General features: G+C 35.6%; 1 protein-coding gene across 1 annotated transcript; it reads right to left on the reverse strand.

Annotated features, from left to right (window-relative positions):
• Positions 1 to 2,412: 2,412 nt before the first annotated feature.
• Positions 2,413 to 104,106, reverse strand: DIAPH3 (diaphanous related formin 3; the record flags this gene model as incomplete). The annotated part of the gene is made up of 17 exons (XM_010166671.2): positions 104,095 to 104,106; positions 103,696 to 103,806; positions 103,155 to 103,273; positions 102,889 to 103,005; positions 101,936 to 102,054; positions 101,736 to 101,800; positions 101,049 to 101,153; positions 98,445 to 98,780; positions 97,370 to 97,484; positions 58,046 to 58,141; positions 56,993 to 57,087; positions 54,694 to 54,795; positions 36,330 to 36,569; positions 30,248 to 30,377; positions 18,351 to 18,475; positions 9,387 to 9,551; positions 2,413 to 2,548 (listed from the first exon to the last, which is right to left on the reverse strand). Coding segments are annotated over exons 1-17 (2,188 nt in total), but the record flags the coding sequence as incomplete, so codon positions are not given.
• Positions 104,107 to 107,218: the final 3,112 nt, after the last annotated feature.

Here is a 107,218-nt window from a genome sequence, read left to right on the forward strand (position 1 = left end):
GGTGGGGGTGGTTCAAGTATAAGAGAAACAGTTAAGAAACTCTAAAGCAGTATATAGCACAGTGTCCTGGTTTTGCTTCACACACAGTGATACACAGGCCCCCTAATGCTCTGGTAATTTTCAGTTAAAGAGCAAAGTTACTGAAAAATGTAGAGTGGACATGCAGAGTACTTTATGATCACTTCACTAAGAAGAAAAAATCTTGAAGAACTAGTTAGTACATATACTTTATACTTTTCTCTTCTTTAAGTATGCACCTGATTGAATCCCAGAAAATATTTTCTAGGATGGTGACATCACTGAGTTTTCAGCTACTTCATTTAAGCAATAATTGAAATAATGTTCCTACAAATGCAACATTTTATCTAGTCACCATATAAATAAATGATATGCAGTAAAAATCAGTTACTCCACAGTCACACTCCAGGTAAGAGTGTTTTGGTACTTTGGCAGAGGGATGACCTGCTTAGAAATTTAAGTCAGATGTAAACATTTTTGCGACTAATTTACAGATTCTTAATGAGAAGATAGCCTTTAAATTAACTAGTTATAGCTAGGAGAAAAAAAAATAGAGAGAAAAAAAGGAAAAAAAAAACATTTTTTAATATCTATGTTACTCTTCCATCAGAATCAGAACAACATTATGCCTCTTCAATTAGTAAACACAGTTTTGATAAGACCATCAAAATAAAATTAAAAACCCAACAACCCCCACTTTTCATACTGTTGTTGCTAACCTTTCTGACAAACAAGTCTACCACAAGTGCTTTCCACTGCTAGAATTTGGGTTTTCTAATCGACTTTTAAAATGATGTTGCAAAAAAGCACAAGAAACTTCACTAAAAGCTCTGTAGAATACGAAACAACTAATCAGAGGCCAACTTAGTGAGTATCTGACTAAAGACCTTTATAGTTTCAGGTGATCTTAACATCATCTTTTCCCAACTGCTGTTTAAATCAGACATTCCACACTGAACCTTAAGAGGCTGCTAACAACATCAAGAAACCCCTTTCTACATATTTATATGATTTAAAAAAAAAAAAAAGCTACTAAGAGACAAAGTAGCTATTTACTCAATGACCTAGCTGATCTGTAGATGACAAGTACGCAGTTTCCAGCTACATTAGCTGAAGAAGTAGGTTTAACTACCAGAGGCCTACATACATACATGGGTATATGACTCAGAAGTCCGTAACATTGTCATCTGTATTCTGCAAAGTCTTAACATGACATTATGAAGAACAGGACTTGAGAGGAGCTTTCATTTTCCCTGAAAGACTATAAATTGTCAATCTGAAGCGCTATCAGTCATACATACAACATGTCTGAGAAAAGAGTATCTAACCTCTTTCGAAACCCTTCCAACTATGCATGAATACAGACACCAGTTTTACCCTTTCCCAGTGTTCTGCAGCCTTCCCTATCTTCTGTGAGCCTTAAAAAGATTGTCACTGGTAGTTTTCTGATTGGGTCTTGGATCTACTTCTAAAGAATTAGAAATTCTGTGTTCAGAGGGCAGCCACCTGCTTTCCCCATCCTAAGAGAAAGCTTTAGTCTTGCACCTCAAGACATAGATGTTCTTATGAAAATAAATCAAAGACTTTTAGTTTGAAGAATCTCTGAAACTAAACACACCTACTCTGGCTATTAGTGAAACGTGGAAGAGACAGATAATCATTTATGCCAAAGGTGCTGAACAGGGTTTGAGGGGGGAACTGTTTAACAAGATCTGCTCAGAAAAAAAATGGAAGTAGCTCACGATAATTTACACAGTAAGTCATGTATCATTCTGAAAGATTCCAGAAGCTCAGTCTGGGATAAAATATAGCAGTATAGAGGATCATCAGACATCTTTTTTAGTAACAGAGAACTCAGTGTCTGCTGTCTCTTTTGGTACAAAAGACAACACAGCATAAATGAGTAACTTTAAAAATGCATGTCTGAGGTTTCTTTTAAGGTGTTTCAATAAGGACCTATTGAAATAACAATTGACATACTCAAAGAAGAATCCAGAGTACTTCAGGAAGGGCTTATTCACATAAAAGAATAAAAATGAATATGTAACTTCAGTTAAAAGAAAGAAAATGGCTTTCTGATTTGGAAAATGTCTGTTCTCAGGTAATGTAAGGGATTCTGAACATAACTGAACTTATACTTGGTCACACAGTGTTCAATATACTCTAATGGAAAAATACAAAGCAGCATTATGAGTTCTAAAATAGCCTGAGGAAAACAGGTAATTAGGGAAGATCATTAACAAAACAAAATTTAAGAACCTCTCTGCTGTAAACTTTAATCGGTGAAAATCATCCATTTATTCTGTTTTTTCTTATAGCACATTCAGATAATGAAAACCAGCAGCTTTATTTCCAGTAAAATGCTACGTAAAATGCATTTTCTACATTACTTACCTGTTTTCATCTCTAACAAGCGCTTTTTCTTTTGTTGCCTCTCTTGTTTTTCTTTTTCTGCCTTCTCCTTAGCTATTTTAGCACGTCTCTGTTTTTCTTCTGCTTCCCTTCTTCTCATGTTCTCCTTTACTGCTTGCTACAAAAAAAGGAGTGCCATTAAAACTGAAGTCAGCAAAAAAAAAGATTAACCTTAAAAACAAAGAAAAAAGCTTTAAAATAACACCTCCTAACTAACCTTAATTTATCAAGCCAAACAAATATTTTACATTTCATTTTTAGTACGTTTTATTCAGAAGAGTAAGCAAATTCAGAATAAATACATTAAAAGCTTACTAAATGCCCCCAAATGGGGATTACAAATTTAGCAAGAAATACATCCTAATACACACATTAATGTAGGAAGAACTCAAAATATCTAAACCACTTGTTTTTACAAAACTCTAAGTATGTTACTATTTGTATTTCTAAAATAGTTTCAACATCTATTCTTTCTCATGCTGCCACTATACCAAGAAAAACAAGGCTGTTTGGGTGACTTAGCTGTGCATTTTTCTTATTCTTATCCACATATGAATTAATTCACTGGGTTTATAAATTCTTGTCTTCTGGTTAATAGCCGTACAACACTGTTTATTTTGAATTATAAATAAGCACTCCAAAGCTTCCAGTGAAGCCAAAGCGGAACTGAGTTTCAGTGTTTTTAAGTCATTATTTTGCATATTCAGACATTAAGCAAAAAAAACATGTCATGTTCAATATTTTTTTTAACAAAGCTATTTTAAGATTACTTTTTAATCATTTTAATGTTAGCTATGTACACTGGTAAATTCTCAGTGCTCTACTGTGGCTTGCTTTAAATGTAAGGTGCCAAGAAGTTATTCTTCATTGCAGAAAGTTTCTCTTCAGAATGCAGTTACACAAAATCTAATCTTTCACAATAGATCAAAGTATCCCCTCCTACAAAATGGCTAACACCTTTACATGGTCTGAGGCAGAGGCTGCACATTTGCAGGGATAATTAATGTCTCATGTTGTTTTAAGTGGGAAGATGTCCAGCTTGCACTCAGAAAAAAAAAGTAAGAATAGACTGAAGAGGACTATAAAGCACAAATGAATGTGGATTACAGCAATATTTGCACAGGTACTATTTGTAGCATCACTACAATAGATAGTGACCAAAGGAAGGAAAAAAAAAAAACCAAGTATAAATCTTCTGAAGAAATACCTGGTTTTGATAACTGAAAAAGAATAAGTTTTCAATCATGAAAAATTACAATGAAGTGGACTTTTTAGACAAAGCAGAACTGTACTTCCACAGTGTCTTCTTCAGAGTCACTTCTGCCAAGTTTCTTGATACTGAAGGGGGAGGGTAGAAGCCTACTACAAAATACTAAAATTCTGGTTTGAATTAATTTTAACAGATTATTTGCTGATTTCCAGACTGGACTTTCTGTAGATAAACTGTTGGGCAAAACTCAAATGGGACACGAGCCCAAATACAATTTTGGCAAAAATTACACACTTTCGTAACAGATGGACCAAGGAAATTTGTACTTTGCATCTAGTTTTTCCCCCAGAATAATACCAGTAGGACTCACCCTCAGACTGCAGTCATCCAAATGCAGGTGTCTATTCCTTTCTAATCACACTGATCAACTGGGCTTGTTTTAGCAGCTCACACCTTCATATTCAGTGCAAATTGGATGCTTTGGAATATCACACCTTGCCTCCAGCCTTTCTCTAGCAGGACACTGGTCTTCCATAAGTTCTGTGGCATAACTTAAAATTTCAGGCTGATGATGTTTTGGATACCATTTGAGACACCTCTCCATGATACTAGGCACTTCTATTGTTAGGTCTCCTTTAAGACATTAGGCAGACAACTCTCCAAACTCCAGTAACTGTATTGAGTATGCATCTCCCTTAACTAGAACAGGAGATTAGACACTCAAGCTCACATACAGATGCCAAAGTTTAGATGTTTATGCCATAGAGTCAAATCCTATCCTACGTGTTCTGTGCATTTTCAACACAAAACACAGGTGTCTAAAGTTCTGTAAAATGTTTATATCAAGACTTGCCACAAACTTGATGGAGACTAACACATACTTGTCTCTCACACTGTTTGCATTTCAAAGATCAAATGTCTTAACACTTCCAAAAGGTCTAAAAAGTTAGACATGCTCTGATCACATCTGCTATGTACAAGCAGCATTGCATTCATCTTAGGGCACAGTATGAAGTTAATAAGAATCTTTCATAAGAATTAACAAAGAATATGCCTTTTGCATACCGTGCCAAGGCCTACAGTTTCTGAGATGGAGGCATTCTTGGGTTCTCTTTTGTGCTTTCCAGGATCACTTCTGATTTCTATTCAACTATTTGCATTATATATAAAAGAAAAATACTCCAGAGCCTAGGGAACAAACTCTTACTTGGTTCTACTTCTGCTTATTTAAGTCACATTTCTGCTGCAGAGCAATGTAGTGTTGATAGGAGCAAGGGGTTTCTACAGTCCCATGATTAGTGTACTGTCTTGGACATAACAATTGTTGACTCAAGGCCTCTTCCCTCCCTCTCCTACAACTGTAGGAAAATTCTAACCATTAGACAAACACAAGAAGAAGAAATACTATAATTGCTTCATGTTATTTCAGAAAGCTATCCTTCCAAGGAAGGGAATGAGCTTGTGAGCAGTACCTCTGATAGTATGAAAACACAGAAAGAGTTCATTATACTCAGACCATTGTTGTTCAACCTATTCATCAATGACTTAGGTGAAGGAACAGAGTGCCTCCTCAGCAGATTTGCTGATGATCCTAAACTGGGAGGAGCATCAGATACGCCAGACGGCTGCGCTGCCATTCAGAGGGACCCCGACAGGCTGGAGAGATGGGCAGAGCGGAACCTCATGAGGTTCAACAAGGGAAAGTGCAGGGTCTTGCATATGGGAAGGAATAAACCCCTGCACCAGTACAGGTTGGGGGCTGACCTCCTGGAAAACAGCCCTTCGGAGAAGGACCTGGAAGTCCTAGTGGACAATAAGTTAAATACGAGCCAGCAGTGTGCTCTGTGGCCAGGAAGGCCAACAGTGTCCCGGGTTGTACTAGGCAGAGTGTTGCCAGCAGGCCAAGGGAGGTGATCCTGCCCCTCTACTCAGCCCTGGTGAGGCCCTATCTGGAGTACTATGTCCAGTTCTGGGCTCCCCAGTACAGGAAGGACATGGAACTCCTGGAGTGTGTCCAGCGAAGGGCGACTATGATGATTAAAGGACTGGAGCATCTTTCATGAGGAAAGGCTGAGGGAGCTGGGCTTGTTAAGCCTGGAGAAAAGACGACTCAGAGGGGATCTGATCAGTGTTTTTAAGTATCCAAAGGGAGAGTGTCTAGAGGACGGGGCCAGACTCTTCTCATTGGCACCCAACAACAGAATGAGAGACAATGGGCATAAACTGCAGCATAGGAAGTTCCTGAACTTCCTGAAGTTTCCTGAACATAAGGAAAAACTTTACTGTGAGGGTGACTGAACACTGGAACAGGCTGCCCAGAGAGGTTGTGGAATCTCCTGGAGATATTGAAAAACCATCTGGACCAAATCCTGGTTCATGTGCTCTAGGTGTCCCTGCTTGAACAGGGTGGTTGGACTAGATGTCCCTTCCAACCTCAACCATTCTGTGAGTCTGAGGTTAATGGAGATTTCTGATACCTAAGATGTTCCCCTGACTGTACCAGGAATTTAGCTTTGGGAGTTAAAGCATTGAAGATAAGGTGCTTCACCCATTTTTTAGATCTGGCCAACTAACTGCTCTAAATTTTGTGATCACAGAGTGTGAAAAACAGCTGTCATAGCTGCCTAACGACACTGAAGTACAAAGTGCAGTCCAAAGTTCGTTATGAATCTATCTCTATGACTCTAGATTTAAAGATTTTTTTTTTACAGTTTTAAAGATTTTTTTTATTAATTAAGAACACAAAGCATTTTAAGTAGGTAAGTACTGTATGAAAATTATCAACTTTGCTTGACAACAAGGATGGCTGAACTTTACTTTCCCACATTACTGGTGACAAGTAGTCTTTCAGTTTTGGACTTTTTAAGAATCCAATGATTTTTCATCACGAAATTTAAAAGTCTTGAGATAAGTTTTCTATGATGCCAACCACCTTCAGTTTCTGTCAGTAATCAAGACCAATGGTAAACAGTTCTGAAAATCAGACCTCAGATGTCTCATGCTAGGCATTTCAAAAATCTTTTCAAAAAAGTCTCAAAACTGAGCAGCTACTCAATATTTTGTTCAGTGTCATTGAATGATAAAGGATTTCATGCCTTATCTACATACCTTTTTCATATAGCCTTCAAACTGTGCTCTGCAAGACAGAATTATTAATTTTCCTCAAGGTTTCTTCTATCATGCTCATCAATAATATCTAACTGTTTTGAAGCATTAATTAATCTATCTTTATAACAGTGCTGTGAAACAGTGGTTAGTATCAGTGCTAACTTTAAAGACACAAAAAGAAATATGGGGAAATTAAGGTAAAGCATAATTACTTCTTTGAGTCTCCAATTCAAGATGAACCTAAGCATTTAGAATTCTTGTTCTATAGCATTTAAATGGGAACTGTGGTTTAAAAATCAGAAATTAAAGCCATACAACTATTTCATAATATTTAGCAATTTTTAAACCAGACTCGAGTTTCAAATTAGGCACCAATCAAGTTAGGAAAACTTAATCAATGCCCATGTTGAAAAATCTGGCATATGTAACTTGCTAAGCAAAATTATCCTGATTGAAGACTCTGCCTTCTAGGGATTTAGCTGTTAAACTCTGAAGTAGCAGAGGCTTGGTAATCTTTGCATGTTCCAATATGTTTGCTAAATATGGGTTCCATTTTAAGTCATTTCCTCAAAATAGATGGACACAGGAATTTCAAACCCTTTCCCAATATCTACGACAGCACTGTTTTTCCCTATCTACACCCTCGGACATGTCTGAAATAATTTAAACAAACAAAAACAAAAAACCCACAACCGAAGAAAACTAAACAAGATTGGGAAACATGCAAGCAACTTGAATAAGTGTGTTGTAATGATAAGTGTTAGGCTGCAATGAGGAGTAGATGGTAAAATGACTAACTGAATCTTTCTACAGATCTATAGGCATGAGTTGGATAACTGCTCCAGATTTTGTCACAAAGCTCATGCTCAGATAACATTCCAGCAGGTGTATAGCCAGGAAGTTAAGCTATGCAATCATGGGTAGCCAGATGTGACACAAGTCAACTTTTCCAAGTTATCCAAATTAATAAATTCATACAAAATTGGGGACCTGAATTTTCTTCTTCCATTTCTTCATTGAGAAAGAGTTGCTTACCAGTCAAGTGTTCAGAGTCCAAGAGAAAAAAATATTTTTTGCAAAGAAAGCTTAAAAAAACAACTGAAAACCACAACCTCCACACAAAATTAACAACCTCTCCCTGCTCCCCTAACTTTTCCAGTCTGAATGTAGTTATAAATCATTAAGATAACAATCCTGACTAATCCTAAATAAGAGTCCTATAAAAGTAATTTGAACTTATACTGCCATTAACTTTACTGAAATTGTTTGGTTATTTTAAATTGAGGGGTGTCTTGAGTATATGATGATATATTCTGAAGTATATCAAGTTTATCATCCTTCTCCCAGAAGAACTACATTGACAATGGTAAAAGAACCTGCAACATTTTGGAGAATATCTGATTATCCTAAAATTTGCAAGAAGACTGTTTATGGTAATATATAATAAGCTCCAAACATATAAAGAAATACTCTGTTGAGAAATTTCTACTTCACTTTTCAGAAAGGTCTTTTGTTAAAACTCTTAAATCCCATTTCAGCAGAATCTAAAAATAAAAAATCCATTACCCCCCCCGCCCCCCTCACACCCCATTATAAAATTTGTAAGCATAATGAAAATGCATTGGGACTCAAAAAATACCTAAAGAAAAATAAAACTAGATTTCCAAAATAGCTCAAGCTTTTATGATGAGCTAGTATGTGTAGCATGTGCAAACGTTTGTATACATAATAGAGATGCTGCCCTGTGATATAAAGACAGAGCTAACTTCCCCATCTATGACTATTTTAGATGACTCTAAGGCTAACTCACAATGAGTCTGAATTATGGTCATAACTATGTTCTGAGCTCGGTACAACAGGAGCTACTCAACAATAACCTGGATCAGCCCAATGTCCGTTTCTAAAATATAATTTAAATATTTTAAATAATAATAAAATAATAATTCTTAGCCCGCCCCCCCCTCGATCATAATTTTCCCTTTTTAAAGGGAAAAGAAAAAAGTAAGCATTTAAAATGCATAAAACCTAAAATCCTAGACAATCTATTATCATAAAAATTAAAGGTCCTTAGAAACAGACCAAGTTTGAGGAAAATATGCTACTTTTTTAAGCCAGGATAAAGAGCTCTGAATTTCCACAGCAGGGATTCTGCTTACAGATGCAAACCTTGACACTGATCAAGTGCTGCAGGCAAATGAAAAATTAAACAAAATAAAATCTTGGGTCTGGATTTTGCATGGGAAGAGTGTGCATTATAAATACAGAATAATTGTTAGAATATTTATTTTAAGTAAATAACAAGCACCCTTTAAAAACAAATAATGTAGTTGTATTTAAAAAAGGTAGAGTTTCAAGTTTTTCACCTTCAGGCTATACATGCATATAAGAGGCTTAGTTTTAAATTACATTCATTGTTATTAGAAATCTCTAATTCTTCCAGAAAGAAATAATCCACAAATAATAATTAAAATCGTCATTACCCTTAGGAAATCCTAAGAATTTAGGATGTGCAAAGTAAAATTTCTGATATAAGTATACCATTTGAGAAGGAGAAAAGTTATTGTTAATTTGTTCAGTAACTGAAAAATTACAAATATAATTTCTAAGAAACATCAGACATAAAATAAACAGACTGTACCATGAACATTGTCCTGAAGTTGTTTAAGTCCATTAAAAACTCCTCCACCGAAACTTTCTTCAGATCAATGGCATAATATTTCATCACATTCTGATAGAGTTTTTCCATGTTCTCATGCATTCGTGAAAGTTTCTGAAAATCTTCTTTGGCATGAACTAGAAAGCTGTACACTGCCGTTAAGGCTGCAAGAATGATCAGCGAACCCAGTCAAACCCACAGTTTTTACTTAACACTGATCTGTATTTTGTACACATTTTTCATTTGCATCAAATGAAGTATCAAAAGGATTCCTTCCATGCCATATATGCTTCCTTCTATTTATTATGTACATTAGGCCTGTTAATAAATCAGAGTGCTTTAATAAAATTTTCTCAGCCACTTTAAATTTAAAGATTATCCATTAACATATAATTTTGTATGAAATGAAATGTATGGGACTAATCTAACTTCAAACACCTATGTAGTTCATTTAGCATTGTCATCCCCTTATTGAAAATAAAGGTATAGGTACATAAATTACAATTTAAATTGAATTTAGGTACAGTTACCAATAGCTGAACACTTTAATATGTCAAGAAATAGTATAGTTCCTGCTAAAATTAGAGTAAAAATAAAAATAATAATAAATAGCATTAAAAGTAAAAATCATGAAAGGTCAAAACTTCATCTTGGCAGCATTTTGGTTTTTTTTAATGCTGTCGTAGCAACAGCAATGCATTCATTTCTGTTCCTAATGGCTGCATCAGGTATTTATGCTTTTTCCAAGGCTATTTGCAATGTTGATAAAACTTAATTAAATTAGAGGTGAAAACAATAGAACTACTTCTACAAGAGACAGACAATTTATAAACAGCACCAAAATACTGCATAACATAAATGAAATAAAACTCCTATATTCATTCAAGGCTTTTGATAATATAGTTTGTCAAATAGGCTCAAAGAAGAAATATTCTGTGTAGTCATTTCCTTATGAAGGACAACTTCATAAAGTGTTTACTTTAATGAAATGGCAGGTAAACAAATATTTATGTTTATTTTGCTGCTGCAGAAAAAACAACAAAAACCAAGAAATGGCAATTTTACATTTACTTTAAATTGCCCACCCCAACTATCGCAAAAGAGAATTTACTGTACTTGTATACTTTATATTACACTATGGTCACTTTATTTTATGAAGCACAGGATTTTTAATCAAGTGTATTAAAATCTAGACAAATAGAATTTTTGTCCACCATGCTGTTTTAAATATACAGTAACAATTTAGTGCTGGGTGACTGGTTTCACTCTTCAGGTTTTTTACAATGCACTATTCTTTTAGTTTTGTTTAGAGCCTGAATCCCATTTGAACTTCACTATTAAATATCCTTCTGGTTTGTTAACGTTGCTTTTAAAATATGAAGGAAGCAGTTAATGGTATTCTTTTTGTGACTTAGAATCCATACCAGAAAGTCATACAATAACGTTCTCAGAGACATGCAGAAAAGGAGAGATGATGTGCTTTTACAAAATTCAAATTAGTCGCTATGATGGCTATTAGAAGGGTCTGTAAGGGCAGAACAGTGTCCACTATGACAGTCTTGTAGAAAAGGACTGACTAAAGCCTAGATTTCAATGATTTTTAATGATAATTCTTCCGTCATCCCCCCCCAACCCCTTGATTTCAGACTTTTTCTTCCTCTGACAAGGCTCCTTAGCCAGTATAAGCTTCTTTCCATGTTTCTGTTCACTTCATAACATTCAGCTTGTGAGTGGCTTCAGACTGCCTGTGCTGACTGGCTAGCAACAGCTCACAGAGAATTGATGTTGCTGGCCCACTTTTTCTTCCATATCAATTTGAATCTCTCTCCTTTACTTAGTTCCCAAGGTGCGCAAAGCTTACAGGAATCTACCCTTTAGAGTTAAGTTACTTTTAAATTATTAAGGTTGTTAAAAAGCTATTGGTGGGACAGCAAGAGAAGTCAATGAGAGGTTAGTATGTAACAGCTGCCCAAATATTAAATAAAAAAAAAGGATTACTAGAAACAAGACATGTCAAAACACAAGTTCGGACCATCAAAAGAAATGTACGTCAGCAGTTCAAAAAAACCTAAACAAACCAAAACAACAAGCAACTGTAAAAAAAAAACAAAACCAGAAAATTTAATGCTGAATTAAACTAGAAACAAGCATTTCTATATCCTGTTTATTTCTGATGCTACAATTTAGGATACTTGTTATGCATGATTCTGAGATTATTAACAGAACTTAGGGAAAACTACCTTATTTTTTGCAATTATGAGGCTGCTTATTTCCACAGAGTGGAAGCGTAAAGGAAAATTAGATAAATTTGTTTTGTTGTCACTATGTATTTTTGTTGTCACCATGTATAAATGCCATACATCAAACATTCCAGTAATTTCCTTCAGTTTTCTAGGAAGGAAAAAAACTGAGGAAAAAAAGTTAAAATTATCAATAAAATGTATGCTTCATCTTGTAAATGAAAGATATGCCAGAGTGTATTCTGAAAAGGAAATTTGGGAGGGGTGGGGAGGCGAGAGAGCCAAAATTTCTGTGATATTCTGCAAGACACAGCTAAAGTTACAGCTATGTTAACAGAGTCCCTTTAGGCTGCTTAGTTTATACCGTTAAATCTGACTCCCCCTGAATATGTGATACACAATTTTAAACTCAAAATACAGCACTCTGGAAAGATGTTTTACTATCAAGTATTTCAATGCCAGACGCAATGAATCCTTAGACTATTATTTTCCATCTGGTGCATTATGGGATATCCTAAGCTCTTGGCATTCTACTGAGACTGTGCTTCAATTTAGGTATTTTTAATAAATCCTCTTCCTTTTTTCCTTAAATATGGCTTTTGTTAGCCAGCACTAGTTAAACTGGAGACAACAGGGAATACTACTGAGTAAAGCAATCCCAACTGTAATTATTATGAACAGGTTGATATATATGCATTATCAGCTACACAATTCACTGGCTTTGGATGAATGAAGACAGAAGCACAGCAGAGCTGAACACAGGTGGGAGGAAAAGGAAATCAAGAAGTTAGGCATTTGTTAACTTTTACTGAAGTGGCTTCACTTCACGGACTGCCTTTTTGGACTCATGGGACTACAGATCATCATTCTGCTCATTAATGGAACAAGAAAGCAATGCAGGGCTGAGACAAGTAATATCTGTGGCAAAAAGTTTCTAACTGCTATATGTTTGGTCTTTCATATTCATCACAGCTCTTATCATAGTGAATTACTTGTCTGAAGTTTATACTGATTTTAATATATTGTGGTATATAAAACGCTAATATAGAACAGAGTATAAAGCCAAATAAAAGCAGACGTTACCCTAGAACAGATAATGAATTATTTTAATCTGTACCAAACATTTCCTTAAAAGACTCCACATTCACCACTTGTGATTTTTTTCACAAACTAACCTATGTATTAAATGCAGAAAGCTGAAAAAAGGAATATTATTCTGCTTAAGAATAAAAGATTAACAGGTGCATAGATGCTACATATCTTCAAAATGGAACTGCGACTGCCACTACACTAGCCAGCAACAGTCTCCATAAAAACATGGCAAACTTTGAAGACTGATGCAAAAAGACTTTGAGGTCACTTCAAACCAGCATTTCAGCAAATTATTTTCTAATAAGGAAAAAAGGTGTGAATGTTGCAGGGCTCTGTTGCAGATTTCTTACATCAAGTTCTTGGTAAAATAGTTGCAATTGTCTGAAAAATACATGTCATAGAGACCTCCTTTTATATACACATAGCAAGGTTCAACAGTAAAATTCCATATCTGAATATAACAGTTCAAGAAACACATAAAAAAGTTTAGATTTTTCAATTAGTACCTTCTGAAGAGTATTTTTCAAATCATACTTTTTCTTTGACTCACTCACTCCTACTTATCTCTGTTACAATACTAAAACAAATTGACAAGCATTTGTCAACACACAGAGCTGCTGCGCACAGTTTGTGTACCCCAGATATTACAAGCAAAACCAGTGTTAGCTGTTACACATGCCTGAAGTCCAGACAAGATATTAAAGACCTATATAAATTTATATTGTTTGTCAAAGGCCTATTTTATATACCTGTCCACACAGTGAACATCTTGACCCTTTCCCAAAAAGCAACATATATTCTTTTTCCACCTAACCAGCTCAAGTCCTGTAATCTTCCAAAGTCCTTAGGATGCAAGGACATCTTTCAGACCTCAGTTTGTTGGTGTTGCACAGAGGGAAGTTCAAACTATGAGGCTGATAAAGTAAGAGGCAGCATGTAGTCTCTTCCTTGCAGCTGAAATGGGTTTCTTTTACCTCACTTGAATCAGGCTCTGACTTGGTAAGTGCTGTTCCTTCCTTCTCTTTTCACAAGGTCAACAAATCAATTTAAATGACAAGGAAAAAGGAACAGAGAACTGATAAAAAAGAAAAAACTCTGTTCCTAGCTGAAAGGCAGCAACCAGCTCATTGTCTCTCAAGTATTAGTTCCATGAGCTTCTGTAAAAATAGCCATCAACACTACCTTTCAGTGGTAGGCTGAAACTTCTTCAAGAGTTTCTCAGCTGCTACTTAGAAAATCATGAGATGTGAGCTTGATTGATAAAGAGCACATGGACTAAATTACTTAATTAAGCTTTTAATATGCAATTTAAATACTCTCCATAAACCCACCTAATTTTTAATTTTTAACATACAAGTGTATTTTGTTCATTGTGCTTTTTATTGAACATTTCACTCGATTTAATACTCTAGATCAATATAAATTCAATATTTTTTTACTTTCCTAATTAAAGCAAACAGATCTGCAATAATAACTATAATTTCTTTGCAGATAGAATACATAAGATGACTGACAAACTAGCACAATCTAATATATAGGAGAAATATTCATAATTATAGATTTTGTCAATGAAAGAGTGCACCAACTGTGCATATATCCGACTTCCTAAAGAAACAAGAATGCTAATCAGTTCATTAGGGGCCTTTGGGTTGTGATATTTAGCGACAGACTGTAAAAGCCTGCTTGTCCATGGAGCCTAATTGTATTCAGGATGAAAAATTATTTCCAACAAAGCATCATCCTTCCTTTTTCAGATTTCCTGCTGGTTTCTTTTTATGAGCTGAATGCTTTTCAAGACATCAGCATCATTCAGCTTTCCTTGTCATATGAATAAAAGTAAAGACAGGTCCAGGCTCCATCACGCTGTGCAGGATTATCTAACCTTTACATCAAACCTTTTTTGCTTCGTAATTTATTGAGGTTCCTGTTTTTCAAAAAGTGAGCTTCTTTAATTAGTGTGTTCATAGACTTTACTAGAAACCATATGCAACTTTACTGTTTTGAAATTACTGCCTGTCTGCTGGGAGAGATAGTAGGTGAACAGTTTACTGTTCAAAATATTGTATTTGGATAGTCTAATACAATATAATATGTAGTATGGCTGGTATTAGCTGCACTGATAGATTATTGTGAGTAAGACCAAATATTCATCCCACCTGTTTTTGACAGCAGTCAATACCCAATGAGTAGGGAAAACAAGAAGGAAACCTGGCAAGTACAGCATGATAATTCAACTGATGTAGTATTTTGTTTCTAACAGTCTGAGTTAACGATTTTTCTGAGCTAAAGCTAACTCTGGACTACTGTGTTTAACAGCTCCAGACTTACTATCTTTAGGTCACTAACGATTCACTCTTTATATGAAATTCATTTACATTTTCAGCCTCTATAACATCCTAAAAGTGAATGCTACAGTTTAATTGTCTGTTGTGTAAGAAAACATTTCCATTAGTATGTTTTAACCCGCTAGAGAATATTTCACATGGGATGAATCCTGATTATTTGTAAGATACAATTAATATGTTCCTAACTTTCCTACTGCATGGCATACAAAATTGCAAGCATTTTTATTATATTTTCCTAACTTTTTTGATTTTCCACCTTGAGAGTTCTAATCTATTAAAATATCCCTTATGCAGAAACTATTGCCTACTGCTGATCATTGTCAACATTCTCTGCCATATCAGTAGATATACAGTATACTTTTTGAGATGGGGCGACGGAAGCACTCAAGACATAATAGCATGCTTATTTTTAAGGCAACTTATGTTTTGTGTTTGCTCTTAACAACAACTGTTCTAATAGAACATTTTTCTTCCAGATCTGTTACTCTATAATCACTGAAGTTCACTTGCTCTTTTGTCAGCATCTGCCAGTATCTCCATGTTGACATGGTAGTTGGTTGTTTTTAGGTGGGTTTTTTTTAGATATTATCCAGAAAAAATAATCATTCCATTTTTGACCTAAGAAATTTATTTCCCTGGAAGTCTTTGTTAATATAGCTTGTTGAAAGGTGCATGGAAATTCAGTTATGCTCTACCAACTGTCCTACCTTTCTCTGCATGCTGTAATAGATCTGCAAGGGATGGTGTGTCTTCACAAAACTCATGCTGACTCCCATATATACATGCTGGTTCTGTTTTTATTTACTCTTCATCAGTTTTCTTGGTAGAGAAGCCAGACTTGCAGATCCTCCTTGCAAACTCACTTAAAAAAAACTCAGGTGCTTCTTTTCTGCTTTGATACCCCTGATGTCTTGAGCTAACTTAGTTCATGTAAGGATCTGCAGTCCAATAGGTTTATATTTGGGTTAACTTTAAAATCTTTTCAAGTCTTTTGTGACCACTGGTTACTCCTGGGGATTTATTTATTTATAAATTAAATATAATTTATTTTATATTTTCCTTTAAAAAAATTTCTACTGACTCCTTCATTTGAGATCATCCTTCCATTCAAAATATTGCACAGTGGGATCAACTGAAGTTCTCCCTAGAGAAAACTGATGCAAAGTGTATGGTTATAGCTTATCTTCTTGGCACACATTGACAATCTGTATCTTCTCTGGCACGATTACAGCTTTTGAGATGCTTGAAAAAGACAACGTGTAGATTCTCCTTTGCATTTCCTAAGATCATCACTATCCTTTTTATGTGATCATTAAACTGTTCTAATGCTCTTCATACATGAGGATAGAATTTCAATTCCTATAAAAGTTATGTATTTATTGACAAGGTCTGCCTATTTACCCTATCTGTCTTTTATTTTAACTTTTCATACTGTTTCTTTAAAATAGTGACTTATTTTGCCTTAAATACAATTTATAACCTTATTAACACAACACTCCACTCACTTCCTGACGTCAAGTTTCAGAAACACCCAACATATCAGTAACACAAAGGGAAATGAGGCATTCTACATAATCATCTTTTTATTTTAGATGTTTAATATGAGCATAGAAGTACGTATTTATTCCTCAACTTCACCCGTGCTCTCCTTCTTAAGGGAATTAAAAAAAAAAAAAATCACTTAAGTGATTCTTTCACAGTATTCTTCATTCATTCTCAACTGAATTTTGCTAATTTATTTCATATCTGGTTTATAGGTATGGAATTTTTATAACCACACCTCCAAAGAAAGCTGTATACTAAATTATCTGTTACTTCAAACCTTAGTCCTCAGCTTAAAAATGCAAAAGGTTATAGGGTATTTTAAGTGCCAGCATGACTGTTTTAGACTAAAAGACCATTGTAGGTCCTTTCCAACTGAAATAGTCTATTCTATTCTGTTCTAATCTGTCCTTTTTCATAGGTTATATTTCTTAATATGTTCTTCCCATTCCTAACTTCCTAGAGTACAGATCATTTTCTTTACCAAGCACAGATCTGCATAGTCCTAGCAACATTTCTGAGAAAGCTATCATGGATATATTCTCCTCTAACTCCCTAGCAATAGTTTATCTCTTGTCTTCAGGACCCTTCTCCTAGTTCTCCTATTATACTCTTGGCTTCTTCAGGGACAAAACTTATGTTTCATACTATAGAGAAACCATGCTGGTGGGCTGCAACATATCTCTCAAAAACACACTGAGCTGGAAAAAAAAGCCAGTAACAACAACAACCAGAACAACCTCATCAAGAAAATACCTGACCTTACAAAATATTAGTGGCAACATTGAAAAGATACAGATAACCCACTTTGTCCAGAGAAGGCCTAAAGCTAAGTTGTAAGCACTACAGCTAGCCTACTGAAGAGCAAATTGGCCCTAACGCAGCAAGAACCAGTATATCCACTTGGCCTCAGGGTCACTTGCCATTTTTTATTTAGCAGTATGAAATTAATCAAGAGGACTGTCTCCTGAGACCTCTGCCTTTGTACATAGCAAAGCAGTCTTCCAGCTAGGCAATAACCTAACCATGCCTGCTGAGGAAATTTCAACTTGTCTGTCTTATCTGCTGATATTTCTGCTTCGAGATTAGTCTCAGTGCCAAGCGTGTATGACCATCATCTATCTGGCAGGGAGGTTTAAGTGAAAGAATGTTTTTTTCTGCTTTAATTAAGTATCTTTATGTCACAAGGCTTTCTTATGAGAAAGGCAGTGAAGTTGGCTGAAGGGTTTGGAACAAACACTGAGAAAATGAATTTTGGCAAAAATAAGATCAGAAACCAGTTTTCACTTGCTATGAATCTCATTTTTGAAATGAGAGAAATTTTTCAGTTCCGTGGTTGCATGTACCAAAACATTCACCGTGGTAATGCATAAACTGCAAAACAAATAAACACAGGGTCACAGACATCTTTTTCTAACACATCCTCAGACTAAAAATAAAGCGAAGTGCTTAACATTCCCATTATAACTACTTTTCACTAAATTAAGAAACTTCTACACAGTGTAAAATCTGACAATAAGCATTTTTCTCCTAGAAAATTCTATCCACTAGAGATGAATCATTTAATTGGACTGTTCATCTATTTAGTTTTTGAGGGGAAAAAAGATTTCTATTTTTCAAAAATAAACGCTATAGACTAGACAGAAGTCACGCAAAGAAATTTAAAGTTTAAGGTAATGCAGTCAAATTACTTCTGTTTTTTTTTAAAAGAATACTCCAAAGGATATTGACATTTTTGCTACAAACTTATCATGCTTATCTTCCGGAATTGGAAATGTCTGCAAATCCTTCTCAAGCTGTTGGAGTTGCTTCTCCATATGCTTCAGGCTCTTCTCCAGGTTTTCTGCTGAGACTAAAACACAGAGCATTCATTCTGTTAACACCTTAAACAAGAAACACTGTAAAATATATGAGTTAAAACCTTACAAATTCAGCATACTATGTTTTTAATTCTAAAATGAAAGCACGCTGAACAAATTACAAGATGAGGGGTTCAGTCTACAATGTTCAGTCTACAATGTTCAGTTCCCCTCACTTACACAGTTGCCTTATTCTGATTAGATGTATGCTGTTTGAACACTGCATTTTGTTTTATCTTTATGCCTAAGGTTTTGCACTGCAATTAGCAGTCTGTTTTAAATAACCTGAGATATACATATGCCAGTCTGTCTCTTCTGATTAACCAAAGGACAAGTTTTGAAGCTACTCCAAGAACAACAAAGCTTTCTTCAATCTCATTCTGTTGAAATAGAAAATACGAACATTTGTATGTAATATCATGAGGAAAATAAGACTCTCAAAACAGAGAAAATGAGGCTATTAAACATCTATGCATGAAACTAAGACTCAACTCCCTAGTTCGAAAGCATGATCCCTGGTAAAAAACACAACAGAATTTGTCAGAGCAAAATCTTTCTTCTTGCTTGCCAAGCTAGAGGAAAACGCAAGCACTTAAGAGGGTGCAGCAGAGCATAACAGGGACTTACGAAAGAGAAAAGAGTAGACAGGAAGCATCAGAGATTTATAGAAGGATGTGGAAGAATCACAAATTTCCTTTATCAGAAAAAGAGAAACACAACTTTCAACCATCTGAAGCATGCACGGAAGTTGAACACTTGATCCGTAAATAGTTGATTAAAATATCAAGACCACATGAATAACCTGAGGATAACTCCTGTTACCATATATTCTATCTGGTATTTATATTATTGAAATCAGTTAAACTTTATTTCCTGACTGTTTATGAAGTAAACTTAACATTTAAATATGTTCTGTAGGAACAATATATATAGATAAGGACATATTCTGAATTTTAATCTAATGACTTGACTTCTTCTCTTCTCTTCTCTTTTAAATTATTTATTTCATTAATAATATTGTACCTATAAAGGTAAAGCTACCTTAAACTTCACCTAAAAAAATCCCTGGAGAAAATCTGTGGCCCTATGATGCTACTAAGATCCGTAGTGGATCCATTATTTCATCCTCTGAGTAGAGTTATGTGATAGAGAATATAAGACACACATACAGAACACATCTTTCTCTCATAAAAGCCTGATGGAGTCCCTAAACAACTAGAGTAAAATGTTGCATAGCAACTACAATACCATTCATAGCAGAAAGGTTAACACAACTATAAAATGATCAATGGCAACCCGTTAAAATGCTAATGTAACCTAAAAAAAAACAAAACCCAAACAATTCAACTTTCCAAAAAAGAATAAGGGAATATATATTATAATTTATAACTCATAATTTGATTTCTAATCACAATTTTTAAAACTCTCTGTTTACTCAAAAACACTGTTTTCCAATCAAATGTCAGACTTGGCAGATTTTCACTCAGTAATTGGTAAACCCAAATTCATCGCCAGGTGGGTCAGTTGGCTACAGTAGTTAAGAAACTGCCTTGTTTGGGAAGCAGAGCTAAAATTAGAAGCTGACTATGTTGACTACATGTGTTTCAGTCTTAGCAGTTTCCAGAAACAGCCCCCAACATAAGAAAGACATGGACCAGTTGGAACAAGTCCAGAGAAGGGCCACCAGGATGATCCGAGGGCTGGAGCACCTCTCCTATGAGGACAGGCTGAAAGAGTTGGGGCTGTTCAGCCTGAAAAAGAGAAGGCTTCGGGGAGATCTTATAGCGGCCTTCCAATACCTGAAGGGGGCCTACAAGAAAGCTGGGGAAGGACTTTTCATAAGGACAACTAATGACAAAACAAGGGGAAATGGGTTTAAGTTGAAAGAGGGCAGGTTTAGATTAGATATAAGGAAGAAGTTCTTCACTGTGAGAGTGGTCAGACACTGGAACAGGTTGCCCAGAGAAGCTGTGGCTGCCCCCTCCCTGGAAGTGTTCAAGGCCAGGCTGGATGAGGCTTTGAGCAACCTGGTCTAGTGGAAGGTGTCCCTGCTGATAGCAGGGGGGTTGGAACTAGATGATCTTTAAGGTCCCTTCTAATCCTAACCATTCTATGATTCTATGATAGTCATACTTCTGCTCTCATAAGAAGCCTGTGAGGGTAAGCACACACAGTTTTAAGACACTGATGTACTTAGAAAGCTGCTAAGAAACACAGAATATAATACCTTGTGTTTAATCTATCAATAGGACTCTTCACAATATAGTTTCTCTTACATAAAACAGTTCACAGCATAAAATTAAAGTGACATACTTACAAAATGTCAGAATTATCAGACTCAGCAAGTACATGGGTTTTTAAAAAAAGCAAAACCAAAAAAACCTCTACAATAACTGCAGGTATCAGCTAAGTGAGAGCTACATTCTTTCACCGATAAAAAACCAAAACAAAACACCTCAGTGCCTAGAACTGGTTAACAGGTGGTATACAAGAGATTTTTAAATTCTTGCTTTCAGCAAAGACAGTTTTTTATTTCTATTACTTCAGTTCTTTTGACCTTGAACAGTTACATATTTAATCAAGAATCTTTATATCTCTGTCTTGTTCTGACGGCTTTTTTTCCTCTGTCATGATCTTAAGTTGTTCTTGAATATAAAAATTCAGCATTCCTTTGATTTCAGCAGTGCACAGCTATTAGATGTATTTTTCTTTAAGACTATGTTTCCAGTGACAACCTCAAGCAGGGACTAGCTGACAATATGCTGGTATTACTTTGGTATTATTGTCTTTGCAACTTGCAATTTAGTGAAAATAGATGAAAAAAAAAAAAAACAAACCTAAAACTGTAAATATAAGCAGCTCTTCAACAAAAAGATCATGTAAAATACCTGCCAACCTTCCCTCGTGCCCCTCTAGAAGACATGGTGTAAAATCTAGACATAGAAAAATAGCAGAACAGAAAAAACAAAACAAAACAAAAAAACCCTAACTTTGACCCATAACACTGTGAGGATTCAGATATAAACCCAAGCCAAATTGAAGTATGCAACTCATATGACAAAACAAAGACTGAGGTTTTGAATGTTAGTGAGCCCAGAAAACCAGGTTGTTTGTTGAGTACAACGTATGTGTCCCTGAACGCTCTCTCCTTAGAGAGTGGAATGACAAACATTTCTCCTTAGCCTTAGAACAGAACTCTCATACCCGTTTTTCAAAAAAGGTCCTGATATTTCTATAGGCAATAATTGTATTTCCTCATCTGCCACCCTACAGGGTTAAGATAACTTTGTTCTTAACGTTTCCTCTCTTGATTTAGGATTTCTAATACCATGATAATTCCAGAAGCATCTACACCTGCTTCTGTTTTGAAATCTTTCTGCATTGTTATCTCAAGTGATGACTCATCAGCCCTTTTAAAGTTTGTATTATTGTTTTTACAGTTATACTGGAAATACCTTATCTGATTATCTTACAATAAAATATCCTTTTTTCTTGACCAAAGCTCTTATTACAGTATCAAGATGCATGACCTTGTACATTGTACTATTGATTTTCATTTCTTTTACTCTTACTTCCGCAGGATCATTCAGAGAGGACAACCAAATCCCCTCTCAGCCAGCAAAGCGGTCTAACCCTTTTGTCAGATTTGCTCATTGCTTCAATACCACAATTATGTTTTTTTTCATATTCCTTTTAGACAGTACTTCATGTTTCTTGCATTTTTATTCTAATGAATATTCTCCCATTTTGCATAATATCAAATGCTTTTTTGAAGTCAACATAGCTTTCACGTGTCAAAAAAAAAAAAAAAATCAAAGCTAGCAGATTAGTCTGCTACCAATAAATTCATTTTTATTTCATGCTCTCATTAACTTCCATGTTTGATTCTTCTTTCCTTTATAAAATTTCACATGATTAAGGTCAGACAAAGAGATGTGTAAATGTGCATCATCATTCACCTCAGTTTCTTAAATATTCTGTAGACACACATTATTATAGCCACAGCAAAACTTGGTAAAAAAATATACTTACAAAACTTTTAGTTCTATATCTCAGTTATCTCTGAATGCAGAAATGGAAAGTGGTATTTACAATATGAGAATATGGTACTCTGACTCCTTCTTTCAACAAATTTCTATGGAGACATTTTGCTTCCCTTTCCCCCATTCCCAGATCATTACTCTTGCTTAAAATTAAAGCAATACTTCATCTAGTTTTCAGACTATACCTGTTTTATCTTAAATCCTAGTAATAATTCTCATCTATATTGCTGTAAGCCTTCTGCTACTTCTTGTAACAGATATTTCAGCTGGTATTTCAGAAATCCTACATGCTCAACCTGTCTGACAATTTTCTTGGATGGTCACAATCTCCATATGAAGATAATTTTCCTCTTGCCTACAGACATTCCCTTGTGCTATTCTGACCCCTATATTCTGAGGGAAGAGTGTGACAGCAACAAGCTGATTATCTAGCCTGATGCAGAAAATTATACCATATTATTAAAAAAAGATATATATTCTGAAAATAAACTGCTGCTTTTGTAATTTGAAATTCATACTGAACTGATGGACAGAGTTTACTGAATAATTCTCTAAAATTGCCAACATGCTCTTGATGCAGCATTTAAAAGTTAAATTACAAAATATTGCCTAATCCATCCCCCCTCCAAAAAAAACTAAAAACCAACCAAACAAAAACCCCTCTGTACTGTCAGATGGTTTAGAGCACTAACAAAGAAATATTCCAGAGGCAAAATATTATGTTTTTGTAAATATCAGAAAAGGCCTGGAATATCCATTAACAGTGGAATAAGACCTAGTTTGATAAACTCACTCAGTGTCACAAAATACTGAAAATACAATGTTTATGCTTTATGTATCCCAAGATGACATTTTCTCTCATCTTCTACAGACATGTCTGGCTTTCTCAACGGTTTTTTGGTTGGTTTTTTTTAAGTGCATGTGTGTGTAACAGGCACATACAATAATCTTGTTGAAATCTTTCTTCCCCCCAAATGTCTGACAACGTCATTTCCTCTTGAGCCCTCAGTCTTTCCCTTCTGTAGCCAAAGCAGATTCAGTTGCACACATTAAAGAAGCAACTCCCTAAGCAGAATTTTTCATATTCTCCTATTTTGAATTAAAATATAAGCACACTAATTGACAAACAATGCAAAAGCTTTTTTTTTAACCCAGTTCCCCAGTAATAATAGTACTATCTTCAGTAGGAATAGGCCTCACACCTTATAACTGTGCCCTATACTACTTATACAAGAGCCCCAGCCTGCTAGACTTGTTATAAATTTCTTTTAAGAACCTCCTGGGCGAAATGCACCCTGGCACCACATGCATCTTTTTACAAGGTACAGTCCAAGCTCAGAACTTGAAAATATGGGCAAAAGTTGAAAACAGAAACCCTGGAATGACAAACAGTTGATGAATGGTCAGTTACTCATTACTGGATTGCTGCTGAAAGAAAGAATCAGCTGCTAAGGCAAGGAGAAAAAACAATGGTCAAGCAATAGGATACAGCACCTGCCCTGGCACGGGGAAGTAATGTCCCCCGGTGTTGCACAGCACACAGTGATATGGTGCAGTGCTGGATTAAGAGCTGCCAAGAGAGAGTAGCATCTTATAAATGAGGAAATCAAATTTGGAGGAGGGAAGAGAAAGAAGACTGTTGCATCAGTTGCCTCTCCCATCACTGAACAGCTCTTGAGCCTTAACACCTTGACCCTTGGGGATGCAGACCATGAAGTACTATGCTGACTGCAGTGCTTTGTGCGTTCACAGCTAATTTAGGATATGAATGTTAATACCTATCTGTTTTGAATACACAGTGATAGTGATTAATAATTATTAAGAATAAACAATTGACATGAAATGTCAGTGAAAATCAGTCTAGTGAAGTTTAAACAAAAGTTTAAAACCAGTCAGATTTATTAGCCTCCTAATCAAAACCATCACTTAAATCTCTAACTCCTTGAGACAGAGATATAGGTAGTGAGATACACAAGCCCACATACACATATATATACACATTTGCAAGACTTCCCTACTCATTAAAATTAAGCTTTCTCACCTTTGAGGGTCTATATATCTACACAATGTACTCAGTTTTTCTATTCCATGCCCTTTCTGCCTTTTGAAGGTTCCTCTTACAACTGATTACTGCATAACCCATTTAACATTTTTTCTTTGTCTTTTAGCAGATAACATTTTCCCCCATAGAGTATCAATAATATTCTATTGTCTATTTGTCTATCTATCACTTAAACTGCTACACAACAATGAAATCTCTCAGTAACATCCACATATTTATACCCAGTTGAATAAATATTAAAGTATAAGTATTGAACAGTGTTATCTGAATCCTGATCTGTCTACATCTTTAACTGAGAGCCCAAGGACTGTACCAGGGACTGGCCATGATATTTAACTGTTGGATCACTGGAAGATGATAGAGAAAGAAAGCTTCTTTCATGGACTACTGACACTTCAATATCATACTAGAAACTGAAGTGCTGTTTCGGTAAAGTTGTGCAAGTACTCAAAATCTTGCTTATTATTTGAATAGCTAATTCATGCTTGTAAAAGATGCATATATTTCTATGCACTAAAGAAACCAAATATGCCACTTCCATTTTAGTAGTTCATTGCATAATTGTATCTTAAAATTACTTGCCAGATAACAGTACTGTTCACAACTTCAAGCCACAAACATTAAAAGAATTAAGAGATTATTTTCAATAGATGCATAACAGTATTGCATATATTCCATCAGCTTTTAAAATAAAAAAAATTATATTGTGAAATGTACTTGGACAAAAACAAAACAAAACCAAACCAAAATACACACACACAGAGGAAGGTGTGTTTAATTACTTATTTTCAACCAGATTCAATTAATTACAAAATGGTTCAGACAGGAATATGGCAAATCTGTAGCATGCTGGTGTAGAGCTTGTATGCCAACAGAGCAAGAGTTGTTAATCTATTAAAGCTATAGACAGGGGTGCAAAAAACATTAATAAACATAAAATTATAGAAATATTTAAAGGTGTACTTAAGCCACACCACCACAAATTTCTCATTAATTTCCCTTGGCAAATATTTAATGCTCCTGGTATGGTATCTTAAATGATGTAATAGTACATTTTTATGTCTTAAATGGTACATTTCTGGTAAATAGATATCTATTTTTAGTCTAAGATTAAAAACAAGTCCTCTTCAAGTAATTAAAAAAACAGAAGCCACAAAATAACTTGCTTTTTCAGTCCTCTACAAAAAAGTTGCAACATAAGCCATTTGTCACATTCTTCTCTTGACATTCATGGAAGTCTCGGCATAGCTACATTCAACTGTATTTCATATACCTAACAAAAACCTTTCAAAACCCTCAGAAAACCAGACGAAGTGAAGCTGCCTACCCAATAACTGAATTAATTAAATTAACATTTAAGAATGTACATGGATACTCTTCCTTTTTCAATAGTCTGAAGAACTCTTTATACTCTCTTTCTGAGAAGCCATTGAAAAAGAAAATTCAGGTAATAGATACAGAATAAAAAAATTGACCTCTAAAAATGGACCTCTGGTTGGTAGCAAGTCTCCTGGTTATTCTTTATAGCCACATTTCTTGAAAACTACCATTTAAGGTAGAGAAACATCCTATATATAACATAAAAAATGGAAAATAAACTTTGCATTCAAAACCAAGAAATTCTCAAAAAAAAGACAGACATCGTTAAGATAAAATTGTTACCATGTTAGTTACAAACATTTTTCAAAGTAAATCTCTGAATGGGCTACTATTCCACACTATGAGTCTGCTATTACAGGCTGCCCAGGGAGTTTGTGGAGTCTCCTTCTCTGGAGACATTCAAAACCCACCTGGACGCCTTCCTGTGTAATCTCATTTAGGTTCCTGCTCCTGCAGGGGGTTGGACTGGATGATCTTTCGAGGTCCCTTCCAATCCCTAACATTCTGTGATTCTGTGTGATTCTGTGATAAACTTAGAAACTTGTATAATCTACAAGACATTGGAACCATCTATTGATTTTGGTACTGATTGAATATAATACAGTATGGATTAACTCCTGAAGTTTGTAATGCTTTGTGAAAGCACAAAATACCCCACCCAAACCAACACAACATTCTTGACTAACTAAACATGCACCCTGTGAATCTGCTACTTAAGACAAAAAAAAAAAGTGCATGCAATGATGCAATGCACAGCAGAAACGATGTCATTTAATAGTACTGATGAGTACTGAATTAGTACTGAATAGTACTAATTTACTGACATAAACTTTTATAAATTATGTAATAATAATTAAAAAAAATCTTTCCTTTTGACACATAGGTTGCTTATAGCATTATATTAACATTGTTTTCTCATGCTGTCCTAATGTTTTAAAATGCTGTAGGTGGGGGTGCTGTTTTTTAAATTAAAATAGATTAAACTTCACATTTACAATTTGGTTTCTAGCTTTTTTTTAAAAAAAAAAAAAAGTTAAATTAACTAAAGATTAAAAAAAATGAATAAAGTTTCAAAAATCAAAAAATGGGTAAGTTACTTGTAAAGCAACAATGAGTTAATGACTTTTAGATGAAGGAAAACCTGCAGTTTTATACTGTTATTAAAATATGAAAGGAAAACTCTATACACTGTTACCTGTAAGGTTTGTGTAAATCAGCTTCATTCAAATAAAACAGCAGCCGGGATAAATGCAATATAAATCTTTAGAATACCATAAAATAAGATATTAGTGAAGTGTACTAAATTACCAAAATATTTCTTGTCTGGAATACTAATAGAAAAGTGGGAAAGTCATTATGTTGAAAAGAAGAGACAGCTTTAATTACATGAATCTTCAAAACTGTCTTATCAGTAAGCTCATTAGCTGCAATGAAAGTTCCTCCTGCTGATCTAAGAGTATTAAAAAAACAGGATTTGCTATACTTCAAAGCAAAAAAGGTATCTTTAATTCATGTACTGTAACAGTGAATTAAGCCTACTTCTAGTATTACAAAAGTAGAAACTAAAAGTTTAGCACATAATAGAAAAAAAAAACAAATTAAATATCCTGAAGTAAACTATAGCTGCATAGGTCACATGTATATTGCTGCTTGTCTCTCAAAGTTATATTAAAAAAAAAAGAAAAATATATTTTTCTAATGTAATAATTTACATATTGTGAATATTTTATCATTTACACAATACTATACAATACATGCTAGCTTCCCAACTAACAGACCTGTCACTGCTCTTAAAGTCTTGTAAATTATGTTAACAGTTTACCATGCAACAAAACAACTGGACAATATTTAATGACTTGAAAGGAGCAAAAATGTTTTTTCTAAAAAGAAAATTAGTTGCTAAACATTGTACCATTCTGATGTTCACTATTTTGAATCAGAAATACTCTGAGAGGGAATTTTTAAGAATGAGCAAGTACAAAATAAAAAAAAAATAAGGTATGCTATAAATGAGCTAGCTGATGCAAGGACAATCATGTCAAGGGAGAATTGTAAAAAGCGTGTTTTAAATAACTTTTAAGTAAGTAGAAGACTAAACAATCGCTTGATGATGAACAAACCAAAACAATGAAGAACTAACATGCACAGTATAATTCCATTTTTACACAGTGTGTTCAACTTAAATTTTTTTTCTCTTAATATTATTCAAATGACATTTATACATCTTCCTATCTGTGGGGGTATAACTGACAAGTAGGACCATGCCGTCCTGCACTCCCTCCCCCCAGCTGGTGAGATGGGAAGGGAATCATAACAAAGGGACCACGGATTAGGGCGAGGACAGGGACGGCTCACTCACTAGTTGTGGTCACGGGCAAAATAGACTCAACTTGGGGAGGAAAAATAAATTTAATTCTTTGCCATTCATCTGAGTAGTGCAGTGAGACAAAACAACCACATCTTAAGACACTTTCCCCCAGCCCTCCCTTCTTTCTGGGCTCAAATCACTTTGTTTCCAAGTTCTCTACTTTATACTTATATTAGCATAATGCCAAAGCAGAAAAGAGCGATGTATTTCCTCACGCAACAACTCTGACCAACAAAGTAGCATACATGTAAACAGAAGCTTCCTATTGGGTGACAGGAAAAATCCCAGGCTTGCTGACTTTCTTCTGTACTATCAGAAGTGTGTAACATCCAGTTGTAACCTTTGGATCCAGCAGTTTTACAGATTTACTGGAAGTCTGAACTGAAGAAATATGGTCCAGGACGGATTATTCTTGTTAAGCACTAAGTACTATTTCTTGGAATGGAGGAGAAAATCTAAACCCTCAATACTCCAATTCTGTGCTAACATAATCAGTATTTCTTCTGGAATAAGCCTATTTGACTGGATGATCATCAGGAAGAAAGTTTTTTTATGACTTCCCCCTCTGTCACTCTCCCTAGCAGCCACAATGATGCCTTGTAACATCTGCTGGGTTTCCCAGCTCACTGTAGAAACCTCAATGCAAATCATTCACCATCATTTTAGGTCAACTTGTTTTCATCAGCATATCAATAAGTTACATCAGATCAGGTGAGTCCATTATGTTGGATATGGCTGATCACAACCACAGATCCACAGTTCTTTTTAAAAAACTGACTTTTTGGTAAGCTCAAGCAAAAATAGCAAAACACAAAGTTCTTGAACTTCCAGCAGCAACTAAAAACATTACTACATTATCAAAATCCTTCTCATAACAAATCCCATACTGAAACCAAAACACAGTGCTTTCTAGCTAATAAGAAGAAAATTAACTCCATCCTAGCACAATCAGGACACAGCTACTTAAAAATACTTGAAATTCTATGTGGTTATAATGCACCAACTAAAACTGGAAACTTTAAGAACCACGATAACAGAAAGCAAACTGTGTGCATGACCACTACCTCAAGTTCTCTATCAGGATCAGGTTTTGCAAAGCTGTAGTTTGTGGCAGGGAGACTGAGTGAGGCATAAGAGTGACACTGTATAAAGCAATATAGATAAACAGTGATATTTTCCAAAATGACATAAATTAAAAAATTATTAAAGGAGACAGCCCATCCAATCTTCTTTTCCTGCAAGAGTATGACAGTGCTGAAGTGGCATCAATTTCTAACTCCATGCTTAGTCAGTTTAAATTACTTAAGCTGTTATAAAATATGGAGAAGAAACTCTCAATTAAGAAATTAACTACAAAAAAAATCTGCTGCTGTGTATATTGAAGTTTACCATATTCCATGCTGCATGATGAAGCAGTAGAAAGAGGAATTTATTTTTCCACACTGCCAATACTACTGTTGCATGAAAAATAGACATGGGGAAGATAAAACTGTCCTGATTCATGTATAGAAAGAAAAAAAAAATAATAATTATATGACAGTATGACAGGCTTTCAGCACTTCTGAATTAAAAGACACTGAGTGATTGTATTACGCTTACCATAAAAAAGACTGAAAGATGGAAATAGTTTAAGATCTGTTAATAGAAAAGAACTTTTAAAATAAATCTATTTTGGACAGTGAGTCTAGAAGATATTTTAGTAGAAATGTAATGAGAAATCTTGTAGTAAATATTAGAGGACTGCACAATAAATAGTTCCTTCAAGACCACTTGCAGCAGTTCAAATTACTGATCTATGCTATTGACCATTAATGTCCATTTTAAAAATAATGTTAGCATAAAATAAACATAATCTCACATAAAATACACTCCAAGGCACACAGAATTAAAATGTCTAGTTAGCTATACGAACCTTTACTAGCTTTGTCTAAATGTTGCAAATCCTCAACAAAATTCAGGACATCCTGATGGCTTTCTTCACACACTTCTACAAGAAAATGGAGCAATGTTGTTTTTTGATCTGCCGACTTTGTGTCCTTCAGCTAGAGAGAAAAAACAAAATAAATGTTTAAACACTGAGAAGAAGATAACTTCTGATTGCTTTGCTAATTGATATATATTACTAGTTGTGAACCCAAGAAAAGTAGGAGTAAACTGTTGAACTGATATAGCTCTTTTAAACAAAACCTTAAGTAACGGGCTGTTTAATTTACCCCCTTGCTAAAAATTTCCAGAAATATCACATTAATTTTTTTTTTAATTTTATGCAATATTTGAGTTCTGTACTCAAAAATAGGACACATTTCTCTTTTTAAAATATAACTATTTAAGAAATATAGGAATATTTGCTAAACTGTAAAAAACTAATGAAAATGTAAAAAAAAAAAATAAAATCAGAGCTAAATCAGCAAAATCTAGCAATACATGACACATATATCCACTCCATGACATGATTTCCTTATGTGTGAAGCTAACTCTAGCCTAACAATATTTATGCAATGGAAACTACAACCTCAACCTGCACAAGGTCTTGTTGTTATCAATTCTCAAAAGGGTAAACAAGAGTTCATAGGCTTCATTGTTAAAAAACTTAGACTTCAAAAATTCTTAAGTGCAAACTTTTATTTCTTAACTCTTTATAGATATAAAACTGAGCCCACTCATTTTAAAACTTGCAGCTAAAACTTGTGTAAAAACACTAACAATTGATAACTGGCAAACATTCAGTTATACATTCCTGTGGTAGTCTCTTGTTTAAACTAGTCTTTTCAATCATTGGAGGGTTTTGTAGAAATAGAAAATAGCATATCATATGAAAGTGTTTCTTCGCTACTTAAAAAATATTTCTGTATAAAACAATTTAATAGAAAAAGTATGCATGTACATAGGCACATATGTAGTATGCACACATACTAAAGGGCTGCCACAATAGCACATAGTCTTGTATATCTGAGTATAGGGGGAAAAGTCTTTAGTGCAGTATTAAAACTAGCACTAAATATGTAGAAAATTCATGTTAATTTGTTTCAACTTCAAGACTGTTCTTTAGTTTGGTTACCATGAAAAATACAAGTGACTAGCAATGCTCAATGGTATTAGAGTAACTACAGCAACAAGGCAGAAAGGAAAAATTACCTTCCTTTCCAAAGAGGGTTTAAAACCAGACACAGAGCTATATGGGGATTACTTCTCAATAAGGAACCAACAGCAAGATCAATCCCAATTTGAATACACATACACATTTTTATATATATATATATATATATATATCACCACAGCTTTCCCATGGTTGCAAATTTCTTATCAAAATATTTTTTCATGCTTCTTGTGCATCCCAATATCCTCAGAGATCACTTAAAGGGCATTTTATTAATCTGATTTAAAAACTAGAGTATATTGTCTGCTTTTCCCATACTGTATGTAAATTAAAATGGAGAATTTTGGTGGTTATCACTGAGGTTGATATTTCACACTTCATTGTAAAAAGTGATTATTTTCAAAGATCAAAATGATACTATCTTAATAAATATGATGAGATATACTCTTCCAGAATGTATGTTCCCCTTCAGATGAGTTGATTAATAATAATGAGAGATAATCTTCAAACTAAATAGAAAATAGAACACATACATCTCAAAAGTAAAAAAATATATTCTAGGTCATTACTGTATGCTGTGTTATAAGTTACTTCTACTGTACTGGGAATGTCAGTGAGAAACATCTCAATAATTGAAACATCACCAAAAAAATCTAAAATGTGACACTGCTTGAAACACATGTAGTTAACAAGTTAGTTTTAAAAATAAACCAGTGTTATAACATGCATATAATTTTAATATATCAGTATTTAATAAATGATTGAGTATTAGCATACCAATATCATATCTCTCTTCTGAGAATATACATGCATGTGCTCTGATGCAGCAGAACTATTACAGTTCAATTCTACATGATGCAGGGAGAAGGTAAGATATGGAATTGTCTTCTGCAAAGTGGGTATTAATATAGTACCCTGTGCATAGTTGGACACTAATGAAGAAGAGTAGATAAATTGTATATTCTTCAAATATTACAGAAACCATCTTTGAAGAACAGAAGTCACTGCAAGTTTCTTAATTTCTCAGAACCTCTACTGAAAACTGCTGAGCAGACCACCAAGCAGTCTGCAATTTGCAGCTTTCTAGTTTTGGGCCTTGAAGGAATATTGATTTGGATTTTTTTTTCCTGTTTTAATACTAGTATTTTTAATACTTGAACCAGTTTATTATTCTCAGAACAGAGGAGATTAAACATTAACCAACACACTACACATAGTTAAGAAAATCCCACAAATTACACATACACAGTTTTACCTCTGTGTTTCCAGACAAAGTGATCTGTCTGTGTAAGACACAGTTTCATAACCAGTGAAGGCTTTGCACTCACGGATTTCCTAAATGAGGCCACAATTGGATGAGGTGAATTAGGAATTGCTGACTACTACCCTGATACACATTGGACTGGATAGTTCAGAGCTATCTCTAAAACCCAGCTGTCCAAAACTGAAGCAAGCAAGAAAAATTGTTAAAGAAATCAGATCTCAATTCTCCATCAAATCTGCAGATATATTGAAATGTCACCATGTATCATGAAGAAAGAAAACTGCAGCTGATGTGCTCAATACCTGTGTCTTTTTCAGTATTTATCTGGGATGATATAAAAATATAACATTCTCAGATGATACTGGTAGTATTCATTCACTACAAAGGTAGGATAGTAAATGCAAATTCCCAGTGATTCTCTCTGTGAAAATCTGTCTGTCTTCAAAAGAACAAGCAGTAGGTTGCACTTGTCCTAGAACATCTACTGGCATAGATCTGAAATTTTACAGACAGTCTCTAAGGTGGCCATGGTTTGCTCTATCTCCCAGCATAATCTGCATACACTTCCCAACGAGTTAACTAAGTACTCTATTCAAAATACTACTTATTTTAGCTCTTAACAGCAACTCTTTGAGAATTATTAGTATACCTAGATTTCAAAAGCTTTCCAAAATCTTCTTCACTAGCAAGCTCTTAACTATCTTTTGCAGTTAGAAAGCTTTCTTAACTTTTAAACAGACTTCTTTTGTTACCAGCAAAGCAAATAATTTCATCTCCTACCTCAGCTACATAGAAAATGAATGTTCAAATGCCTTCTTTATCAGAAATTAACAACAAAAGGACATTGTTATGCCCTCATGTTCCACTTTTCTCAACTAAATATACTCAAATGGTATTTATTCAGTTTGGAAGTGTTACTTGTTACTATCATCTGGATTATCATCAGTCTATATATTTTCTGCAGTAATTTAGACAAAGACTTCACTTAAAACCTTATCAGCACCGAGAGATCATTAGATAATCACCATCTTTATAATACCTAGAAGATCCACTAAAAAAGACATTTTTTATTCTCCAACAGAAAGTTGTAGACTCTTGTAGAACTAAACAACCTGTAAGTGTGCAAATCCAAGTAACTATGAGATCCTAGATTATCAAATGCATTTAATGCCAGAGCACTGCAGAGTTAGCCAGACTTCAAGTTCATTTTCTGGAATTCTGTCTAGTCATTCACTCTACTTTCATTGTCTGCACACACCAGTTCACTTTCCTATGTGTAGTACTTATGGAATCATAGAACGGTTTGGGTTGGAAGGGACCCTAAAGATCATCTAGTTCCACCCCTGCCATCAGCAGGGACACCTTCCACTAGACCAGGTTGCTCAAACCCTCATCCAGCCTGGCCTTGAACACTTCCAGGGAGGGGGCATCCACAGCTTCTCTGGGCAACCTGTTCCACTGTCTGACCACCCTCATAGTGAAGAATTTCTTCCTAATATCTAATCTAAACCCACCCTCTTCCAGTTTAAACCCATTTCCCCTTGTTTTGTCACTCCCTGCCCTTGTAAAAAGTCCCTCCCCAGCCTACTTGTAGGCCCTCTTCAGGTATTGGAAGGCTGCTATAAGATCTCCCCGGAGCCTTCTCTCCTCCAGGCTGAACAGCCCCAACTCTCTCAGCCTGTCCTCACAGGAGAGGTGCTCCAGCCCTCAGATCCTCGTGGCCTCCTCTGGATTCATTCTAGCTGGTCCATGTCTCTTTCTTGTTGGGGTGTCCAGAACTGGACACAGTACTCCAGGTGGGGTCTCACAAGAGTGGAGTACAGGGGGAGAATCAACTCCCTCCACCTGCTGCCTACACTTCTCTTGATGCAGCCCAGGACACAGTTGGCCTTCTGGGCTGCAAGCGCACATTGCCAGCTCAGGCTGAGCTTCTCATCTACCATTTTGAAGACTTCATGGAAGTCTATCAAAATTTTGATATTTTAGGTCTTAAATAATTTCTCCAAGATAATTTTTGAATTTTGATCCTGCCCTGTAAAGTATCTGTAACAATTACCTTCATATTGTTTTCCTACGTATATTCCTTTTTGGTCACATTGTGCATTAAAAATACAGAGAATATAACCAGACCTAGGAGAGATTCTTATAAAATCATACCCAAGAAGTAAATGTATACAATTAGAGAGAGAACCTTTAGTATCTTCATTCTGAATGTGTTTAACAAATCGTACATTTAACTCAATTAATTTAATCTACACTGCATTTCTCTAGGTGGCTGATACATGCTTGAATGTTTACTTTAGGCTAGGGAAGGTATATAACTTATTCTCTATAAATATTTAAGTTATAGGTGCCACATTCAACACTCAAGAAACATAGTGAAAGAATTCTTCTGAAACATGGCAGAGTAAGGGTGAGTATTTTACAGAATGTAAAAATTAACATATTGTATTTTCTCTATTGTGTAAAAAGATAAAGAAGCTGAGAGAAGACAAAGAGTACCTAGAAACTTCCATATAATTCCTTTTTCATAACAATTATTACATACATGTGCGCTCTGTGCAAATTTTGTAGTGACCTCCCAGTGTGCACAGAAAAAAAATAAAAGCACTATATAAGGGGAAGGCAGTTAGGATTAGAACGGATTATAAATTTTCACTCAAGGAAAGTACAGATGTCTTCTTGTATATACCTTATATAAAAGTTTAAAGAGTGAAAATGTATGGAAAATTAGAAGAAACAGGGAATTGATGAAACTAAGCAACAACAGATATCAGATAAGAGAATCAGATAAGGAGACATTTATGTAAAAGAGGAAAGAGTCCAGCGCAGAGCCACCAAGATGATTAAGGGAGTGGAGCATCTCCCTTATGAGGAAAGGCTGAGGGAGCTGGGTCTCTTTAGCTTGGAGAAGAGGAGACTGAGGGGGGACGTCATCAATGTTTATAAATATGTAAAGGGCGAATGTCAGGAGGATGGAGCCAGGCTCTTCTCAGTGATGTCCAATGGTAGGACAAGCGGCAATGGGTGCAAGCTGGAGCAAAGGAGGTTCCATGTAAACTAAGGAAAAACTTTTTCACTGTGAGAATGACAGGACACTGGAACAGGCTGCCCAGAGAAGTTGGGGAGTCTCCATCTCTGGAGACATTCAAAACCCGCCTGGACACTTTCCTGTGTGACCTACTGTAGGTGATCCTGCTCTGGCACGGGGATTGGACTAGATGATCTTTTGAGGTTCCTTCCAACCCCTAACGTTCTGTGATTCTGTGTGAAAACATAACTGTATTAAAACAGATTAAAATGTAACAGTCTTCGATGTGTAGGATCACAACACTACTATGATCACAGTGATATGGTCCTTCCATAACCTTATTTAGTTCAGAGTGATTTTTTTATTATTATTTCATCAATATAGAATCTTCTAAAAGTTTAAATGCAAGCCAGTCTCAAGATTAGCTGTAGAGTACAGATTACCTGTATTGTTCAAGCCATCAACTAGTATTGTTTAAAAAAAAAACAAAAACAAAAACCAAACAACTGTAGAAAAAACATCAAAACAAGATATTTAAGTAACGTAATTTAAAAAAATTAAAAAGTGAATGTAATACTCAACATGGACATTTCAAAACTCACTTTACATAGGGAGCTGAGATTATATCCAAAGGTTTGTGCATTCCTAGAACCTGCATTCATGTAGTTTCCCATTAACAATACTAGTTCCAGCAGCTTGCTAAAGCTTTTACTCTTCTTTATCTCTTCACAGGCAGCACTGACAGCCATGATGTCGGGTTTGATGTTGTTCACCTGCTCCTCAAACTGAAGCTTAAAAAGAATAGCACTGAGCCGTGGCCGTAGTCTCTTCACATTGCTCATCTGATTGAAAAGAAAATAGGAGATTTCCTTTAAAATTCATGCTACACTTTGGCACTGTACAAATGCATACAATCTGTAATGATTTATTGGTGTGACAGGCTTGAAGAAGCAATATATCTGCTATAAATGATAGCAAATGAACAAATGAATGAGAGACTCTTGGGTAAGAAACTGAAATCCCATCTTGTGGTTAATATGAACTGCCCCCATCCTTTCCCAATAACTAGTATGTGTAAGCAATAAAAGATAAAGTGTCATCATATATCACATCTGTCAACTCATATAGTAAATCCTATAAAACTAATCCATGTTTATGACCCAGTAGTTGCGAAGTAATAAAAGTAGTTCACAAATTGTATATAACTCAGGATGTAACAAAACAAGGCAAATATTATTTTCTGGTACAAATATTTAAAAGCTGATTTCAATAAGAGCTTACTATAAACTTGCAGGAAAATAATAGTTTTGAAAAATCTCTGCTATGAAGCACTTAATATAGCATACTTTAATATATACGAGTATTCATACCCTACTATACTACTGGACTTCATGCAGTTAATTAGGTAAAGCAGAATGCCCCCAGGAAAATAGCAATATCTGTAGATTATATGCAAAAGATTTGTATTTTTCTATGTTTTACTGGTCAGGGATTTTCAGCAAAACCTTCAGTCTTCCCATATAACTTAGGTCACTGAATTCCCACCACAAAGATACTTGGCACATTATTTACTATACTCAAACAACAAGGCTCCAAATTGCATTGCTTCTTTAAATCAAGGAACATCAAATGCATTCAATAAATTAAATTCCTTCATCTCTCAAGTTTCCAATGTACTACTCATCCTTCCAACTCTGACACAGAAATCTTCAAATATTTTTTAGGTTTAGCATCACATACCATCTCAGAAGTTTTCTGTCTTTCATTCTTGCTCCTTTCCTCCCTACCAGGCATTATATATTCCCTGCCTTTTCCTTCTTCCGCAGTAGAAATCAAGTTGTTTTTTTTTTCCCTCCCTGATCTATGGTTCTGTTTGCATGTGAGAAACGCTAGTCTCAGTTTCTTCCATGCACTTCTTCCCTCATTTTTCCCTACCCCCATTTTCTCAGCAGTTTGATGAATTCTGTGAGACTTCTTCCCAATACTTGTATTTTTCCTTCTCCGGGCAATATCAAGCCAATAATGCCTTGATAACTCCTGAAATCCTAAAGTACTTTTTTTTATTATTTTTTTTAAATAAAATGCATATTATTTTTTCCAGCTATCAGTACCTCCCAATACAAGAAAAGAAGTAATAATATTGGCATTTCTATAATGTAATAGGTTTCATATAGTGGCTTTAACAGTTTGCCTTTAAATTGGAAATAACCTCCTCCACACCACAGGTTTTACAGAATATTTCTCAACCTTTATCTAGTCTATCAATGCAAAAATAGCTCTGACAGTGCAATGTTCACAAGTTGTTTGGTGCAGATTATCCCACAGTAGACTCAGTGAAAAGTATAATGGTGACACTCTTCATCCATTTCATTGTAAAGTCAAAAAAGTAATCTTAAACTGATACTGAAGGCTGTCTAATCCAGAGGGTTTCATATGGAAGCAGAAGAGGATGGAATTTACAGTCTATTTTATTGGATTTACTGTGACAGCAGTAGAAAATAAAATCAAGTAGAGTTAACATTTTGTGCTACTAAGCCACTTCTGCAATGCCTGCCTGGCAGTGCAACCACCTGATGATGTCCCATCGAAGTAAACATACCATTTGCATCTTAGTTCAGATAAGAAATCTTGAAGTAAAATAAGCAAACCTTTCCAATAACCACAACTTTGGTTTGCATCACAGAGCAGAGCATACAAACAAGATATCTTTCAAATGAAACTAGGCTGAAAATCAACTCCACTACTGAGCTTTAGTCCACACACTGCCTCCAGCCTGGTCCTAAAAAAACCCCTCTAAACTGTATATAGTTTGAATGTTAGCTCAGCACCAACTGTAGGCAGATATTCTGTACTCATACACTAAATAGCATCTAATAGTATGGTAAAATTCTTACTTAAGAACAGGTAAGCAAGGAAAATGGGACCTAAATTTAAACAGGCCATTTCACAGTGAAATAGAAATACTTGAAACCCACCTAAAATGAACGTAGTACTCTTAACAACTTTATGCCTAATTTAAGAATAAATATCTAAAAGAATATTAAGGTACTGGACAGAGGCAAGTGTCACAACGTCATTCTCCAAACTCCATCAGGAAGAATCAGTGTTAACTTATTTTCTTCAAGCAATTCACATACTAGGTTTATATGTGTACTACTACTTCTTATCTTATTGAAAATAATATTCTTAAGTTTTATTCTCTGTTCAGAAAAATATTAAGACTACACTAGAAAAAACACAAAACATAATTGAAATTATCCAGATTTTTAATATTTGTCCCTACTCAGGTTGCAATAGAGATGATAATTAATATGAAATTATAGGAAATAACAAAATAAAGTGTAAGTTGCATTGATTTGAAATGGTACCAAACTCAAGATAGCACAGAACCAGCAGATGATGCACCATTTATTGACTATTGGCTTCTCAGACAGGAGGATTCTTGAAACTGAAATAATCAGGTCCTTTAGATCACAAAGATGTGTTGAACAAATATAAGCAAGCACACCTGCATGGAAGATACAAAGTTTTCCTCAGAAACAGTTGAACTACAACAAATTAAGAAGTTCTGTATTGTAAGTCTTAAGGATGGATGCAGAAATACGTAACCTGAAAAATTAGAAACAGAAGCACATGCCAGAAACACAACAAAAACGTCATTGGGCCTTTTTAAAATACTGGGGGTTTTTTTAAACACTCTGAAATCCATAGTTCTTGCACAATACCTGTTGTTGATACTATTTGTTTACCTGTTTGCTAAGTCAATAATTGAGAAAAAAAGGAGATGGAGAGTTCCATTAGCAATATATGGCTTTCTTTGTGACATGTAGTCTACAAACATATTGAAACTGTGAAATGCAGGCACCTTACCACAACAGATGTTAAGAATTTAAGTGTTGCAATGTTGAGAGACTTATGTTGTTACTTTTTTATACTCAGTATATAAGTACATAAGTCTATTTATGTCCTCATAGTGGTATCCTGAAAACAGGCAATCCAAATAACTAAAAAGGGAAGCTGAAACAGAAAGTTTCAGTGGACTACACATGTTCAGAAAACTCAGTGTATGGGCAATGAATTTTTCAAGTAATAGTCCACAAAAATATTCTCACTATGTGCAAGTCCAAATGGGAACTGACAACAGAGTTGAGCTCTCCAGTAGCAGCTCTCACAGCCCTTTATCCAACAGCAAAGAGAGGTTTTTCTCTCAAATACAGCATAAATCAGAAGGCGTCTGCAAGAGTGTGCCATCTGGTAAAGGTGTACTTTCACTGTCTGCTTTGGTGATGTCAAGTAAAGTAACATGACTCAGAAGTTACACAGACATTGCATTTTGATCACTGAATGTGATTCATTCTTACCACAAGCTTGCAGAGAAAAACACTGCAAGGGTTTCAGTTTCACAATATAACTTCCTTAAAGGATCAACAGTGCCGAGGCTGTCAGACCACCTGAAGTGTTCCCATCCAAAAGTAAAATAGCAGTTACAGCCAGGCAAACTAAAGGAATAAACTGGAAGGGAATCCTCTGTGGAACATGTATGGTGTTCATCACTGCAGTATCAGTGAACTCAGCAGAGTGCACAGGTAAAAAGCGTGAATTTGTAATATTACCTTTAGACTTGGGCACTTGAAAAGCAGGAAAAAAAAAATTCAGGTAAGGAAGAACTGATACCTTAACAGATCTTTTATAACATCTAAAGAAGAAAGAAGAACACCCTGCTCAATTTTAAATAGGCAGTCAACATGTCCAAATCTTAGTGAAGACCACCAGTGTTCTGGAAAGCCCAAACATTATTTCAGTGTATGGGAAGTCAATCCATGATAATGGAACAGTATTTTTGTTGAGATGTTTTTATGGCTATGTCTAAGTAGTACATCTTTCTTCACCTTTGACACACTTTTTTTCCCAAATAAATGATAAAAAAGTCAAGAACTGCCAACCTAAAATTAAAATTACTTACAAGAAATCAAAAAGTCTTAATACTTATAATGTGGACATGTGCACAAGCAAACAATTGAACTGATGACTTTCAGCCTTACTATTACTGATAGAGGACATGTCCTGCTACTCTGTTTCTCCAGCTTGAATTGTAAACAGCTTGAATTTGCACCACTGACTCAATTTCTTGCAAATCCAAGCTTTTCCTAAACGATATGCAGGACAGAAAAGAAGGGAGTGTGCTTTAAGTGACACAGGGACACGACCTATCAGTTACCTCCGAGCTGCACACAGGTAGCCTTCTCTTGTGAGTGACAGTGCACTGATGTACAGTGCATAAAATCACTGGCACTGTTTTTGATGGCATTCTGTTCAACAAAGATGGACTGGCAAGGCCAGTCTGCAGGTCTCAGAAATGGGGGCATTCTTTCTAAATACTCCAGAAGTCATCTGTCTTATGGAATAAAATCCAAATTGCCAATGGGGGGTACAATATAGCTGTCAAAATAAGCTGAGTTTATAGTCTTCATGATGAAATTCACAGACAGGTGTGTTCCACCAGAAAGAGGTGATTTTTTTGTCTTACCCACAAAATATAATTAGATTTACTGACATCTTGATCAAAATGGAACACAAAACAGCTTTTGTTTCTCCAAGTTGAATTTAGAAAATTATATTTTCCTAAAAAGGAATCACCCAAGAGTGGGGTGGTTTGAATTTCCCAGATCCTCCTATTTTTAGAAGGCCTAACAGACACCAGAAATGCTATTTTCATTAAACTGTACATGCCACCAGACCGGGGGAAAAAAACAAACAAACAAAAAAGCAGCAGATGCCACTAAACTGAAAAGCTCTCCTCATGGGAAATCAAGTCAAGAATTTAATATAGGTAAAGTTCCTCTGTAAAACATCTAATTCTGCCAGATAGCAAAAATAAATAAATTTATACCAACCAGAAGTCAAAGGCAGAAGTCCTAGGCAGAAGTCCTTGAGGAATTTAAAAAAGAATAATACAATATCAAACCAAAGGCAGAAAAAGTTCTACAAGTAAAACAGATCTACCCTTATTCCAGATGGAAAAATCTGATCAACCTAGTTCTAAAAAAAATGCCTCATCTTCTGTCTTGCTACTGCCAGAAACCCACCTCCTAATAAAAGGTAAGTCTACAACATTACTTTGAGTCTCCCAACACACAGGCCATGAAGGCATAGATCAAGGTCTGGATAGGAATGCCTGAAAATCATGACAGCAGGCTTAGTACTTTCCATTAGGTTGAGTCACCATAACAACTCCAACATAAAAGTGGAATTTGATGCTACATAATTATTTAAGCAATACACAGTGATAGCAGACCACAACAGCAGCAGCTGATCATGATGTCTTTGCTGTGACAGAGATGACCCATTTCAAAAAAGTTCAGATCTCTAGCACATTTATATTTAGTATAGTCTTTACTGGCCCAACAAGGTGTCCAAGTTAATTTCATAAGCAGGAACGTATGTGTCTATGACGACGACAGTACTAGTAAGCAAAAACCATCCCACTGTACATCTTCTGTAGTCCTGTCAATAAAGAATTCTATAATGACTGCAGAATTTTTATCCATGTGGTCATTAAGTGTATTTGGAACCACAAAAAAATCTCTGGCAAAAACCAGTCTGACATGACGTGTCACATAAATGAATACTGTGGAAGACAACTTGCATATCTTGGAGAAAGTTCCCTAGTTCTACAAAATGATCACAAGGAAAGTAAATCCTAAAGCACTTCTGGACAACAGGAGCTCCATTGAGCCCTACAGTCCGAAGCTGGAACAGGTGAAATATTTGCACAGTAATTTCAAGCTGCAGGGATCTAAGGGGTACTGACCAGCTTCAAGATTCTTTTAGCACAGCTGCCCTACATTAGCCAGGCATTTGGATGCCTCCCTCAATTCAGGTGGCTAAATTCCAAGAAACCTTTGAAGTTACTGAGAATCAAAATGGCAGGAACATGTACTGATCATGGTCCTTAGTCAAAACAGAAGAGTTGTTCTTTAGATGTTCAAACCACAACATCAACATTAGAGGATTGATAATATTTGCAGTGAATCAGAAGCATTAAATCAGATTCAGGACAGGCTCTTGAAGCATTTAGAGGAATCTGCAAAATTAATAGCTGGAAGCAAAAGATGAGGACCCTTCAGACAAACAACCTTATTGATATGAAGTTGTAGAGATATCTGCCAAGAAGAAAACTGAAAGAGATAGCCTGTGTGGGCTAGAAGAAACAACAACCAACCACTTCCAGACGTCTGAATTAACATTAGACAACAATAAATCAGATTATTTTAACCTATTCTTTAGATTAGCTACCCAAATTAGTTTTACCAGAACTGAACAGGGATAAGAAGCCAACAGGCCAAGGGAGGTGATTCTCCCCCTCTAGTCTGCTCTCATGAGACCCCATCTGGAATACTGCATCAAATTCTGGGGGCCCCAACATGGGGCTGATGTTGCCCCATGTTCTTACCCCAACATGGGGCAAGAAAGACATGGGTTGATTGGAGTGAGTCCAGAGGAGAGACACAAGGATGATCCAAGGACTGGAGCACCTCTCCTATGAGGACAGGCTGAAAGAGTTGGGTCTGTTCAGCCTGGAAAAGAGAAGGCTCCAGGGAGACCTTATAGCAGCCTTCAAATACCTGAAAGGGGCCTACAGGAAGATTGGGGAGGGACTTTTTACAAAGGCAGTTAGTGATAGAAAAAGGGGAAATGGCTTTAAACTGGAAGAGGGCAGGTTTAGATTAGATCTTAGGAAGAAATTCTTTCCTGTGAGGGTGGTCAGACACCGGAACAGGTTGCCCAAAGAAGCTGTGGATGCCCCCTCCCTGGAAGTGTCCTAGGTCAGGTTGGATGAGGCTTTGAGCAACCTGATCTAGTAGAAGGTGTCCCTGTTCATGGCAGCAGGGTTGGAACTAGATGATCTTTAGGGTCCCTTCCAACCCTACCCATTCTATGACTCTATGATGATTTTATGATAAGAGAAAGACCTGCTAGTACTGAATCTTTTACAGGAAAATTCCTCTACGATTCAGTATCACAGTCTTTCAGTGGTACAGCGGAAGTAACATAATGAAGTCCAACGGGATTTGCAAACGCTCAGATCAGTGCAGATCATGATGGCCATGTTCAGAAGATATTTCTGGAGCCTGGTTCTCCACCCTATCCAGGTTCAAGGTTTGAAAGACACCAACAATGCAGGAGTTAATGATGTTCTCCCTCTAAACAACATAAGTAACTTGACTGTAATTTGTCAAAGATTTTTTTAACTGTCACAGATGGCATACAATAGAAAGTTAATTTTTGGCAACACTTCTGGAAAGGCTGGAACATGACTTCTAGAAGACAACAAAAGTTAAGGTTTACAGACAGAAATTAACACAATCAAAATATCTCACAGCACAGAAACACCTCATCACTTCAGTAGTTTAAACAAAATGAAGTGGCCCTATGTATGGCTGTGCCCAAGCATCGAGCATTAGGAAAGGCGGAGCACACCTCTCCAGATGCAGTGATAGTATGATATTTTCCAGACAACAATGAAAAACATTAATACATTCTGAGTTATCCTCAATGAGGACATACAGGTGAAACCATCAACTGAATATGAAATTGATCATTTTAAGTGTCTGCTGAATTATTTAAGATAAACTTGCCTTCATCAGGCCTCACTCTAATCTTCAATTTACTCTAGTGAAATCTTTTCCTTTGGTACGAACTCATTAAAAACACATCCATCAACGAACAAGCTGTGAAGCCACATGAGGATTCCTTGCCAAATTCTATTTGGGTTAGCTATCAGTCTATTTCAAAAGGTCTGGGCATTAATTATTTCTGAAACAATATTTCATAATTCTCTATTTTATCTTTGAGTAAATAAAAGTGATCAGGGAAAAATATGGGGTGTTTTTTCAGACAACATGGGAATCTGTTTCCAAATATCACAAGTTTTAAGAAAAGAAATAAAGCAGAAGCTATCATACGTGAGTCTTGAGACGCTGTCCCCACATGTGAGACTGCTAGTACAGGTGCCTACACCCAAGGTCAGGTGCCACTACTATCATCCTGACAAGTATTAACAATATCTTACATCAAAAGTGTTTATAAAGAACATCAAAATTATGATTTTTTTAAGTGGAATTGCATTTATGGATTTAAAACCTTATTAATGATTTAAATATGTCCAGGATTATTTTACACCACTAAGGATTACAAGCTGTCCTGGTTTTTAGCTAGGACAGAGCGAGGTTTCTTTTTAGTAGTGCTTTGTTCAGGTTTCAGCATGGGATTTGTTATGAGAAAAACATTGATGACATACCAATGTTTTCATTTGTCACTGGAAGTTGAAGGACTTTGTGTTTTGCTCGTCTACAAGTGCAAGATCTGGGGGGAGAAGGGTGATGAATATTTATATTAATAACATAGATTGGCATTTGGATATGCCAATGGGATATTCCATATCATATAACATCATGTTCAATATATTAATGACGGTCTCTCCCTCTCTTGCTGTCTCTGGCTTTCACTTCTGCTCTCTCTTCCAGGACCGCGGTTTCGTTTTTAGGACTGTTGCTCCTCTGGAATCGGTATCTAAGAATGGGCCAGGCTTGGTCAGCGGCTGTTGAGCAATTGCACTGTGTATCACTCATTTGCATGTTATCATTGTTTTAATATCATTATTTTAATATTATTATTATTTAAAGTTTTATTTTATTTCCATTATTAAATTGTTCTTATTTCAACCTATGAGCCTCCTTACCCTTGAACCATCAATTCTCCCTCCTGTCCCCTGAGGGGGGTGGTGCTAGACAAGTGCTACTCAACTGAAAACACCGCACAGGCACTGATGAGTCTACATGCTTACTACTGGATTCAGCTCCCTCCATACAGCATAACCAAATCAGAACCACTTCTGGGAACAGTTCCTGATGCAACAGGCAGTTAACATACATTGGTATGGATAGGTCTGAAGCCTTAGCATTGTTGTGTGGGCAAGACAGTGGGAAGAGGTGGATGCGTGCTGCTAGGGTGTTGGTGGGGAACTATAATTACAGAACATTCTTAGCTGGAGCAGCAGGAAAGCCTAACCTATCATAACAACACACAACTCTAAAGAATCAATTATATTTTGAGTATTCTGGCACTCATCTGGCATACATATAAATTGCATCCCAAAATACCTTGTGTAGGGTGAGGGCAGAGATCTGGAGCCACCTGATCTGGGAGCCAACGTTACCACGCAACTCTGTGCCTTCAAAAGCACCTTGAGATGTTAGGCCCAAGAGGTGCAGTGATGCCTGCTAGACACTCAAGTTCAGAACAGTTGGAACGTGCTTGTACACAACTTCACTATGATGTGCTGCTCCATCTTCCCCAAGATGAAAAATGGAAGATGTGGTTTGTAATCATTATAACTTGCCTTAATAAACCTATCTGCCTCTGTCTTATTCTTGAGTCCTCAACTATATGACTGAATGCTCAGCTCATGAGATCTCTTGCTACCTTCCAAACTGTGCCCAGAAATTGCTTGGGAAAGTGCAATTTTGTACAGGTAAAAAACACACCCGTGCCTATTCTAACAAATTAGCACTATGGGCAATTAAGGTTCAATGTCCACAAGCATTCTCTGGTGCTTTTTAGTTGATTATTTTAAACACAGCCTTCAAATGGCATCTAGTGATTTATCATAGTGGTATACAAGACTGTTCAGACAGTTGCATTCAAAATTTTGAATAACATTCAAAACCAATACAAAAAATGATGAGAACTGAATCTGGATGCTTTTAGTCACTATTATTCCCTGAATTATTCTAGTGCAACAAAAGGAAAAGCTGTCAAGGACATGAAGGACAACATACGTGCAACAACACTTATAGTTCAAAAAGAATCAAGGATTTCAGGACCTATACAAAACATAAAAGCTAGGCAGATTCTCTGAATCATCACCTAAAACAAGTTACTTTAATCAACCATTATTTTGCTTCCTCTCAAATACAAATATATATAAGAGTAAGAAGAAAAAAAACAAGTCCATTCAAGATTTGCCTCAAGTATTTTAAGCAGAAAACAACAATGCAGATTAATTCAGTAAATCTGTCATTTAAGAATCTCTTTTTCTGAACTTAAAATTGTAAGTTGTGTGCACAAAACCTGAAGTAAGTGTAACTCAAAACATGGGATATCATTCTGTGTTACCAACTCCTTAACATTAATCCCCTAATAAAATCCAGGTTATCAGTTTGAGCCAAATTCTCAAGTGGACTGCTTGGTAAAGGCAGAGGTCAAATAATCATGCAATGACCTAGGTTTCAACTGAGATTAGTGATATGATATCCTAGGTGAAAAGTGTTTATTTTCCTTAGAAAGATGTACTTAAAGGTATGTATTTAAAATAATGTTATCATAGAATGTTCGGACATTTTGGTCAGTGTACAGACAGAATAAGTAGAATAATATCCTTCACTCCATTCTGCTTTCCTATAGGAGAATCAACTATGTCACCCAAAAAGGTTATCAACTTTGCCTGATGTCAGATTACAGACTCCATAGTCACTCCCTAGTTAGTAAATTCCATTGTTTTGTTATTCCCAGTATTAAAAATAAGTTCCCATTATTTAACCTGTATCTTTTTTATCATAAATGTAAGCCTACTATGTACTGCCACACTAACCATCAGTGTTCATAAGTTATTTCCTTCCTTCTTCCAGTCTTCCTACACATATTTTGAGAGAACATCCTGTCCTGGTCTTAAGCTAAAGAACTTAAAACCAACAATTCTTCATATCATATGTTTCTATAACGATCTTCATTAGACATCTCTCGAGTCTCTGTTTTGGTCCACCCACTAATGTACCTCCAAAGCGGATGTAATATTCTAGCTGAGGCTTCAGCACTGATCAATAGAGGAAAATTCACAAGTTTTACAGGCTATATTCATACTTCTACATTTCAGTTTCAAGTATGTTTATTGTATTGTATGTTTATTATAATGTATGCAAAATGATGTCATGACTGATTCACATCTGACAATCATTACAATTCACATTCTTCATCAGAACTGCATCTGTTAACTATAGACTTTAACTCTAAAATCACTGTCGTTTAAATTTTGATTCATTTATTTTCCTAAAATATTTTTCACTGTCACTAAGCAACCTATATTTCTCAAAAACTCTTTAGTAAAGAGCAGTACCCAGCAAAAAGGAAATTATTCAAGGGTCTGTCACAACAGAGCAACATAACAAGAGGATGGTTACTGTAATCAGGATTACAATGCTTTTGACAAAAAAGCATAGTGTAGCCATCCACCACCCCCCTCCCACCCAAAAATGTATTATTTGAAACGTAAATATCTGAAATACATGGATGCATGTTTATCATTCTCACATTCTTTTAAACATATTTACTCCACAAAAAAAGAGAGTTGTCTTTTCAAGTCCATGTTCTCTTGCTGCACAGATTGACAGAACTGAGTAAAAAAAAAAAAAAAAAAGAGTGCAGTGTCTTCTTTTTCTCAGTGGCACTTCCTGTCTGCAGGATAGACATATAGACATTCACAACAGACCTTTTTACTCTGGCTACATCATTAGGTCAATATGATTTCTTCCTGCTGTATAGTTCTTTAACAGAAATTTTAAGGTTAGTACAAATAGAAATGTGTGCATGTAAGCAGCAGAAGACACAGCAGCACAAGAGTCAACAGAACGAGTTGTATTTGTTCTCAGGACACCCTTTCCAGAAGGTTGTAGCATATCATATATATAATTGTTTTTCTTATTAGCCCACCAGCAAACTGTAAGTACGTATTTTAAACAGATTCCAAACAAGGGAAAGAAAACAGTGGGCAGGAATCTGGCCTAAGATTTACAGGAAGCTGAAGTTAGGAGATTCTGAGATAAGGACAAACTCATGGCACCTAATGACTCCTGATCATATAAAAGATATGCTGACACCAATCAAGAACCATAGGAACTTAATATGATGCTGAAAAAGTCCCTTGTCCTCTGTGCTGTACATCAGCAATCCTGGCCACACTGCTTGGATACACACATCATGGTGCTCAGAAGAATGTGGGTATGAAAGAACAAGTGAATTAAACCTGTAAAAGACTGAGCAGGTAAAAACAATTTACAACAAGATTTAGTAAGTAAAAATCACTTTTCCGTTTCCATAAGATCTCACACTGAGAGGTTTCTTTCTATGCTCATCTTCCCATTCAAGCCTGAAACTTAAAAGCTTTACGTTATTGTAAATGTCTCCTTTGTATTTATGCTTAAACTTAAAAGAAAGTTCATAAAGTTGACTTCAGAAAGCAAGCAATGAGATGCCCTTATCAGTTGCTTCATGACCCTTACAATTTTAATCTCTGAAAAAAACCCATTGAGTCAGATCTAATTAATACAAATGAACAAGAGAAGATAATCTTTAGTACTTGAATATTTTACATTCAAAGCACTGAAAAAAAAAGTTAACTCACACATATCTATTATAGTTTCATTAAAAACAATTAATTAGAATGAACAATGTTTTCTTTTTCAGCTCTCCAGCAGTCTCTCAAATATTCACAGATTATTTCTTTTCTCACACTATGTTTCTTAAAAGGTTCTAACCTTGCTTGACTGAAATTAGTACCAATGTATTATTGGACCACATTCTTAATTATTGTGTATTTGAGAAAGTGATCGCCACTTCTTTTCATCCTTATTTTCAAACAGTCATACACAACTGTGAACCATGACTTAGCATAGCATTTAACTTGGACTTCCTATTTATTTACAAGATAATCTTTTGTTAAAAAAGTTTCATAGGCCTTCTTGTTGAAAAACTACTCTACACATCATATTTCTCAATAAACCAGCTGATCTGAAAAAAATTACGGTTTGCTTTCTTCAAAATATCTGTATTTTTCTTTTATTTTGTCATTCCTAAGTTCTTTGCCTGTGAAGTGTAATTGCACCTCCATGGTCCAAAACCCCTTATTTTACCTGTTCTTTATACTTAAGATTACCCACAGTGCTGTTTCTCCTTTTAAGTTTTCCTCAAGAGAATATCTAAATGAATATTATTTTTTTCTGAAGTGATCATCACCTTCACTTGGCAGACAATTGGGGGCTTTAGATGGCCTAAGCAAGAGGTAAGAAAAGTAGGGCTGTCCCCAGGTGAGTCAACAGCGGACTCATGCCAGAACACAGTACAAACTAAAAACATAATTTAATGGATCAGAACCGAAATTATTTTAGATGTCAGATTAACTCACATAGCTACAGAAAGCCCCTCTTGCTCCTTGAAAGCCACACAATACCCTGACAGTTATACTAAAAGGGGAAAAAACAAACAAACCAAAACCAACCAACCACACAGCTAAAATAGCTACTCAGTCCTAAGGCAACATAATACTTATACTGCCCGTTAGAGAAAGCATAGGGGGGGGAAAACCCAACAACAAAAAAAATCAACCCCACAAACCGAAAAAACAACCTTCTTTCAAGAGTCACCTACCAAGATGATCATCTAGCTGAAACTCCAACTCAGACGGGTCTCACATTGTAAGTTTGCTGTCATATGACTACTCATTTCTAAATTAGAAAAGACAGTCTTCTTTACTAAAAAGTTTTATAGACTATATTGCTCAATATCAGTCATAATCAATAAAACCTACAAGAAGATAATATGAAGGTTAAACTACTTTAGGAGGAAGCTTATTGCACTTACTGAACCAAGTACAAAACATGAACCATATTCAAAATGCAATTAATTATTTAAATTTTGGCAAGCACTTCATCAAGAATTTGAGCACCAAAATAAAGCATTCAAAACAACATTACCTTAAAAAAATATGGCAAAGCTAAGTTGAAACGTTTAATAAGATGAACAGATCTAACATAGATTTCATAAAATAGTTCATGATGTTAAGGAATACTAGCCATTTAGCTTAAATAAGTATGTTTTAAATAGAATTAATCACTCTGTGCAATTTAATATACTGTGTGTTCAGTCCAACTTCCTTAGCATGAGTAGCCAGATTTACTGAAGCCTTAGGCCACAAGCTGCAAACTTGCACGTAGAAATGTTGAACCTGAACTGTTGCTTAGTTCTGTGAAAGGAGGCCCTAAAACCAGTGCAAATTGGGAGATAAGGAGGCTACAACTGTCAGCAGAAGCTGCAACCTGTCCAGACAAGAACACTTAGGACAGCCCACTAGAGACAGAGCAGGAATCCAAGAAGGAACAAGAAGACCCTAGACCAGAAGTTACCATTGGACCAAGAGGCACCTGAAGAATGGTTGCATAGACTGCAAGAGTATAAATGCCCAAGGATTTATTTGTTCTGGGTCCCTTTCTAGAGGTACCCAGCTCAAGCTGCTCCTATTGCTGTACCACTCAATTAAATTATTTATTTTCCTGAATCTGGAATGCGAGACCCTGCTGCAGGAAACCTAGGACAAAGAAATTTCTTTAACACATGGCTGTGCGCAAGCCAAGAAAACCCCAAAACACCCCCCACCCCCCAAAAAAAATCCCAAACCAACCAACAAAACAATCAAGCTCCAGAGTAATAGGTGATAATATCTGTGTTTCAAGACATCAGAGTAGAGAAAGTGAAAGAAAGAACAGACAGGAAAATAAAGTAGATTATCTAAAGAAAACCTAAAGTCTGGAACAGAAGATAAGGATAATAAAGGATTTATTTTATACTTACCGTTGAATGAACAGAAAACATAAAAGTACAAAGTAACTTAAAAAGAAGAGGATGTGTGCAGAAACCACAAAAGCAACCCATAGAGTTACCAAAAAAAAACCAAACCGAAACCACACTCACAAAGAGAACCTGAACTGTTTAGAGTCAGGCCTTCAATGTTTTTAAGCTAATAAAAGTTAATTAACTTTGGTTGAAGTAAAACATACAATACTGTAACAGTCACAGCATGCCAGTATCTCAGTAAGTGTCTAGCTGTTTCTTTTAGAGTATCAAATCTTGACTTTAAATTCAAAGGTAGAAGCATAAAAGAAAGTTTCTATTATATTGTTTTTTTACTATCACACAAGTTGTAATTATCGGTTTATTCACTACTTTGGCTCTTTAAGATGGGATCTCAAAATTCTATGAAGTACCATAATTGCAAGACACTACTCACCTAAAAGATAAACCCAAAAGTCTTGTTATATATGTTTGATTCTCCTCATTTGAAAAGAACAGCAAAAAAATTAAACAGCTATTTTAAGGGAAAAAACCCAACAGCTATACTGAGAACATTCATATTTGCGTCAGCAGCAGTCCTTAAAGAAATGACTAGAAATTCTCAGCCTGCTCCCCAGCTAGAATGAAATAAGATATAAGAGGCTGGTGGGGATTGAATAACCTTAATGAAAAGCAAATGTGTAAGATTCCATACTCAAACAGTAAAAAAATTGACTTATTCAAAACTTCCTCCCTCCAAGAGAAATGAAAAGTGTTTCATGTTAATAACTGTAGCTTATTCTCTGAAGTCAGCTCTACTAGATGCATAGGCACAGTTTTCCTAATGTCACGCATTCTAATTGAAGGGTTTGGTTTTGTTGGGGGTTTTTTAATGCTTTGCATGGAAAACTAGGGAAAGCTCACACCTGCATTGTTCAGTGAGAATCTGTTTCCTCCTTCAGAAAAGAAACTCCATCAACTTCTGAGATCTAAGAACTCTTTATTATTTAGTGCAACGTTTTTTTCAGTTATCGCATTGCCTCAATTTTTTAAGACAGATTTTTCAAATCAGTTGGGCCACATCCACCAAAACTTGACTTATAATACTGTTGGTCTAGCTCTTCTTGTCAGATTAACAGTCCCATCTAACTGAATTGGTACATCTGAAAAAAATAACTAACAGTTACCAATAATGTTGCAAACCCCTGATTCTTCAGGGGTTTGGTTTTGGGGTGTTTTTTTGGTTGTCGTTTGTGGTTTCACTTTTTTTTTTTTTTTTTTGTAATGAGATATGAATATATTGATACATCTTAACTTTACGTTGATTACCACAACTGAGTAAACAAATGTAGGAACACTCAGTTATAAAATTATAGATTTAAACCAAAGTTTCCACATAGAGAACAGATTCAAACATGATAATTCTCACCACTGTTGGTCATGGTAGATTTAACTAACCTGTTTATCTCTTTCTAAAGCTCTGTAATATAGTCTGAAAAGAAATCTAAAACTTACCAATGTGAAACATACCTTTGTAAAACTACTGCTATCTTCTGTAGGGAATAAACAAATACTATGAGAAAACAAGTGAAAAGGTAATAATTTTTCTGAATTTAGGCATTTTGTGGTTTTTTGCAACAACAGAAGTGCTGAAAGCATTAGTTTCATATCTCATAAAACATCAAAATATGTTTTGACTGCACTTTTTTGTGGAGGGAGGATACTTCTTGTAAAGAATCTGAGAGATGTATTTAATGACCTTTTGAGATAAATAGTGATAATTTAATCAAGTAAAGAAAAGTTAAGATAGGGATGAACTATAAATAGATCTCTTGAATGTCTGATTAAACTTCAACAAGAAATAAAAAGCAAAAGATTTCGTTACCTTTTGTAACTAAAAAATTTGGACCAAGAGAAATTGATAATTTGGCTTCAATCAGAAAACTATATACGAAAATCTTGGAAAATAAATAAAAGTGTTAAAAACAGTGGCATTCTTCCTCCTTTTTTTCTTGCCCCCAGACTGTATTTAGAAGACTCCCAAGAACAGAGACACCAGTATTACATTAGATGTACAATGACTGTTACTCTTGTTAAAGATGGATCGAAAATGAACAGCAGCAACAGCTTTCAGCAAAAGCACCACTTCAAAACTAGTTCTGGTTTACAAGTACCTGTACTCAAAGAAGACTGCCTATGTCACATCTGTAACCAATTCAATGCGGTGGTGTTTCCTGACCAGACCAGCATTCTTCAGAACTGATTAGAATAGTGATCGCTGCTTTTATATCCCACACCTGTGCTCCAGCTGTTCCAGTATTTAAGTACAGGTATTTGATATCCACTCGGATATCCACCAGCAGCAAGTGCCTAATGTTACAAAGATATGATACTCCTTTTCCTGAAGCTCACAGATACATCTAAAAGAATTATTTCCTCTCAGGGAAACCCTCCTAGATGAGGCTAACAATGCCATCTTAGCTTGAAATGCTAGGAGTGGACAAAAAAAATAAAAAAAATAAATAAAAAAATCAAAGACTCATACAGATACATGCACCCCACCTGGGAAAAGAAATAGCCTTATTCTGTGTTTGTCTGGATGAAATAATTAACAATTTTGAGCTATGCAGAAGTTATATACAAACTATATTTCCACAAAAAGCATCATCTGCCAGCACTGAACTAGCCAGCACTGTTTTCTTTTCTCTCTTCCAGTCTTCCTTTGTTACTTCAACGTGGGAAATACTATAATCGTATCTTCCCACTGCAAATGGAAAAAGTGACTAGAAGTGCTACTTGAGAGAATATATTATAAAACATAGGAGGAAGGAGACAGAATAGGTTAACATTGTGATAACTACAGTATTTTTTTCTCATTTACATGGATCATAGAAAGAAAAACAGCAGTACAGAAAATGTCACCAAAAAAGTTAAGATTTATTAATGCAAAAGTAAAGCCAAAATATTTTAGCTATGGAAATTAAAAAACAACTCCATATCTCCATCCCAGTGAAACTTTGCCACAGAAAACAACTTTTTCTTTTTTTTTTCTCATAACCTAAGTTCCTTTTTTAAAAAAAAGAGAATCTCAAATAATTCGAACAGCAACATTCCAACAATCAGGCCTTCTACATCCATGGATATGTCCAACGAATGTCTGATTAAAAGGCAGCAGTAGTACTTTTCTCCCAGGCTGGAACCTCTTCACATTTTTAGGATGGAGCAGCTGACATTATTTCTATAACATTATATTAAAACTATATTACAGGAAAGGACAAAAAAAAGTGATAACAAAACAGAACTCACCACAACTCCAAACTGCTCCGGCTCAGACAAATTATTATACTCATTCTTGAACTTGGACAATGCATTCAATTGTTCTTGATCAGGAAGATGTTTTATTAAATTCTATCAAGAAAAATAAAATAGGCTTAAAATTCTCAGATTCTATGTTGCTTGTATTATTTTAGGGAAAGGGTATTACATATGCATCATTACCATACACTCCAAAAGCAACATTCCTACCTGAAGACAGTCAAATGTAAATTGGTAACACACAAATTAACATAACTGAGATTGTAAAAAGCAAGTGATTAAATACTTCTATCTAGCATCTTCTGCTGATTCTACAAACATTTCTGTAGTCTTTTTTTAAACACCATTTTTAAAGAAAGAATATGCTTGATAGGAACTATGCAAACAGAACATCAAGAAGTGAACAGAACAGGGAAGGCAGAAAAAGAATTAAGTGTACTATATCCAACTAAAGGATGGCAAGAATTATTAATGTTAGACAAAAAGTAATTTGAAAATGGATAAATTATTTTCTAGTATTTCAAAACAGAAGCTTAAGCCCATTAGACACTGCTTAGCCTGAAAACTTGCCAGAGGTAGGTATTCAAAGGTGGGACTCATCTTCAGCTGAATTCAGGAGTCCATATGAGGAGCTTTGACACTTACACAAATGAATGTCTTGTGAACACAGCTAAGATTCCCTCCATCTGATCATCTGAAGAGTCCTCAGACTCTCTGGAGCTTCCTGAACACTTAGACACCTATATTTACTTATAAAAAAGGCTATTCTGAGGTTTTGGAAGTAGAGTGCTTCTCAAATAGTTAACTATGGTATATAATTTGAGCCAGTAGCTCAGTTCTGTCCCTTCCGCAGATGACTACTATAACTACTAGACAATAGTCAGGGTCCCTCTAGCCTGCTCTCTTTCTCAACTTACGACTCTTGTATTCCTGCTTACCAAGAAACCAAGAGAGAAACTGTGTTCTTACTTAAAAAAAAAAAACATCCCCTGGTCTACTGATAAGAAAACTCTTCTAAACTGAAATAAAGATTCAATCCTTCTAACACTGAATCAGGTCTAGCAAACACAGCTATCCCACTACTTACTACCATATTCCAATAAAGGATCAGAAAGACTAACACCAGAATTTCCCCTGCACTCGATGGAAAAGGTAGACACTTTGGTTAAGCCAAATTCCTTTTTATTACTCTGAAAGTATATAGCTTTGGTGATATACAATCAATAGAAAAGAATTTACTTATGTTACTGGGCTGGATTCTCCATTCAAAAGTCTTGAAAAAATCCCTATTTCTATCCAAAAAAAGACCCTAATTTCTTCTTCTACAGGAAATTCAGCCAGTTAGGATATACAAATAACCTCTCTGAAGTCAGACAAATAAAAAGTCATAGTTATGCTTTGCTTAACATACTTACCTAATTTAAGAAGAAAGAATTAAACTCTTTAACTAGTACCCCAAAAATATCCCTAAACTAGTAGTCAACTCAGTGGCTCTATGTTATCTTCAGAACCTGTATTAACTAGTTTAAAGCTAGCCCCAAGTGTTTATTCAAGTTGCAATATCACCCTTAGGTCACAGTATAGATCCTCTTACTAAAGTATGAAAATACTAGATTTGTAACTAAAGAACAGATGTATCCAAACTCATTCTATGACTGTCTATTACTTCTTCACTAATCAACATTCCTGCAAAAAGCATACATTTCTGAAAATCTAACTTTATCTTTCTTGGTTGTTTCAGTAGGGACTGGTACCCAGGTGTCTAACACACTTTCAGGTATGCTGTATTTAATAAAATAATACAGAAAGGAAAAACACTATCCAAATAAACTCCAGGGAAGAAAAGTGGTCACTATGGATACCCTAAGGTAAGATCACAGATTTTATCAGCTCTAACAGGACAGGGGAAAAAAACAAACAAAACCAAACCCACATAAACCTTTTTTCATCTAGTTTTTGACCAGAGCAGCAGATCTGTGAAGATGAGACAGAGGTAGAAACAAATTAAAGAAAAACTAGGGAAGAAACAGAGTATCATATGCTGTTTGAATATATACCAAAGAAAAATCTCAATTTAGGTGTGAAAAATATAAAAGCGGAAAATAGAGAATATAAAGTCAGCTACTTTCATAAAATAAACCAAAAAAGAACCCTATAGTTCTCAGAAAAAAAGATTCTTGCAGTGATTTATTAGCCAAAAGTTTATGCTAAGAGGCTTTTTAGCTACAGGTTTCTATTTAATGAGAAGTTTGCCCTGAAATATTGGGATTTAAAGTGTCATTTTCCTTACCTGAATCATGGACTCTGACAGCTGTTTTTCATCTATTTCCAATATCATCATTTTGATTTCTTCATAAGGCACTCGGAAAGAGCCAAGGAAAATTGCTAAAACAAAGATTCAACACATCACAAAGAAAGCAAGACAACAGCAATCTTTTTGCTACTTACAAAACACCAACTGAACAGGCTATAACATCTACAGGTTAACAGACACTATGCAAAGTAATACAGATATTATGCACAATATCCAGCATCACGGAAAACCTCCCTAAGCAGCTAGTGACAAGACTACTCTGCAGGATAGTCATTGCCGTTACAGTATTTTGTGCTGAGGTGACAATTACACTTCTTTCTTCAATGGCCTTCTCAGAGCTTTCTCATAAAAAAGCAACATGAGAAACCAAAACCATATAAACAATTAAAAACCAAAATGCTCTTATAAAAACTGTTTATTCATTTATAGAATAACAGAATGGTTTGGGTTGGAAGGGACCTTAAAGATCGTATAGTTCCAATTCACAGTTCACCCTAATCCAATTATTTCCGATTTTATATCTGCTGGCATTTAGGAACCTATTCTTTATAGAACTCCTCTCTGCCAAAACTTTATGATCTTTATTTGCATATTACTGTATAATACTGAGTATTGCCTTCTTTCTATGAAGGACATGAGAGATAACCAGGCATCTTGTAGATATCACTGTCTTTTTTGCTGGCGGTGGGGGAAGTTGAGGCAAGGCAGACAGTATTCCTTGATGAATATGTTGAAAATATAGATAGATAATTAAATATACAGCTGCATGCTTGTACTTCAATATATACAGAAGAGAATAATTTCAGTCTTAATCAAGGGATAACCTTTAACTGTTTTCTAGGTCTTTTTAAATGTATTTCAGTTGTATCAACTCACATATTTGGTCTTAGCATCAATTACTGCACATATGTACATATTTTCACACACTTTAAATAAAAAGTGATTACTAGGCAGTCAGACAAGAGAGAAAGACATTTTTATGGAACATTTAAACAACATTACTTTGTCATAAAAACAGAACCTACTTACACAGATTCTGTGCAATCTTTGGGTCCAAAACTTTTAATTCTTTAATTCGTTTCTTAATGGATTTCTTTTCTTCAAAACTCTGGTCCTCTTTTTTTACTGCCAAAGTAAACATCAATACACTCACTGTTAACTCTTAATATTTAGGGAAAACATTAATGAATTCAGAAAACATATTTACTATTAAGCATAGTCAAGTTACAAATAAAATAACATATCATAGAACATACAGCCAAAAAATACAGAGGTTTTGCATTTATTGTTTGCATTCTCAAAATTTTTGTTCTTCAGTCAAATTTGTCATTATGTTAGCCTTCTAGAACACAGGAGGTTTTTTAATATATAGAAACTGAATAAAGATGTTGGTGTTAATTGTATGAATGGTCTGAGGTCGTGAAAGTCATACTTAAAATACCATGCAACATATTTCAGTCAGTCTGGCCAGGTTAACATTCTGAATTAGATTTTAACAATAACAAATCTCAAAAATTTAAGTATTTTTGTGAATGTTTTTTCCTAAATATATGCACCAAAACTACCAAAGACCACTGGCTTGTTAAAAAACTAACATTACCTTAGAACATAAATGAATATACATCTATTTTCCTCATGTCCTCCAAAATGATGTATTTTTAAATATATGGTGTAATCACCCTATTATAAAATACCACAAAGAAAGTGATTGTATAAACATACATTAATCGCTAGAATTTTTGGCTTATTCTTTCATTTCAGCAAATAATTCATACAAATAGAATCTCCCAAATGCATGTAAACTGAATTTTCTTCTCATTATTCACACATTGTCATAAGAATTTTACTTAAAATAACAGCATAGTCTTGATAGTGTATCAGTAGGAACCATTCCAATCAATATGCAAACAGATAAAACAGACCGAAACCACACAAATCTTCCCTTAAATCCAATCTTCCAATCTGGCTGTGCTCCCCCACTCTGCCCCCAACTTTCTTTCCCCACGCCTCCCCCTTTCCCCCCCCCCACTTCCGGCCAGCACAAGTCTTCACCATCAAATGTTATTCACTCAATGTATTACTATTGTTTATCTAACTCTCAATTTCACAAGTGAAATTAATTTCTAAGCTTTTGCAGCATGATTGTTCCAAATTAACTTATACGCATTTCAAATATTTGAGAGTAGAAAATCTGTCGTAATAAAAATATATGCTACTAACTTCAGAAGGAGATGGATATAGATAAGAGGTCTTGTCAAGAAGATATAGGATTAAAATTTCTAGCTCACTGATGATTTTTGACAAAACTAGATATAACATGAATTATCAGGAGAAATTCTATAAGTTGAAATTATTTCCGTAAATTTTAACAGAGAGAACTTTGAGAGCTATGGCAGGTTGCACAGGCTCTGAGCAACCTGATCTAGTTCAAGATGTCCCTGCTCACTGGAGGCAGGGTTGGACTAGATGACCTTTAAAGGTCCCTTCTAAGTCAAACTATTCTATGATTCTTAAAAAATGTTTTTCTAAGCACAATATATTTTGCCTAGAATTGAGATACAGACTAAACGATTCTTTGAGGTCTCTCAGCTTTGTTGTCTAGGATACTACCAAAGCAATAAGAACTTAAACACCTCACATAGGGATTGAGGGAACTGGATTCTAGTCCCTTCTGAGCTGGCGTAGACACAAATTTGAGTCATCTCCCAAATCACTTTTAGTACTTTACAGCTGCAAGGTACAATGATGATCCTCTTGAGGATATGACAAAGTGTAGAAAAAAACCTGGTATTCTGAAAAATGGAACTACTGAACTAAGACATAAAGCAATCCTTAGAAGCAGGACTGATATCCAGGGCCCTGGCAGATGGGTTACAAAGCCACAATGCTCCTCTTTTGTCTTTCTCCCCATCCTACCCACAACAACCAGTTGGCCTTGAATTTCTTTTAGCACATATTTAACAGAAAGGTTAGCATTCTCCTTTCCCAGGAAAAATGACACACTCTGCTTACTACCACGTGAAAGCAAATGAAGTAGGTTTTAACCACCAATGTGAGAACTCAATAACCCAACATTCAAAAGGAACAGAGTGATATTTGATCTACTGGATAAAAAGGAGGTTACCACTAAAGCTTTAATTTTTGTCTGTTTATGCTTCAAGAAGAGCCCCTACTGTCTTTTCCAGAACTAGAAAGTATGCATTACAGGTCTTATAACAGAGATAATACATAGATACACAAACACACAAAAAAATCAGCAGTTAAACATGCTCTGCTTTAACTCCCAACTTTCAAATCAAGAAACAATGCTGCAAATGAACTGGCTAATTCCCTCTGGAATTTTCATCCAGGAGGGGTTTACACACAATATTACAGCAATACTTAAGGCACTGCAACCCTAAGGAAAAACGTATAAGCATATAACATATTTATTGTAGGAACTCATGCAGGAATTGTATGTAGAGTTATATAATTAAGCAACAAACTAAATTACTGTAAACTCACATGATACTTCTGCAGGAGACTTCAGGTCACATCCTTATGTAGTTGGCAGCAATAAGAAGCAGAGGATACATATTACTTGCCTATTGGAAATGTCGCGATTTCTAACGAAAACTCTGCTACCTCCTACTGCCTCTAGAAATATTTATCTTATTTGCTTATGAACTTACAAAGGAGAAAAACAAAAACAACAAAAAAAACCACACAAAAAAGACACAAAACTATTATCTACTTCTAACAAGAAAAAAGGAAAAAAGCCCATGGGGGCAGAAAGAAAAAAAAAAATAATAGAAAGATATGGACAGATGAAGTAAATATCTAGACTAACAGGAAATCAAATAAATTGAGCAATTAGATTTTTATTTGGGGAGGAGCAGGGAGGAAAGTATACAGAGGACAGAAAATGGGAAACATCTGCTTACACTGGAGAAAGATAAAGCAGCCCAGTGAGAGTGGGCAGCTGCTGCAGAAAGGAGGTGTCTATGGAGGCAAATAGATGTAAGACGTTGTCATATTAATGAAAGAATCAAACCAGGGGATCTCAAAATGCACAGACAGCTCTCATGGCTCCAGAAGTTGGACCATCATACTAAACCACTGACTTTTTCAAAATCATGTCTTCTGTATTAATAAATACAGGCGATGAGTGGCTTGAGACCAGCACCAAAGAGAAGGATTTGGGGGTACTGGCGGACAAGAAGCTGAACATGAGTCAGCCATGTGCACTTGCAGCCCAGAAGGCCAACTGTACCCTGGGTTGTATCAAGAGAAGCATGGCCAGCAGGTCGAGGGAGGTGATTCTCCCCCTCTACTCCGCTCTTGTAAGGCCCCACCTGGAGTACGGTGTCCAGTTCTGGACACACCAACAAAAGAGAGATATGGACCAGTTAGAACGAATCCAGAGGAGGCCATGAGGATGATCCAAGGGCTGGAGCAGCTCTCCTATGTGGACAGGCTGAGAGAGTTGGGGCTGTTCAGCCTGGAAAAGAGAAGGCTCTGGAGAGACCTTATAGCTGCCTTCCAATACCTGAAAGGGGCCTACAAAAAAGCTGAGGAGGGACTCTTTACAAAGGCAGGTAGTGATAGAACAAGGGGAAATGGCTTTAAACTGGAAGATGGTAGGTTTAGATTAGATCATAGGAAGAAATTCTTCACTGTGAGGGTGGTCAGACACTGGAACAGGTTGCCCAAGGAAGTTGTGGATGCCCCCTCCCTGGAAGTGTTTAAGGCCAGGCTGGATGAGGCTTTGAGCAACCTGGTCTAGTGGAAGGTGTCCCTGCTGATGGCGGGGCGGGGGGAAACTAGATGATCTTTAAGGTCCCTTCCAACCGTAACCATTCTATGATTTCTATATTATACAACTGAAAAGGAATGTTACATATCAAGAGCCACACATCCTTTTAAGTTGTGTCTATATGCTATATCTATCACATTCAAGTACCAGCATCTGAAACACAGAATTCATCTCACATCCTTCCCAGTTCCTCCTATGTCCACAATTTCACATCATTATTAACAGTGTACAGATGGAGAAATCCGTCAAAGGAGTTCTAACTATTGGAAAGATTACTTCTCCTTCAAACATGCGTCCATATACAAATTCAACTGTAGTCAACCACCTCCACTTACAGCAATGATCTGACTGAAATCAGGACTGGTTTACAAATTTAACATCACAGTTGGAAGCCTACAGAATACCATTTCATAAAAATGTGAATCAACTCCTACGTAGCTACTCCACAGATCTCAAACAATAACATTTGTGGTAGGTGCCACTGAAATAATCTGTACATTTATTAATTGCCATCCACTATTTCCATTTCTGCCACAGGTATTGATATGATTTGCTACCCGCAATCCTTATGTAAGAAAAATCATACCTGTGCATCTCTATACTAAAGAAAAAAAAAAATCTAAAATACATCATCCTACTAAATAAAAACAAAATACTCTTGTAATACAAGCTTCTAAAGGAACATGCAGATCTGAATATTTGTTTTAAAAAGTCTAAATTCCTAGTTCAGATGAAACTTGAAAACTACATACACAGAAATCTATAGAACACTCAGTGGAGCTATTTTGTCACTAAGTAACAGAGCACACAGAAAATTATACAAGACCTTGCACCTTTCCTACCCTCTTAACTAAGGCAACAGTCATCTTCCAGTCTGTCTTCTCTGAAAAATGAAAAAACAAGTCAAGGGGCATGAGCTCAAAGGATGTACTCATACTGAGTCTCATAATGAAAGTAGACGCCTACCTCATCTGTTTAGAAGTCTAACTCTCAGAAGTAAATGATAGCTTGTGCCCCACATAGTAGGATATTCAACTGAAAAACCTGCATTCTTTATATCCAAAATGTTTTCTGGAATCAAAGGAATAGATCTTTAATAGAAGATAAAGTTGTGCCTGAATAGCAAATGATGCAAAAGTTCTTAGTTATTCAAAGCAAAAGTGTGGAATAACTTGCTACAAATCACAGAATTACTGAAGTTGGAAAGGACCTCTGGAGGTCATCTGGTTCAATCACCCTTGCTCAAACAGGCCCACCTAGAGCCAGGTGCCCAGGGCTGTGTTCAGATGTTTTTTTAATATCTCTAAGGATGGAGGAAGAGTCCGCAACCTATGACAGTGCTCAGTCAAACTCACAGGAAAAAAGTGTTGCCCAATGTAACAGGTAACGGGATGTAACAGGGGGAACATCTTGTGTTTCAGTTTGTGCTCATTGCCTCTGGTCCTGTCACTGGGCACCACTGAAAAGTTCTTGGCTCCATCCTCTTTGCACTTTCCCTTCAGGTGGTTCATATACATTGAAAAGATTCCCCCTGAGCCTTCTCTTCTCCATGTTAAACAGTCTCAGCTCTCTTAGCCTTTCCTTATAGATGAGATGCTCCCATCCCTTCATCATCTTCATGACCCTTTGTTGGACTTTCCCCAGTATGTCCATGTCTCTTTTACCAGGGAGCCCTGAACTGGACACAGTATTCCAGGTATGCCCTTACCAGCGTTGAAATCAAAGGCCTGACAAAGAATACATGTCTTTTGACTTACAGAACAAAGTCTTTTGAAGACTGGGATTGTTTTAACAACTCCATAACTACTGTTCCACAATATGACATGCAACAAAACAAAGTTTAGTCTCCAAAAAAGGACACTGACAAGTCTATTTCCTAGACTGTGATGCTACACTGCTGCCATCAGCTCCATTTGCAGATTCCATACTGAGCTGCACAGTTCACCGGCACAGTTATTTGTGACGATCTGCTTCGAAATAGCAAAGAAATTATGAACTAGATCTAAATCATTCTGCAATATCACTGAAGACATCTATTTGATTTTTTTTTTTTTTTTTTAAATAAAAACAAGGATAAAATGAGGATATCAGGCACAGTCCACAGCAGTAGGAAGAATATAGGAGGGAAAAAAAAACCAAACAAAAATCCCAAAACTCAACTTTGTAGAACACACAGTGTGGCAGCTAAAGAGTTAGTAGAACTGTCCTACATTTCCTGTTTAAAGCTTCCCCCCGCCCCATTAAATTTTCAATTCTTAAAAAAAAAAAAAAAAAAAAAAATCAAAAACTTTACTAGTCTGCAAAATAATCACTGAAAAAAATCTTGAATTGTTCACTAAATTTATCTAATTGGCAAGAAAAGTTATAATTGTGCTTCACACACATACTGTGAAGTACAAAGGAAAGACAAGTCAGAATACTTTTCAAAATATTAAAAAAAAATAGATTGGCTTCAGATATAAATAGTAACATGCAGAGACCATTGATTCCATTACTTTCAAATGACCTTGCCCTGGGAGGTTTAGATAGAGCTTGTCTGATATATTTGTACTATTGCACATACTTCATGGTTACCAGTTAAAACAATATGTATATTTTTAGGTCCATAAATGTAACAATCTCCTTTTTTTGTCTTCATTTTATGCATTATATACAGGACACAAATTCAGTTCTTTGTACTACTGCCAGTCTTTAAAGTTATACACTATTCCATCCTAAAAGATGAAAGAAATTTGGAGGATTACAGTTCTAGAATGAGTTCCAGCAAGGTACTCAAGTAGTTCACTATATATTTACAGTTGAAATATCTTTTTATAAATGTGGAATACATTTATTGTTCAGATAGAAATCTCTCACAGACAAAGCTGAAAGACAGCATCTGTTTTGAGATTGAAAAGTTTGCTAGCAGAGAGCTATTTTACATAACAGAAGTTAAATACTCAGTGTACATCAACTAAAACTTTGGTTAAACTTTGGTAAAAATACACAAACTCTGGTTTTACACTGAGAAAAACCAGACCGTTTTCCCATCTAAGTCCTGTTAGGCATATCTCACTTTAAATCCAAATACTTGGACCATCAGACATTACGAAAAAAAAAAAAAAAATGCTATCTTAACCACAAATTTAATTGATCTACATTATTATTTGGCTCATGTAAATATTTGTACTAAGAAAACTATACAGATCACCAAATGAAACACTGAAGCAGCTTCATCCTTTTAGGGGACGTCAACCACCCCAACACCTGCTGGAAAAGTAGCACAGCAATCCAGGAGATTCCTGGAATGCATGGAAGATAACTTCCTAAGCCAGGAAAGAGACAGCCCTACCAGAGGGGATGCGTTACTGGACCAATGGAAGTGAGCTAATCAGTGATGTCAAGACTGGAGGCAGCCTGAGCTGCAGCGGTCATGCACTGGTGTGGAGTTCAGAGTCCTGAGGGATATGGGTCAGGCAAAGAGTAAAGTCAGGACCCTGACTTTAGGAAAGGGTTTTAGGAAAGCAAAATTCCAGCTCTTCAACGAGTTAGTTGATAGGACTCCCTGTGAAACTGCCGTCAGGGACAAGGGAGCAGAACTGGCAGATCTTTAAGGATGCTTTCCATAGAGCACAAGAGCTCTCAATCCTCAGGTGTAAGAAATCAAGCAAGAAACACAAGAGACCAGCATGGCCGAGTTGAGACCTGCTGGCCAAATTAAAAAGCAAGAAGGAAAAACACAGGTATCCTGGGAAGAGTATAGGGATGCTGCTTGGTTGTGTAAGGATGAAGTCAGGAAGAACAAGGAGCAGCTGGAGCTGAACTTGGCAAGGGATGCAAAGAATAACAAGGAAGGCTTCTACAGGGATGTGAACTGGAAAAGGAAAATCAAAGAAAGTGCAACCCTCCTGATGAACACAACTGGCAAACTGGTAACAATCGACAAGGAGAAGGCTGAAGTACTCAATGACTTTTTTGCTTCAGTCTTCACTGGCAGCCTTTCTTCTCACACTTCTCAAGTGGATGGACTGCTGGGCAGGGACTGGGAGAGCAAAATCCTCCCCACTGTAAGAGATGAGGTTTGTAATCATCTGAGAAACGTGAACAAACATGTCTATCAGACCTGACAAGATGCACCACAGAGTCCTGAGAGAACTGGCTGATGTAGTTACCAAGCCACTCTCATGATATTCAAGAAGTCATGGCAGTCAGATGAAGTCCCTGTTGACTGGAAAAAGGGAAACATTGCACCCAAAAAAGGGTAGAAAGGGGGACCCCATCAGTCTCACCTCTGTCATCTATCTGGACTTCTGTAAGGCTTTTAACAGGGTCCCCCACAACACCCTTCTCTCTAAATTAGACGGATATCAATTTGATGGGTGGACTGTTCAGTGGATGAAGAATTGGTTGGATGGTCACATGCAGAGGGGAGTGGTCAATGGCTTAATGTCCAGATAGAGATCAGTTACAAGCGGTGTCCCTTAGGGGTCTGTATTGGGATCAGTACTGTTTAATATCTTCATCAACAACACAGACAGTGGGATCGAGTGCACCCTCAGCAAGTCTGTAAGACGACGCCAAGCTGAGTGGTACAGTTGACATGTCTGAGAGATGGGATGCTATTCAGAGGGACATGGACAAGCCCTAGAAGTGGGCCTATGTGAACCTAATGAAGTTCAACAAGGCCAAATACCTGGTCCTGCAGCTAGGACAAGGCAAGCCCTGGTTTCAATACAGGCTGAGGGATGAAGGTATTGAGAGCAGCCCTGCGGAGAAGGACATAAGGATACTGGTGGATGAAAAACTGGACATAAGCTGACAATGTGAGTTCACAGCACAGAAAGCCAACTGTATCCTGGGCTGCTGCAGGACATCAACCTGAAGAACAACCTGAACAGATAGTCCTAGCACCATAGTTAACATTTAATTCCCTGAAGCAAAGCATTGTTTGCTCAAGGATGAAGACAATGGTAAGAGACGAAACTCAGTAAGGGAGCAGGGGGTAGAGATCCCCTGAGCCTTTCTGAGAAATGTCTCAAACACTCACAAGACACAAAAAAACCTGAAATGAGACCCTCTGAGCTCTATCCTGAAATAAAACTGCCAACATGACAGAAGGGCAGTCCATGATAAACAATGAGCATAAAAGAGGAAGCTCCAGGAAACAAGGATTCCAGAATCAACTTACCTAGAAACCCCTGTTGGCTGGACCAACATTGGAACCAGGACTGATATCTATCCATCCTTCTCTTTTCCTCCTTTTTTTCTCAGAACGTAAGATACGAAAACCACAGAAGAGGTGAAAAATACCCAACTTTATACCAAATTGTATCCTCTCAAGTTTAGCTACCGCTATTGAATATTTTTTTCCTATTTACAGATCACTGCTGTTGCACCTTTATTTCAATACAGATCAGTGAATCTGAGTCACATTTCCCTCTCTCCTGTGGCACAAAAACTTCACAGGCAAGAATCCAAGATGTGACAGTCATGCTTCCCTCTCTTCTGCTATGGGAAAAGTTTACGGGCAGGAATCCGGGACATGACAGCTGCATCTAAAGCAGCGTGCCTAGCAGGTCAAGTGAGGTGATTCTGCACCTTTACTCCACTCTAGTAAGATCCCACATGGAGTACTGTGTCCAGCTCTGGAGTCCTCAGCACAGGAAAGACACTGACCTGTTAGAATGGGACCAGAGAAGGGCCACGAACATTGTCAGATGGATGGAACATCTCTCCTATGAGGAACAGCTGAGAGAGTTGGGATTGTTCAGCCTGGAGAAGAGAAGGCTCCAGGAAGACCTTATTGAAGCCTTTCAATACTTAAATGGGGTCTATAAGAAAGATGGGGACAGACATTTTAGTGGGGCCTACAGCAACAAGACAAGGGCTAATGCTTTTAAACTAAAATAGGATAGATTAAGACTAGGTAAAAGGAAGAATTTTTTTACAATGAGGGTGGTGAAACACTGAGATGGATTGCCCACAGAGGTGGTAAATGTCCCATCTCTGGAAACATTCAAAGTCAGGTTGGATGGGTCTCTGAGCAACCTGATCTAGTTGAAGATGTCCCTGCTTATTGCAGGGGGGTTGGACTAGATGACCTTTATAGGTCTCTTCCAACCCAAACCATTCTGTGAGTCTATGACTCTACAAATCACAGTATGGAGACATAGCAGAGCACTGCTGGTAATAGACAGGCGCCCATTCCTCCCCTCACACACTCAGCTTTTCTCTCGGCTACATATTCCTACAATTTCTGAAAAAGCAGCATGTAACCAGGAGCAGGGCAGAAGACATCAGTCAGGCCAGCCCCTTGCCTTCAGCATCAATGAACAAATGCACCTGCTCAGTTGCTCAGAGAGCACCATCCCACAATCCCAGTTGAGCAGAAGCTGGCACTGCATCTGAAAGAGGCTGTTCCACCCTTTTTCCTGACTCCTTATACTGACCAGCATACTTCATCTTCATACTTCATCCGTATAGTGAATGCCAGGAGTTAGTTTTCAGTTGTGTCAGTTCCCTGCCTCAGCTCACTGCCCAGCCATGTAACACTCATGTCAAACAAGAAAGAGAACTGGACCTCCTATTGAGCAGCACCAGATTCATCTGTCACTGAAATATGGCACAAAAATTCACAAAATTGGCTACCACATTAAATTATAAACAATAGTTACGTGTTTTCAATTAAACATTTATTTTTACTTGAGGGTTGTTTGTCTCAGAACTGTAAGCTGTAACATTTTGATAAGATAAACATTTTTTCATAATTGATTTGGTCTTGTTAGTGTAAGATTTATAGTTAACAAGTACCATCTATATCTACAGCTAAGTTGAAGACATACATCTGACAGAAAAATGATTCCATTAAAAACTCAACTCCTTCCTTTAAACTATGGCTTTATTTTCATTTCATAATGTCTTAGCAGCACTTAGCTCTCAAAATCAGTGTTTTACTACATATCCTTACAGGTGAACAGTACTCCAAGGTATTCACAAAAAAGACAATTTATACTAGTCATTATGTAAAAGTAATTTCATCATGGAACACATATTACACTATACAGTATGCTTTTGTAAGTACTTTTGCCAAACAGAGATTTTTCAAAGGGTATTATGTTTTCTGAAGTTATTTTTAACTCTTTTATTAACCTCTGATCTCAATTTAAAACAATTCAAGATCTTTCCAGCAGGGAAACACCAGATCAGGCTTTCAATCTAACTCATCAAGTGATTGTACAAAACAAAACAAAACAAAACAAAGGATATAGCAGCAAAAGAGATGGGGAAGTGCAAGAGCAGTAATGAATGATGTGACATAAGAGTGACAAAAAACTTACTAAGCTACCACTGTCACTTCTTAGCACTGTCTGGGTCTCATACACCAAGAAGGAGGGGGCAGTAGTAGCCTGACAAAGGACTGATCATTAATTTGTGGGAAGAAAGAGCAGTACATGGGACTCCAAACTGAAAGGGCAGAGGGAAGAGAACAGCAAACTAGGATTACTAGGGAAGAAATGGTTTCATCCTGAATGAAACTGAATAAGCAGACTGCCAAGTTACACAGGCAGTGGAAGGCCAAGGAAATCAGAGATAATAAATAGCACTTCCTCACATCAGCCCCTGAAGTATGTCAAAGCACCTGAAGTATGGCTGGAGACCTGGATGGGTCAATTCTACCAACCTAAGTCAACAGATACCAGTATGTAATGAGGCAGTGCAGTATCTCTAGATCTCCAAGACGATGGCATTATGCTGAATGACAATCTGAATGCAGTAGTGGACTTGCAGTTCAAATGCTTGGGTTTGAACCTTCAGACCAAGACTGCTTACTCATTGTAAGCTTCCCTCTGGAAGATGGGAAACCTGGGAGGCAAGTCATGAAACAGCCAAATCACTGAGGATTTGCAGCCTGCAATTTGCAGCCCAACCTCTTCCTCACACACTACTGCTGCACCTGCTGTCCATAAATATTTGCCTTATGTGGTGTATGGGAACAGGGGTGAGAAGATGAAGGAAAGCAAGTCTATCCCTTACTTGTAAATTTTTGCAATAGTAATACTAACTATAGTGTTATCTAATAAATGTAAAATAGGAACTCTCATGGTCCAAAGACCAGCTCACTGCTGTATGAAAGCACAACATATACATTTTTCATATTTTTGTTAAGTCTACCTTCAAAATACTGAGCTTTTTTTCTTCAAGATGCATTCACAAGGTAAGTGTGCCTGAACCTCTCTGATCTAGATGACTGGAACCAATCTGCAGTTTAAATTTATTCATGACTAGATTATACCTATTTCTCCTGGTTTAAACAGTTCTTTTTCTTTCCTAATGCTCTTCTAAAAGAATAAGAGAACATCTTAGCGCTACGACATGATCTTTGCTTTTTCTTAATTAAAGATTTCAAATCCATTTAATCTCTTCACCTGATGATACCAGCAGCTTCTATGCATCCGTGATTTAATCTGTTTTGAGTCTGGGACAGTGGAACTGAAAGTCACATTATAAAGCGTGACTTGTAAACATATTAACGACAATGCTTCACTACTGGAAAAACTTCTGTGAAATCCAGGATTTGTTCTGCTCTTCTTTCTTTATGGGTTGGTTTGTTGTGGGTTTGTTTGGTTTTTGGGGTTTTTTTTTGTTTTTTTTTTTTTGGGGGGGGGGGGTGTTTGTTTGTTGGTTTCTTTTTTTTGTTTTGTTTTGTTTTTTTTTTTTTTGTAAAAACTGATACATACATATACATATGGGTACATAAACCCAAGTAAAAATCACAGATTCTAGCACTAACCTCAAGTTTGTGTTCACTGTTAAGTTTTGGGCATAAGAATCTCCTAGTTTAGGTTCTGATACTCTGACCACAAGGAAAGGCAAGTTCTATGCTATGCTCTTACATAATATAAAATGCATTTGAAGGGACCAGAGAAGTGTTAGTTTATTTCAGGCAACTTTTTTCTCAGATGATTTATTACCAGGTTTTTTGCTTTCTTGTGATGCACTTGCACTCACACTCTCTCCCTTCTCAACCACCACCGGTACTCTGCCACTTTGTAAGTTGTCAGCCAGCTGCTATAGGTCTTCATAATAAAGTATTAGTAGATGGATGCTAGCAAGGTTACACAAAGATGGTAAGAAACATTTTAATGACCGCTACAGAACTTTAGCATAAAGGTTATTAGTAGCTCTTCCTATCCATCCATCTGTCTGTTCCTCTTCCCACTTCCATCCTCTTACTTCCTCCTGCCATCAGACACAGACCCTTTGGGCTAAGCAGCACGCTGTTAAACACCAGTTACGCAAATACAGTAGCGTTTAGCAACGTGAACATGGAATTGAAATTTCTTTGTTTTGTGAAAAAAGTTCTGTTTAAATACAGACAAGTGAAGTTACGGATTAAGATCTGTACAAAAACGTCCTATGGCTCTTACTCTGTAGATTATATATGTAGTATAAGTATCCTAAGATGGTTTGATTTAATTAGAACAAGTCCACTCAGAATTGAGGGACTTAAAAGTGACAGTAAAATTTACCAATCATATTGAAGTATTAGGCTTTATTCCCAAATTTAACTTAATTGTGTTTCTACTACTCATTGAACTTCTTACCTTTGAAATCCTTCAAGTTGAGATTGCCTCCAAATTCTGCCATCACAAAGTTCAGCCTTCTCTTAACATATGCAACAAATCATTGAGACCATTTAATAAATAATGATTCCCAAAACTGATCTGAACTTCAGAAACTCTACTAATAGCCTCATAGTCCAATGCATCCTTTTTTGGTATTCCATACCTCCTCTTGAACTTACTTGTTTTATAAATCTGCAGCTAATCCCATTTTTCATTAATACTGGATCAGTGGCAATCCTACTGCCGTCCAGAGGTTAAATCTATCACATTTACTTTGGTTAGAAAAATTATCATCTTCTCAAAAGAAACAAAATTTTATCAACTGTCTGGCATAATTTACGTTTCGTATGCTGAATCTGACACACACACTCCTTTTAAAAAAAAAAAAAAATTCTACCTCTTTATCTTTGATTATAATTTTGTAGAAAAACTGTTCAGTGTTTCTGCACATCACTGATACTGGACTATCAAATCTACAACACAAAATCCTCTGTGATTTTTGAAATTAAATTACAGAAAAGGTACTAAGCCCTTTTTCCTAGCAAGAATATAAAAACCCCTCAGTATTCCCTTGCTATAATCACTAAATGATGCATGATTCCCTTGGAAACCTCACTAAAAATTATATACATTGTTCCTAATAAAAGCAATGAAATTGATTTATATAATTGAATAAAGGAAAAAACAATAATGCACCATAGCATAAGTTAAACTCAAAGTCCTTATGTGCACAAGCAACCCGAGTATTTGGCTTAAACAAAATATGGCTTCAGCCAACATTTTTCATTGCCAAATCAAGAGCTGTCAATCAGCACATTTGTTTGTGTGGTCTCATTAGAGTGCATTGCCTCAATCTCAGCAGTCACAGTAAAGAATGCAGAGAGCGTAACTGTATCTACTTAACCTTCATCAACTAGCATGCATGCATCCTCATTAATTTTTTTCATCTCACTTTCAAGCATGACATGGTTCATACCAGAACAATAACTTGCTGATAATTGTTCAAGACAACAGCTGGACAGGAGCAGAGCAGAGGTGAACTTTCTTATAGATTGGAAGGTGCCTCAGTGAATTACAATTAGTTTCAAAAGTCATCTGTCCCGTTCATCAGCTTTGAAAAGAAGACGTTTCATTAGCAACTCGAGAAATCCTAACATATTTTAGGCTTTAATGACCCAATTGTACTGTATTTTCTAAGACAGGAATTTCTCCGGATCACATGACAAATATTTAAATGTGTGAGCTCACAGCTCACGATATAGTGTTTACAAAATTGTCACGTGATAGAAACTGAAGGTTAGCTCGCCATTCGTTATTATCTAATTTAAATGCTAGTAAAATAACAAGAATAATTTATACAACTCCCAAGTTACAAACCACCTTTACAAAACTCTGATGGTAATTTTACTGTACTCCCTTGAAAGAAAATCAGTGTCATATTTAAGAACATAACAAAAGAATTCAGATCAAGTACACAATGCTAAAACAAACCATAAAGGAAAGCAACTGTATATATAGTTGCATACTTGCATTTCATAACAAGCTAAAGGAAGACAGAGCCCTTGGTTTTCTCAATATTGTTCTTTCTCTGGGGTAAGGAAAAAAGTTATCCCCAAGTCCTCTGGTCTCCCCTAAAACTCCAAATATAATTTGCCGTAACTGAAAAAAGGAAACATCAGTAGGAAATCCAACATGTATCTGCCTTTCTGTGACAAAATACTATATCCACATAGTCTAGATCACAGTCATTATAATTTACTAATAGTAAAAAACCCTAACAAGATTATTAACAAACTGTTGTGTGTTGATAATGTTCCCTGTCTCTTCTACAAGAATCACTTCAGTGCTGCATTATCTCTTGCTTTTCCTGCCCTAAAACTCAATGTTTTTCAGTCAGAGAATAACTTCCTGTACATTTATATCTACTTTCTAAGGAAGTTGTTGATATGGAAGTGCTCCATTTCAGCAAAAGAATAATCTCCATATCTAGAGAAACATTAGTTCTTAAAAATTATTTCTAGTCAGAAGGCTGCCTTGATGATAAAAATGTGTGTTTTCTTTTATTATTGATAAATGACAGTTAATCTGCAGAATTTACTTTTTTTTTTTTTTTTTTTTTTAACTATGCTTAAAAAAAAGTTTGGCGATGCAAGAACATCTATAAAAAGGACACCAGATTTTCAACAGCAAGTCTAGCTTCAGATGCAGAAAAAAATTGCAGTTGAAGGTCCATTAGAAACCTACATCCTACCCAAATTCTTCACTTTGGAATAAGTTAATACATGAAACTGCAGCAACAGCTAGTAATGTGAATTTATACACAAGGTAATTATCTTACAAACAAACAAAAATTCCCGCTGTCACAGGGAAGAGTATACATAATGACAGTATGGGAGACAGAGCAATGTGTCTATTCCAGAGAGAATGTCAGAGAAGTATCATTGAAAACAAACAAAAATAAAGAGAGTTATGACAAGACGTAGTTTTCTACATTAAACAACCAGCAGTAAGCATCCTTCAGGAGGCAAGAAGGATTTCAGGTACAGTTTAAAACAAGTTGTTTAACAATGAATTATCTTCTGTAGCACCCACCTCCCTAAGTAAAAAAGCACATCAACATGGTGATGCCAGTATTACTTTGAGAAAAAAAAAAAATTGTTAGTAACTGAAACTCTTGGAGATCTGTTATCCAGATGAACATCTGCAGTTACAGTTTCTGGCACAGAGCACAAGTATACCACAGTATGTTTGTCCCTGCCATTTCTTAAGGTACACAGTAAGTTACCACGCTCCTTTCTACATGTCCTTCCCCAAAGCTGAGCATGTTGCCATACAAATATGGTGCAGGATCTTTACTTTCATTCTCGCAAATCCAGAAATAGCAAGGTTACATGAGTATACGTAAATAACATGTCTCAATTAATTCCAATTAATCTCTTTCTCTCTAATAGTTGTTTATATAGATGTTCATACTGTGGGCAATGAGATGCTCTATTCATACACCATCATTTACCTGGAATAGTGTCCTGGAGTTTCACTGCATAAATGCTGCTCTTTCAAAAGCAGTAAGATGCTTAGAGATATTGGCAACAGCGTAGCTGATAAAAGCATAAACGCAGTTGAAGCAACCAACAACCACATTATTATCATAAAGATCTCTCCATATGGCAATCAATTCTTATTCATCCTAAGTCCCACCCGTTTCCCTTGTAACACTGTCTGATGCATCTCCAAATGTAGCTTTCTGGGGCCTTTACAATTCACGATTCGACACACTCACAATGCATGGGTTGCAAGCATGCTGTTGTGTTTTGGTTTAACATGATCAACTTTTTGTTTGTTTGTTTGTTTTGGGTTTTTTATAGAATCATAGAATTTTTTGTTTCATTTTGTTATTAAACATTTTACTGTCCACTTAAACATTGCTTAGCAATAGTTCTGGTACTTCCAATGCTTACTCTGGAAAGAGTAATTTCAAAAGTTTCTTGTACTTCTCATATTTACTCTGGAAAATGGGATTGTGAACAGGTCAATGCTAACAGTGTTTTATGGAAAAGAGAAGGTAGATGCAATTCCATCTACCCATTATAATTATTTTCTGTTAGGGTTCCACTGGACTTCACGTGCATCCAAAGAAGCAAAGACATATACCCACCAGAATTTTACCTGGGGAGGTAAATTTGTGGAGGGAATTTCATCAAGTAAGTACATGAGGAAAAAAAAAAAAAAAATCCTACAAAAAACACTCCCCACTTCCCCCCCAACCCCCCCCAAAAAAAAAGTATCTGTGCATTCTGGGTGGATGAACCTTTAAGTAAGAAAGAAAAACTTCTGTGCATGTCAAAACAAAAACAAGTGTGACTATACAATCTATACGATGACTCCGTGTTACCCAAAACCAAGTGCAAGGAGAATGAGAGAATACCATGTATTCATTTGGAGAATTTTCTGGTTTCTGCCTTCAGAAATCAAGACTTCTAAACATTATACAATCATCAGTGAAGGTTCTTTGTCAGCTCTTCTCCTGCCCTTCCCTTCCTCTTTTCCACTAGCATGGAGGTACAAAGTGCTGAACAGCTCCAGGACAGAAAGTGGCCTGAATTCTGCCTGCAGCCAAATACACTGGTCTGCCTCTGTTAGGCAGGATCAAGATGTTCATAGTTCAGACCATGAAGCCCTAAAAAAAAAATACTATTTTTTTCATCTTCTTTTTTATAACACGCTTTAGAAAACTTGCCTTATTGATGTTAAATTGAGGATAAGGAGAGAAGAAATACTGTATCATAAGAGAATATTAATTATGTCACATTTTATAATTGGGGTGAGGGGGCTTTAGACTGACAGGTTTGATTGACATTCAAAATCAGGACAGTAATGACAAATGGTATAGTGATCTTATCTATCCACTTACAAAGTTAAGCCTTCATTTCTCAGAAAGAAAAGAAGCAGCTGCTGCCTTTTCAAACTTATTCAGCAGCTGGAGCCAAAACACCTCTTGCCCAGCCAACCTGGGCAGAAACACAACTATGTTTACACTGCACTACAAGAGGAAGGAGGGAGGCTATACAGCAGTTTCTCACTTCAAAGTAGAGCCTTCAGGTTTTTATGACTCCTATGAAAGCGTTCACACTAACATAGTAGATAACCAGGGCTGTTCTGTATTAGAGACTGAAGAAGCGTAAAATTCAACTTTCAAAGCTTTCCAGTTCTTTTTAGCTATATTTCTTTCCATAAAGGTTCAAGCATTTGAAATAGCCACTAGGTTACAAGTCAAAAAGATAGACTAATGTTTCAGAAGTTAGGTCCCCAAATATTGGAGAGTTTGTGCCATTGCCATTTCCAAAAAAGAACTATATTCAGTACCATCTCAAACATTGAGAAGGGATGTTTTTCTACGCTGTCCACTTGCAAAAACAGGACACAGACTAGAAATCCAGGAGCTTATTCTAGATCTAAAATGTTGATTTTTTTTGTTGTTGTTGATCATCAGTACCAACATAATTTGTTCATTAGTAAATGGTTGGGACACACACTTTACATCTAGAATTTGCTTTACTATCAATTCACTTTTTCAGTTTGATTGAGATCTAGAATATACTGAGATTTCACATGATAATTATATTTTTTAAACCTATCTTACCATAAAAATGATATAAAAATAGATGCAAGCACCTAAGCTAAAAATAATAACATGGCTGGTAAATGTTCAAAATATTTTTTGTGTCCAGTTAACTAAAAATCAGCACAGATTTATACTGACTTATACATGGCACTCAACAGACACGATCTATGCTTTTATCAAAGGACATTCATAGCTATTATATATATTATACATAAACAACAAAATAATATACTTACGTAGAAGCATAACTATTTCTAAATGATGAGCTGCATTTTATCTGAAGGCTAGTAGAAAAAAAAAACCTTTTTTATGCCCTAGAGAAATCTACAAAATGTTACCTTGTAATTTTATTCTGAGAACTACCACAATAAAAGCCTTTTCTGAGAAGAACTGATACTTTGGTTTAAGGTGACATTGCTTCGTTATAAAGCATAAAGGCAGTACTTCTGTAATTCTCTATGAGTATATTTAAAAACACAAGTTAACTATAATAGAAAATACTGTTGCAGAGACTTGGAAAAAAAAAATAACAAAACCAACCAAAACTATATCCAAAGCTGTGTAGCCATTACTGTCAAGACATACTGAACATTAGATTTTTTAACCAAATACTTGAAACAAGTCTGAAATCACAGTTCTAAGCTGCAAAACAAAAAACAAAGTGGGGCGTGGGGGGGAAGACTCTTAACTTCATAGTCTCTAAAACTACAGCATACATATCTATATATCAAAAAAGCAGAGGTAGCAAAAATTAGTAAGTTATTCAATAGGATGTTAAGATCTGTTTCTTGTAAGAATGTAAGGTGAGTAAAGTTTGGAATGTTTTTTAAACATACAAAGGTCACAGGAATATAAGACACAATACAGGCTGAAAAAAGATCCAAGAAATGCACCAACCTCTGGTTGCTATGGTGAAGAGAGGAGGAAGTAGAAAGTCAAAACGACATGCATAAATAGTTTTTAAAAAATGTATTTGGATACAGAACTAGATGTGATGCAAGAACGCAATGTGAGACATCAAACTGATTTCATGCAATATATGTGAAATCAAAGAATAATATATACAAAAACAGGAATATACATTGAAAACTTACTGAGAAATCTAAAGGAGTGCAGAGCCAGACACATTTAACTGATCATTACTATTTCCATGAAAAAATGACAGTGCAAACTATTATTCCTGATCTTCATTACATTTTTGTTAGGAGAGTATTCTTGTTGACTACAAAAAGACTGCTTATATGAAATTTGTAACACAGTATTACATTGATATGTCATAATCACTAATTAACAATTAGCGTTTCATTTACTTTGAACCCTTTAAGATCCAAGGAGACTAAAGTGTTTTACTGTTTTATTTTAGGATTTAACTAACTATGATTTCAACAATTATATGATCAGGCAGATTCAAATAGATGCTAAACCCAAAAAAAATTTTCATCTTAGACTTAAGTGACTGAACTATTATATTTATATATTAACTTCAGATCAAATAGCAACAATAATAGCAACAGTTATAATTTTGATCTACTTATTTTTACAACTATGTATAATCTCATAGTAAGAAACTGAGGTTTAAAATAAGCTAGAATGAAGAAAACAGATGAACAATGGAAGCTGAAATTATAATAGTTCAAATTTAGTATATATAGAAGTACGTAGATTTATTCTAGCACACAGAACATGGTTTCATAAAGCATAAACTTTGCTTCAGGAAATTTCTCTCCTCCCCAGTATAAACTGAAAAAAACATTAGAGAAAAATACAGAGATGACTAAGGCAAATTTATAAGCAAAAAAAAAAGTTTGGTTTGCTCTACTAAAGGAATGTTCACATTTCCCATATCTACTTCCCTAAAAGAAAGCTATATTCTCCCTTAATTAAACTACACTACTTAGCACTGTGGGAGTAGATATCATACAAACTGGAGAAAGCAGTTTGCAATGGAAAGGCACTAAGTGCATAGCTATTGTACCATGAGGAGCTGGAATGTTCAAGAAAGAGGGAAGTGTCTCTTCTTTCTGCAACCCAGATTATATTTGAATGCGTGTACAGTTTTCTGAGAAAAATCTCTGTGAAAGAACTTGATCGAGCATATGAAGCTTAATATATATGTAGCAATCATATTGCAGGTGAGCTCTCAGCTGCACAAGGGAACATTACACTTGATAAAAATCTGTCAAAACCATTTCTGAGAAAAAGTTCAACAAATCAGAGTATTTACGTACTGAAAGCAGCATAAATGAACCCTTCAAACTATCTAGAAACCAACAAAACCCAAATTAATTCATTTTTAGGTGTAATAAACAAATCTTAATATCAAGTCTCTAGAGCACAATGGAGTACTTGTAGGATAAACAAGTTCTACAGCCCTATACCTAAACCAATGTCAATCAAGGTCACCATATCCCCATGCAGATAGAGTTGCATATTTAACAAATAAATCCAGGTATTATCAACAGCATTAACTTATTAATAGGTGAATATAAAACACATAGTCCATGTTCTGCAGAAAAAAGTTAATTAAGAATAAGGAACTGCCTTGAACAAATCTGTATTGTAACTCCTCAATAAGCTAAATTAATAGCTTTACATATTTTGCAGTGGGGAATTTAACTTCCATAAACACTAGGCTTTCAGTCATACACTACATATCAAAAGGAGCTTTCTGACAACAGTCTGAGGACTTCGGACCAAACACTAATAAGTTTCTAAGATGTTCTTTAAATTGAGAGGGTCACTCATTCTATCCATTTTATTTTTATTTTTTTTCTACTAGAAAGCTATATTTTTGTCCCTAATTTCAGTACTCCCTTTTGAAATTACATTTTGGTGCCTGTATGGTGAACTAGAGTCTATACTCTCTTAAACAGCATATTAATATTACTTTGACACCAAAAACCAAATGAAATTAATAGAGAAGCAACAAACTATTGGAAAGGAGGAGTTCAAGCTGATCTCAAACCACAGTGTCTTGACATCAAAATAGGATCCAGCAGCCAAAATTAAAACAATTCCTATAACAATTCATACATGAAAATAAAAGCTAAAAGGAAACAATACAAAAATAATAAATGAAGTGACTAAGTTTAGACTATTTCATTTAGATGCAAAGGTCAAACATTGAACACAATGCACAAGATATTTAGGAAAAAAAAGAGCAAGAAAATTCTTTGTCTTAGTAGCTACCACAAAACCTCTTCCTGATCTGGCAGTTAAGCATACGTAACAATTCTTTAGCTATTTAAAACTATTTACTAGCCGAAAGTAATAATTATTACTTTAATAACTATTCAGGCAGTTATTAGGAGAGGGGGGGCTGAAAGTATTACTTTGTTTTTTTAATTAAAGTATATTACAGCATTTAGGAAAAGATGTTAAGACAGATATTCACTCCAGAAGGGCCTGTATTTCAAATCAGAGAACAAGTCCGTAATTTAACATATAGAATGAGTTCCAGATTTGATGTTTCACACTCCAAACACGTCATAACTTTTGAGCATAGCATAATCACCAGTATTATATTCTTAACTCGGTTTTTTAAATATATTCAAATATAAGATATCAGTTTTGCGTGACCAAAACTGTCCCAAAGACTCAAAAAGTATGTTGGACCTTGGTAGAAAATGACAAGAAGTTAATTCAGTCACTCAAATCTGATTTCTCACCTTTAACTCCTCACTCTTCCTGATGTGTTCAGTAATATTGCCAAAACATTTAAATAACCAAATGTTTTAAAAATTAGATGCCAGTTCATACAATTTAGTCTGTCTTAAGCTTGTAAACATCCAAAATTAATCTTAAGGACTTCTGTCTTAATTTTTTGCTAGAACATCTAACAAATAATTTCAGTTTACTTCCAGAGAATATCTTTAAGTAATGCTAGAAAATTACCTACTGAAAGAGATGAAATATTCCAGGGGACAAGGGAAAGCAGGTTGTTTTGTTGGGGGTATTAGGTGTGTGGTTTGTTTTTTTTTCCTTGGGGGGCTAGGGGTGTTAAACAACTCAGAAAAGGTAGGTATTACAATGAGCCTTCTATAGGCCAAAAGATCTGACCGACCTTACACGCTCAAGCTGGAAACAGTTTTAATATGTTTTAGTTTAGGAAGTTTCTACTTAACACATTACAGTTTACATCAAATTGTATTATCACTTTAGACACATTTAAAGATTGCTTAGTCCATTAACAGTAGTTGAAATAGGACATAAGGAATACTTAATGAGGTTTTAGAAGTTTCAATGCATTTTGTGTCAAGCAAAAGATTGCACTATTATACAGTATACTATCTAAGCATGTGAGTTGTACTGTTAAGAATCCGTGTGGTCATCATATTAAACACTGAAGTCTCATAGTCTCAAGCCATAACAAGACTGCAAGTAAAGGTAAATGGAGCATATCTTCATTTAGATTATATGCTTTAATATACCCTGTAATAAGCCAATTATTCAAGGCTGTTCAGAAGAGTGACTATTTTAACTATTGATTTTGGACAGGTCTAATACAGAAAAAAAACTAATAAAAAGTAATATGAAAAAAATACAAAATGAGTCAATGATAACTTATAAATTTTATGACCTTATGGAATGTCTATTAAAGTTCTGCTTCTCTTGAATAAATCCTTGAAAGAGCAGAAAACTGACAAAGCAAAAAAGAAAGCAAGTACCATCTAGTAACTGTATTCACAAGTTAATTTATCTAAAAATCATTAACGTACAAACTACGCCAGGTGAAATTTCTGTATTCATAATATATTTATTAAGGTGTCTACAGTGGAAAGAAATTGCATCAGATACCGCTAAATATCAGATTATTCAGGAATCAAATTGTATTGCTTTCTTTTCTTTGGGATACAGGGACTCTCATGTACAATGCTCAGTAAGAGCTATAGCTTCTTATTGTTAAAGGCTTATTAAACACCAGAAAACATGTTTCAATAGCAATCTATAAGGGAAACTCCCCTGATTTGTTGATATTAATGTATTTATCAATGTATATCTGAATGTAACACAGAGAGGGCTTTACATTGATATGGTTAATTGCAGAAAATATCAACTTCTCTTTCCAAATTACATAAATAAAACATAAAGTATCATTCTGTGTTCTCAGTGCTGCTTCTGCTAATAGTGCACCTTTCCAACTTTTTGAAAGATGCAAGCAGCTTAATCATTTTTCTCCAATGAAAACAGTGTGAAAAATTGGTTATATACTAAAAGCAGTAAAATCTGCTTGATCACTGCAAGTCTGATATACTGTGGTACCACAACTAAGATACTGAAACAAAAAGCTTGTATTTCGTTCTCAAAGGAAACTTAGTCTAGCACCGCCGTCATACATCCACAGGCTGATTTTGTGCTAACAGTCCTTGCTTCTTCCTGTATCTTTCCAGATTTTCTACAGTAAAATACTTCATAATCTAAATAAAATATTACCTTAATGTGATTTTTTTCTAACTAATGCTTATCTTTACTTTTTGTATTCAGAAATACAAAGCTACCTCATAAAAATATTTCCAATAAACTTCATTGTTTTCCATGTTTGCATGTGCGCTGTACTTTCCCTCTGCACCAGTCTCCCTATATTTTAGAGCATATTTTTCCAGATTGCTCACACCACCACAGGTATGAGCAACAGCAGGAGCCATGAGCAAGTTTTCTAGGAAAACTGAAAATAAATAAAATAACTAATAATACTAAAATGCCATAGCTACTTTAATGAAACACTGTGTAACTACAGTCTTTTCAAAATAACACTTAAGGTAATACTTATCTTATTCAAAAACAGTTAGAGTACTATAAATGCAACAAAAAAGTACATGCTATTTATTTGTACTCAGTGGCATGAGATGTGCAGTAAAATAAAATGTAATGAGGGTTGTAGTTCCCAACTCTGAAATAAAACCTGAAATCCTAATCTGAAATAAACCGCATTTGTTTAGTTAATATGCAAACATAATTATTAGATTAAAAAAAGACAAAAAAGTTCCAAGTTCTATAAGCCAATAAACAGGATGCACACTAAACATATGTAAATCACCTTAACTTTGTCAGGATTGGAGAGTATAACTAGAGACTATATTGGAATCTGCAGCACAGTTTTCCAAAAACACATCGGTATTCTGATCTTAGAACAATATTTCACTATTTGCTCATTAAAAGCCTTTAATTACAACCATTAAAAAAGAAAATAACAAAGTAAATTTAGTATTTTATACACATTTCTAACCTACAAGAAATCCTCTTCCATTAATTCACAGCCTAAATACTTTGAAACATTTAAATATGCTCAAAGATTTAATAATCAGTGTACTATTCTACATAAATAGCTAACAAAATGCTATGATTTTCTTTAAATAAAAATATTCTGTTAAAAGCTTTCCCTAAAATGAAAGGGAAATATAAAAAATTGACACAAACAGGAATAAACAAGGAAACTAGGTTCTTGCTAATTTCACCAAAAATATAAACTTGCAGGAAATAACATTGACCTCACTATTCCAAAGAACTGTGAAAAGTCTTCTATTTGAAAGTATGCCTAAAGTATGTATCTCCCAATTACAGAACCACATATCTTCAGCATTATTACAGATGTACAACAGATGTTACTTCCAAACTTTGTATTTCTTAAGAGTTTTCTCTCATCCTTCACCAAATCTGTAATAGATATTCAGTAATACAGATCATTTACTGTACTATGACACACTCTTGTGGTACATTAAGGAATGAAGTGATCAGCCAATCGTAAGCAGAGGAAGAGATTCAAACTGAGAAAGCATCCACTGCAAGCAAGCTTGAAGATACAGCATTTCAGAATATTATATTAAAAAGAAAGTAGGAGAGAACTGGAGCATTCATTCTCACTTAAACATGGTTGTATCTCACATACTACTTGAACAAGACTAAATGATGGTGATGATGGACTTGCAAGTGAATTCTTGTCTTTATTGGCTAGAGAACACAAATACCACACCATACTACAAAACTGAGTGCAACAACTGCAAAATATCTTCTCTTATGTCAAAAAAGGATTTGTACTTCTGCATTAAAAACAGATAATAGAAAATCTAACATAACTAACAAAGCTGATATATCAGACAAATACTGTGAATATAGTTTCAGGATAAATATTAAAAGATTTTCTAATTAGCGTACATTTAAACCTCTTTCCAAAAAACTTCTCATTCCTTCAGCAATTCAAGCAAACAAAATTCCTATCATTAAAGCTTCTTGAATTTCTGCTCTTCAAAGTCTGTGCTACAGTTTTGCAAGACTGAATATTATGTAGATTCTATTATAGGGATTCTGATTAATCAGTCTTATATGCAGGTTCAGTTATTTTACACTTTTTTTACAAAGAAAAATATAATTTATCATAAAACAACAGTAATAATAGTATTTCTTTACTATCTAGTAATACATCTTTGTATTAGCCTTGAATTTTTAAATGCTGGAGAAAGATAAGAAGGGAAAAATAAGTCTACTTTGCATTAGTTTTAGTCCTTTCCATACTGATTACATTAACATCTCTAAATGAGGTACAATAGGATTTTATCTCTCTCTTCAACATTTACACACGCATAATGGTTGACTACCTAGTCACTAAACCTCACTGACTTTTGAGGAATTACTCTAATCTCTCATGCATCAAAATTATTTATTAGTTCTACTTGCAAACAGTAAAAAAGTATTCATTCTAATTGACCTGAATATACAACTTTCAGAAGTAAATGTGGTTCTTATAGCAGAATTATACTTTAAGTAAATCTATATGACTCTGGTCCTCGAAAGACTCAATACAAATATTTCCCCGAGTAAGCAGAAAAATCCAACTGCTGATCAGAGAATAAGCCCATCTTCAGAGACTGGCATCCCATAAGCACCAAGAGCTATAGAGACAGTCCAGAATAAATACTGATAGTGGTATGAACAAACAATTTTTTGCTATTATTTTTAAGGAAGTGAAACACAATTTTCTATTTCACCCTAAAAGTAGGCACAAGTTCTAGCAAAATTAATCATGGTATTTTCTTGACAAATCAGAAGCACAATAGTCCCTTGACACAAGAAACTCTTTGTCCTTAATTTATCTTACTCTTTTCATACTGACTTATTTTTGCCACTCTTGTTTCAGGAAGGCTTTTATTTAGTTACAAATATGCTTCATACCTACTCTCAGCAACAGTAATCTGAAGAGCAGAACTGGCTGCTTCCAGCGCATACAGGTATTTTGTTCCAGTGGTTCAGATTCTTTATTTTTATTATAAAGCATGCATCTGCACAGCACAGCTTAACTCACCATTTGTCCCCACTTGCTCACTACCTCTTCCATTATTTTGCTAAATAAGGAAGACTTACAGGTGCATTCTGAGAGCCAGCTCTGAATGGATTCTATCTTTCCCCATTTGACTGAGCTCAATCCTCCATTTATCTTTACTGTTTCTCTTCTACAGAGCATTATAAGAGGAATTTAGTTCACACTACTAGATTACTATTGACAATAGTTTCTCTCTTGGCTTTTTGTAGTTAGGATGATCTAACTCTGTTTATAGCTGTATCTATCCAAGTTTGTTTCTTTTCACAGCAGCACTATAGATCTGTTGAATTCCACGTGTCAAGATTTCTCCTGCAACATGCATCTCAGCCTTGAATCCCTGTTTCTCTTCATGCATTTCAGTTACATCTACCCTTGTCAGCTCTGATAGCAGTTTTCATTCACACAGTCTTGCTGAACATGCAGTTGATTTTTCCATCTTCCCACTGTTTTGAATCATAGAATGTTGTGAGTTAGAAGGGACCCACGAGAATCATCGAGTCCAACTCGTGCGCTAGCATAGGACAGTCGCAAGATTCAGACCATGTGTCTGAGGGCCTTGTCCAAATGCTTCTTGAATATTGTCAGGCTTGGTGTCGTTGACTACCTCCCTGGGGAGCCTGTTCCAGTGCCTCACCACCCTCTGGGTGAAGAGCCTTTTCCTAATGGCCAACCTAAATTTGCCCCGGCACATCTTCCTGCCATTTCCCCTGGTCCTATCGTTGGTCACAAGACAGAAGAGATAAGAACCCACCCCTCCTCTTCCCCTTGTGAGGAAGTTCTAGACCACGATGAGATCTCCTCTCAGTCTCCTCTTCTCCAGGCTGAACAAACCAAGCAACTTCAGCCTCTCCTCATATGGCTCCCCCTCTAAGCCCCTCACCAATTTTGTGTCTCTCTTCTGCACACTCTCTAGTAGCTTTATATCCTTTTTATACTGTGGCACCCAAAACTGCACACAGTACTCAAGGTGAGGTTGCACCAGTGCAGAGTAGAGCAGGACGATCACCTCCCTCAACTGGTTCGCAATGCTGTGTGCTTTGAGATCTTGCCCTGAAATGTCAGCAACAACAAAAAAAACTCTTCTGCATTTAGATCAAGTACATTGCAGACAAATTTTAAGTGCAATAAGGCATTACACCACACGATCAAGGAACTGCAAAGATAAACACTCATCTTCTTTCTAGCTTGTCAGCTATACATACGCATGTACAATTTTAGAATTTACTATATCAAAGGATAACTCAGATTGCACAGCAAGAAACATCTAGTTTTTCTGTTAAACTGAGTAATAGAGCAGATAAGGTTTCTCAGTTTCATTACTCAGATGCTGTTAGAGGTGAGTAAGTTTGAAAAATAACTATCTTGTGAATTAAAAAGAAAAGCAGAGCCCCACTAACTTGTAAAAATAGGAATAGTGAGGAAGCAAAGCCATAAAACAGAAACACAAATTGTTAAAAGCTACAGAATATGTTGTCCACTGTCTTCATTCTCTTAATTTAAATGAAACTGAAAGCAACAAACTGATCCTGAAGAAGCACATATTTGAAAACACAAATACTACTTCACTGTAAATATTTAACTATTGTGCAGTATAATAATAATAATAAATAAATCTCTGCCAAAGCCTCTGCCAAATATACTACTATAGTCTACATGGCATACCAGTGTCTACTCAAGTACCGTCTAACAGCTGCCTAATTGGAAGTCACTGCTCCATTAACATATAATCTCCTTGTTGGATTTTTTTGTTTTGTTTTTTAAAAATGAATTGTCCTTGAAATGAATTTTGCCTGAATCAAGCCATTCACTGAGAAACTAAATGGTAGATATTCTAAAGGACAAAAAGTAGTGCTCATGGAAATTTAAGTACTAGTAATTTTCATCATCAGTGACTTTGAAGGTTTGCCAAATAAGGTTTGTTAAACAGTTATTTTCTTGCATTTAAATTATTTTTCTCAGCTCAAAATGAAAAAAGGCTGCAATAAAAACACTGTTGTAATGAAGATTTTATTGCACTCAAATGTAGTGTTACTTTTAGTCCCATATAAATGCTTGGAATGTTAGATTTGAAATTAATCAAAAGCACTTAGTGCCTAAACATGTAACAAAACTGAAAAGAAGGTAAAACCTATGAAAAAGTTTTTTATTAGGTACAGAGAGTTTTATACCTTGTATGTGATAAACACTAGCAAACTAATTTTTGCAAGGTTCTTGCTGGTGTAGGGAAAAACATTCAAGTTGTTAAAGTGAGTATTTTTCATTAAATAAACAAAATTATTAGACAGAGTAGGGGCACTGTGATCACCTCCTTTAACTTGTATTCCAAGTTTCAAACCTGTTTTTCCATTCCATTGGTATTTATAGTTTAGGATTTATAATACTGAGCAGACTTTTTTTCCTCTCTGGATACATGAAAATAATACTTATCTCCTCTAAGATTTTATCCAGTCACATTGTAAAAACATTCTCTACTAAAAATCAATAAAGGAAGACTCTTGTTGCTTCTAAAACATGAAGTCCTCAAAGGCTTTTCCTACCTCAGTGTTGTGAAATGGGAGTGGAGTGCTTTTGTTAGCTTGAATATACTGCCATGTTTTCATCAAACATCAGTTGACTGAAGACTAATATTGTATGGTGGATAGAAATCAACTATGAAAAAAAAAAATTGCTTGTTTGAAATAAAAAGGTAAAGGTGAACTACAGGAACTACTCCTTCTAGGCATTTCACCAAGGAAAAAGAAAAGCACTCAATTTGTTCTGAAGCCAACAGGAAACAATAGTCTGTGTGTAGAAGGTAAGAACCAATCACTTAATAATAACAACACATATTACAACTCTGCCATAAAGCAAAAAAAATAAGTTAAAAAAATTAAAATTAAGATAAAATGAATACTGTGCTTAGCTAGTTACTTACAGGTGCTGTAACAAATTCTTCAACAATATCCTTTCACTGTCTGACAAAGCATTTCCTAACTGCAAATACAAGTTAAAGTACCCTTTCTAGCAACAAAGGTTTTCTAAAACTATTTATAACATTTCCTGACAGACTGCCTTTTTTTACAGTCCTACCAGAATAATGATCTGATGTAACTGATGATTCTGACGTACTCAGATTAGGGTACTGATGACACAGTTATTCAATATTTAATTCAAGAGAGAATTAATCCTAAGAAATTGCCAAAGAAAGAGATTAAAGGGGAAAAGAAGCTAAAACTTATATAGTTTAAAAAAAACAAAAATCAAACTACAAAACAAATGCTATTATCAGACTACTCCAACCATTGGTATGTTAATATCCTCTTTGGGTTTTCCATTTTTTTGTTTGCCACATATTCATGGTGTTACCTGGATACGAAAGTCAGGTTTTAGAAGTTATTCACATCCCACTTTTTAAAATACACTTAACAGTCTGAACAACTGAAGGTTTTTCCTACCCATGATAGGACATTAAAAAATAAATGAGTTTAATTTTCCCCAAAGTGGGTCTGTTTTGCCTGTGACAGTAATTGGTAAGTGATCTCCCTGTCTTTCACTCAATGCACAACCTTTTCCATTTTATTTGAGAGCAGTTGGGTGGGCATCTGACAGCCAGCCAAGATCAAACCACGACAGAAGTATATTCATTCACTGATTCTTAAAATATCAGTCTCTACATAACAAATATATTTGTTACAAACATCTAAGTATGATAAGAGCAGAAGTAATTCTATCAGTTAAGAATAGAAACAACTAATACATTTACAGCCGGTGCAACAGTAAATATAATATCCCTTCCCTCCATGGAAAGGCAACATACTGGCCCCACCTGGAATACTGCGTCCAGTTCTGGAGCCCCCATCACAAGAGAGACATGGACCTGTTAGAACAAGTCCAGAGAAGGGCCACCAGGATGATCCAAGGGCTGGAGCACCTCTCCTATGAAGACAGGCTGAAAGAGTTGGGGCTGTTCAGCCTGAAAAAGAGAAGACTTCAGGGAGACCTTATAGCGGCCTTCCAGTACCTAAAGGGGCTACAAGAAAGCTGGGGAAGGACTTTTCATAAGGGCCGTTAATGACAAAACAAGGGGAAATGGGTTTAAGCTGAAAGAGGGCAGGTTTAGATTAGATATTAGGAAGAAGTTATCCACTGTGAGGGTGTTCAGACACTGGAACAGGTTGCCCAAGGAAGTTGTGGATGCCCCCTCCCTGGAGGGGTTTAAGGCCAGGCTGGATGGAAGATGTCCCTGCTGATGGCAGGGGGGTTAGAACTAGATGATCTTTAAGGTCCCTTCCAATCCTAACCATTCTATGATTCTATGAAATTGCAACATACCATTGACATTCAATGCTTTGTAAAAGTGATCGGGTACTGACCTTCATAAAAGCCTATAACTTACTCCTCCATTCTTCAGAAAGAAACTTTTTTTTTTTCCTTTTTCATTTTATATACAAAATTTTTTTAGAATAATTTTGGTTTAAGCAGTAGTTGGGGTGATAATGCAAGGCAGCCAAAACTAAACACATAGCAAGCTTTACTTCTACCTGCACAAGAGTTATATTAAAACATAACTCAAGTTAATCAGTGCTATGTTATTAGCAGAAGTTGCTAGACTATATTGTTGGCAGTCTTACAGGTTTGTAATAAAGATTCTGTAAGAAGCACAGTTTAGAGCAACTTCTGTGTAAATCCTCCTCCAGAAGAGCAAAGTATGAGGACACTGGGCTCCGCCTAATCCTTCAGGTAGCTGACCACAAGCTCTATTGCTTACACTGGGTAGGCTGTGGGATGTCAAATACAGCACTGAACTATTATAATGTTGATTCTACCTTCTTGCTAGCATTTACTCTCTTTTCTGATTTAAAATGTTTGAGACTTGGCACTATAGCAGTTTAGGCCTTGATGGTTTTTCTTACAGAGTACACAGAGGGCAAAAAGCAAAAAAAAAATAGAAAAGAAAAAAATTAGAGAGAACTATATTGACCTTTTCTAAACAAGTGCCAACAGAGATAGCACTCCCACAGAAGTGCTTTATTTCCGAATAATCAAGTCTGGCAGGAGCTCTGGTGTGATGGGATCAGACACTGCCATCTCCAATAAGATTAGGATGAAAATCTGTCCCAGTTGATAAAAAAAAAAAAAAGGTGAGATCATGCAATCTTTCTCTCTCAAGTTTACTAGATCAGTTCCCTTTAATAACTAGAAGAGAAGAGTAAATTTCTAATTTTCCATGCCATCTTCCATTAACTGCAGTTATCTCCATATTGCTAAAAATAAAGAAGAATTTAGGAGTGGTTTCCTGTATGCTTGATCAATTTCTAATCCTCGTTTGGACTTTAACACTTAAAACATGACAGTTACATTAAAAAAAAAAAGTTGGATCAAATCAGCTTATTAATAAGATATAAACACAGTACACTAATTATAATGCATGTATTTCAGAAACTACTACCTTTCTTATATTTTGAATATATTACATAAATTGTCATTCTGTATTTAAATGCTTCCAAAGATTTCCTTCTGGTTAGAGGTTGCTTCTTGTATGCTCCATACAACCTCCTAAGTCTGGGAATCACCTTTGGCAAACCACTTAAAGCACCCAAAGGATGATTTTAAGCACCTTCTCTCTTGAGTTATTCTGAACACATATCCCACATTAAGCCTATCTAGTACAGTTGAACTACATTAATTACACTTATTCACAGACCAATTTACTGCTTTATCTTCTCCACACCAGTACTCTTCAAAGTATCTCCACAAACTAAACTTCTTACAGGTGTTTCATTACTTTTTTCCCTTCTATAAGTGACAAGACCAAGTATTTGCATATAAAATCTTACTTTATTTCAGCATTGTGTCTTAAACATAGTAGCCTGAAGCTACTCCAAGCAAACAGGCACTCTCATACCCATGATTAAGAACCTAATAAATCCCCTACTGGGTCTGACCAGTGATTCCTCTAGCCCAGCACCCTCTCTCCAAAAGCTGCAGTAAAAGATGTTACTTAAAAAGACACTATGCCAGCCTTATCACTACTTATAATACATTCTCCTCATTTCCCAAAAGAGGAAGCTCCTCTTCTTATAAATACATCCTTTCCTATTTCTTTTGGACCTATTACTTCCGAATTTGTTTAATGTTCTTTGAACCTGTTGAACTTTTGAAGTTGTCACCAAGTGGTCCCACTAATTCCCTAGACAACTTCATTTTCAAAAAAATAAACATACTTTTCAGTATCAACTGAAGGATGCTTTGCAAGAAATTCAGAATTCTAAAAGAGTATGTTAAGAATGTCCTGTTTACATTTATCTAGTTACATTTAATGAGTTTTCCTGTTATCTTCATTTGGGCAGACCTTCCACATTTTTAATGCTATCTTCTTCCTTGGGATAGTGTCTTTAACTTTCCTATCTAGTCACACACATTTTTTTACCCCATAACTTCAGTTGGGCTTTCTCTGAATTACAACACAAAGTTTACCAAATATTTGAGACGGCATTTTCTGAACAGCCTCTGGGTTGCTAGTAGGCATGAGTACTTTGCTTGCTTGACCTGCATCTTTCATTTAGCTCCCTGTCCCAAAGTTGAATACTCGTATAATAGATTTTCTTGGATTGTTCTCTCCTGGTAGAACATTAAGATAGTGATCATTCTCTCCTCCTCTCCTACTCCAACCTCCTAGGTCCTGTGCATGACTCAATTAAATTCCCAGAACAGTTTATTTCATGCTGATTACAGGAATATTGGAAACAGTCATTGAAGGCAAGTCCCTTCCTTTGCTCGGGGCCAGATTTGTCTCTATGGCAGCAGCAAGTGCTTTAAGAGCCAGAGCTGGCCCTGGGCACCTGCCTTCATGCACTTAGGGTGGAGGGGTTTGGATTTGACATTGCCCTGGTTGCAACATGGCACTAAATCTCCCCTGGAAAAACCATCCACCATCATTACAATGTATAATTCCCCTAGGTATTGGAATTCTGGGAACAGTCATTTATTGCACCCGAAAGGTTTTTATCTTCTCATAACATCCTGATGAGGAATCGATTCAGCCCATATGCAGGTAGTTAAATCTCCACTTTATTGCCACAAAATTTGCAGCTTCTCTATCTCACTTAATATTTTCTCATCACAAACATCATCTGATCCAAGAGCTATTAATACAGTATAATATTATATTATTAGAAAGAATTTCCATTCACAAGGTTTCATAGGCTTCTTCTCCCCGCCACAAGATTTTCATGCTGCTACACATCATGCTTTCTTTTATGCAAAGTGTCACTCCCCTGTCTGTACATCTACTCATTCTCACAAAGTCAGCAGCATATTACAATCATACACCAGGGATTGTTCACCTTCCATCAGGCTTTCAAAACATCTATTACAAAGCGGTTGTCATTTGATAATGAGCATTTTTGTTTGCTCATCTTATCTTTTAGGCTTAAGATAATAAAAAAGTACATATAAGGTTTGCTCCAGCTCTGCTACTCAATATTTCGTATACCAGTTAACTTTAAGTCATATATTCACTTTATTGTTTTCAAAGAATTATAGTAAGAGATTCCTTTGATACCATTGTTGCCAAAAAGGCTTTTCACAGATTTTCTTCACTGATCTGCAACCATGAGTATAATCCTGATAAATCTTAAACACTTGATATTTTTTTATTATTGCTTTCTCTTTCAAGTCTCTCACTACCCTTCATACCAATCCTCCTTTTTGCCTTTAAAAAGAAAAGTTATCAGAAAATCAAAGATCATTTATGCAAACCATTCACATTCATCACCTTATTTTCAGAACTTCTCAATTACTTTTTTTTCCCTTTAACTTCCAGCCAGGGTAGGAGTCAAGGAGCATACCTTACTTCTACATTGATGTCTTTAAGGCAGTGGTTTCATTCCTTACTTTTATTCTTTTAGCCACTGACACAAAGCTAATGATTTGAAGGTTCCAGAATCTTTTGTTTGTTTTTTCTTTCTTTGGGCATCTCACAATAAACTCTCATATTTTTTTGCAAATACTTTAAATGTATGTACACTTTTCAGTCACAAACAAATCTTTTCTCAATGTGGTGGGCTGACCCTGGCTGAACAGCAGATGCCCCCTCTATCACTTTCCTTCCTCAAGTGGGCAGGCGAGAGAAAATATAATGAAAAATATAACAAAAGGCTTGTGGGTCGAGACAAGGATGAAGAGAGATCATTCACCTATTACTGGCACGGGCAAAACAGACTCAACTTGAGAGAAAAAACTAATTTTAATTTATTACCAATAAGATCAGAGGGTAATGAGAAATAAAACCAAATCTTAACAGCAGTTCTTCACAAACTGCTCCAGCCTGGGTCCTTTCCATGGCGTGCAGTCCTTCAGGGACAGACTGCTCCAGCACGGGCTCCCCACGGGGTCACAAGTTCTGCCAGCAAACCTGCCCTGATGTGGGTTCCTCTTTCTCGACTGGGCCACAGTCCTGCCACGAACCTGCTCCAGTGCAAGCTTCCCACAGGGGCACAGCCTCCTTCAGGCATCCATCCACTCCAGCGGGACAGCCTGCTTGACCATGGTGTTCATCACAAGTTGCAGGGGAATCTCTGCTCTGGCACCTGAAGCACCTCCTCCTCCTCCTGCACTGACCTTGGTGTCTGTGGAGTTGTTTCTCTCACATATTCTCACTCCTCTCTCTCACTGCAAAGTGTGCAGCTTTTTTTTTCTCTTCCCCTTTCTTAATTATGTTATCACAGAGGCTTTACTGATTGGCTTGGCCTTGGCCAGCGGCAGGTGCATCTTGTAGCCGGCTGACATTGGCTGTGTCAGACATAGGGAAAGTTTCTGGCAGCTTCTCACAAAAGCCACACCTATGCCCCTCCCCTACCAAAACCTTGCCATGCAAACCAAATACACTCAAGCATTCACATTGAAAATATTCCATACACACACTGACCTATAGTTCCAGACTCCAAACTAATATTCTCTTCTCACATTCCCTGTGTAGCAGTAAATCTATATGGTTTTATGACAAAAGAGTTAGTTTTCCATTATGCCCTTGCCTACTTCTTTCATATATATACTCTGAGATTTCTATAAGATTACAAACTTATTCTGAGATAAGAATAAATTCTGAGTGAATAAATAAATTAGACTTTGTCTTCAGTAAGTTACTACAAGAATACCATCAGCAGTGCTTTGATATTTCTATTATTCCAGCTCAAAGTTTTAACTTTTATAAAACACATTGCTTTTACAAAATGGTTCCATTTCTAGAAGTGACAAAAACAGCTTTATAACAACTAAAAGAATGAAGAGAAAATACCCTATACCACCCATAGCCCTTGCATAAACTCATCATTATCACCATCATTATTATTATTTAAAAAGTAGCACAGTAAAAGCATTTCCTCCAGTATGTTACCAAGATTATTGTCAGCAGGTCAAAGAAGTGATAATTCTCCCCAAAAGAGAAGGGGAGTAGAGGGTAATATTCTGGACTACTTTTTCTCAATTTGGGGTTCCCCACTTCAAGATAAATATAGATAGACAGTACAGTGGAAAAGCATCAAGATGATTAGAGGGCTGAATCATGAGATGCAGAGAAAAAGGCTGAAAGCTGTCAGTCTTGAGAAGGATAAAGGTCAAGGGAAGTCTTACTGCTGTCTCAAACTACCCAACAGAAGGCTGAAAATAAGAGGGAACCAGATTCTTCTTGTAGATGCAGCAGGACCAAGAGGCAACAGACTCAAGTTGCAACAAGAGATATTCCAAGATGTTACGAAAAGAATTGACTACAATGCTGAAAAACATGGGAACAGATTGTCCATCCATACAACTCCATCTTTAGGGATATCTCAAACTCAGCTGCTCAAAGCCTCAAGCAACATGAACTAGACTGGTTCTTTCACAAGGGTGATTGGACCAAATGCCCTTCAGAGGTCCCTTCCAAACTAAATAATTGCATGATTCAAGGACATGTCTCTGGACATCCTCAACAAAAGTGATTTTATTTCTCCATGTATAGTCTTTGCTCCATGTTACTACTCACTATTTTCCCTACGCTATGAAGCTAGACTCTCTTTTACTTTTTTGTTCTGGCACTAATGTTTCGTTCAAATCTCCATAACATCTTCAGTTATTTCAATTGCTTCAATATCCATTCAGAATCAACATCATTTATAACTTCTATACAAACATCTGCTAAAGCTTCAAATCTTTTCTATACTGTTCTGTATTCCTTTTTCTAGTAGAAATTCCTCAATGGATTATTTACATAAACATAAGACTTCTTCTTCTGGATCAACACTGAAATACTTTATGCACATCAGCTAGCAAAATGCACCAACTGAACATTTAAGTACTTCAATCTAATTTTACTCAATCAGAATAAAATTCAGTTAAAGCATCATTGAACATTCTGGTCCCCGCTTCCACAACTGGATACCTCTTCTTACACAATTACTTCAATGAAAAAAGTGCATAAGCAGACCCTTCAACAGAGTGGAAACCAGCTTATTCTTTGTAGGCTGCCATTTGGCTACAGAATCATTTTCAGCTTCTCATCTTTCTGGTTTATAGAGATGAAGCTTTAGAAATAGTCAAGGACTGTTCCCAAATCAAGCCTAGTGAATAGCTTGCTGATTCTACTTTAGAAAGCATGGTGTTAAATCTCTTCAAGACTGAAAAGTAAAGAAAACTGTATGTCTCCAAATTCTTTGGCAAGTTTTGTTATAATCGGTAAGTTATGTATAAGCTACAAACAAGCATCCTCTCTCTCCATAGTCATGAAAACAAAAACAGTTACTTTGCTGTCTTTACTAGAATTCATGCTGTTAATAAGAGCCACTGAGATGCCTGGTGCTATCTACTTATGTATTTAAGCATCCATGCAAATTTCTGGAAACCATTCACTTGAACAAAGATGAAATTTAGTTCCATGTTGCCCTTTTGACACCTACTTGCTGTTCTAAATAAAAATTTTAGTGTTTCCACTCCCTTTGAAAAATTAAGATGATGGCACACTTATATAATCCATGTGAGATGAGAGAGGTTTCAAAACTTAAGAAAAAAGATTAAGAAGTAAGCTCCACCTTTAAAAAAAAATTAATTTGTCCCTGCAGGCTATAGCCTTTTAATCACCCTCCCACCCCTCATTAGGCAGAAGAGGATACTTCACTGATTTTTCAACTGTAGATCAAATAACTCTCTTCTATTAAGGTTTTGTCAAAACAATGTATTCAGTCCATTCAGTTAAACTTTGACAGGATGTTAATCTTGTTAACTCTAACGTTCTCACTGTCTGTAGAGATTCAAAATCCTCTTCTGAGCCATTAACATGTTTGGCCTGAACATCATCTTGTCTCCCAAATTTTACTGTTTAATTACACACAGGAAACAGTATTTCCTCCAGTGGCTTTTAAACCTTCCAACCTATTAACTCAAGGAACATTCCTGGGAATTCTCCTAACATTATAAAGGCACCACAATTATCTTTTAGACTCATTCTAATAGATTCAAACAAAAAATGTCTACAGCCTGTGAGGTTTTCTTGCCTTTCTATCTTTGTACAACATTCTTAATATTATTAAGTATCAACTAATAAACTGGAATACTCAACACAGTAGAAATACTGCTAGAGACTAAAAAGTCCACTTTAACAAAAGTAGAATAAATTTCTCAGTTATGGTAAAAGAAACAAACAAACAAAATTAGATAATACAAGTCAAAGCATACAAAAAAAAATTTAAAAAATTGAGAAACTTGAGAATGCTGTGCGCATAAAAATATTAAAGCAAAATTTGTAAAACAAAAAATACAATAATACGTTTTCAATTTGAAAAGGAATTAGTCATTGCACCCCTTTGGCTGCCCCAAAGTACTAAGTCTCTGATACCAATAAAGGAGGGGGAGGGGGTAGACACATCAAGAAATAACAGTGGAAAGACAGGCACTTTATATATTGGGCAGAATAACCTAAACTACTGGTGAGACTACTTACTTCCAGAAAGGGATAAAAGGTTTAAAAGCAGGAATACTTCCAAATATTTTGCTATTCCACAAGGCTTTAAAAGCTGAAGAAGCTAAGCAAAATATCAAAGGAGATCTATATTGCTAGATTTATCAGAAACTAAAAAATTTCACTAAAAGCCTCCCCTCCTAAATGGAATCAAAACACATAAATTATCATATGCATTCTAAGGGTAAATATATCATCTTCCAGACTCCAGATTAGGTCACAGTATTTCATGAAGGTATTCTGACAAAGTTTTATAAATATTTTTTCAAATGTGACTGAATAAAAGTCTGTATTATCCAGAAGCATTTCTAGAGGGTTTCTTTATAAGGTTTTCCTTATAGATCAAACAATTTTTGTCATCCTTTAAGTAAAATAGTTCGATATTACTGCTTTAGGCAGTCTAGGACTTTCAAACATTTTCTTCACACATTCCACTTAAAAAACAGAATATTAATGTTATATTCTGATTTTTTTCATATAGTACTTCAGCCTGAAGAATTTTGAAGATATCTCGAAAAGTTGAAAATAAAGCAATCCATTACTTACCCCTTTTTTGACAACAAAAGGTAAGTTCCAATTTGCAAAGCATGTCAGCAGTCTCATACTTGTCCTCCTCTGCCTTGACCCAAAAACAGGATTCTGTCATTTCCTGAGGCCTGATCTAGAAGCAGAAGACAAAACAAAATTTTATTAATTAAATTATTTTTATATTATGCAGAGACTGTGCTCTGTAGAGTCTAAGCAAACAAAACACTTAGAAGTTCTGTAAAATGTGAATTCCTGGTATATAACTCATCTTTAGAGTTGTTAATATATTTCTGATTGAAGGAAATAATGCTTACAGTAAGTGCTTTTGGAGAAACTGATTCTAACAATACAAAGCAATACAGATAACATACTCTGTTATACAAGGTCTAAATGTAGTAAATTATCTTTGGGTAAACTTTCAACAGCCTCTGAACACAGCTAGTTTAACTAGATATTAAGTACTTTACTTTTCAGATTGTAGCTTTGATTGCTTCATAAAACTCTGAAAATCTTCTTACTGACTTACTTTGGTATAAATAATCAGAGTTTCCAAAACTCACTAGATTTATAGTCCTGGCAAATTTGATCTTCTCATAATGGAGAATTAAAAAAATAAACTGACTCTATTTTACCAACCTTAATTAAACTTACATAAGTATATTTACACTAAGGACATATGGAAAGACCCACAATGCTGTTTCTCACAGTCCAGGCTACATAGATGCAAGACACTTGTTTGGCAACTGCATAGCTATCAGTATAGTGCAGTGACTGATCCAATGTAAAGGGTTTGCTAAAAGACAAGGCATAATAGGACCCAGGAAGCACGCTGGTATCAAGGTGGTATTATTCCAGACCAGAACTGACTTTTCCAGGCATCTCAGAAAGTCAACAGATATTTGCCCAGACGATTCATGAGTCAGTGAAAGACAGTTTTCAGAAAACAATGAAAAATAAAGGCAGAAAGTATTGATATCTTACATAATTTTAACTAATGTATCAATTTCTCCATATAATCTTACTCCTGACAATCTATTTACCCTAAGCTTTATGCAAGATTTTACATCAAGTATTTGCCATTAATCAGTACTACCTTGGACCAGTTGAGTCTTTTCATGGTAACCTCAGGTCTGAATTCTTTTTTAGGTTTCATTCCAAACGGCAAAGTACATGAAGGTGGAGACCACTGTGCTCCAGGTAGGCCTGGTAGAGGCGGTGGTGGAGGAGCACCACCAAAAGCCGGAGGAATTCCCAAGCCATTCAAAGGTGGTGGAGGAGGAGGGGGAGGTGGTGGTGGTGGAATTGCTCCATTACAAGGCAGTGGAGGAGGAGGAGGAGGTGGCAGTTGATGTGGTCCTGCAGCTTCCAGTGGAATGATAGATGCATCTTCACGTGTTGATGGTAGAAAACCAGGTGGCAAGGATCCATACTGATAAGGAAAATATTCTTATTCAGTTTCACATTTTTTATTAACAAAATGCCATAACAACTGTAGTTTATAGATTAAATCCAGCAAGTCAATTGAAAGTCAATGCCATTTTTATTCTATAGGACAATCAAATATGAATTATAATGAGGCCAATGTGCTTTTGATTCCATAATTGGAAGTTTCAACATTTGAAACAGACATTCAGACCAGGGGTTGTGCACAAAAAGGAGAAACTGAAATGCTATATCCCACTTGTCATATTTCACTGATCATGATCTAAAAAGGGTCTGATAGGTATCCTGTTGAAATCTTATATAGACCACCACAGTTTAGCTCAAATTAAAAAAAAAAAAGAAAGCCTAATCTTTAGTGTTCTTATTTATCCTACAGATTACAGAGCAACATTCCAAGAATCTGAAAAGATTAGCAATTCTGTTGAAAAACAAATATTTTCCAATACAGGAGCATTCTCATTCTACAGAATTGAAAGGACAAAGTAATGATGAAAAAAAAAAATTATTCCAAAAGAATACAATTGCCTTACACATCAACTTCTTATTCTATATCATAAGGACATCTACACTGTATCAAGACAGGCTTATTAGCACTTCAGTAAGTCTAAAAAAATATATATTTATTTCTACTATTTAAAGAATTTCTATCATAGGCCTTCAAACATTAATAAATAGGTACCTGACAAAAACAACAAAACAATAAATAAGAAGTATTTATCTACAGGTCAACTTGTCAACTGATAATTATGAGCTGAAACAGTATATTATATTTTTAAAAATGGCGAGAAATACAATAAACAAAAGATTTAATATTTTTAAAAGGAAATAGCTAAGTACCAATAAATACAAATAAATACATCTACAACGTTACTTTATTTTTAATTTCTGAACATGCACATTGTTTATACTGACAAGTAGACACTGAACAATTAGGCTCTAACAACAAAAGAAATATATGAACAAATACCAAATACAAAACAGAGTAAAAGAATGAGACCAGGAGAAAAATAGTCATAAGAGGTAGAAGTAGCCATGCTAAGTAGCAACTGATCCTATATAGAAACCAAAGATTCCTCTTAAAATGGATTTAAGAATACTAAGTTGTAGTAATCAATTAGTTTATATTTACAAAACATTCCAAGTATTCCACTAACAGTGGGATAATTCATGGCATGATTATTAGTGAACATAGTAATACATTATGCTCACTGTCTGCATGTAAAAAAAAAAAAATGCATTGAACAAGAGAAAAAAAGTAGGAGAGAAAACTTAATTCACTCACAAAAAGTATTTGTTTTCAGGATACGCACATAAAAATACTTTTTTAATGAATGAAATACAGCTCTCACTAAAATTATTTTTATAGAATGAAATAATTGTTTTAATTGCTTTTTAAAGCCTGTTTGACTTTGACATTAACAGCTAATTCCGACAAGAAACCTGAATTAGAATGACATTTTTAAACAGACCAAAGCAAAGCTAAAGTAATTTTCCTCATCAAGAAAATTAAACAAGCTCAAAAGGATAAAAAAACCTCTATGATGAAAACATGTATTTTATCACTTTCCTATATGCATGTCTTCCCAATGCTGTCTGTCTTTAGCCATCTTTAGACTGTGTTGCTTATTCCAGGAAATAAGACACAGGAAAAATCACTTGGTCACACAGTCTGCTTACACAGACTTTAGATCTGAAGTAGTTAAAACTTGACTCACATATTACTCTCAAAAATCTGCACTATTTCTCTCCATCACATTTTAAAATATATATTTATGCTTGAAAATTGAAAAATTATCAAGAAATGTTCTTATCCAGCCACAGGTTATTTCTTTCACTGCTGGATATCCATGGTAAGGCTTCAGCAAAGCAAACTGCATAATGAATAATTTCCTGTGGAGGGATAAAGATCACAGTGATGAATGCTAATCTAAAAGTATAAGACTTATTACCCTATGTGGTTAATTACTTTGGAAATATATGACACTGAAAGCAAAATCCAAATGAAACATAAGAAACTAGTTTAATTAACAGAGCTCAGGCACAAAAAGGATCATCTGGAAAGTCAAACAGCTAATTAATGTCACACTACAATTCTTTGTGTAAACCAGAAATAAAGGAAACTAACAGTCAATAAAAATCGATAACAAGGATTTTTTAAAAAACCTTCAACTGTACTATCAGAATCTGCAAAATATGCAAAATTAAGTGCCTTTCAAAAACAATACTTCATACATTCATTTAAACTGTCTTATACCTGTGATTTAAAAGCTTGTAATTCTGCTTCAAGTTCATTGATTTTTTCTTCTTTTTTCTGCAGTAGGGCCTGGGTTTCCTGATGAACTACAAAATCTTTTTCAAACTAAAAAAAAAGAAGTGAGAAAAAAAAAAAGAAAATTGTTTATATTAATCAGTTCTGTATAGTTAGTTTAGATTCCAACTTTTCCTTTTATGTCTGTTAAAACTCATGTGTTAACAATATTAAGGACACATACAATATATCTGCTGTTCTAACTTCCATGTATCCACTGAGTGGAAGTACCATCTCAATTACCACTACAAGTCTTTACTGCATGAAACAGCATAAAATACTTAATGTATTTTAAGTTGGAATACAGAGTCTGTAGATACAAATGAATCAATTCTTATTCTCCCACTCTTTACCTTGCTGAAGAAACTGATAACTTTTAGAATAAAGTATTCAATTGATTTTGGGGAGTTTTGTACCCGAAACCTTTAAAATAAATAGCAGAAAGACTCTCAGTTAAGGTTTGAGGTTAATTACTTTACACTACTTTGCTCCCTACTCCACAGGAAACATACAAATTCCCACTTAACAAAGAATGAACAGTAATTTGAAATTAAAAACTATGCCACTTTCAGGTACACCATTCATGAAGTAATTCCATGTCACTTATGATCACATAACTTAAAAATTACTTACTTTTCTGGAAAGTTCAGAAGCCCTCTCTTCACATTCTTCTAATCTTGCTTTATCTACACAAATATCTTGAAAAAATAAACAAACACACTTGCACATATACAGGGAACACAAGATTCTTAGTCATATCTACAACATTAACTTGAGTTTTGGAACATATAAAGAAGTATGATGCTGTAATAATTTCCAAACATAGTACTTACCTACTAAGTGACTGAAATCTATATCTAATCTTTTACGATATGTGAAATCTGGGTCTGTTCCACTTCGATGTAACACTATCTGGGATACACACTCTTCGATTAATTTGAAATACTGTGGACTAAAGAGAGAGATGAGTTCTTTTACAGCATATTTATCTGTTACCACATACTTAAATTCTTGTCTATGAACACAGTTAAGTCAAGAGATTTGGGTTCACTTATTTCCACAGAAGAGTAGGTGCAAACCCAGAAAGTCTCAAAGGACAAATGCGTCTGGATATTTATTACACAAGAACAGTTTACACAAAGTCTGAAAAAACAGTTAATCTAAAGATAATTCTTAAACTCCCTCAATGGAAATACAGGAAGGAAGGACTCCCTTCTGCTTCCTGACAGTAAGAAGGCGGCTCTTCCTTCAGCTTGATCCATTCTGGTTTTGTGACTTTTGTGATTATGGATGCATTGTAGCCCTGTTTCAGTAAGAGGAATGAAAAGCACCTTGTTCTAAAATGCTGGGGGGGGTATGACAGCTGGGTCACTTGCCCAGAACATTCAAGGTATGAATTCAAGACCTTTCAGGTGGAAGAGGTCTAGCACAGGTGTACCCATATCAGGCAAGCACTCTTAAACTTTAAGGGGGTGTGTGTGTGTATATATATATATATATATATATTGCAATCAATAAGGCTCAGATCTCAACAAAAATAGTTTTCTATATCTATATCTATATATATAATTGTATCCTAAGCAGAAGCAACAAAAACATACAGATGGGATTCTTATTCAAAGCTGATATTTCTGAACATGAGTTCACAAAGGAATACTTATAAATTGCAATCTGCACAGAAAAAGACTAAATTGTATTTATCATTAAATTTATGGAAGAAATGTTCTATTAATTACTAATTTCCAAAAAAATCCATAATTAATATTTAACATAGCATTAAACGTACCGTATAAAATAATCATTTCTTATCAACAAAAGATGTTGGAGAATAGAAAGAAAATATCCTTCAGCGCTAGTGTCCTTAACTGTATTCCACACCATGTTGTAAACATCATTTACTTCAGTGAAAGTGTTAAGGAAAGTAATAGAAAGGAAAAAAAATAATTTCAGTCAAATGTGGACTGATAATGTTTTTAAACAGGAATTGTACCATAAAAATGTCACTATACACTTCTTTTGTTCATGTTTCTCTTGCTGATACAAAAAGGATATTCTAGTTCAGATCTAATATCTTCTAAACGGTGAGAGAATTCGATCATGTCTTCTTCCTTATGCTCATTGAACACTTTCAGCTGAATATCTAGTGCTTCGTTCTTTATACATTTCAATTGCTATAAAGAAGAAACAGTAGAAAGGCTTGTAAAATTAGCATTTCCATGTGTAAATAAACTTTATCTTTTTAATAACTTTCATAAGTCTATGTTATTTTAAAGTTTAAAATGACAAGAACACTAGTTAAACATTCAAAAGGTAAACATGGCTTCAGTCTGGCTTAACGAGGGACTGCACAACAGTGTCATGTTCTAAATCTAAAGTCCTAAAACGCTGAGGAATCAGCATAAAGTTCAGAGAGCACACTTCACTTTCTCATTCTTATTTTAAGACTGATTCTCATATCTAACTGCTCACGCCTAGACTTAATAAAATGCCTTTGAGAATAATTTATTAGAACTTGTTCTCCCATTCCTACTCTCAAGCTCAAATAGTCCAATAATTTAAATATTAATGCAGAGAGAGACTACAAGATGCTTACTGGCAATATCTCTTTCAATCCGCTGCGCATAAATTCATTTCTTATGTGAAGCCTAAAATCCAAGTCATCAGGAGACGTAACAAGAGCATTGATGAGCTGCATGCAAGCTACCTATAATAGAGAAAATAAACTATTTTATTTCTTAGATCTCTATATGCACCACAGTCAAAAAGACATAATGGACTACTAATTAGCCATTACATCATGTCTAATTATCGATCTACTGTTATTTTATAATTAAGATACTTAAATTGCTTATCAGCCACATGAGCTATAAATAACAAACACTAGTCCACAAATTTCCATAAAAATGAAATATTTTCACACTCCATTGAGTTTTGTCTTTTCATACAAATAGCAAGTTGCTTTAGTAAATTAACTTTAGCAGATAGTAAATACCTTGATAAGCATAATTCGCAACATATAAAAATCAATGTAATTATACATTTATCTACATATATATAAAGTTAGTGACATAATAGAAATAGTAAAGACTAAAATATCTGTTAACAGTGGAAAACACATTAGAAGGCAAAATGCTGATTAAACTAAAATGAGCCTGAAGAACAAAATGGGATTTTTTCCCTTCTTTTTTAAAAATCTTCCCTCTTTAAACATACTGAGTGAAATAGAATACTGCATGGGAACCAATACTTCAGCTCAAAAGCAAGAATCAGGTCAACTACGATGCCTGTATCAGTTTGTGGTTAACTAATGAGTAGTCTCTCTTCTGAAGAGTCAAGAGATTCACCAAGAAAACCCATAGCCAAGAGGAGCAGGAATTCACTATCCAGATTCACAAGCCTTTAGAACAATGACAATTTATTATTCATCATAAATAAGGAAGACAACAGCCATTATTTCTTTTTTTGCCTTCTTTATTGTTTGCCCATCTTGCTTCAATGCACAGGAAATGTGTTATTCACGTATTCCCAACATTTTAAGGGGTTTTTAAAAGCGCAAGTCAATTAGAATATGACTTCTGGCTTAAAATACTATGTAAACAAGTAATCTGGTTCAAATACTTTTTCAGCTGTAAAGTCTTTATTGGCTAGAAAATCGTGATGTATTATGCCATGAACAGGCAAATGTGATACCTGGAACACACTGTATCAGTCATTGTCAAAGTACATACAATTCCAAGTACTAAATTTACATATGGTCACCAGAAGAACTGGACGACCAAGCTACTTTGATAAAGACTGTAAAAACAAACAGCACTCCTTAGGTTTTCAAGAGGAACTTGCTAATATTAAATGATAACACAGACTACAACCATGATCCTGTGTTTAACCTCCTGCAAGGAATAGAAGTATGAAAGTACTTTTAGATATTATTTTAGCTAAACTGTTATGGCAGTCAGCATAAGCTAGGCCTACTTGACAGCAATGTAAGCATATGTAGATGAACTTTAGTTAACACTACAGAAGGGAATAGCTTATTTATAAGGACAGAGATGTAAAAAGTGTAAACCTGTTAATCAACATGGGAGCTGTGAAGCTGTTGAGAAAATCAGGTCAAGCAGTCTGTGAGCTCCAGTAGGATGTTAGGGATCAAGTGCTAGAATGACTCAATTAAACACTGGGTATTTTCCATCCAAGCCCATAAACGATGGTATTTAGAGTCACTTGGAGAGAGAACCCCAAGGACACCACAACTCTGCGCCATCTCTGGGATCATCTCTCCAGCCTCTTGAGATGTCTCACAGGACAAGGATGCTTAAGGGAGGATACCATGGGAAGGTGTGGCTGGAACCACTGTACTAACACATCTGACACCTCTCCTGGAGAAAAGCTGCCATGACAGCATCTATTCTTATATTACTCTCATACAGCATACCTTGCACCAACAATAACTTTAAAACAGTAACAGGAGGAGGGAACAAGCTTTGCTCCTTCCTGAGCAGCTGAGGAGCTGAAATTAAGTTCTATTCCCTCAGAACTCTACGAAACTCAGTACATGCAAATACCTAATTTGCGTAATAATAAAAACTATTGTTTTTGTTTTATTGATATCAATAGGACAAAGCAAACACAAGTTTAAGCAAGGTATTATATAGACATCTACCAAATTGTTTCATGAAAACTTAAAGAAAAAAAATTAAAAGACTAATGATAAAGACAACAGCAAGAACCTGCAACTAGACCGCAAACATTTAAAATATGCTTCAAGTGAAAGTATAATTGACTATCTAGAAATTAGCATATAATACTTAAATCATACATGATAGCAATAATTTGAAATTAGTTAATTCACTTAGAAGTAGATTGCAGCAAGACAGACCTGTTCAGCGAAGCTAAAACCCACAAGGAAAAAAAAAAAAAAACACATTAAATTCTATCAAGAAGAGGAAACAAACTTGTGAACATTTTCCTAACAGTGCAGTCTGGAAAGTTAGATTTTGAGGGAACACGCCAAAGCCAAGAGAAAAGAAAAATAATCCTCTTAAACTTGATGACCAGCATCCGAGTGGCTTATTAAATGCAGTTGTAACTAATAACCCAGGGAAGACTCAAGAGCAACAAAACCTTTTTGCTATCCTAAACTTTGCAGTTGGAAACACAACATATTAATATTACTCTACGTTTGACAGCAAGTCAATTAAAAAAAAGGAGCAAGCTTAGTTCAATTAGTGTCTGCATAAGGCACAGGAATAAACTTAGAATTCTCAAGAGTTTTTCAAGACAACACAGTTCAAACTTCAGATACCTGCTATATGTAGACAGATATCTATGTGTAGCTATATGCATAGCCAAAGTCCCATTCTTTTTAATCAGTAGTCTACTAGATTCTTCTTTAAGATTATAAATTCTAAAATGTCTTTACAACACACAGAGTGACCCCGGCACTCTAGGATCCATTGTCTTTACTGACTAGGGACCCAATTCATCAGCTTCAACAGGAACACACAATATGCTGAGTACCATTACAGCTGCTGCAGTGTGTCCCACCTGGCTTACAAATGCCAATTCAGAAGGGCAGGAATCTCCTACAGGAACTACGTCATATCTACAATTGGTATCTGAAACGAAGCTGAAGTTCATGCATGGGCAACTAAACTGAACCGTGGAAATCCACTGGTTACACAAGAGTTTAGATATCTAGCTCAAATGCCTGAGGGAGTGGCTTACTTGCAGACTGAACCCTATTTAGTACCTTACATCGCTAAAAAGAAAGATCTGCCACTAACTTAGAAAGCTCATTTGTTCCCAATCTACAAAGTTTTAAGTAAGTCTGATATTTTACCTCCATCTCTGTCTATTTGTTTAGGAAGAAAGTCTCCAACCACAAAAATGCCTCAGAAAAACAAAAAGTAAACTGTGTCATGATTACTTTTTAAATTAGAAAGATAGAGGTACATGACTTTAATTTAGAAATACCAGATTATAACTTTCTAGAGTTTCTAAAGTAGTGCTAAATCTGCTTAACAACATGATTAAAAAATTCCCAACATTCAAATTGTCCTGGCTTTTGCTAGGATAGGGTTAATCGTCTTCTTAGTAGCTAGAAATCACTGTGTTTT

The sequence above is a fragment of the Antrostomus carolinensis genome, unplaced genomic scaffold (assembly GCF_000700745.2).
Source record: "Antrostomus carolinensis isolate BGI_N321 unplaced genomic scaffold, ASM70074v2 scaffold4904, whole genome shotgun sequence".
Lineage (NCBI taxonomy): Eukaryota > Metazoa > Chordata > Aves > Caprimulgiformes > Caprimulgidae > Antrostomus > Antrostomus carolinensis.